The sequence below is a fragment of the Uloborus diversus genome, chromosome 3, assembly GCF_026930045.1.
Source record: "Uloborus diversus isolate 005 chromosome 3, Udiv.v.3.1, whole genome shotgun sequence".
In the NCBI taxonomy this organism is placed as follows: domain Eukaryota; kingdom Metazoa; phylum Arthropoda; class Arachnida; order Araneae; family Uloboridae; genus Uloborus; species Uloborus diversus.
The window spans coordinates 135,070,530-135,214,708 of record NC_072733.1 but is presented as its reverse complement, the minus strand read 5'-3'; the positions used below and the strand labels follow the sequence as shown (position 1 = coordinate 135,214,708).

General features: G+C 32.7%; 1 protein-coding gene across 1 annotated transcript; it reads left to right on the top strand.

Moving 5' to 3' along the window:
- Positions 1-59,810: 59,810 nt before the first annotated feature.
- Positions 59,811-114,705, top strand: LOC129218955 (CUE domain-containing protein 2-like). Its single transcript, XM_054853274.1, has 8 exons — positions 59,811-59,853; positions 79,039-79,140; positions 82,182-82,325; positions 84,432-84,496; positions 96,800-96,879; positions 100,461-100,717; positions 106,246-106,306; positions 114,565-114,705. The coding sequence occupies exons 2-8, from the start codon at positions 79,043-79,045 to the stop codon at positions 114,703-114,705; spliced, it is 846 nt and encodes a 281-aa protein (XP_054709249.1). The 5' UTR covers positions 59,811-59,853; positions 79,039-79,042.
- The last annotated feature ends 29,474 nt before the right edge of the window (positions 114,706-144,179 follow it).

Sequence of the window (144,179 nt, the reverse complement as noted above, 5' to 3'; positions counted from 1 at the left end):
ATCTTGGTAAACTAACATGGAGGAACCCTTCTGAAAAATAGATACAATAAGCAAAAAATGTATGCATAACTCACAATACAATTTGAACATTAAACTTTGGGGCCACATTGAAGTAATTATTTTTATACTTATATCCACAGGACGTTTGTGCATCAGACGAACTTAAAACTGATTTCTGACTGCAAAGCATAGACCCACCATTTCAAAGATTCTAATGGTTGTTCTTGCTCATTGAAAGGTCCAGTTAAAGCATTATTACCTGCAAAATTAGGACTTTGCAGCAGACTTTAATAAAGTAACTGTCATGCAAGGTCTAAATTCAACTAGTATTGTGCTTCAAGTTTCCATGAAATCATCCATCTTCTCGTTATTCATGATCAAACAATTGACATCTTGGTAAACTAACATGGAGGAACCCTTCTGAAAAATAGATACATTAATAAACGAGAAATGTATTCATAAATCACAATACAAATTGAACATTTAACTTTGTGCACACTGAAATAAACATTTTTATCCGCATGTCCACAGGAATTTTGTGCATCAGATGAACTTGAAACTGATGACAAACCGGTGAAAAACCCACAATCTCAAAGATTTCATTCATTGCTCCAACAATGATGCTCACTGAAAGGTGAACAGGTTTTATTGACAAATGTACCAGGTACCCTACTAATTTAATAGATTAGTGTTTCATACTTAAATAATTTAGCTCTTAGCTAACTACAAAAATCTTTTATTTGTTGCTGGACAAAGCTAAAATTAAAAATTTGGCATATAATTTTAAGTAATTAATTAAACAGCTAAATAGTTTCAATTATTTAAGAATTAGGAAATAAGTATTTTACTCATAATAAACATTTATTTGTTACGCCTCTATAATGCTGGATAAGAATAATAATAAATAAAATGCATGAATTTTAACAGTAAATTAAACAGCATACTGATTTCTGACACCAAGAATATGAAAATTATAAATATTCATTTTCAGCACATCCAGGAAGGCTAAAAGGGAGAATATTAAACAAGAAGAAAAGATATGATAGCTGAAGAAGTAATCTTAACAGGAAGAACCTTTCTAGTTAATTTTTGAAAGAAATATTTTGCCAGTAAATTGAACAGCTAAATAGTTTCAACTATGCAATAGGAAAAGAAAATAAATGTCAGAATGAAGTCATTTGATGCTCAACTACACAGGAGACAGAAATAATCCTTACTTAGGACTAGATATATCTGAAAGAAAGTTAATTTTGGCAGAAAATTAAATTTGCTGCTAAATATTCCTAATTGTTCAAGGAACAAAAATGCTTTACAGTACAATATACAATAGCGTTTATTAAGCACGTCTTTGCACGCTAACGGGAGGAATCTGTCCTTAAGAATAGATGACAGGAATAAATCGGTCAGTAATTAAATTAATTATACATCAAAATGGTTTTACTTAATCAAGGAAATTAAACAATTTACTCACGATAACAGATTTCTAGTTGACGCAGATCTATACACGGTAAAGGCTGACAGGAACAATTCTGACAGAAGTCAACACGTCTGAGAAAAATGAATGTTAATTTTGGATAATTAAGTAACTCAGTAGCTTCAATTATGCAAGGAAAAGGAAACAACTAAATGTTTCATAAAGGATAAACGTATGTTTCATAAAGGAGAGAAATCTCCTACGAATGGCAACACCTGAAAACGGCTCAAAAATTTCACTTTCTCACCATGAGCGCTGTCGTCGATTTATAAAGAGATCGGGTTTCCGGCTTTAATGGCAACATTTCCGGTTTCCATATTACAGTGTAAACAAATCTGATTTCAGACCTTTCTTCATGCAAAGATTAATGGTTCTTTTATCGATTGTATTCAGGACTTAGGAACATTTTTTTACCTTCGTGATGAAAAGAAATTTAGTTTTTTCACTGCATCTGTTTCTAGTTGCATTCCGATTGCATTTCATTTTATAATATGGTTCATGATTATTGCTTCGTGTCGGATTGCACTATGAGAAATTAAGCTGAAAGTAGCTCAAATTAAAAGGGAAAATTTACCCATATTTATTGAGACCCAGAGTGAGTAATTAAAGAAGCATATAAAACATCTGACCTAAATGCTACTATTTTCTTTTTTTTTAATTGTAAAATCAAAGAAAATAATTTAACTTACCCTGTTATAAAAATTCTGAAGCAATTTGTCCAACTCCTAAGTGAATCGCCACAAACTTTTGCTTAGGATTTTTTTAAATAAACTGAAATTTCATATGCAAACCTTTAATATGTTCTTTCTATATTTTCTTTTTATCTCAACGAAAGAAAAATCAGTTAACACGTAAATCTGGTACACTATGTATATGTTTATGTTCCATTTATTTATTAAAATATACATATAAAAATAGACACATGTATAATAAACCTGCTGTTTATACCGGTATCCATTGGTCCCTAATTTTATCAAATTCCTCTTTTAACCACACAAAGGGCCAAAATTAGGGCATCATATGGTTATATTCAATGTGAACTTACAGCACATTGTTCCTGTATTCAGCACTTCAATAGAAATCATTATATCTGGTGCTCTTCAAGTAAATTTGTTTTTCATAAAAATTCATTACGACAAGTTCTTATGAGGTGAAGCATGCAAGCAAATGACCAATTTACTGTAGGGGGGAAGGGGGAGAGACAATATGAAAAAATGGCAACTGAGACAGTGTTTTAATGTGTTGAAAAATATAATTACATTAACTATAAGAAACTAACAGCACTTTCAATTAATTAACGTTATTGGTCATAAGTTCCTGTCAAAGGCAGTGGCGCAGTCAAGGGAGGGGTTTTGGGGTTAAAACCCCTCCCAGAACACAAGCACATTCATTTCCTCCATTAAGATCAAGGGAAAAAGCAGAGTATTTGAGCTTTTCCAAGCGGAATAGGTTTCAACAAAATATTTTACTGTTTTTAATAATCAGGAAGCAGTCAGAAATTACTTTTAAATTCTTAAATATAAAAGATGTATTTCATGATAAGCACCCCACGCCCCCCTTGGTATAAGATAGCTAAAATGGTGTCAATAAAGCTCTACAGGGTATTATGGTCCCTCAGCACTTCCATCTCTGCACAACTCCTTTTTAGGGACATCTAGTGAGAGGAAGCCTACCGCAACCGATTTTCTGAGGCTCTTAACCAATTCTCATCGAAAGATCGAAACCGTTATTAGCTAGCATTTGACATTCAAAAAATACATGAATGTATTTTAGGAGGAGCTTTTAAGTGATCTCGCGAAAAACACGCAAAAAATGAATATAAGATTAAAGTAAAACTAATAATAAATATTCTGTGGTTTTCCCACTTTCTTCGTTTCATAGTGACATCAATACGAATTATTAATTGTTTTTAAGAAGTTACTTAGAATGAATAATTACTAATCTGTGGAAATTTTTTGATATTGAATAATTACGCACAAGGGCACCCATATGCAAAATTTTAAGGGGGGGCTCAAAAATTTTCCCCATGATTTAGCAGAATATTTTCCCCATGGAAACTGATTTTAGTACAGATTAAAGATGTTAAAATTTGACATTTTTTTATAACTTATTCATGATTGGCTCATATTAGTCATTAATGGCTGGAAAAGAAATTTTTATACATTTTTGCAAAGAAAAAAGCACTAAAAGCAAGGAAGTTCTCATTTCTAAGGGGGGGCTTGAGCCCCCCCTACCCCCCTATATGGGCGCCCTTGATTACGCATTGTAAATGAATGATAAAGAAAGCAACAATTTTTGATTTTAAAAACCCCTCCCAGAAAAATTTTCTGGCTGCGCCACTGGTCAAAGGTTGTATAATATTGCTCACTTAAAAGATCGCAAGTATTGTAAGACTCCACGGATTATCCGGCATGCAAGAAAATCTGAAATTCCTTGCATGTTTGACAACCACACTTTATTTTTCCAGCATGCCTGCTACTGTAATACGGTAATTTGAATTTTGACATTTTGAATTTAAATTATGTTTTACATTGACGAGCAGGGTTAATCCTAGCAGATGTGCAGCTCATGCACTGCACGCCAGTGTTGGGCATTAATCAACTAAATCCTCTATCGACTAAAGTAATCTGACTCCCATTTAGTTCAGACTAATATTTTAAAAATTTAATTCAATTGCAGACGAAGATTAACGTTAGTTTAAACTAACTCGTTAGTTGACTAAAAAAACTAATTTAGTTCAGATTGATTTAGTTCAGATTAAAGTAATCAGATTGAATTTAGTCAAACTAATTTAATCAGATTGATTTAGTCAACTAAAGTAATCAGATTAAATTTCGTCAGATTAAAATTTATACTGAATCTAATCAGATTGAAATAAATCTACACTGTTAAAACTACAGATTGCGTTTGGATTCTTTAAGGGGTTCCTTTCTCTTCTCCCCCCCCAATAAAATATTAAGAAGCTCCTTATGTGTTACGGGGGGGGGACATTGGGGTGTTTGGGGGGGCTGCCCCCCTTACCGATTTAAGACCTTAAAAAATCAATAATTTTTAAAAACACCCCCCTTTGGACTGACGCAGTTTGCGACATGACCCACACTTACCCCCCCCCCCCCATTTGGTACACAATACTGCTTTTGGTCTTCCTTATCTTTATCTTCTTTATCTTTACTAATAATAAAGCTGAAAGTCTCTCTGTCGGGAGGATGTCTGTAGGATGTCAGGATCTCTGTGACGCGCACAGCGCCTAGACCGTTCGGCCGATTTTCATGAAATTTGGCACAAAGTTAGTTTGTAGGCATGGTGGGGTGTGCACATCGAAGCGATTTTTCAAAAATTCGATTTTATGAATTTTCTATTAAAATTTTAAGCCCTTTACACATAATCTTTACTAATAATAAAGCTGAAATTCTCTCTGGTCCGGAGGATGTCTGTAGGATGTCTGGATGTCTGGATCTCTGTGACGCGCATAGCGGCCTAGACCGTTCGGCCGATTTTCATGAAATTTGGCGCAAAGTTAGTTTGTTGTCATAGGTGGTGTGCTCCTCGAAGCGATTTTTCGAAAATTCGATTTTGTTCTTTTTCTATTCCAATTTTAAGCCCATTTTTCACAGAAATTTAATGAAATGGGAAAGAATTTGTTCTGAAAATTATCTTTCTTTATCTTTCTTTTCTTTACTTCTTTATCTTTCTCCTTTTCCTTTCTTTTTAAACAACAAACCTGAAAGTCTCTCTGTATGGATGTTTGGATCTCTGTGACGCGCATAGCGCCTAGACCGTTCAGCCGATTTTCATGAAATTTGACACACAATTAGTTTGAAGCATGGGGGTGTGCACCTCGAAGCGATTTTTCAAAAATTCGATTTTATTAATTTTCTATTAAAATTTTAAGCCCTTTTTCACATAATCTTTACTAATAATAAAGCTGAAAGTCTATTTGTCTGGAGGATGTCTCGGATGTCTGAATCTCTGTGACGCGCATAGCGCTTAGACTGTTCGGCCGATTTTCCATGAAATTTGGCAAAGTTAGTTTGTATCATGGGGGTGTGCACCTCGAAGCGATTTTTCGAAAATTCGATGTGGTTCTTTTTCTATTCCGATTTTAGGAACAAAATTATCATAAGATGGACGAGATTACCATAACGTGGACCATAACTTGGGCATAAGCCAATTGGCGATAAAATTCACCATACATTATTTGTAAATATACAGGCGGACCAAAAGACCTTTTAATTTTCTATTACGGGCAAAGCCGTGCGGGTACCATTAGTACTGGAATAAAGGCTTGATTTTTTTCATATCCAGATAGCCGATGCCTATTCCCTATTGCAGTTACTTATATGAGGGGATGCCCCCCCTCTCAAAAAGAAATTCACTCCACTCAAATTATGGGGGGGTGGTTAAAAACGCGAAAATTTTCCAAAAACAAACCTTAAAATTTTGAAGTCTGCGCCACCCCGCCCCCACTAACCCCCCCCCCCCCCCCCCCCCCCGTAGGCCACACCGCTTCTGATCTTATTCGAATAAAATGCTTGAATTTTTTTATCCAGATGGCCGATGCTTGTTCTGTTTCAAAGTAACTTATTTAAGGGGATACCCCCCTTAGATTGAACCCCCCCTCAAATTACGGGGGAAGGGGGCTCTCCCAAAAAAACTTAAGTACATTTTTTTTTTCAAAAACAAGCGCTAAAAATTTTAAGTTTGAACCAACCTCTCCACTGACCACGCCCCCCCCCCCCCCCCATAGACCACACTGCTTCTGATCTTATTGGGAATAAATTGCTTGAATTTTTTTTATCCAGACGGCTTATGCATGTTCTCTTTCAGAGTAACTTGCGTAAGGGGATACACCCTTTTAAATAGAAACCCCCGCAAATTATGGGGGGTTCCCCCCACCCCCCAAAAAACTCATTAAAACACGAAAATTTTTAAAAAACAAACCTTAAAATTTCGAAGTTTGCGCACCCCGCCCCACTACCCCCCCCCCCCCCCGGAGGTCACACTGCTTCTGATCTTATTAGAATAAAATGCTTGAATTTTTTTTATCCAGGTGGCCAATGCCTGTTCTGTTTCAGAGAAACTTAAGTAAGGAGATACCTCCCTTAAATAGAAACTGCCCTCAAGTTATGGGGGGTGGGGGATTCTCCCCCCCCCCAAAAAACATTGTAAACGCTAAAATTTTTCAAAAACAAGCCCTAAAAATATTACGCCACCCGCTATACTGACCACGACCCCCCCCCCCCCCCCCCCCGTAGACCACACTGCTTCTGGTTTTATTGGAATAAAATGCTTGAATTTTTTTAATCCAGATGGCTGATGCATGGTCTGTTTCTGAGTAACTTACGTAAGGGGATACCCCTCCTTAAATAAGAAAGTCCCTTATATTCTGGGGGGCTCCCCCACCTTCAAAAACCTATTAAAAACACGAAAATTTTTCAAAAACAAACCTTTCAAATTTGAAGTCGGCGCCACGGACCCCATTAGTCCGGATCACCGGATAATCCGGCTCGATTGATTTGACCGATTTCCCTTTACATTTAAAGAGCGATCGTCAAAATTCCATAATAATTATTTATTTAACCCTCTCACGGGCAAGACCGTGTTACGTCGTTGATTGAGTTCCCTTTTCTTCGCAATGCAACTTTGAATCAATTTGTTTTACTCGATAGGGAAAAAATTGAACTGTCACAGGAGAAGATTACAGACTTTGTAGACATGTTTACTGTTTATTTGTAATTCTATGTGTTTCCTTTTAAGGTGATTTTCAGTGAGTATGTTTTATTTTGTTTTGTTTTTTTCATTCACCGGATTTTCGATGTTCCGGAATGCGTCGGATTCCAATTAATTCGAATTGTCGAGGTTCTACTGTAATGCCCCCCCCCCAAAAAAAAAAAATTTCAAAAAGATTATTACATTTTCTCGTGGTTTCGATACTTTTTTTGTATTTTTCAAGCAAACGTTCAAAATTTTCCCCGCGGTGTGGGGGGGGGGGGAGCGGGTCCTGACCTTCATGACCCCTCTTTGTATCTGCAATTGACATACACTTGGACATAAAAACATACATCTGTACACCAATATACTCGGGATAACAAGTTACACTTATATACTCGTATATAAACGTATTTACTTGTGTTTGCACGTACTTTGATGTACATACAAGTGGCAAATACAAAATTAGTGTGTAAACGTATATACTCCGATTAACACGTTTACGCACATACTCGTATATACACGTAATTACTCGTATATACACGCATTAACTCGTGTATGCATCATAAATATGTATTTTAACTTACAAATACAAATGTACGTCTGTACACGAGTATACTCGGGTTAAACATGTATCTACACGCGTATTCTCGTCTGTACACGTACATACTCGAAAATACAAGTATTTTTTCTTATATGCACGCATGAATATATATATACACATTTAAAAGTTAATTTACCTCTGTACACGAGTACACTTGGGGTAACACGTATCTATACGCATATTCTCGTGTGTACAAGTACACACTCGTATATACACGTATTTTCTCGTGCAAAAATGCATAAATATGCATATACGCGTAGAAATACAAATGTACCATTGTACACGAGTATAATCAGATTAAACACGTATCTATACGTCTTTTCTCGTGTGGAATCGCACTTACTCGTTTGTACACGTATTTTCTCGTATATGCATGCATAAATATGTATATAAACGTTTAAATACAAATTTACCTTTGTACGCGAGTTTAGTCGGGTTAACACGTATCCATACACAAATTCTAGTATGTACACGAACATACTCGTATATACAAGTATTTACTCGTGTTTGCACACATAAATAAGTATACAGGATGTATCAGTACAGCGTTTACATACTTTCAGGGCAGATACAGTGCACCTAGACGCGATAGTGACGACACAAAGCGTAAGACAGGGCACGATTAAGAGGAGAAAACATGTTTATTATTTTTAATACAGCAAAAATACTGGTAAGATTTATCTGGTGCATACAACAGATGTTGCTACGTAAACCGAAGCATCAGATGACGGTGCATGCGCACACGTGGTTTTTGTTCCACTAGGAAGTCCGGGACCCGCCCGGTAGTTTTGCTAAATTTCGATATTACAGGCGGGGTCGTAATTTCGAACACCTTCTTTGATGATGATCGTTGGCCCCTTAATTTTCTTTTTCCTTAGTTTTTTGCTGTACTAAAGATTCTGAACATGTTCTCTTCTCTTATTCGTGTTTTGTCTTTTTGGTGATTGGTGTTGTCACTACCGCGCCAGGAAAGTGTTTCCGACCATGCATTGCTATATGTTTCCTCTCGTCTAGGTGTACTCTATCTGCCCTGAAAGTCTGTAAGCGCTGTACTGATAAACATTGTGTACACTTAGAAGTTTGAATATAAATCCGTGCATTAATAGACTCGGGAAATACGTATTTATACGTAAAATTTCGTGTTTACACTTACGAACTCGTATATACACGTATTTATTTCTGTTTGCACGTAGAGATACAAAATTCCTGTAGACACGAATATACTCAGGTTAACACGTACAGCTCCGTATATACACGTACACACTCGTATATACACGTACTTACTCGTATATACACGTACTTACTCGTATATACATGTACTAACTCGTGTATGCACGCATAAATATGTATTTTAACCAAAAATACAAATGTACCTCTCTACTCGAGTATACTCGGGTTAAACACGTATCTATACGCATATTCTTGTGTGTGCACGTACATACTCGTATATACTTGTATTTTCTCATGTATGCACGCATAAAAATGTATATGCAATCTTAAATACAAATGTACCTCTACACACGAGTATACTCGGTGTAACATTTATCTATACGCATATTCTCGTGTAAATACAACGACCTCTACACACGAGCATACTCGGTGTAACATTTATCTATACGCATATACTCGTGTGAATACTTACATACTCGTATTCTCTTATATGCACGCATAAATATGTATATACAAAGCAAATTTCTCTGTACACGAGTATATTCGGGGTAACAAGTATCTATACACATATTCTCTCGTGTGTTCACGTACATACTCGTTTATACACGCATTTATTTATGTATAAACGCACAAATATGCATATACACATAGAAATACAAATGTACCATTGTACACGAGTATACTCGGGCTAAAAAAAAAACCTAGACATCTATTCTTGCTTGTACACGAACTTACTCGAATATACACGTATTTTCTTGTATTTGCATGCATAAATATGTATATATACGTTTAAATACAAATTTACCTCTGTTCACGAGTATACTCGGATTAACACGTATCCATACGTATATTCCTTTGTTTACACGTATATACTCGTGTATACATGTATTTACTCGTGTATGCACAAATAAATTTGTACATACACTTAGAAATTAAACATATCTCCGTGCACGAATATACTCGGGATAACACGTATTTATACGTATAAACTCGTGTTTACAAATATGTATCGTATATACACATATTTACTTGTGTTCACACGTACTTGTAGGTATATACACGTAGAAATACAAAATTCCTGTATACACGAATATCGTCGAGTCAACACGTATATACACGTATATGCACAAAAATACTCGTATATACACGTACTTACTCGTATATACACGTATAACTCGTGTATGCACGCATAAATATGTATTTTAACGTACAAGTACAAATTTACCTCTGTACACGAGTATACTCGGGTTAAACACGTATCTATACGCATATTCTCGTGCGTACATGAACTTACTCGTATATACTTGTCTTTTCTCGTATATGCACGCATAAAAGTGCATGTACTAGATTAAATACGAATTCACCTCTGTGCACGAGTATACTCGGGTTAACACGTATCTATATGCATATTATCGTGTGTACTCGAACATACTTGTATATACACGTACTTTCTCGTATATGCACGCTTAAATATGTATATAAACGTAGAAATACAAATGTACCTCTTTACACGAGTATACTCGGGGTAACACATATCTATACGCATATTCTCATGTGTACACGTATATACACGTATCTTCGCTGGTGTGCACGCATAAATATGTATATACACAATTAAAAGCAAATTTACCTCTGTACACGAGTATACTCGGGGTAACACGTATCTATACGCATAATCGTGTGTACACGTACATACTCGTATATACACGTATTTACTCGTTTTTAAACGCATAAATATGCACATACACGTAGAAATACAAATGTGCCATGTTACACGAGTATACTCGGGTTAAACACGTATCTATAAGCCTATTATCATGTGTGCACGTACTTACTCGTATATACACGTATTTTCTCGTATATGCCTGCATAAATATGTATATACACGTTTAAATAGAAATTTACCTCTGTACACGAGTATACTCGGGGTAACACGTATGTATAAGTATATTCTCGTGTGTACATGAACATACTTGTATATACACGTCAGTGGCGGATGGGGCCGGCGGGCAGCCGGGCAAATGCCCGGTGGGCCGCCTCGGTTTGGGCCGCATTAAATCTTTCAATTGAATAGTACAAAAAAAAAAAACTTTTTTTTTTTCATTTTGTTCTTCCTTAAAAAACTAGTGAAAAAAATCTGTCGCCTAGAAGATGCGAAAGCAAACCACTTTGCGACATTGGAAAATCTAAAATTGGTTCACTCATTTTTGTAAACGGATTTCAAATCTTTGTAAAACTTAGGAAGACCCTTGCCTTCTTTAAAAAAAAAAAAACTGTCGACTCGTACATGACGAAAGCCTTCTTTTTCTTCCCTTGTGGACCGGCCCACCACGCACTCGGCGCCAGACTAAGCAATCGATTAGCACCCCACCTCATTAGCCCTTTCATTGATGATAGCCGATAACCATTTCAGGGCCATCTGTGTACAGGGTACGGGTCAGGGACCAGTACAGGAACACTACTTGGAACGGGACGGCAAAAGGAGTTTTCCGAACGGAAACAGCTGTTTTTCATTCGAAGATGCAAAGAGAGAGAGGTATTTTTCCGAGAGTGAAGCCTAAGGCTGAAGGGTCAGGATTGTTTCCTGGAATTCTTTTTCGTAATTTTTGCTTTAGGGTAACTGAGGATTATACCACATCTACCACTTCCTTTTCTATGGCTTTGTGAATAAAAGGGATTCGCGCGTTGAAACTTGTAGGCACTGGCAATCTATTTATTTTTTCTCCAGTTTCGAGGCAACAGGACTGAAAAATGATGGAGTCATTTGTAACACGTTTTAGCTGTAATTAAAAATCCTTTTAAAGTTATAATGAAATTGAAATTTATTTTGATGATTCAAACAAAGGATTTTGAAGAGCAAGTTTGGTTCGTAAAAAAATTTACTTATTTCTAAAACGTTTACTTTAGTTATCCGTTACCGCTTTTAATTTGTAAAAATGTTTTGTAGACTGTTATTTATACTATCATTTCCAGGGCCGGATTTACATTTTAGTTGAAAGCTATTGCTTATAACGAAAAGTTGTGTATTATCGTTCCTAAAAAAATGGAAATACTTGAAAAAAATCAATTTCATTTTCAAATGCTTGAAATTTTGCAAAAATGTGGCTACAAAGCCTTGAATTTTAAAATTTCTAACAAATTGGAGTTGATAAGGGGGAGGAGTGCCAAAATATGTTAAATTCAGTGTGTGCTTCAATGTATGTTCGTCAAAGTATGCTTCAATTTTATTCCTTACTAAGAGTATAAATTATGAATTGTTCAAATGGGCAGTATGTTACTCTCTTGCTACCATTTTCTAATTGTGTACCCTATTTCTTTTAAAGAAATTTGTAGATGGGTTGCAGAGGTGATTAAAAACTAGCTGTATCGAAAGTCCATGAGCGCAAGTAACAATGCATTATCCTTTCTCCTCGCTCGCTCTATCTCTCTGTCGACTGCCTCATCGATGTGTCGATCCCTAAAAAAATTTTACTGTTTATTATCTCAACTTGCAAGAGTACATAATTTAAAAAAGTTTTGTTTGCCTACTTTTCCCCCGAATATTTTTGATTCCAATCTTCCTTTATATGGCTTACTGCAGAACTTTACTATATATTTATTTTTCCAAAATTCCCTCTAGGGGAACCACCGGAACCCCTAAATTGGGAGCCCTGCATCGTTCTCTTGATGCTATTCCCCTTCTTAAGGGAAATCCAAAAAGGCAGGCAAACACACATAAAAAAAAAACACACAAAAAAAGAAAGAAAGAAAGGAAGGAAGAAAGAAAATAATGCATAACTTTATGTGTCTCAGGGGAAAAGGCAAATATAGAGCAAAAAAAGTAATAATAGTCATTAAAAAAAAAAAAAAAAAAACTTTAGCATTTCCTCTTTCGCCACCGACAAAGTGGTCCGGATTACAAAAAGGGCCCCATACCTGAAATAATTTAAGGCCCCGTTAAGTCTAAATCCGGCCCTGATCATAAATGTTTTAGAAATAGTAACAAAACTGGCTTTATATGCTAGTCTATGTAATTATTCTTCATTCCCTTTTTAATATGGGATCTTCCAAACCACTCCTCTTGTTAATATTACCAAAGATCGTCTGAGTTTAAAAAAAAAACTTGTAAAAGTTTCCAGGGGAGGGTCCCCCACCTCTCCTTTTCGCCAGCATCGTTCAAAATTGGCCGATTTTGATAAATAAGGTGTCATTCGTTTCGTAATTGAGACCCGGGTATAGTGCCTAGAAAGAGTAGTGTGCCGATCGACGGGGAAAAAGTGAGGTCAGATCTGAGGAAAATCCAGGTGGCGCTGCACTCGAGGAGTACGTTATGCTTCTCAATCAGACTCGTTTTAAATCAGCGATTGCATGCTGATTTCGCAGTTTAAAAGCCCCGTTTTTCGGATTGAACTTATTTCTGCGCAAAATGGGTGTTCGTTTATTTTTTGAAGCATATAAAATTACCTTATGCTAATTTATTTATCTTCAATGAAAATAGTAGACTATAAGGGCCCATTCATTAAATACGTAAGGGTCCCGAGGGGGAGGGGGTTGGAAAAGCCTCTACGTACCCTTACTTGGGGGGAGGGTCAAACTCATTCTTACATAATATTTTCCAAGTCGGTATTTCACATTAGAAATTGCGCGGTCAAGTGATTTGGCAGAGATTATGTTCCATTTGCGTCTGGAAGGTAAGAAACGTGTTGGGATAAGATGTTTTTTTATTTGTTTTATAAAGAATTTATAGTGTAAAATATAATAAAGGAGTCGCATTGCGTACGGCATGTTTTATTTGTAATTAATATTACATCAAAAAAAAAAAAAAAAGTCGAAAAAACATTCAGTTTAGATTCTTTTCTGTAACTATTTCTTTACGCAAAATGTTTAATTTAATAATGTGAATTTCATAACGATTCCAGTGATGTAACGATTCCAAGATTTGTTATTTTATCATTTTGAAAAACGAAATGGAATCTTACATAAGAATGGGGGGGGGGGTGAAAAATCTTACGTACCCTTACATGGGGGGGGGGGGTCAAAAATTGCCAAAATCATCCTTACGTAATTAATGAATGGCCCCTAAGTATTCAATAACAGCGCATCTCTTATTTCTCTACTAATAATAAAGCTGAAAGTCTCATCTTTCAAAAAAGGTTTTCCTCGAGGTTTTCCTCACCATTTATAATATGCTTATAATACGTTTCAATAAAATGTTTTTCGAAATGCAGAGCACAAATTGAGCAATATTTATCAAAAACTTTATCTAACTTGGGAATTAACGAGTTTCACTTCTTTAGTTTTTCTTCATCTGCTGGAGCTTTAAAAAGCGAAACTTTTTCTTTGCATCTTTTGTACCCACTTTTGCACCCTGGCACGAAACAAGATGAAGCTTTATTTCTTCTAATGTTCAACTTTGATGCCTCCATTAAAAGCCTTAAACGCTGTTTCATGAAATATTCACGAAATAAAAGTAAAAAAGAGAAACGCGGAACTAAATTGTAACAAAATCCCGCGTCTACTAATGTAAACACCGCGAAATTGAACGTGCACCTCGACCGCACTGCCATCTAGCGGTTTTCATACATTTTGTCTTCAAGAATCGAAGGGGAAAAAGCGCCGATCGGCACACCGGGTAACATAGGCTATATTTTTGCCGACTTCAGTAATAGGAAAACTTGATTTAACCTTATACATCCTGATTTTAACCAATTTCATTCCTTTCTCTTTTTAGCACGGGTTTTAAATAAATATAACAAAATCTGTAACCATTCTACGGAAAAAACATCATTAGGTAAAGAACAATTTAGGTGTTGATTATTATTATATTCTTATTAAGTAAGAGCAATCTTTTATAATCTAAGTTGTCTACCAGTTTTATGTAGTAACACTGTAATTTAATTTATCTTTCATGTGTTTCAAACTAAGATGCTTGCTTGCAAGTATATAGTGCTCAAGCTATTGTATTATTCGTTTTTACCCGACTACGGCAAAGTCAAAAGAAAGGGTTATGATTTTAGCAGTCTATGTATGTTTGTATTTACGGTTGTTTCACCGCAGCGTCAAAACTATTCATCCTATTTTGTTTTTTAATTGTAACCCGGCTAACATAGGTTACATTTGACACTTACAGTCCTGAATCTTTTAAAAATATCTTCGAACGATACGAAAATCACCCACGAAACTTGGATGACTACACTGTAAAAAAAAGGTCGAAGTTACTGGCTATTTCAGTGGAACGTTTCGGGACTTCGTAGGTTTTCATCCACTTCCTGAGAAAATCGAGTATATTTGTCAAACAGTTTCCTGAATTGCCAAAACCTACACGAATGCAGACTTTTCACTGCTGTGAAAAATATTTTTTCGCTACCAGTTTAAAGACTGACTGAGCTTGTTTATTAAGTGTGTCGACTTGACCATGATTACTGTCTGTCCAGACTGACTAATGTATCGGTAAGAGCGAATTAGTCAAGGATCGCTTCAGCTTTGCCAGGAGTATGCTTAGTCCTTACTTGCAGTTCTGTCGTGTCTGCTTTAATGCTTCTGGAGCTCTGTTGGTGGAGCGACGAGGTTCTAATTAATTAATTAAAACCCACCTACCACATTCTTCTCGAAGGTTCCCGAGACATGGCTGACTTTAACAGAGATTTCCCAATTCTTTAAAAAGTTTCAAGAACCGTTTCAGAAACATTACTGGCTTTTGGCAGAACATTTTTCTGTTTTTCACCCGGCTACGGCGAAGCCAAAAGGAAGGGTTATAATTTTAGCAGTCTATGTATGTTTTTGTATTTACGTATTATCCACCGTAGTGCCTAAACTATTCATCCGATTTTGATAAATAAGATGTCAATCGATTCCCTATTATAGTCCGAGTAACATAGGCTATATTTTAACCGACTTCAAATGTAGCATGAGACGATTTATTTGCTTTTTAAAAAAATTAGCAGTCTTTGTATTTGTGTATGTTCCACTGTAGCACCTAAACTATTTATCCGACTTTCATGAATAAGGTGTCAATTGATTCGGTATTATGGCCCAAGTAACGTACGCAATCAATCGACTTCAACAATAGGAGGAGTTGATTTTACCTTGTAAAACTCGATTTTAAAGGATTTTTTTAGCGTGGGTTTTAAATAAATTTATTTATAACCCGACTAAGGGAACAAAGGGTAAGAAACAAGTTTGGTATTGATTACTATTATAGTCTTATTAAGTAAAATCAATCTTTTGTTGTTTAAATTTTCTATCAGCTTCATGTAAATAGCAATAAATTAAGTTTACCATTCTTGCATATCAAACTAAAATGCTTACCGTAAATTACTCACGCTATTATTTTTTTCCATCTTAGATTAAAACGGAAAATATTTAAATAAAATAAAAGATTAAAAAACTGAATCCCGATTACGGCAAAAAAAACCTAAAAGATAAGAAACAAGGTAGGTGCTGTTTAATATCATCGTCCTATTGAGTAAAACCAGTAATTTAATAGGTTAGATATTCCTATTTATTTAGTTCTATTGAAATCCTCTGTCACTTTCGCATTAATAACATTATAGTTCAATTCAAATATCGTAGTCGTGCGGTATAGTAGAACTGTATAGTTGAGAACGCACGACAACGGCATTTGAATTGAATTATAATGTTATTAATGTGAAAGTGACAGAGGATTTCAATAGAACTAAATAAATAGGAATATCTAACCTATCAAATTATTGGTTTTACTCAATAGGACGATGATATTAAACAGCACCTACCTTGTTTCTTATCTTTTTTAGTTTTTTTTTTTGCCGTAGTCGGGTTTCAGTTTTTTAATCTTTTATTTTTTAGAGCTACAATTTCCGAGGGAGTGCTCCAAACCTCTTCTCCCCTACCATTATCAAAGACAAGTAGAATGCATTTTTAAGACTGCAAATTAGAAAAATTTCTTGTTGCGGGCCCTAGAATCACTTCTCCACGTCACATCACAAAAAGAGCGCATTGAACTCCGTTTTTAGCACTACAATTGCAGAAAAAAATCCGCCGGACAACCCCCGAACCACCCTCCTCTGAACATTATTGGACATAATGTTTGTGTTTTGAACGTTTCAATTTCGAAAAACGGGCGTGGAGAGGGAGTCGCACCTGAGCGCATAATATTACGAAAGACAGTTAGAATGCATTTAAGATTACAAAAAAAGAAAAATTTCCTGGGATATGGACCCTCAAATCTCTCCTCACTCTAACATCATCAAAAAGATCGCCTAAATCTGCATTCTTAGAGCTACAAGTTCGAAAAATAGACAGGTGAGCGACACCGAACCTCTTCAATCCTAACATAACCAAAGATCGTCATTACTTACAGAAATACCACTTTGAGGCGACGATTATGCATACATTTGTTGAGAAAAAGGCTGTAACCTTCTCAATTATTTTTACTCTTATGATAAACTTGTGTCACCTAGTAAAAATTCCTTAAAAAATGCTCTGCTGTGAGCAATAAGATGCTTTACTGTGTGTCTGTAAATTCATCGGTCGGCCGATAAGATAACTTTGTTGCATAACTGTCCAGGACCTTCTAAGGCCCTAACAGCTGCCTGTAATAATAGTCTGTAGGGGACAATGAACACGTAAAGGCAGGGCCGCCTCCAGGGGTAGCGTAGAACCGTGGCTGCCAGTTTTAATTTAGGGATGAACAAAGTAAAAAAAAAAGAAAACCTTCTCAATATTTAAAAAAATTAAATAGAAGTAACAAAATACCAAGTGGAATTCCCGTGACAAAAAATATTTTCTCAACAAAATTTTGAAAGAAAATGCAACCCTTGAATATTAAACCTTTAAATATTATCTAGGAACATCCACGGTTCTTTATTATAATTTACCTAACTAAAGGCAGCTGAAATTTTTTGAGACATTCGGACAAATTAAAAAAAAAAACAAAAATCAACCAAAAAAGTATTCAGTACATAGTAAAAACCTATGACAAATTTTAATTTAATACAATGAATGAATAGCTGGATAATAATGGCGGTTTTATAGGGGCCGTCGCAGCATGTTTTAAATAGAAAAAAAGTTAAAATGCAATAAGGGAGATTTAAAACATTGCAACGTAATGAATACTAAGTGTTTGAATGTATAAAACGAAAGTAAAATAAAACTTTATTAAGATATTCTAGCTGGAGGATATTTAAAGTAAAATTAAGTTGGAAGAAGATCTGGTGTCCCTGAAAAGTACCACATCAGTCCAAAATGTTAAAAAATATTTTAATGAATCTCAAACTCTTTATTTTCAAACAACATCAAACATCAGGTTGGTAATTGAAAATTTCACTATGAAAAAAACCAAAGAACTAAAATGATCTCGGAAAAGATATACTGGGGGGAGGTTTTTCCATAACATTTGTATCAATAATTTAATAAAAAGATAGAGACTTAGCAAAGAATGCGGAAGGCAGAGACATCCTTTAGCCTTACCCTTCATTTTACACCTCCAAGGTAGATTAGAAACGTGTTTAAAACTTCTATTTTGAAAGAGTGCAGGGGAAGTTTCTAAATCGGAACCCAGTCCCATCTCATATCGCCTATCGTTATCAAAGATGGCTTACAATTCGTATTTAGGACTTCAAATTCGAAAAGCTTCCAGGAGAGTGATCACCCAAATCCTGCAGAAGTGCCTCCACCCCATCTTTAAGGATCATTTAAAATTTACTTTTTAGGACTACAATTAAGAAATTTTTCAGAGGTCATCGAATATCTCCTCCCTCTTGTATCACCAAAGGTGGTGTGAAATTTCTTTTTTAGGGCTTCAATCCCGGAAAGATTTCTGAGAAGAGCCCCTGAACCCTTGGTAACATCAGCGAATATCATCTACGACTGCGTTTTAGAATTCAACTTTCGAAAAATTACCGAATGAATGTCCCCGAACAGCTTCACCCACTAACATTACCGAAGATGGACAAAAACTGCGTTTTAAAAGCTAACTTAGAAAATATTTTGTTCCCTACACGCTCGCCAGCATCACTAAAGGTCCTCTCAAATTTCGTTTTATGGGATTCAATTCCAAAATATGTCCCGAAAATTCTTCGCCCTCACGTCATTGAAAGTCGATGAAAAAACGTTTTTTAAGCTTCGGTTTCTCAGAATTGTTGGTCCCCTTTACGTTATCAAAGAAGACCTACAATCCCTTTCTTTAGATTTCAATTACGAAAAAATTCCTGGAGAGCACCTTCGAGCCTCTTCTCTCCCAAACATTACCTAAGATCACCTAGAATGCATTTTTAAGACAACTAATTGAAAAAAATTCCATGAGGGGAGGGGAGGACACCGGATCTTTGCTCTCATTAACATTGTCAAAGATAGTTTAAAGACGTTCATCAAAATTATACGTTCTCTTTTCACGCGATATCGCGTGAGAAGTTCCTCATCAATCGTTATTGCACATAAGACCTTCAGATACTGACTTTAGGAGAGGGGGGGGGGGGAGCAATTGATAGGTAACAAACTTTTTGAAGAACTTCAATTTCAAAAAACATAGCCCTCCCCCCAAAGATCGTCAATTGTCACCTAAATTGGCGCTTTGGGAACTTCAATTGAGAAATTTTGCCCTGAAAGAATTCCTGAACGCCCTTCTCCCCCCTAGTGTTTCAAAACAATGCTTACGCATACGTTTTGGAGCTCTAATTTTGAAAAAGCTTTGGGGGAATTCTCCAAATACCCCCTCCCGCAAACATCGCCCAAGATCATTTAAAAAGTTTAACAATGCGTTTTTGAAGCTATAATTTTGAAAATTTTCCGGGGGAGTGCCCCCGAACCCCCCTCCCCCCATCATCAGCAAGAATATTAATTTTTACCATGCAGGTGTTCGTATTATTCATTCTTTTTCTCCACATTCGTAAACGCAGTTCTCCTAATTTGAATACTCAAATTCTAGAATTAACTCCCTACTAAAACTAGAAGATGTATCCGCTGTATCTTTTATATCTGAAAAAAAAAAAAAAAAACTTAAGGACGGTGGGAGCGTCTCCTCTTCAAGGAGCAAGTCTTAAGGGGGCCGGCTGACCTGTAAATGCCAGGGCCGGTTCATGTTGCCCCATCCGCCACTGATACACGTACCTTCTCGTATATGCACGCTTAAATATGTATATAAACGTAGAAATACAAATGTACCTCTTTACGCGAGTATACTCGGAGTAACACGTATCTATACGCATATTCTCATGTGTACACGTATATACACGTATCTTAGCTTGTGTGTACGCATAAATATGTATATACACAATTAAAAGCAAATTTACCTCTGTACACGAGTATACTCGGGGTAACACGTATCTATACGCATAATCGTGTGTACACGTACATACTCGTATATACACGTATTTACTCGCTTATAAACGCATAAATATGCACATACACGTAGAAATACAAATGTGCCATCTTACACGAGTATACTCGTGTTAAACACGTATCTATAAGCCTATTGTCGTGTGTGCACGTACTTACTCGTATATACACATATTTTCTCGTATATGCCTGCATAAATATGTATATACACGTTTAAATAGAAATGTACCTCTTTACACGAGTAAATTCGGGGTAACACATATCTATAAGCATATTCTCGTGTGTGCACGAACATACTTGTATATACACGTACTTTCTCGTATACGCACGCTGGAATATGACGTAGAAATACAAATGTACCATTTTACACGAGTATACTCGGGGTAACACGTATCTAAACGCATATTCTTATGTGTACACGTACATACTCTTATATACAGGTACATACTCGTATATACACGTATTTACTGGTGTATGCACACATAAATATGTATATTTACTTAAAATTTCAAATATACCTCCGTACACGAACATACGCGGGATAGCACGTTTATATACGTATATACCCGCACGTAGTCGTATGTACACGCATTAACTCGTGTATGCTTGCATAAATATATATATACACGTAGAAATACAAATGTGCCTATGTTCATGTGATATTTATATTTTACGAATTTAATCTGAATTAAAAAAGTAATCAAATCAATTTGATTACTTTTAATCTGATTACTTTTAGTCTGACTAAATTCAATCTGATTAATTTAATCTGAACTAAATCAATCTGAACTAAATTAGTTTTTTTAGTCAACTAACGAGTTAGTTTAAACTAACGTTAATCTTCGTCTGCAATTGAATTAAATTTTTAAAATATTAGTCTGAACTAAATGGGAGTCAGATTACTTTAGTCAACTAATCAATCAATTACAAATTTAGTTGATTTTTTTAGTTGATGCCCAACACTGCTGCACGCGGGCCGGCCGAGAGCAAGGGGCGGCCACACACAGACCACACATAGCTCTATGAGTTAAGCAAAATTCCTCAAGAATTCTTAACGATATAACTTTTTAGAAGTCGAATAAGTATGCTGATTTTTAAATGTTTTGTCCAAGCAAAGTAATTCCCGAATTTCCAATAGCATAGCATTGTTTGAGAAAAATAGAAAGTGAGTGCACAAGTTTGCTTGAATATTCCCCCACTCTTTTCTCCTTGCAACCTAGCACAACCGAAGATTAATTAAAATCCTTTATCATGCGTCAACTTACTTCTAAATTTTTTTGAGGAAAACAGCCTCCTCTCCTCTCCTCTTGTTCTTCCTCTCATGTCACCGAAGACAGATTAAAATGCCTTTTTACGGCTAGCAATAATTTTTGAATGTATCAAATGTAAAACCTCATTATCGCGACACCCGGATTTCACATCACTTTTTCAAAGTTTCAAACTTATGCCATATAATTTCAATGTTAAGTGACTCTAGATTTTACGACAGTTTTTTTGTGCAACTCTGATTATGACGACTCTTCGAGCTGCGCAGACTGGATCAAATATTTCTTTGCAATTGAAAAATGTTCAGTAAAATAATGAAGACATCTGGAAATGTTTGTCATAGGAACTTCGGACTCTGAGTAGAGATTTAACCAGGCATGACACCTGGAGAATGGAGGGGGCGAGTAGATAAGTTCTGAAAAGTACGCATTTCAGACTTTGACAAGAGAGACAGTAGAAAGGAATTCAAAGCAGGTGGATTGCAATACTGAATGAGGAAAACAGCACGAGAAGAGAAACACCATAGCTACATTTAGTTGTAGGTGGTCACAACAAGTTTCTCCCATGAGAGAATATTTCGTATATTTTTCATTCTAAATATGACGTTGATGAAATATAATTTCACATAAGTGGACTGTTTATCTAAAGTTTGAAAATGAAAGGAAAAATAGAATGTTTCTGACAACTATAGAAATTTAAAGATCTTTGAAATGCTTGAACAACTAAAAATGCATTGAATATAATTACTGCATTTTATCTAATTTCATCTAATAATTACTGCATCTATTGTACAGTACTATTGTAATGCTGCACTTAATTATTGCTACATACTATACGTACCGTATTATTTTATTTTATACCTTCGCATAAGTTGATATTCGACTGTATATGGGGATGACATTGATACCGAAAGCTTTTTGCTTGACTGGCAAAATATGCATGAAACGGGAAAAAATCCGTTATCATCCATTTCTATAAGACTGTAATATTTATTACTAACCGGTCAGGGCCTAAAACATTATAAAATGTTCATCCACGGGACATTTTCTGCTGCCAGAAAGCACAAACGCTGTACTAAATTGGCAATTATCGCTTATTCTTTTCTTTCTATGAATGCTCTATTCAAGGCGAATAGTGAGAAAATGGGAACATTTCAATGCCAAACAATCTAATGGCGTCAAACAGAAAAAACTTACAGCGTCAAAATAATATGTCTGAGGTCAGCTCGTATTTTTCAGAGTGTTACGAATCTGATTGGTGCAACTTTTACTCGCAAGACTTGCATCAGTCAGATTTGTTTGAAACCTCATTTTTTTTTCGAAACTTATTTAAAAGTAGTTTCTTGAAATCGCTACTAAGTCCTTTTTTTTTTGAACTACTCGCTACACTACTTTTTTTCAAAAGTAGTGCGCTACACTACAAACTACTAAAAAATGTAGCTACTACAGTAGCGTCGCTACTTGTAGCGCACTACTTCCAACCACTAGACTTGACTATACCAAAAGAGTACCTTGTTAGAATTAACTTTTCTTACTTCTCATAAATTCATCCTTTTTCTGGTATTTTCCTTTAAACTCGACACAAAAACTTGAAGGAAGATGGATAAGCATGTTAAAAACTAGTCAAAAATTGCAAGATGCTCTAGACGGGTGACACATTTGATCTTTGCACACGGGTGGCCGACACCCTAGGAGCGGCCCTGTTCACGAGTTAAGTGAATAACAATAAAATTATAATTTGCCTTCTGACATCTTGAATTCAAATCATGTTTTTTGCAATCATGAGTTGCAATAGTACCCTACTCGTAGGGTTTCTTGTTTCTACAGATAGCTCTTGTCCCTGCAGCGGGCCCCATAGCACTGAAGGGCCCGCGGCCCAATCCAGTGGGTGGTAAGAATCTTTGGTAATTTTTTGCAGGAGGTCCAAAATTTGAATATCCGGGTTCGCCCTGTGTGATTCGACTTTCTTCATAGCGGACATTCTCGCCTTTTCTCTACCTTTTTAAGACGCAAGTGGCATCCAGCACAGATCAAAACTCTGCCGTCCCTCTTTTTGAACGGCGGCATCAATATCCTATGGTTCAGGGGCCTCGAGCAGGTCCCTCCTCCTGGGCAGTGGTGTGTGTGTGTATTTTTAAGACGGGGATATGCTTGTAGTCACCAAGTCCTCCGAGCAAAATGATAGCTCTGGGGGGTCTGGATCTGAAAATCAAAGCCGTCTTCAGGGTCCCACCAAACTGGTTAAGCCACAAATAGTGTTCGGTATGGGGGACCCTGGAATGAAAATCAGAGCTCACAGAGACCGGGATCCACATTCCTCCTAATGGTGATGCTGCATCTCCCTCAAATGTTACCGAGCATCATCCCCCATCCCAAAACGAGAGCCCCCCCCCCAAAAAAAGAGATCAGAAACCCACTATAAATACTTCAATGGCAGCGCCCGCCCCTTGTGTCCACCTCTCCCTTTTTCACCGACTTCACACAAGAAAAATATTTCTTTCGCATAAGTTTGGTATTACACAGAACCCCGTCCACCAAACATAATTAGAAGATTGAAATTTAGAAAAATGCCTCCTTTAGGCCAGTCTTACAGAATACTTCAAGGGGGGGGGGGGAGACTATCATAGAGAATAACAGCAAAATTCATACACAAATGCATAATTAAATTGTTTCCAATTTCTGGGAAAGAGGGACAATCAAAATGCCCCCTGTTTGCGTAAATGAAAGACATGACCCCCTTCCATATGTTACCCTGGGATAGCCCTTGGTCAAAGGTGTCAATTTTGAGAACTAGGAGGTGTAGAAAAAATATTTCAAAACATAACTCCCTTTATTAGGTTAACCTTAGTCCCTTAAAGGAGAATACATCTCCCCCCCTCCCCCCGGATTCGCAACTGACGTGAAATGAAATTGAATCAAAACTAGAGGATTGGAAACTAGAAATATGAATTTTATTTTAGTAGCCAGATTATTATTTTTCAAACAATTTTAAAACTGCAGAAAGCTATACTTAAAAACAGGAGGAGGGGGGGGGGGGGAGCTCGATCCTTATTATTCAATAAGTATAAATTATGCATTTACTTTGTTAGATTTTATCATGGTTTTTATGTGTGATATTAATATCACAGCCTTTATTTCATTAAAATGAAACGAAAAAAAAAAAAATAAAAAGATTGAACGGAAAATAAATAGAGTCAAAATATAAATTAATAGATTAAAATCTCGGCGACGTCATTCATAAATGAAAGGGGGGGTAAAACATATCAGCGAGTTATGCTTAGTTTTGCGAGGAATCAACTGTCCACTTAATCGCTGCTCATTGCTTATTTTTCTCGGTTTTCCTCTTAAAATTCATAACAGCCCCAGAAGACGATTATGTTTTAATTCCTGCAAATAAATAAGCAGTAGTTTTTTTTTTCTAGTGTCTCAACAAAAAAAGAAATCACGCGAAAGGTTCTTTTAAAGGTGCTCTGACGAAGCCGTACGATATGCAAATGCGTAGCAGACGACACAGATCCGTTGATGCATTAAAGAAACATTTCTCTCTAAATATATAAGCTTTTAACGGCTTTCTCAGGCATGATATATTAATCTTCAGTATGCATAGTTATCATATGCCAAAGCTTAATTTTTATTTTCACCGTTTTCAATTTTTCCTGGCGGAAATTAAATTTTCAAATTTACACTAAAATCACCTACGTTCTCTTGGAAATAGTCTAAAATGTGGCAGCAGCGCCCTCTAGAAAAGTGAAATTTTGTTGCCACAATTCGGAAGCGGAGATTTATCTCCTTAGCATATAGTCTCCATGCATAAAGGATAAACGTTTAATGACGTGAATATATGCACGCTTACAGGAAGAATCCTTAAGGACGCCTGAAACAAATGAACGTTAATTTAGGCGGGAAATAAAAAGAAGCCTTATAGTTTCAATTATTCAAGGGGGGGGGAAGCAAAAATCTCAAGCACACGAGAAACGTTTATTTAATGCACACCTATGCAAGCTAACGTCTAACAACAATTTCCCAATATTAGATCAGATATCTGAAAAACGTCTAATTACGGCATAAATAAATATAAATTTTGCTCTGGGTATAAAGTACAGATGCACATCAGGATGGTAATCTAGAAAAAAAACCTAAGGCCTAGTCATAATAAATCTCAATACATGATTCTAATTTCATGTCCGTTGTAAGAATAAATAAAGGAACATGCTCTTTTTTAAAATAAAAAAAAAAACAAAAAGATACAACTTAATACACATTCACATCCAAGAAAATGTTTCACTTACTTTCATGCATATTTGATTGTAAAAATCTCATCATAATAAAAACAAATCACTCATTACTACATTCTTCGAGCCATTTTTTAAGGGAGAGTTTTCTAGTTTCATTTGCCAACTTTCAAATGTAGATGGCGCAGAATTTCACTCGGTTTTTAAGGGGGGGGGGGGGGAAATAAAGGTCCCTCTCTAAACAGCTTCACACAGAGGGAAGTAATTAGGCGTTAATAGCTGTCATGGGAACCGAACCCCTCTCCCTTCAGGCAAATGCAAAGACGAAGACCGGTTTGCTCTTTCAACATTTCTCTAGAGGAGCAAATGGTCAAATTTTAGCTTCGGAGCGATTTTTGTGATGCAGTTATAGGAATTAGTTTTTCTGAAAGGTATTGACACCAGGGCCCAATTTCCCAATAGGCGGAGTAGGCAGCTGCCTAGGGCGGCAAATTTTTCAGGGGCGGCAAATTTTGCTTTAATCACACATTTTTTTTTAATTCTTTTTTTGGTCTTAAAAGTAAAATATTAGTATTTTTTCATTTTTCGAAGATATTTTTTCTCATCATTTAATAATTATTACTTTCACACATCTTATGAAAATCAAATGTTTTTCAATCATGGTAATTAATCAGCGTAAAATAGTAAGTGAAGACGAAAAGCAGGTGTTAATTTCAGAAAGTGTCGTTGCGTTTATCCAGAAGTCGCAACAAGATTTGGAGTTTGACTATGATTTTAGTGCTATACTTAGGTTTATTCAGGGCTGGTTTCTTGAGTGACTGACGTTTATTTTCTTTTTTACATTTTTAATATTTAAAAATTGTTTTCTGTTAATATTAAGTCTCGGAGGTAAATAAAAATGAATGACGAGCGAAAAAGGCTGACTGCTTTTAAATAAAGGAAACATGCTAAATGGAAACATGTTAATAAACATTAAAAACCGAAAAACAAAAAAGAGTCATCAAAATTTTTTTAAACATGATATGTTTTTTTTTTTCAAATGGGCAGTTTTCAAAAGCGGAAACTTTTGCGAAGTAATCCAGCTACAATTTACTAATGAAATACCATTGAACAGTGAGGAGTGGTAAGAACACAAGAGAGTGAACGTAATAACAGAGTAAATTATTCAAATCGTTGATTCGTAGATTGAAAAAAAAAAAATAAAGATGCTGCTATAAATAAAGATGACAACTGATAAAATGGTTAACGCACAAGACATTAAAGTTCAGTGCTTATCAAAGATTCAACGATATAGATATTAAATAATTAAGCTAGGTTTGATTAAAACACAGTTTTAATCAAAAGAGCACGTAAAAGTAACTTTTTTTCAAAAAGTAACAGAATTCATTCGGAATGTAATCGTGTTCTTTTTTTTTTTAATTCTAAATTCAAAATGTCTTTTTGAGCAAACAATGAAACAACAAAAAAGTTTTTTTCTCTGAAAATAAAGATGCTGGCTCATGTGAAACATACTAACATTATAGTGCCTAGAAGGGGTAGTGTTGTGATCGAAGCGGAAACCGTAGCACCAAAACGGAGGAAACAACTAGGTGGCGCTGATGTCCCCGCCGGCGTCAGAACTACGCTATTCCTCGCATCGTAGCATCGTTATTTATTTTGTAGATTTACAACAAATCTTATCAATCAGGGAAAAAACAATACAAAATGTTTATTCGGAAAATATATTTCACCTAATATATTGATAAACTGAGATAAAATTTAAAAAAAATGCTGTTAATGAAAAACTTTTGATACATAATTTCTGTTTTCGTTGTGTGTGTCATTCATCATTTTCGGTGTATCAACGGAACAAAAATAGTTATGATATTTCCAATTTATTTTTGTTAAAATTTGGCAAAGATGTTTTCTCTTTTTTTTTTTTTTTTTTTTGCAATTTGTTTTTATGAAACTCACTCCAAAAAAAATAATAATAATAAATGCTAAAAATATAACTTCATAATTCGGAAAGCTCGAAAGTGTTCACAATTTTTTAAGCATGTGGTTCCTTTAATTCCATTAGTGAATTCAAGATGAAAAAACAGAACAATATTAATTATGTAGTTATAGTAATACATATCTATATCTACAAATTAGTTTTTTGAGAATTAATGCTTCAAAATGTTTTCAGGCAAAAAATTTAGAAAATTAATAATAAGGTACCTATATTTTGATTTATATAGCAGTTATTCAGTTTTGCTCCTTTTTTCTTTTAACATCAAGCATAAAGCATAAGTTAATTTTGGATAGCTTATTAAAGAACATAGTTACTTGGAAATTTAAAACAATATACACAGAAAATGAAACTACACTTTCTGCAGCAAATGCATTAATACACTAATTTGATGTAATGAAAATTAAGTAATTGATTTTCTTTTTGAAGTTCATTGTAGTCATAACATTTGATTTGAAATAAATGAAAGGATCATCTATAATTGAAACTGAAAATATTTTAACCACTGTGAAAAAAACAAAACAAATTTGATAAATGAAACAAATATTCTTATCTTAAATGCTTTATTAAGACAACATGAAACATTTTCAAAAGGAACAATAAAACAATTAAAAGGAAGGCATAAATTCACCCTGCTCAACCCAATGAAATATGCATAACAAAGCTTTAAAATGAAATGAACTACGACACTTGACATTAATATTACTTAGACTCAGGGGCGTGCTTAGAATTTTAGCAGCCCTGAGCAAAATTTGTTTCAATAGTCGATAAACAATCATTTCTGTTATCTATTTATTCTCTCATAAAACATAACATATTTCATTATCATACACTACAACCCACTGTAGTGTATCACCCAGCTGTATAAGTTAGTTCGAGATTTTAAAAAGTAATTACAAAGTTAATGTAAAAAAATATGACCAAAATATGGTTGCAAAGAAAATTTTTGGAATCCGAAAGAGGTTTAATTGATGAAATAAAGACTCATATTCAAATTGCGTTATTTCAGCCACGAGTGGTGGGGCATAGGTTAGATGCAAAGGCATCTCTACGCCTCGATAAAATTTCATCCAAATCGGGGATGGACGAGCGGAGACGATTGAAAAATTAGGTCAGTTGATGCGGAGACCATAAGCTAGAGTAAAAACAATGACACTGCGATGAAAATAATCAAAATGGTTAACAAAAATCCATAACACTAAAGGAATTTATTTGCATGATAATTTACAATTTTCTTACTAAAAATTAAAAGTTTGAAATCAATCTTGAAAGTAAAAATCTGAAAATAAATAAATAATTATAAAAAGACAAATTTTCTATTTCTTTTAGCTTTTCAGCGGCACTATTTCACACAGAAATATTTTATTGCTTTGTAATATTTTTGCGATTCCTCAACATTAAAATACTTTAGTGGCTCTTTGCGGCCGCACAGTTTGCCACCCCTTAAGCACGGTCCTGATTACACTAGCAAAACATTAATTATGTCAACTGAGTAAAGTAACTTTTTTTTTTTTTAAATAACGTTGAATTTACTCAACGAATGCTTAAGCATACATCTTGTACATCATAAACATATTTACAGGAATGCTAAATAACAAAGAAAAAAGAGAACACACAATTATATCAATAAATTTAAGAAGTACAATCAAGTTACTTAAATTAAGCATAATTAAACTGCTTAAAATAATAATTCAACCATGTCATACAAATACAATAACCCCAATTAGCAATTTTTAAGTAAGCCAATTTACTGCATTAAACCAAGTTGATTCAAAGAACTCATTAACACCCGTCTTTGCATTAATTACATTTGAAAATATAAAGGTGTTTACTTACATCGTCTCATTTTTAAGTGCATCACTTTATCTCGTTTAATATTTATCCGAGTATTATTGACAGATTTAATATAAAAATGCATCCTAGTCACAACGTAAAACCTGATAATATTTCTTGTGAGAAGCTTTTCATGCTGGTTGCAACCAACAAGTTTTAAATCATAATTGCTTAATTCATATATTACATCAAAAATGCTTTCTCTGCACAAATTACCTCTATTCAGGCAGTTAGTGAAGCAATTCTCAAGCTGCTTAACCAATTGAAACACAGGCTTTGTTGGATATGTTAAGCCACCTCTGTCAAAGGCTTTTGTCAATGCACTGAAGTCATCATCGTCATTTCCATCGGACTTAATTAATGAAATGCACTCTTCACAATGAACTCTTTTCAAAAATTTGCGCACAACATAACCTGCAATATAAAACACCAATTCTTTATCAGAAAGATCTCTGTTTTGTTCCGAGCAACTTCGTAACACATCACCAACATCTGATAATCTGCCTGCTTCAATTAAATGATCAATTGCTAGCTCAATAGAATTTTGCTTAACAGTTGAAGGACTTTGCGGGGATATCAAGGCATTAATTACTGAAGTTTCAACATTACTTCCCCTAACTGGTGATCTGGCAAGATTATAGAAACTAAGGCAATCAATAATTGTTAAAAATTCAGCAGATGTAGGATGATCATTGCATCCTTTTGAAGCTCGAACAATGCCGAATAGGTTCTCAATTTTATCCTGACTGAGTCTGGATGTCATTAAATATTTATACTGAACAACGTCAGTTAAATATTCCAATAAAGACAGAGTACTATGCAGAGTTACTTGAAAGCCAATAGCTGTGCTTTTACTCAGGAAACCTTTACCACTTTTGCCGCATTTATTCTTCCACAGCGACAAATATTCTAAAAAGTGCCTCATTTCTTTTTCCTGGCTACTATTTTTACGCAGTCCATCTTTCGGACTCCTTGAAGTCATTGCTACGATGAGCGCATGTATTTTTTTAACGAAATCAATTGTCGGATCAGGATTGCCATACTGGCTAACATCATTTTTATAGAAGTGTAACCCTTTAATCATATCTAAGCTGAACAGATGAAATGCATATCCGACTCTCATTTTTTCAAAACTGTTTGGATGGAAATGCACATTTGTAATTTTTGGCATAACTTTTAAAGTTACTAATGCTTGACAGTCTTTCTTCCAAGCAGCTTCCAAAAACTCTGGACGTATTTCCCCAACAGGGCCTAGGAAACCAGATTTTAATAGAGAATTGCGTAAGCATTTTATCAAATGCGGAAAGTCAGACAAAAAATGTAAGAACCGGTCACTGTCACAAGGGTGAGGAACTTTGTAATTAATTTCCCCAGAACTGGTTTCTCCAATTCCACAAGCTGTCCACATGGCACGATTCCATGGAGCACCATCTCCCGTGATACTATCTACAAAAAGTCCAGCATTTTCAATATGTATGACTGCTTCAATTAAAGTTTTTGTCAATATGTCGGCCTTCATATTTTTATGTGTGGCAAAGACGCCTACTATTTGTACCCAATCACCAGTGAAAGGTTGGAATATTAATAAGAGGCCATGGTCACAAATCTCATTTTTTAAGTATTCAGGAGTTTGCAAGCCATAGTCAACGTATCCTGTTATCGTTCCATCCGACTTTAGTTGAAGATTCTCCGACAGTTTCAACTCGTCAAATATTAATGTCCCATGTTTTTCAAAAGTGCTCATTGTCAACACCTTTTCTTTTAAAACAGATAGCACATTTGAGTTAAAACCATAACCCTGACTGAATTTTTTCAAATATGAATGCAAACAAGATTTACTTGGCAAGGTTAATATTTTGTTTACACGGAGATGTTCATACAGCCGAGGGCTTCTCATCCTCATCAAAATGCATTCCAAAAGCCATTCTTTTTCGAACTGCATGCCATTAGTACTGTTCCGAGCAGACGCTTTGAAACACTCAGTCAATGCTAACTGCTGCTTTTTTGGTAGCATTTTAATTTTCTTCTGAAACTCCATGTTAAAGTTCTCTTTTACAGTTTCATAACTGCGTTTTACTTCTTTTTTTAATATGTTGACTTTGTTAGTCAAATATTTCTTTCTTCTTCCTAAATATTTTGTTCTTTGCACTTTTTTGTTTCTTACTGTTCTTGATTTCATCTTAGATTTCAAACTCAACAACCTTTTCCGTGAAGTTTTGCAATGAATACATGCAATGTTTCTTGTTGATGGAGACAGAAACGCATGGCAACTTTTACTTCTAATGATTTTGTTGTTAACAATCAAATTATTAAACATTTTACCAGTTTCAAATTCTGAAACCAATCCAGCACCAGAACAAAGTTTTAAATTATCAGTTTCAACTAAAATGTTTTGAATTTCAGTTTCTATACATACGTTAAATGTTGCTTCCCATGTTTTAACTAACTTGTAGTATGCATAGACAGTGCAAAGTAATTTACCCTCTTCAAGATTCACAAGTACAATTTTTGTTGGGTCAGCGATTGAATGCATAAAAGACCTTATATCAGCAGTAAATTGTAAGTTTTCATAACAGGCAAATATAATTGCTCCTTCTCCAGACACAATTTTAGACCAGGACTTCGATGGAAGAGAGACACCCTCTATAGTCTTTAAAACGTTTTCATCATTGCTTGGGCTTTCGTCAATAAGTAAAGCTGATGAACAGTCATCAGATTGAGTTTTCCTTTTTTTGGTAGGAGGTGGTTCATCACTTCTCACCTTAGGAGTACGTTGATGTGGTAATTGCTTTGACAAATACTGAGGCAAATTCGGGAAAACAGTTGGGAAGGCATCCGCTGTCAGGCAAGGTCTTGTACGCGGTAAAGTTACTTCTTTACCATCAATGATATATTGATAATGTCGTTTTATAAAACGGTCATCAAAATGCAGTTCACATACCACAGAAAACTGATCCAGATCTTTGTCCGAGCGAGGAATATTCTTTTGCCACTTACGAAAAAAAGTATCATCCTTTGGAGTACAAAAAAGCGTAACTTTGTTTTTATTACTTTTGTATCCACTCGTACAACCAGGAACAAAGCATGTCCTATCGCTTTTCTTCTTTTTATTATTTGTAGCCATGAAGAAGCAAATATTAGTTCTGAAACAACAGTGCTTTCCGCAACAATAACGATTTTAAACACTTTGTTCAGGATCAACAATGGGAATTCAAGAAAAATAAACAACGCCGGCGAGAGCTCGCGCGCCCTCTCGCGGTTGCCTCTTTTTAAGTGCGATATATTTTCCCTTATAGGTCTAAGTAATTCATGTGCGTTGTCATTACAAGGAAATGTTTTAAAACTTCAAAGAATGATAGAAAACATGTTTTATGAAACTATAGGGCCCTGAAAAAAAAAAAAAAACTATGCACTATTAATTGATAATTATAAATAAATATACATATTGTAAATATTACTTAAATGGTTTTTATGTGAATCGCTTGATAACTTCCTAAGAGCAGTAGGGGAGACTAGAGTCCCTACGTTTTCATATAGGGACTCTAGGGGAGACCGGGGTAAGCTGTTACATTCGAATTTAAAACTAACCGCCTGTAGAAACTGACTTTCCTTGCACTACTAGGGCTGCGTTCGGAAACGATCCACCGGTTACACCGCGTGGTTAGTCCGGTGTGGTTATGACGTGTTTGGAATTTCTCTAGGAATTCCGGTAGAACAGCTGTGTTTCCGAACGCTCGTGGTTAAACCGCGGTAGTTCTAGTTCAGCAGCAAACGACACTCCAATCAACGCGTAACTTTCATAGTAGGCAAGTCACGTGCGTTACGATCAAAACATGAAACACGACCGGATTGGCCAACACAGACTTTGTGACGTTTGTGATCTCGCTAACCGCTTCCAGACAGCGGTGCCACAGGTTGCTACCAAGTCGACCGCCAGAAAACAACCGCAGTGTTTCCGAACGCGGTTAAGTGACGTCACCGGTTCCACCGCAAGCGTTTCCGAACGCTTGCGGTGGCACCGAGGCGACCGATCCGCGTTTCCGAATGCACCCTAGATGTCAGGTCTTCACCCAAATATCCTAAAAAAACAAACAAACCCTGACGTCAGAGGAAGGGACGTCACGGATACCCCTGAAACTTCCGGTTAAGCGCGAATCTATTGTAAGTAATGATTGTTTGCCACTGTTTAGGCGATTTTGTTTTCCTTTTGAAAAAAGAAGAATCATGTGTTCTGCTTATTTTAATGCATTAAATGAGAATGATAAGATTCGCTATTCTCAGAAATTGTCTGTCAACCCGCGATCTCAGCTTTATAAATACTTCGTAAACACAAATAAAGTTGACACAGCTGCTTTCAAGAATCACACATATCTGCTGTGTTACAGGTACGTTGTGGTTGATAAGACTAAAAATCTGGGAGTATATTATGTTGAACGATTGGCCATTTCAGTACTTGTTCAAGTTAGTCAATCCTGGAATATGAAAAACGATGGTGAAATCGTAATTCCTATTCTTAATTTGAAGCTATTTTGTCAAAGAAGATGGAAGATTTTCTGCTGTTTCTTCTGCACTGTGTTCATACAGAATGGCTATGGCATGGGGTTTTGGTGTGATATTCAATCAATTCTCCTGCTGTAGCTTTTCAGTTCACACACACTTATTGGTTTACGGTTGCTACCTAATTCTCAGGTTTGATATTTTATTAGTTTTGTTCATCACTTTTTTTTTGTTTCATCTACTTCCTTCTGTTGTAAGATTGATATGTCATAGACATAAAAAAAAAATTGAAAGATAACAAAATCTAAATTTAATTTCTGACTGCTTTCTCTTGCGTTAAAATCACTTTGAATGTGATACCAATAGCTGTACTATGATACTATACTATAACTTTTATTAATGTGTTTGTTTACCAGTTGTTGAATATCTAAATTTGTTTACCGTTACAGCGTCTTATATTAACCATCAACAACTCTTGATAACTTGGAAATCCAAGAGGCCTGCTAAAACGTTTGAGGTATTGGTAGTTTGAGCTATGGGAAGTTTCCAACTGCAGTCTCAATAGTTTGGGACCTAAGGAAAACTTCGAGATAAAGGAATATTTTGACTTATCGAGACCTCACTGTATTCGGCTTAACCGAACATTTCTTTTGTCTGCCAAATAGGCAGTGTATTGATTTGAACTGAATATTTGGTGCATCTATAAACTACTAAACATTTTCAAAACATATTTTGTAAGCTTGGAGAAACTTGTACTCATGTTTCAGCCATTCTGTTTCTAACTGAAGATCTGGTAAAGAACCAAGTTGCACATCACTCGAAATCACGGATAAAACAAACATTTTGCTCGTTAAGTTTGGTTTGTTATCTACTTACATAAAAATTTTATGTATAAAATGTACATTAAATTAAAAGTCTTGGCTAAGATGGTAAAAAAATCTGACCTCTTTACTTGTTGAATATTGTAATTTTCTATTTTAGAAATTATTCATAATTTTTTTAGGTAGAAGAGACCCGGTGCTTATTGAAAAGAAAATACAGTGAAATCCCGTTACAACAAACAAAATGTTTGGTACCATTTTAAAATGCATTAAGATAATTAATAAATCTCATTTTAACAAAGAGATTTTTTTCAAAAATTTGTTACAACGAAACATTATTCTCAACATCAGTTGGAATATTTTCTACTTAATGCTGTTTCAGAAACTAAAAAAAACGATTTTCACAAGTCGTTACGTCAAAACTCGGTTTGTACTTTCAAAACAGAAGCATTCAAGGTGGAAATGCACTCGTACTAAAACGTGGGTTGATGTGTGACAACAAAAGCTAGTGTCTATCCAAGTGCAGTCAATTTTTGAATACCAAACGCAAAGCGCACTGAGAAGTCGGAAAGGGTTCTTGTGGTCAGAATAATAACGTTTATGAATTAGAATCTTTTATAATGTCTACTGCGACCAAATCTCTCGCAAAAGAAAATACACTTTTTATGATGACAACCAATGAATAAAAGTTCAGTGTTCAATATTTTAATTTTGTTTTTTTCAGAATAATCAATGTGTTAATTGTATTTTAGATCTTTTGTAACTGTAACAGTTGCAGATTTACTTATATTAGGGTGTAGGTTTGTAAAATTAACACTTTTATAAAAAATTAAGTTTTTAGAAGATTCTGTTATAAACGAAATATTTTATAGGTCCCTTGGAGTTCGTTGTAACGGGATTTCACTGTATCAAACATTTTCACAGAAAATAAAGCCCGTACATTTGTTTACCTGTGGATATTTCAATTTAATCTGAGATAAAACTTCATTTTCAATTGTGGATTACAACCTATTTTGCGATTGTCGATTATCAGCTTCTGTTTTCAATATTTTCCAAAAACATTCTATAATAACTAATATACAACGTGTATATTAGTAGTGATATTTTAAAAATATAGGTAAGTATTTCTTCATTTTTTCACTGCATCACGCATTTACTGTTACTATGAATAATGGCTAATATGAACAAATTTGTTTATTTTTGACATTTCATACTAACAGAGATCATATATATATCTTGTTGTTGTTACTTATGCCACTCAGGGATCCAAGCCCGAGTAGAATGCTACTTGATTGTAAGGTAAAGGGGAACGGCTTCCGTTTAATTCAGTGCCTATTTCCAGGTGGAAGTACGCAATCCTGAAGTATTTCCGATTGTGACAAGAAAAAGAGGGGGGGGGGGGGAGAGGGAATTGAAATTTTTAAAAATTTTAATTCAAAAACAGTTTTAAACTATCTATAGTGACGTTAAGAGAAAAAGAGATTTAGGGGCTATCCCTACAATTTTTTCTGAAATTGAAGCCTAAAAAACGCGAAAGTAGACTTTCTTCGTTAAAAGTTAGTGCTCCGAAAGCGTAATTTAATCGAACCTTCTATAACAGGGGGAGGAAACTTTCAAGGGCCTTGCATGCATTATTTTTCGTAATTGAAGCACTAAAGACGAGATTAAAGGGGGGGGGGGGGTAAGCAGTCGCAAAAAATTTTCGATGTTGTATGAAACAGTTTTAGAAGATTTTTGGCAATGTTAATGAGAGGAGAGTTTGGAGTTTTCTCCTGGAAAGGGAATTGAAATTCCATTAATATAAGTGATCTTCAAATGTTATAGGGGGAGGGGGTGCGAGGAATCTCCCTGGTAAGGTTTTTGGGATTGAAGCCTTAACAATGCAGTTTTAGAGGATCTTCGGTGATATTAAGAGAACAGGTTCGGGGGACCTCTGGAAGTTTTGTAAAAACCAAAAAATGGTTTTTACAAAACTTCCGATCGAAAAAATGAAATTTATTCGATCTTTTGAATGATGGGGATGGGAAAGCATTTCTCAGGGTTTTGGATGAAGTTTATTGAAATTGCAGTTCTAGGCTCTCCCTCCTTTTTGCGCCCATGACGTTGAGCAATATGTTGCTCATGCTGAAATTGTAAATACTTCCAGCAACATTTACAGGCTCAGCCACCCCTCCCCCCCTTATTTCTAAGCAAAGAGAATAATGAAAATGATTTTATTTTTAAGATGAACATTGGGCTTAATTTCTAAACCAAAATACTTAAATGGTAATTATATCTGTTTGAGAGTTATTGCATTCATTTTACCTTTTTTCCTTAAAAAAAAAAAAAAACTGAATTAGTGTCTTAGTTTTAGTATGGTTTCTTTGGGAATACACTGAATGCCCTAAATTGAAAAATATGGGAAAAGGAATAAGATACCATATAAGTTGTCAGAAATGTTGCATCTATTACTTTTAAACTATTAAAATGTTCATTGTTTCTAGCTATAATTGGGCCAAAGCTAACCTATTAGCATTGTGAAGGCTTTGCAGAAATACCTACAGATCCTAATTTCAGTGTTACAACGTTGCCCAATTAGGTTTGCTTCATCTGTTGACAGTTGCCTCTTCCAGGTGCAAAAATTTTTGGTATACTGATAAAATGTGTCCAATTGTACTGCTGTTTAAAAAGCAATTGTATATGCTCTCTGACTGTATTCTTTTTCCCCCACTGTCTCTTAGATTTATGATCAGTCAGAATTGCTATCCTTGATTTGAAGCTAATTCATCCAGGGGTGATTGTGTTCCCGTATTTTACCGGATTTCCATCTTGAATTCCGGTATCTTCATCTTCGAAAATACCGGAACTTCTATATTTTCAGAAAAACCTACTTTAGTAAAATTTAGGGCGATGTTTAATGAAATGAAAAAATCCAAATTGAAGACATTTGGTATAAATATAAAGCGTAAGCTTCGGTCATGTTTTGTAAACTGGGGGAAGGTAGGAAGAGAAAAGTGATAAGAGCTTCAACTCCTGTTCTTTATGGCAGTTGGAGGAATTGATCGTACGCAAATATTTTCTTTATTTTATATTCTGGTTTATGATCTTTATCTGCGTGCGTTCTGTTGTTATTGAACTAATTCTAATTATACTTTATCGTTATTAATATGCTCCTCGTAAATATAAATTAGTTTGTTATATTAAATTTTACTAGTTAACTCTTACTTTTCATTTCGCTACTTTTTTGTTTGATAAATTTATTCATTTGAACTTTGCATGTTCTCATTTAAAAAATGAGGTATCGGGATAAATCTGAAGATATTGGCTCCATTGATGCAGGAAAGAAGAACAAGTTTAATTGGGAATGGTTAAACAGAGTGGATTCCTACAATAAAAAGATGAAAATATAGTGTAAAAAAATTGATAGAGCTTGGATTTTGGTTTTGTGTTTCTTGTAACAAGCCCTTTACATATGCTAATGATGGTGTGAAGGCATTATTGCAATGCAACATTCTTCTGCAAATACTCATAAAAGAAACCGGGAATCATTAAAAAATGCTGGTGTATTAGGCTTTAGTGTATTAGTAAATGAATGTAATTAATGGTTAAGGATTCAGATACAAAAGAGAAAAATAAACATTCTTTGAAAAATTTTAAGAAATGAGAAAAATTAAAAGAATTTAATTCCCACCATGCACATGGATGTATGAAGTATAATTAAAACTTCCGAGTTTTAGCCCCAACAAATAACTATGTATCTAAATTATTTATATACACAATATGATGTGTACATACACCTAATGTGTATATATATGCCCATCAAAACACTATTTTTTCTTGGGAAAAAAGTTCAGGTATTTTTTCATGGAGTTACAATCACCCCTGTTCATCAAAGAATAAATGAAGATGGATGGCTGTTTCTTTTGCATTGTGCTCTTATCGAATGGATATGACAAGGAGATTTGATGTGATGTCATATTCAATCAATTCCCCTGTTGTAGCTTTTCAGTTCAGACACACTTAGTGGTTTACAGATGCTAATTTTCAAGTTTGATGTTTTATGGCATTTTTCTGTAACTATATTAGTTTGATCAATTTCCTTGTATATGTATTCACATATTACAGAGTAATAAAAAACATATTTAAATTAGAGTGGAGCAGAGAGCGCTGCATTAGCACGTAAAGAGGAAGAACTTTTAAGCAACTGTTACAGATAGTGTGAGGAAGAGTGGTGATGGCATCACATTCTTTTGTGCTGTAAACATTTTTTATAAATAAATGAATGAAAAAATAAATAAAGAAACAAAGTTTTTCAAAAAAAAGAAGTTTATTTATTGCATATTTTATTATTACATAATTTGAAATTCTGAGCATAAAATTAAGTCAAAATTATTCTGTAGCAATATCACTTCTTTAAAACTGAAAAGTCTGCCATAACGTAATGTTAATGTAATACAAAACAAAACAGAACAGCAGACCATTCGGTATTGTTTAAAGAAGTAATTGTTCCTTTGAAGTCTTCCATGACCTGACATCCCACATCAGATTTCAAATCTTGAGAGACTGCTGAAAAAGTAGTTTTCTAGTGAGAATTTGCCAATCATACATAACAAAGAAATAATGAAGCTTACTCAAATGAAATTGGGACTCAGAGAGCTGAACTAGTTCTCAAAAAAAAACTTTCCAACAACTGCAACAGATAGTACGGTGGAAGAGAGGTGATGCCCACCACTCTTCTACGCTGAAATCATTTGTTAAAAATAAATGAATGAAAAGAAAAAAAAAACATGAAACTTTTTCAAACAAGTATTTACTAAATGTTTCATTATTACATAAATTGAAATTCTGAGCATAAAAAGAAATCAAAATTATTTTGTATCACTATCACTTCTTTGAAACCAAAAAGAGAACCATAATGTAAGATTAATATAAGACATAACAAAATGGAACAGCAAACACTATTCAGTATAGCTTAAAGAAGTAGTTATTCCTTTGGAGTCTTCTATAACCTATCACCTCACAGTAGTTTTGAAATCTAGGGAGGCTGCTGTAAAAGTAGTTTTCTAGCAAAGATGACCATTGTTTAGTTAAAAAGAACTAAAACCTAAAATTTAACTTTTCAACCAAGAGGGGAAAAACTCAAAATCCCTTCTTTAAAACTCAGGAACCTATATAAGATAAAAGCATGATTAACCTAGAAACAAAATTAAATGAAAAATTTTAATTAGGAAGTAAAATATCACTCTGTTAATATCTGCAACTTACTAGTAGATACCTGAAAATAAAAATAAATGAATACAGATAGTTCCCACTATCCCTTTTTCAAAGATCAGCTACCTAAAAAAATAGAAACTGGAATATTTAGCATAAAATTAGTGTTAATAATAAAATTTTCCAGGACAATTGTCCAGACAAACATGTATACATCTGAAAGTGATTTTAAATATGATGATCCATAAATGCGACGATGTTCTTTTTTTCTAAAAGCTTAGTGTAAGAATGGTACCAATATGCAGTTATTGTGCATAACAGAATAACAGGTATACATTTAATGTAAAACGTTGTTTAGAAACTGAATCTCTCAGTTAATATTAAAAAAATGCATCATCATCATAGCATCTATATGTGAGTATTTCAAACACTATATTAAAAAATCTTAAACAAGAGAACACATTTTATGATCTTTAATAAACCTCCTTCTAATTAATTTATTGTTATCAAGTTTTGAAATATGACTAAGGAGTAGAAGATGATTAAATGACCATATCTAGCATTCATATTTAAAACACTTCACTTTTGCTTAATGGATTCACTTTTGCTAGTCCTTCCTTTGCATTTAAGGTTTAAATGCATTCCAATAATGTTGAGAAAAGTAAGTAGTCAATGATAATTATTAAAATGGAAAGTTCCCCTACAAAAAACACTTTAATGTGATAAAAGTTGTTTTGCATGCAACCTGCCAGATGGCCTAGTTTTCACATCCAGAGACTGCAGTTTTGTTCTAATTAAAACTCTTTAGTTTGGAATGGTGAATAACCAAGGTGGAGCAGATGTCATCTCATTGAAGCTGGGAGCGTCAACCAGCTGGTACATAAAGTGAATTTTTTTCTCCAGTGAGTGTCCGCAGCATGGTGCGGCTTGATTCGCGAATTGAAGACGAAGCCTGGGTACTTAGCAGTAAGTTACTGCCTTTAAGCTAGGGATAAGGCAGAACTACATGCAACATACCAGAAACCCCGGTTTTCACATCCAGAGACTGCAGTTTTGTTCTTACTACAACTCTCCAGCCTGGAATAGTGAAAAACCGAGCTGGAGGCAGATGTCATCTCATTGAAGCTGAGAATGCCAACAAACTGGTAAATAAAGTACATTTATCTGGTGAGATAAATTTCCTTTATCTACTAGTTTGTGGGCACACTCAGCTTCAATGAGATGACAACTGCCTCCAGCTCGGTTATTCTCTATTCCAGACTGAAGAGTTCCAATAAGAATAATACTGCAGTCTCTGGATGTGAAAACCGGGCTGTCTGGTATGTTGCATGTAGTTCTGCCTTATCCCTAGCTTAAAGGCAGTAACTTACTGCTAAGTACCCAGGCTTCACCTTCAATTCACAAATCGAGCCGTACCATGCAGTGGACACTCACTGGTGAAATAAATTCACTTTATCTACCAGCTGGTTGACGCTCCCAGCTTCAATGACATCTGCTCCACCTTGGTTATTCACCATTCCAGACTGAAGAGTTTCAATAAAAACGACACTGCAGTCTCTAGATTTGAAAACTGGACTGTCTGATATGTTGCACAGTTCTGCTTTAGCCTTGGATTAGGGACGGTAACTTACTACGAAATATCCAAGCTTCGCCTTCTATTCATTAATCACACTGCACAGTGCTGCGGACACTCACTGGTGAGATAAATTCACTTTATCTACCAGTTTGCTGGCGCTCTCAGCTTCATTAAAATGACATCTGCCTCCAGCATGGTTATTTACTATTTCAGGCCAAAGAGTTTTAACAAGAAGATAACTTCAGTATAAGGATATGAAAACCGGGCTGTCTTGTATGTTGCATGTAGTTCTGCCTTAGCCCTGGCTTAGGGGCAGTAACTTACTGCTAAAAGGCGTTTTGTTTGATTCTTAAAATGTAAATTTTTCATTATGTCACATTTATGTACCATTCTTGCAATAAGTCTTTAAAAGAACATTGTCACACTTATAAAACATTGGTTATGCATATTGATGATGAAATGCAACATAATGAAATATTCACACTTCAGGAATAAAAGTGCAACCAGCCTTTGGGTGCATTAAAGTTTCTTTTGTAGTGGAGCTTACCATTGCAATAAATATTATTTATCTATCTTGCCCCAACATACCCAAAATGCATAGAAACCTTAAATGCATTAGCAGGAAAAAAAAAAACCCCAATTAAGTCAAAGTATTTGAAATAGAGATGCTAGGGAAAAAAAACTTACTATAGCGTTCTAATTGATTGGGACAAGTGGAGATTTTTTTTTTTTTTTCTAAAACCATAGGTAGCAACTTCTTGAAGTTGTTAACAGTCCATGATTGGTACTTTTTGACCCAAGCTAGACTTTTTTTCATCATTTGCAGTAAGAAATTGTTCTTTCCTCAGTCTTGCTGCCTTACAACCAACTTCCAGAAACCTTTTCCGTCCACACCAACAGCTGCAGCTATATTTCTCACAGTCATAGCAGTGTGTTATTTTAGAACTCTTCCTCGCAGTAATATCTACCCTTGAATAAGCAAAAGTAGCATGTGATACTTGGAATGCAAAATTATAACCACCAGCGACTACACTGAAAGTCTCCACTACTAAGCTATTCATATGCTAAAGCCAGTCAAAGAAGTATAAATAAAAATCAAGGTCCATCCAGCACACTGCCTTAAAGCAGATAGAACTGATTTGAGGTGGTTTGGGACATTACTGGTAATCCCACGTCAACTGAGACAAAAAAAAAAAAAACCTGTTTGTCTCAATTAATTCGAACACTATAGTAGGGACATCGTATTTCTTATTCATACTTTGAAACATGATAACAATTGGAATTAATAAAAATTAGATTAACCAACAGGCATTAAATGTGTACTCACATTTAAGTATTTCTTTCATATTTAAACTGCTCAAATTGAGAAAAATGGACTAAGATGTGATGACAACCAATGATGCATTTTTTAATAGATTCCACCTCTTGAAAATAGATCAGTTTAAAAAACAAGCATTACAGAAAATCATATTATACAAGAAATAATACATGTAAATGAATATTAAATCAGAATACCTATTCAAACATTATTTTTTAATTAAAGGATTACCAACATTAATTAAAGCTGAAACAACACACAAAACTTTGTCTATAGTTGAGTATTCAAAATCATTATTCCTTTTAACCATTGATATTGGTAAATTGCCATCTAATATTTTAAAAGTTTTTATCTTACGTATTGCACGCTCTATATGTACTCTAACTTTTGACATTCTTCTCGATTCTACAATCTCTTGGTAAGAGAGTTGTGGTTTACCTTTGGTATATGCTGGTACACCAAGATACGCTCCTCTAGCTTCAACCATATTTTTGATGTTAAAACCTCTATCTGCAAGGACCATGTCATTTGGTCTCAACATGTCAAGAAAACCACTGTGTAAGGTTATATGTTTGTCAGAAACTCTTCCACCCCATGCTTGTGAAATGAAACAAATGTTTCCAGCAGGCAAAATTCCCACAAGAAATTTCATCGTGTTATGACTTTTGTAATTAGAATAGGTTTGAGCTCTGGCAGTTAAATATTTCGGCTTCTCAATGAAAATTTCTGAACAATCAATTATACAGGTCACATCACCTAAAGACATATTTTCAAAACAAGCAGGCATGCTTCTTTTTATATTTTTTTTGGAGGGATAAATTATAAATCTTTTAAAATTTACCAGCATAACATCTAACCAAGAATGAAAAATTTTACTTACTGATGATGGAGAAATATTAAATCGGATGGCTAAATCTTGATTCAACAATCCCACTCTCAACTTCATAAGGACCAATAAAAACTGTTCACTTGAGTTTAGGCTAACTTTTTCTTTTGGCTTCCATGCACTTAGCAAAAACTGTAATAAACATTGAAAGACAACAAAATTCTCCAACCCAGTAAAAAATTTAAAAATTTTGTTTGATTTTCCAGTAATAACATTGTATATTGGAACGTATGCTAAACTTTCCCTGAGGCATTTATTTTCTTCTTCAACAAGTTGCACTCGATGTTTCAAGTTCACATTTTCTTTGTGCAGTGCATCTAAAATATCTGCACTAATGTCAGTTTGTGTGCCAGCATCAGTGCACTAAGATATGGAAATAAGATTTATTCCATCTGGATCATCTCTGCTGTCGATGATAACTGATGCATGACCTAAAAAAGCCCAAAAAAATTAGGCTAACATGCTATATAAAGATATGTAAGTCATTAATCGCATTAAAGAAAAATACATCCTACAGCTTTAGCCTCTCACTCATCTTAAAAATTGAAAATGTACTCGAGTATAACTATTTTACCTTTGTTTTAATTTAAACCACGTACAGAACAAAATATTTTCAAAAAGAGAAGCAAACATTACGTATATTTTAGATTTATGGTTATAGTTAAAACTCGATCTATCAGCTTTAATATTTTACCATTTACCAATACAGAAGTGTGATCAGATGTTGGATCTGCACAGATATAATAACAGAGGTAAGTCATTTATTGGCTTCCCAGAAGCCGAACTCTTTTAGAATTGAAAACTCATTTCAGAGTTCTGTAGGTAAAAATCATTACACCATAAAGCCGAATGTTATAATTGCAATAAATATAATCAAAATACCTAAAGCATTGTCTTGTACAGCATTATTATCAAACTTGATTCGCTTTGCATTCCTTTCATATCGTTCAACTTGCTTTTTCCCATTGAGCAGTGATGACTCACTAAAATCGAAAATGGAAGGAACATAGTCAGGATGATCTCTTTCACTTGATGGTTTTCCTGAAAATAAGTCAAACTTCATTCAAATGCAAATAAAAATTTTGTTTCAACTACTGTAAAAGACTGAACAACACAAAAATCTAACAAAACTTATCATTACAATCACCCAATTTTGTAAATATTTAAAATTTCACTTTTTTTTTCTTATAACTGCCGTATTACAACTACAAGTGTACAATATGATCAAATCCTATAACAAAAATGTAATGACAATTCAATATGGACTGAAAATTTATTAGGCTGAAACTGATATTTTTCTGTATTGGTACAAGCTGTAATAGGATTTCACTGTATTATATATTTGTCGCCTAAGAACAACCGTAAGACATCTAATCCCAGGAATAACTTAATGTTGGGATCTTAATGTTGGAATTAGAGACGTACCGAGTACTCGGTAACTACTCGGTACTCGGCCAAATTTTGATCAGATACTCGTCCAATACCGAGTAGTTGCAAAAAATTGAATATTGTCCAAGACAGATATTAAAATTTATAAAAAAAAAGCAATCACATATAATATTCTGCAATCATTTACAATTTAAATTTAAATTTAGAGAATAATGAAGTTCGTAATGCTTCAAGGGAATAAATCTTTATTTTAATGTCCCCAAAGTTAATAAAACTGATTTATTAAAAATTGTGCAAAAAAGTAAGTATAGAAAATATGGAATTTTTATATTAAAAATGTATTTTTGCTACAAACAAAAATTAGTTATAAGAAATATGAAAATACCTTTGCTGAAAAAATAAAAGGAAATAAAACAACGTTAAAAGCACAGTGCAGACACGTGTTTTGGCATTACAAGTAATTCCTTTTTCAATGCACAAAATGTGAGCTCGTTTAAAGGCATCCGACAAAAATCGGATTCTTTTGTCGAATGTCTTTACAGTCTTTAGCTAACATTTTATGCACTGAAAAAGACGTTCCTTGTAACGCAGAAACAAGTGTCTGAGAGCGTTCCTGAACATTTGTTTTATTTGCTTTTAAAAATAATTTATTTTTGGCGGACAAGAACTATAATAGATTGGTACAATTTGTTTTAATTCCAACTTGATTAATCATACCTTTTATATTTATTTTTAATTTTTAATTTAAAAAATATTTTTTTTGTCAAATATATATATATATATATATATATAGAATATATATATATATATATATATATATAGAATATATATATATATATATATATATATATATATATATATATAATTTTTTTAAAATAATGCATAATTAAATTTCAGCAGGAATTTAGTTTTAAAAACTATTATATGGACATGGAGGTCTATACAACTATTCCAATAAGTTCAAAATTCATCACATGTGTATCGGTGGTTCTTCTTAAAACATAATTGGTACTTGGTAACTCGGCCGAGTAGTGAAAGGCCAAGTACTCGGTAACTCGGTACTCGGCCAAAGTGCTACTCGGTACCAGGGCCGATCCTAGCAGGTGTGCAGAGTGTGCACCGCACAAGGGCGGCCGAAGCAAGGGGCGGCAGCAGGCTGCATCATGTAGTTCTTATAATAAAGAAAAATTCCTCAAGAATTTCTCACAAAATCACTTATAATAAGTCGAATAAATCTGCTAAATTTTAAATGTTCAATTATCAAATTAAGTGTCGATTTCCCGACAGCATATAGCATAGTTTAAGAAGAATAGAATGTTTGGGACCAATGTGTTAGTTCATTGTCCATTAATATTTACTCTTTGCACACATGCTACATTTGGTTGCAAAATTTGTGTCACAACCGGTAATCAGGCATGGATACAGGGGAGGGAAAATGAGGAAAATGGCCCCCTCCTGAAGCATGAAAGGATGCCTTCTAAAGGGAGCACCGAGGGCGGCCACTAATGTTTACCTCCCAAGCGTTTATAGACCTAAACAATGAAGACATTTTTTTATTTATATAAAAAAAAGCTATACTGATTAGATACTCTCATCATAAGTATTTCAAACAACAAAATCTGTAAAATACACCGCCAGCTCAGTTATTCCACCCGAGGACTGCAGTTTCGTGCTTTTTAGCACTCATCAGCCCGGAATAGGAATCACATGAGCTGGAGGCGAAAAATCTCTTAAGGGAGCCAAGGGAGCCAAACAAACTGTTAGCTAATGCAGAATTAGCAAACCAGATGAGCGACCGCAGCAATGGTGCGGTTCAACTCAAAGAGTGATGACAAAGCTAAGGTATTTTGTAGTAAGTTACCGCCCTAAAGCCAGGGCGGTTCGGAATATTTTCACGTTTCCCCTATCGTTTTCAAACATAGCCAAAAATGGGTTTTTGAAACAATAGTGCCGAGAAATTACTGGAAGAAAGCCGCCAGATCCCCTACCATCACCAAAACAGCATAAATTTGCGTTTTGAACTTCAACTTCGAAAACCTTCAATGAAAGACGATTGAATCTCCCTCCCTCTAGCAACGTCAACAAAGGTAACCCAAAATTGCGTGCTTAAAGCTTCAGTTTTGGAAAATTTTCGGAAAGAACGTCGATCCTTCCTACGCTACGGTCACAAAAAAAGGCTTCAAACTGATTTCAATTTGGAAAGAATTTTAGGAAAGAACATCAACATTACTATCTCCTGAAGTCTCGAAAAAGTTCCTAAAATTGCGATATTTGACGTCAATTTCGAAAATTTCTCCATGCACCTTGAGTATACCGGACTCTCTTGTCCTTGAACACAACCAAAGATTAACTAAAACTATTTTTCATACGCCAATTTCGATAATTTTCTCGGAGTAATCCCCCCTTCCCTGATCCCCCCCCCCCGTCCTTCCTTTGATGTCACCGAACACAGACTATAAAATGCGTTTTTAAGATTAGTAAATTTTGGTATCTATTACTTTCTTCAAAGATATAAATTGACCTAAGGAGTTTCTTATTATAAAACTTTTCTTCCTTTTTATAAGTTCATCATTCTTCCGTTCTTTTTTTTTTTTAAATTAGAACTTGGTATAGAAATTTGAAGAAAGATTTATATGGACGTTAAAGATGAGTCAAAATATGCAAATTACTCTTGAGGGGCGGCACATTAGGTCTTTGCACAAGGGCGGCCGACACCCTAGGATCGGCCCTGCTCGGTACGTCTCTAGTTGGAATAATAATGGATACCTTAATGTTGCTTTGAGGCGACAATATAATTTCATCAAAGATATCGCCATATAATTTATAAATGACATTTTAAGAATTGGAACAGGGGTGACAGTGAACTCAGGAAGCTTGACCCTCCCTTTACCCCATAAAAACAATTCAAACACCTATGCATGCTAAAATCATCAAAATCACAATAGCATACTACTTTGAACGCTTTTTATAAAAATAATATTTTAGTTCTAGAAAGTGATGTTGGCCCAAAATTGTCAGAAACGGCAACCCAAAAAATTTCGGATAAAAACACCCCTGTATCAGAGACACATCTATATCTATACAGGGAAGCAGAGGTGAAACTTCCAAGAACTCCCAAGAAGGAAATTTTCAAACTAAAGGGAGTGAGGGGCGTGTCCCAAATTCAATTTTCAAAAGAGCTATACATTCAATAATTAAACACTAATCTTTAAACTGATAGTATAACTGAACACACTGAAGAACTTTGATGCTTGCTTAGGCAATAAAAATATTATGACTCATTGTCTCAATTTAATCAAGAATAATTTAATTTTTCATTAGGTAATGAATAGTGATGGTTCTTACAATCACACAAATCAAATAAAAAATTCATGCGTCTGAATTTTCACCAAATTTAACTCATTCAGATCCATCTCAAACTTTTTCATTTCTGAAATCTAGTCAAAACACTTAAAACTTTCAGACCCACAGAACGCCAATATGAAACTGTTAAGTTACGAGTTTTTCTAATCCATTTATTATAGATCAATAGATCTTCACATATCTCAGTAAAAATACAAAGCCGATTATTTTTAGGTGAATGTTTCCAGTTCATAAATACCTGCTACAAAGTGTTTGCTGCATAATACACTGCTATTAGAAGGAATCCAATCTTTTCGCTTTAAAGCATTCATCCATTGTGTTCGACGAACAGGATCCCTTGGAAATTTGAACATCTTTATTTACTGACATCGCATTTGTTCCTGCCCTCATACTACACCCGAAAGCAGAACAGCATGCGCTCTTTTTCCGAAAATTTTGCGCCATTAAAATTCTTGATTAATTTTAAAAAATCAATCTAAAAACAGGTCAAACTGAGCAATTCACCGTAAGATGCAATGGAAATGAAACTTCCGCCGGAAGTAAGGTGGGTACTCGTGCAGCCCTGCCACCTAGTGTTCAAAAGAGTAAGCATGGCTTGGAATTTGGGGTCTACTCACTGGGTCTACTCTGTCAGGATCGCTCTTCCTGCATTGACCGATTTCCCTCCATTGCCACTTTAAAATAATAAATATTTTGCTCCATGGAGCTAATATCGAGGGGAGATGGCGCGGCGGCGAAGATCAAATGAATCCGGGTTGCCTTTTCCTGCCATGTCTCGCTCTTTCTCATCGGCACAGGCAAATCGGGTGCTCAATGCTTTTCTACGAGAATTTGTCAAACTTTCCTAGCTTGTATCTTTTCTAAATTTATTTTAATTTTCCAACTGATGGGAAAAATCATTTTACCATAATATCCAAATGGCCGCATTTAAAAACGGCCAACATTGGAGGCTATTTAATTATTAAAATTGAGTATTTTCACAGAGCATACTTATTTGATCTGAGAGCTCCCGATCAATGATTTTCTGACTTTTTACAAGTTTTTTTTTACTTTTTAAATCTTTCAACAACAATTCATATAGTGCTATGTATATAGCTTACTTTATAGCTAAAATAAAAAATGTGTCAGCATCAAAATTATTATTTTACTAAATTTCATTGAAATTTTTATGTGTGGGGGTGTATGAAAATTATGATCAGTATAACATTGTTCCTTTTAAATAAAAGAATCTTGTGAATATAGGCCCGTCAATTAGGGGGGGGGGCAACTTTTCGAATATTACAGAATTCAATGTAAGAGGGGGGTTTGCTGTTTTTTGGCAAAATTTGCATTTTGCAAAATTTGCCCAAGCGCCAGAAAACTTTGAAATGACCGGCCTGCGTGGATATAAAATTTTAAAAAATGTTTCAATACATACATTTTTTTTTTCTGTTTTGCAATAAAAAAAAACGCACTAAAAATTTTTTTTATTCATAAATAAATACATTTCAAGAAATAATTACCAATCAAATATATTTATACATTTGGACAATGGACTATAATATGTACATACATCAATAGTGAATGATAAAAACTATACTGGTCAAAAGCATAACAAAAATTTAAAGATTAAATTAGGTTTGTTAAGCTAATTTTTCAGCAATTATCACCTGCAGAGAGCCTTTAATCTTTTAAGTCTATTATTCAAAATTACATTCATGATTTGATGGCAAAAACATTCAGAATGTAGATTTCTGCATTAATAATGCATGAAAACTACTTGATACAAAGAAATTTTTTTGGGTACTTTTCAAGAATTAACTCCACATTGTTGCTAAAGTGCATTTAGGACAAAATTTTCAATAGAATTTGCTATTAAAGGTTCAAAAAACGTAATAGCTATGATCTGACTTTAACACCGGAAAGCTTCAGATAATGCTAATTGCTGTAAAATATTTCAATTTAATGATCACACATAAAATTGTCTGATATCAAATTTTCAGTTGAATTAATCAGTACTAGAAGTCAGAATTGTTCAGATAAATAATAACTTATCTGCAGATAAGCTCCTAAAAATATGACACTTAAATTAAAAAAAAATATATCAAAGTTATTAATTGATGCAGAAAAAACCCATCATATTAAATAAAATAACAGTTTATCTTGAATTCCGCACTTGCATCAAACAATATAAACAACCAGCCAGCAAAATATGAACAAAATATCAAATATGACATCATGCACAAAGGTATATTAAACAAAGGCACACATGCACATCAATAATCACACTTAAAATTTTACAATAAAAAACTTCTAATAGCACAATCTTCTTATAAAAAGTCTACAATATTTCCAAGTTAAGGTCAACTGACATAGAACTCCAAGGTTTTGATATTATTATATGTAGTTAACACAGTGTTCATCATGAAACAAAAAGTCACCTAATATGGTACTTCTGCAAACAATATAAAATTCAAGATAGTTCTACATGCTTGGGGGAAAATTTCCACTAGAACAAATGAGTTGTCACTTTAGATTTCTGATAGCACTATATGAATAAATATGAAATAAGAAGACTACACAGAGCCAGAATAGTTCATTCAAAGTTGAGCTATTGTATGCAGTAAAAAACAATGCTCTTCATAAAATTAGAATACATCTAGCACAGCACTTGGAGATAACACTAATTTCTCCAAAATGTCCTTTAAACAGGAAATGAGATGTAATTTTGGGTTACCGAGAAGCCCCAGAAGAAAATCACACTTGAATGAGTCAATATTAGACTTCTGATAGCACTACTTGATGCAAAAAGTCCACTGAATTTCATATGAGAAGACAACTGAGTCAGAATAGTTCTCTCCATAGTAGAGGTATCATAAAACGCAGTAAAAAACATGGTTCATAAAATGGAAAGTCATCCAGCATGGCACTTGAATAACTAACCTGTGAAACGAAGGTTTATCCTTTGATCCAGCAACATCCGATCTTTTGTGACAACCTACAACGCAGCAAATTGCCATATTGAATGATGAATTAATTTAATTTTCCAGAAGATATGCGAAAGAGTTCGTATCAAACAGTCAGCAGAAGCGCTTGTCAGCTTGTCACATCGGCCTCATAAGCACAAACAAGCCTCTGTAGGGTTGCCGGTTGGCAGGTCTAGAGTCCCTATATGAAAACGTAGTTTTCAGAGTTGCGACAACAGCTACGCTCGGAAAGCGCAACCGGTTACAGGGGACGATAGGGTTGCCGCCGAGCTGCAAGATTGGCTCCTTGTTCGCTTTCGAGTTTCTTTTAAAAAAATAGTCACAAGCGGGAGCGGAAAGAGAGGCTGAAACGGGTTCTGAAGGATGTAAGCACGCGCCCCGCGGATTCGAAAATGCATGCTGTCAATAAATGAAACGCTCGATTTTGATTTAAACATTAAAAAAAGATAAAATGGGCCTGTGTCAGCAGAATTAAAAGCAGATTTTTTTCTTAAACCTTATTCTCTTTAATACGATGAATTTTAAACTAATCAAAAGATTCCGAGACAACGAAAATTATATTATAGTTTTAATTGATTCAAAATGAATAAAGAAATAAAAACTGATTAAGAATATGAAAAAAAATTAAATAAACAACAAAAAACGAACATAAAAAATTGCTTGTTTTTGCTACATTGAAATAAGCTGTATAAAGATTTTTGAACATAGAAATATTTCTTGTATTAATATCAAAAGCATTACGTCTTTATTTTTATTTTTTATAAAAGGAAAAAAATACAATTTTCTGATTTAAATGGAACAAAGTCTAGCAGTAGTTTAAAAATTCCGAAAGGAAATATATGCCTGGGATTCCCACCTACGGGGGGGGGGGGGAGCTGTTAAGAGTGTGGCACATATGTATATGTAAAGGAAAGTTTGAAAGAGTAATACTAGAAATATGTAGAAGCTTAAAACAAGGTATCCTATCCAGGCCCAGATCTATTGGGCCTCCCTGCAACAAAATCTGTATAGCCCCTCCCCAGAGACCATCAGTGTATATTTGTAACGTTAAATAAGTCTTAGTGCTAGTTTTTTTTTTCAATTTTTTTTTCTTCAATTTCATAGGCCGTTGGACCCCTTAAGACGTGGGGCACCCCCACACTGCGGGGATCCTATCTCGCTCCCCCCTTCCAAAAAAAGAGATTAAGAGCCTCTGAATATTTCAATGGTTTAGTGGGTACACCTAGTTAATAGATTAATTTGTATAAAGTTGAAAACTGAAATGATATTAATCAGAGGTCATTTTTATTTGAAACTAGATGCAGATAGAAATATCCAGAAATAAATTGGGAAGTTAAGGGGGGGGGGGGGCGTGTATTTTGACACATTATATTTTTTCAACATTCGTATATGCATAAGAAACAGATGTCTCCATTGTTTGACATTTATTTCTTGAAAGTACACTATCTATTATTTAAAATTTTCAACATTTTTATACCAAAACAATACTAGAATGAAAGGAGTTAGGTAGTAGACATTTTTTTTAATGAAACAAAATTAAAACATTTCAGAGCACCAAAAAAGGACTTGTACGTACTTTGAATTTTTATGAGAAAGCAAAAACTAAAAATTAAAAACTATTTAGCATGAGGAAAACTCATTTATTTCGTGCTAAGTTTTCAGGTCAATAGCATGATATTATTGTTGTAATCTTGTTGCTGTTGTAAACAGCATAGATCTCTGTTGTTCAATTTATTTTTTGGTGTTATTGTATCTATAAACTTTATTTAAAACACAAAATTTCCAGCATTTTCATCCGAAAAAGAAAACATTAGTTTAATTAAAAACTTCAGTCACTAATATGCTAATTTTCAAAAAGTGCAACTTTGCTGTCACATGCCTTTTGCAGTTAAATCTAAGGAATAATTTATTTTTTAATTTCAGCAAAAATATATCCATTTAAATCTGCCAACAGTTTTTTTTTTTTTTTTTTTTTGTAACAATTTTTATTTTTTTTTTACTTTTTTGGTTCGCAGTATGTGAATTCTCACCTCCATGTATTAGAATTTAATTAATTCAAAATAAATGAAGTGATAAAAAAAGGGTAAGAAAATGAAAATAAATAAATGAACGACAGATAATGCACATTAGAAATTGCTTGTTTTTGTTTCGGAAAGGCAAGCGTTATAAAGAGTTTTAAATCTAAAAATATTTCCTGTAACCATCTAAAATGCAATATTCATAATAAAAATGGTTTTCTATTTAAAAAATTGCATGTTTAAGTTTACCCTGTACAATTTTCTGATTTAATTGTGATTAAGTTAAACATTAAATTAAAAATTTGAAAGGTAAATATGCAAAGGAAAATTTGAAAGCATAATACTAGAAATAGGTAGATGGTTAAAACGTGGTAACCCCCCCCCCCCAAAAAAAAAAAGAAAGAAAAAATACCAAGAACCTCTAAATATTTTAGTTGTTCAGTAGGTAATCATGGTTAAAATATTAATTTGAATAAAATTTAAAATTATTACTTTAATTTGATGTAGATAGAAATATTCAGAAATAAATTGAGGTGTTGAGGGGGTGTAATTTTAAACATTACTTATTTTCAACTCATATGAATAAGAAACAAATGTATCTATTGTTATTTATTTATTTCTCTGCATCATACATCTATTACTTAAATTTTGAACAATATTTTCACATCAAAACAATATTACAAAGAAAAAATCATTCACAGCAACAGTAGAGGACTTGTACTTATTTTCAATTTTTTGTGGAAAAGCAATGTTTACATTTAATTTTGACAGATATTTTAAATACAACTTAGCATGAAGAAAACTCATTAATTCCATACTAAGTCTTCAGGTCATTACCACATAAAAATTACAACCAAAGTCTCTAATGTTCAATTTATTTTTTGGTGTTGTTACATCTGTAAACTTTATTTCAAACACAGAATTTCCAACATTTTTACAAGAGGAAAAAAAAAAAGGAAACAAAGACATTTTTCTCAACTAGGCAATCAAACTCAAATTCAGGGTACCGAAACAGGATTTGTAGTTTTTATAGATTTTGGGACAAACGATTATTATCAATAACTGCTTAAGTAACAAAATAGGCAAAGATTAATCTTTCTGTTTTCTGAAATGCAACGTAACGTCACAATATTTAGATGTTCAAAATGTAGTTATTATTACCAAATTTTAAAAAATTCCTTACTCCAAAGTATCATTTTCTAAAATTAATAATTATGGACAAAACATTAGTTTAATAAAAATTTTCAGTCACTTATAAACATAAAGAAAATAAATTTTGTTATAGGCTTTATTCCCATGTACTCAATCAGGGAGTTTCGATTAGACAGGGCAAAATATACTGATGCTTGTAATTTATTTTCTCTTATAGGTACTATTCGTGAAGTGAATTTTTATGAAAAAAAAACTCCCTTGATTGAAATAAATTGAATTTTTTGTTCAGATTTTTTCATATAGATTGTTATTCCATTCATCACCCCATATCATGGATGGATGAACACGACGTATGTTCTAATATCCTGAAAAATGCTTCCAGAACTCAGTCAGAAACAGAACAGGTACACTGACAGTCAGAAGTGGACTAAGATAACAGTTGCTACCAATCCCATCCAAAATTGGAGCTATTTGCAGTTATTCAAAATCTGTCCTGTAGTTTAAGTGGGGAGAAAAATCTCTTTTTGAGAGGGGGGGGGGGGTTCTGGATAATTACAGGAACAGAATAAGCAGAAATGAACTGTTCATTTAATGCTGAAATAAGGTATAACAATAAACAAACCTAAATACATTTTTCATGATTTTATGTATACCTAAATTTTTTAGCCTTGCCTTAAATACCAAAAAATTTATTATAAATCTGAATTGAAAACAATATTTTTACATGACAAACAAGCATAAACCTAAAGAAAGCACTTGATTTACAAAACAAATTCAAAACTCTAAATTTAGAGAATCAAAACAGAATTCCAGCTACTATTTCAAAATTTCTGTTGCAAAAGTATTGTTTGTTTAACCTCTTTACATTTCAATATTATTATACAAATGAATGATAATAAATTTGATAATAAGTGTAACAAATCAGAAATACAGCATTGTCTGTATGAAAAAGATCAAAATTTCATTTAATTACACTATTTAGCATTTAAGCACAAAATTTTCGTTGGTTTGTATGTCGTAGTTGAAAGTGATTTCTGGACATCCTTGTAAACTTAATACTGGAGATCATTCTATTATACAATTTTTAAGCAAACAGTACAATATTATCATGAGTTTTCTAGAACATCTGCATCAGGACTACAATTCAATTAGTAGTTCAGCTTTCTTTAAGTGTTGCAGAATATCTGGAAGAAACTTAAAAAACATTAAGGGCAAATAAATTTAAAAACTGAAGTAAAACTCTTCAAATGTGCTAAATCATCAATACGGCTGATGTTTTGAATTGGCAGGAATGTTTTTGAAAGTAGTTCATAAAATTATAAATGGAAAATAAATAAAGACACTTTAATTGAAATAGAGCTGTATTTCAACTACTTTGCATTAAGTGTGTTGTAAAGTTTAATTTCAAATAACAGGGTGTTTTAAAAACACATGAAAAAGTAAAACACATATTACAGGGAATATTTTAATTCATCCATCTCTTTTGACTAGCATAGATTGTGTTTTTCATTCATTTATGTACATAATATTATGTACATATTTTTTAGTGTGCATCATCTTTGCTCTTAAGAAGACAAATCATCAGTTTATGATGACTAAAATAAGTAATGATTGTTCGTGATTCCAAATTTTATAGGAACCGTGAGAAAACTTGCTTGTTTTTCCTGCATTTCGCTTAGGAATATCCACAGCGAAATTGTAGGGGTAGGTGGGGTATGTTGGACAGTGGGGCACATTGTTCAAGTCCCAATTATTTTAATAATATTAATATTTTTTATTTTATTTTCTGACCAACAAATAGCTCCTATGGTCCTACAAATCCTATCACGAAATCACATGGTACAGTTATATTGAACAAATGTTTTTCCAGAAAGTGTTATTTCAGCAGTCCTGAGTAATTTTCAGAAAACTATAAATTAATTTTTTTAATGGTTTTAGTCAAGATTGAGGAGAAAAAAAATTAAACTCCTGTCTTAAACTTTTACGTGAATGCCACTACCTCATCAAAGAGCTCACTCGTGCTTGTGATTGAAAAAATGTAAGTGCATACTGTAGAAACTATTTATAAACTGTTCTTGTTTGGCTTTAACATATAAATTTAAGTGAAGTAAAAATATAGAGAATGCAATATAACTGATGCTTAAATTTAGATTCTTTAAAATAAAGCCACATTTTTCAGTAAATTCATTCATCTATACCAGATATTTCAGCTGGCCACATGAATCAGTTTTGAAAGCCGTATGTTGGGCACCATTGTCTTAGAGCATTTGAATTCCCCTTTATTTCAATGTTCTATTTCCTGACAAAAGTATTGATTTTCTAAAGCCTTTAACAAATTAAGATAATCTCTGATAAATTGAATATTTGTTTATTTATACATTTATTTTTATGAGTGGTTGAAATGAACTCAGATGCAATTGAATTACCTTTTGAGTGGGTGAGGCAAAATCACGAACATGTAATAAATGAATATAAATAATGAAAGAAACATTACTTTTAAAGTGGATGCATTATAATAATAATAATATAAGAGAAATAAACAACTCTGATTTAAAGAAGCAGTTACTAAAGACTTTATTTTGCATTGATTGAAAACATCGGATAAATATCAAAATATCCAATATATATCAAAATATCGGATATTTTCGAACCCAGATCTTTACGGATAATCTCAAAAACCCATTATGAGCCTTTATTTTAAAATGCCACACTAGTTAAAATTTTAACTCCACATTAATCGAGATAGGATTATTTAAAAATCATTTTTCCACCAAATATCGAAATTGTTACGAAATTGATGTGGGGTGAGAGCTTCATGTACTTTATTTTTCTGCTGATCTAAAAGAGTAGAATTCTTCTAAAGTTTGAGTTCAAGAAACGGGTTGTGTCATAATGACACACAATAGACGCAAAACATGTTAATTGTTCATCAAACACTTTTGAATAGATTGTATTTCTTATTCATTTTCTTACATAAAATTATATACATGTGTCCACTTATAATGATCATCTTCTTCCTTCTTAAGAAGAGAAATGATCTGTTTACAATAACTAAAGTAAGTAATTACAAATGTACATATTGATCTCTGCGCTGCCTAAACGTAGTACATGCAACCATACAAAATGAGAAAGAAAGCAAGAAGAGCGCAAGGTCTCACTTTCCTCCAATATCTGAAGGCAAGCAAGCCACTATTTTCCTTCTAACCGACATTGCTTATCCCCACCACTTTTCATCACACAAAAAGGTTGGATATAACTTCAAAGCCCTTGCATAAAAAGTTTCACTTAAAAAATCCTTGATTCAGCATTTTATTATAAAGTATTGATATTTCAACCCGCAAAACTTTAAATGTACCTAATTTCTGACAAACAAGAGCTTTGTGGCTGGGAGGACTTTTACAATCTCAAAAACCCATGATAACAGTCCTTACCTCAAAGGTAATTCAAAACTTGTTAAAACTTAACTATGTATCAATCATGGCAAAATTATTTAAAAATCATTTTCTCAATAAAAACAGAAATTTTTACGAACCTGAAGTGGGGTGATAGCATGCACTTGATTCTTCAGGTGATAAAGAAATAGCAGGTAAAGGAAATAACAAGGCAACCTAAAAATTAGTAAACCCTAATTAGAGCATAATAAAATGTACCAACACACTACTTGAATCGAACTTGGAACACCTCAGTTTTCTGTTTATGAGGGAACACACAGCGACTGGCATGCTTGTTGAATAAAAAGGAGTAAATTACCAAAATAACCAAAACTACCTACATTAAAATTTTCATAAATTAATACATTTTAAATTGGCTCGCTCAACCTAAAAAAATCGATAAAAACTGTACTGTGTGTCAAGCAAGTGTTGTACTTCATATCCACCTCAAACGCTTTGGCAAATTCATGAGGTCACATTAATTTCATAATCGAACTGACATTTTTTTAAACAAATTTTAACTAATAAACATTTAGCAGAATATCCTAACAAAACGTTTCCATAAATCAAAATGTTATTAAAAGATACTGCCAGCAAGCACTGAAAGTCCTATAATTTATAAGCATTTTATTTCCTCTGCATCTCCTTTCAAAAAACAAAAATTTGACACTGTAAATACTTACGTTGCATAAAGTGAAGATTGCTTGAAGGAACATGAAAAACGATACATTAGTCAATTTTTTGTCTAAGAAATGATCAGGAAAAATAAAAACCTTAACATTAAAACATAAGTTAAAATGGGTTTTAATATCAAGTCACATTCATTTAAAATAAAAATTTCCGCAGCATAAAGCATTTATAATACAAATCACAAGTTACGATCTCTTCACATCACAAGTGTATGTTTTGTTTACTTCCACTCGTCGCCAAGCACGAAATTGATCGCGCCAAACCGAACACAGAGATCTATCGTTAAAAAAATTTAATTTACACAATTTAAACATTTGCCTTGTCTTAAAGTGTTGTTTTTCAATAACGTTGTGATTGGAATCATCGATTTAACAGAAAAAATAACTGTAAAAGACCCAAATACAGTGTTAGGATGGAATTTTAGCACACAGGAACACATGTTCTTGATATAATTACGCGATAGTTAAAGAAATAGGAATGGACTCACTCAAGTAAAGCTACACACGTATAATTTGAACATTGTAGAACAGTAATATGAGCATTAAAATCCTGGACTCACCTTTAATTTTTCAGATTCTGGGTTTTTCCACAGCACTGTCATGCGCTCCATGTTAATCCTACGGGAGAAGAAGAAACCTTGCCTCAGGCGGTCTTCGACCAATAGGAAAATGATACCGCGTTGTCGCAACTCTGAAAACTACGTTTTCATATAGGGACTCTAGGCAGGTCCTCCCGCCGTACGATGCCATCTCCCCTCGATACTAGCTCCATGATTTTGCTCCTCTCTTTCCCTTTCCTGTTCCATGAGTGTTTATTTCATGTGCTGAATTGGTGACTACAATTGGTCAAAGAAGAAGAATGTCGCTCTGCTTAACCACCTTGCATTATGCCGCTTTTCTTGGCTTCGGCTGATTTGTAAACAATCGAAGCAAAATACACTTCGTCGATGCGGTTGTGTTTCAGGATACAAACGAGTGCATTTCTTTGGTAAGGTTACTACTTCTTTCGTTTCTTCAAAAGCATTTATATATTTTAATTTCTTTTTATCAAGTAATACTGCTCTAGCTATTTCGTTTCAGTGATTATAATTATTCGCAGTGTTTTATTGTTGCAAAATATTTTAGCTTTTACTACGCATTCATGTAAATTATTTTTTAAAAATTCGATCACTGACTTATTTCTTCAACCTAAACTCGGGTTCCAGCTCCCCAATATTTGTTTTACTTTGCATCGGAGACGTAGATGCATTAATTTTGTGCTTAATTTTCTTAAAAATAAAATACTTGATTCCTATGCTATTTTTATGAAACCATTCACCAACTAATACTAGTGCTGGAAGCTCTTGAGAGTATGAAAGAGCTTTCTGCATGAATTAATTAAATTTAGCACCCCTGTATTACATAATTTCAAATAATTTCTCATTCTTCAGGATTTTACTTTTTTTATTGCATAATAGTGAAAAATTGTATATTTGGTTAAAGTATATTGCAGTAAAATGTGTTTTTTCCCCCTTATTGCATGAACTAAAAATGTGAATGGATAGTGTAAAGCAGGGTTCCCAAATTTAAAAACTAAATACAGGACTAGCTTTAAAAGAATTCAATAAAAGAGGGATGGACTCTAAAAGTCAGATTTTCACCACCTTGAGTTCAAAGTTAAGTTTTCTCACTAATGTTCATGAAGAAAAAATAATATTCAATTAGCTATTTTTAATTTTTTACCATTCTTCTTCCTCACTGGTACTACAGATTGTTGCTGGCCAAGACCGTCTCTGTAATTCTTTCCCACCTAACCCTATCCTGTGCAATGACCCTCCATTGGTTCACTCCTATTGCTTTTCAGACCTTTTCTACCCCATGCAGCCATCTGACTGGGGGTCTCCCTCTTCCGCGTTTTCCTTCAGTGTTGGAGAAAGTGACCTTTGTGGGGAAGACATCAGCATATTGAAATATGTGGCCCGGCCACCTAATGCGAGATGCCTTTATAGACTTAAGATGCTAGGTTCACCATATTTTTCGTAAATATTATGGTTATAAGCTATTCTCCAACCAGGGTTGGCTTTCTGCCGGCAGAAACTAGTTTTTGCCCTGCCAGTGGCAGAAACTGGTTATAACCAGTTAAAACTGGCAGAAACTGGCAAAAACTTAAAATCGTCTTAAAAAACTAAAGTAAGTACTAAATGATATTTGTTTAAACTAAACAATTAAACTTCATTTCATCATTGTAAAAAAATAAAATGTTATGCTAGTGCCCTTGATTTAGTTCAGAAAGGGAACTTTTCAATTGCTGATACTCGTAATATGTGGATTAATCTAACAAAGGACGAAAGTCATATGTGTTCTATGGATAGAGGAGAGACATACAGAATTAAATTGGCATTACTGTTTATAATATGCTCGCAAATAAGCCTCGTCTAAGTTGCTTGTGATTGAAATTATCATGTGCTTCAAGAAGAAAGTGTCAAATTTTACTTCCAAATATTAATCTAAATATTAATCTTAATATCACAGCTTTGCAAAACATATTGGCCCCACTTCTTGAAACTCATTTTTCCAGTCGAATTTTTACCACTACCTTAGTTACTACATGATGGACCAGTTTAAAAAAATATACAATTTGAGAGTTTTATGAATATTGCTTGTTCCTTGATGTATTGCCTGCCAGCTCTTCTGTTGCAAGAATATTCTAAAGTTTCTCATTCATGCATATTAAATTGAGAAACTATTTAGTTTTTTGGAACCACCTTTTCTAAGAAGCAACTGCAGGGTCCAAACAATGTAGCATTTGATTCTGAATTGTGATAATATTGTAAATTAAACTGTGCTTTGGTTAATAATTAATTATTTTTTCCATGCATTTTCTACTGTCTGTCAATAGTTTTTTTTTTTTTTGTCATTGAGAGTTTTTGCCAGTTTCTGCCGAAAATGTGGCAGAAAGTGGTTTCTGCCATGCTGGTTTTAACCGGTTTCCACCAGTGGTTTTAATCGCCCCGGCAAAAACTTGCCAGCCCTGTCTCCAACAGTTATCTTGTTTTATCGGTCCAAAAATTTTTCTTAGAAATTTTCTCTCAAAAATCAATAAAAGGTCTTCTGCCCTGTTGACCCAACATTAACTCCCATACTGGGCAACTGGTCTTATCCATGTTTTATATAAAACTTACCAAACATACCCAGCATTGCCTATGGATCAGTAGTAATATTGAAAAACAATTTACACTTTCCCACATTAATAAGACAACATTGTATAATTAAAACACTATTTTAAATACATCACACTATGATATATGGGCAGTTCTCAAAAGGTGGGAGCAAACACAGACTTCAACTTTGAAGCTTCAACACCAAATAACTTTCATTTTAATTAACTCAAAAATTTTTGAGTTAAATTATAATACTGTATAGAGATAAGAATTGACATAATTGGAAAAAATGCTCTTTAAATGCCCTTAAAAAAATATTTTCTTTGCTAAAAGGCGCAATTTTGGACATACCAAAACGTTAACTGAGCAAATGTACCATTAAAGACAATTTTTTTAAAATTATTTCCATACGTTTCAAAAAAATTTAAAGGTATGAATCTTACACTGAATAATTTTTTGTTAATATTTTACACAAATAACAAAAGTAAAGGCAGATTATTCACTTTGTAAACGATTTTAGAAAATAGTAAGTTTGAAATTTGATGCATGTCCAAAATTTACGATCTTTACAGTGCTATTTTTTGAGAACTAAGTATATGATGTTTTCATTTTAAAGGTGTTTATCGAGCCTCGGAATAAATTTTTAATTGTTTAAAAGTGTTTTCATAAGCTTTTATGCAGTATCTTAGAAGAAAAATAATTTTTTTTAAACGTACATGTGAGATGTCCAAATGGCATTACGATCTTGACGCCGATAATTCTGTCCATTTATTCATATTTTTTGATGATCTACTGTCTTCTAACCTCAATAAAAAACGTTATTATAATGTTATCTTCTTTAATCCATTGGTATTCTGCATAATTAATATGTTACACATTGAACAATACATAAATTACAGTAGAAACATGGCTGCTTATGATCGAACCGAAAGCCATTTTGCGCTAAAATCGCCAAGCAAACCTCCGTTGGCGACAGCACAGTATACGATAAGCTAAAGGTTACCAGAGGGGGATTCCAATTTGACAAATGTAGTTTATCGTCAGCTGTACCAGTTTTGGCGACTTTATCACCTGCGCTAGCAATTTTTTTTTTTTTTCCGCTTTTATTATTTTAGAATTCTTTTTCTCTTCTTTCTTTTGGAAACATAATTTAACAATCTCCAAATAGAAATACGAATTTCTTTCTTCAATAATTTTTTTAGACATCATTTTAATTCTTATGACATTAGAAAAAATATTCATTATTAAAACTGATGTCACTTTTTACAATTGTATTATTTTTAATTTGAAGCTTTTTTTTAACTTTGCATCAATTTCTTCAAAATCATTCCAAAACTTTATTAAATGTAAGGAGCAGCATGTATAGTCATTCAAGTATTTCATTAATATCCTCTTTATTATTAAATTGCAAAATTTAAAAAGTAGTAAATAAAATTTTCATTGGAAAAGTTAAAAATCAGATTAACAATTGTCAAAAATGGTGAAACTTACGTTATGATGATGTCCAAAATCCGTTACCTACAGGAAAACAATGTCCAAAATCTGTTACCTACAGATTGCTGATTTAATTTGCTAATTAACAATTTTTACAAATACCTGCTGTCTTTTCATGTTCATATATTGTGTTCTAGGTATGCATACTATAGAATAAAATCAAAATTGATGTCAAATTCGAAAATTTTTGAAATTGCTCAAAGTTAACTTTTTTGTTCCCACCTTTTGAGAACTGCCCATATATATTTGGGTAGTTCTTATATGTGGTTAAAAAATAAAATTGCGAATTTTCAACGGGCCACCCCTAGTTTTGATCTAGTATATATAAAAAAAATTACTATAATTTTTTGAGATTTTTAAGGAAAATTTTAATGGTTGCTACCGCAGCTAAAACTTTTGAATTTTCAGAAAAATTTTGAAATTTTGCATTTTTAGTAATAACAACAGTATTTATTAAACATTTCTTACAAATTATAATTAAACACATCTATTCAGATTTCAAAAAACTCTTTCAATTAACATAAATAAAAAAACAATTCACAGTCGCCTTTTAAGACAATAAGGTGTTATTTTTAGAGTCTGGATATTTTTGCTTTTTAACTGTTTCACTAACAGCAACAAGTATTGTTTTTGTTCTTCTTCTTTTGTAAGAAGTTTATTCTATTCTTCCATTAGTGTAACTTCACGTTCCGATGCATTATTTACAACTTTTAATGAACTAACAATTGCTTTACATTACTTGTAGGATTCATTTTTCCATTCTGTCACATCTTTTTGTAGAAATTCTGAAGATACACTCAAGGTTTTAAAAAAACGGATTGTGTTGCTTGATGCAAAATCGTTCAAACCCTTTTTAAGGACTGCATCTGGATCTATTCGGGCTTTCTTTAAGAGTTTGTCATCTCCTTTTCTTTTAAAGCACAGGTTTCAGTCAAGTTTGTAATCATAAGACTTTCTTTTTAGAGCGTCCACCATCTTCCCTTTCATTTCTTGAAGAACACAACTGTCAGAAAACACAACAGCGACGAGCTCCTCTGATAGATACCATATATGGCAAACAAACTTGTTTCATTGCACACTTTGAAACCTCATAATTGATTCTTTCATACCTGTTTAGGCTTTTTAAGAGTTGCAAATAATTTTTTGGGGCTAAATAAGCAGTTGCTGCTTGAAACCAACTCTTTACATAGCATTTTACTACAAACGAGCATGCATCCCGAATGCCAACTTTTTTTTGTTTGGAAAGTTCAAATTGATCTCTAAATAAATAAATTTTAAGAGCTTAAATTGTCTTTGCCATCCATGTAGCACAATGTAACCCCTCCGCAGCTTTGAAGCGTGTTCCCCTTCTGGGAGTTTCTCCAAGAAATATGATGGTCAAATCTAAAAGTTCTTTGTAGTCCTCTCGAGGTTGGAACTGGTCAAGTTGATTCTTGGCAAACTCGACGATATCTGATGCCTTTTGGATTACTTTCTCGTGGATAAAATCATCAGATATGGTAGTTTGAAAATTACTGTCACTGATGGAGCTCAAAAAATGTTTAAATTGTTTGAATATCAGTATTTCAGGCCATGTTGATGATCCAATATTTTTAACCACAACAGTCTCAAAACATTATTTCAAGAACATGATAGCGACAAGCCATTCAGAGTAGTTCTCTGTTCACTTTTTTTTTTTAATGAGGACACATGCTCTTTTCATTGTTTAGTGTTTGTCGAACTTGTATCAGAACTCAGACATTTGACTTAGTCACTGATTTTCCAGGATTCTAGGGTTTTGCAAACAACCGAAGCTGTTTCTTCTCCTGTTTCAAATTACAGTTTCGGTACCAAAAATAAATGCTCAATAGCTTTTCCTAAATCAATCATTGATATTCGATCAACAGTTTCACTGCCTACAATGTCTTCTAAAAGTTTTCCATCAAAGTGAACAGTTAAAGAGACATCAACTGAGAATTTACTTTTCAAATATTATGCAGTGTTTCATTCTGAAACGCCAAAATAGAGGGTTTAAGTTGTATCCCGATGGATCACAACCTAAGATTTTAAGCGTTGTTGTCAAGACAACAGCTGCTTTTCTATCACTCAACTTTGCTGCATCAAGGCTCACAGCAACATCATTATTTAGAACGTAACTTCCACGGGTGCAGAATATGTCCGATCCGGCGATCTAGGATCGGGGGAAATTTGAACCATCTGGGGAAAATTTTGCAGATTCGATTTAAAAAAAAAAGAAAAATCCAATTTTTTTTTTCTGCAAGTGTCTTTTGAATGCATTTTTTTCGCATCACCACTCTTCATATTTTCATCAAGTAATTGTTGGATAATAATTTACATTTAAAGTAAATGTAGATATGATATTTTAATTAAAACTTACATGCATTTACTTAATTTGCTTTTTAGATACCGAGTTCTAAGGCTACTAGTTCATTTTATTAGTTTTAAAGATGCAATTGCTTCCCCCCCCCCAAAAAACTATCTCTACCTATAGTAATAGGAATGAATTTTTATCTGATACATGTAGCATATTGTAAAATTTTGGGGAAATTTTCATACAGATTGGGGGAATTGTTGGTGTTAAAAACATTTTCTGCACCCCTGGTAACTTCGACCTATTTTTCTTTTGCAAGGGGGTAAGTTGCACGATAAACTTTGATCTGCATTTAAAAAACAGCTTTAACTTTCAAACAAGTCACATTTACCTTCATTTTCCTCTTAAAGGAGTTGGTACTCGTTCAAACAGCAGCCTTGTATTTTCTTCCTTACATTGCTTAATTTTTTTGAAACTAATCCTTTTTTAATGAGCATTGCTTCTTTCTTCAACAATTTTGTTTACTTTACCCATTTTACCAAAACAGTTGTGCCATTATTAGTATTATTCCCCAATGAAAGAAAAAGTTCAATTGAATTTTGGAAAAAAATACTGAATTTTCACTACTAATTTTTTTTTTGTCTGAAATTTTTGTGGAAGTCTTATTTTAGGACGTAAACAAAAATGGCAGGGTGGCCTGTTAAAATTTCAGAAGTTCATTTTTAATTACCACCCTAATCTGTACTAATATTATAAAGAGAGAGAGCAGATTTTTGTGTGTTTATGTTCGAGGTAATTTCCGGAACCAATGAACCTATTTGAAAAATTCTTTCACCATACAAAAGATACATTCTTATTGAATGTCATAGGCTATAATTTATGCATATATGTATTTATACTATTTTTTTAAACCAATAGTTTGTTTTCGCTACCAGTTTTTTGTTCTTATGTACGCAAAAACAATCCCCGATTGCCCTGGATCCTAAACAGTTCTTCAAACGGAAAATATCACGATGCCAGCATGAGATTCCATTAATACCTTAACGTGTATTTGAGGCTGCAGGGGATAAGGTATGTGGCATACTCTATGCATTGAACATTGGAAACCAATTAGAGTCACAGGATGCTAATGCCTCAAAATTTATCCAAACGAATTATAACAGAGATTCGTTTCGAGCGATGTTTTCGAATTCAAGTAGTGCAGATAGACGATATTAATCCATGCTTCCAAAGGTTGTAATTTTGCATGCATTTTGAGCTTTATTTTAAGGTTTTTATTCATACTAAAAACAAAATTAAAAACATTCGCTAACTTGCACATAATTACCCTACATTCAAAGTCAAGAGTTAAAACAATGACGAACAAAGAATATTTAATAGGAAAGAAATTGACAACTAGGAAAGATAGTTATTTGGAGAAATATTCTTCATTATCGTATTTAGGCATTTAAAACGATATAATCAAAGAATAAAGCTCACAAATAAAATATCAGGAAGAAAATGCCAACACACACAAAAAAAAAAAAAGAGGCATGTGAAAAAAGCAAGTTCTCGAAGAAAACGAGTACAAGAGGTTGAAAAGCATCCCGGGATTGACAAAGACTCGACTCTTAGTCGAATTACAATATTTATCCTCTCAGCCAATTGGAATAATGTCACGTAAGAATTCATTTAAAATATTTTCTTGGAACAACATATTTCCAAAATTTTTTGACAGTTAAAGAATGTGCCAACCTATTAAGCAGCAAGTATAGAACTCGGTCTTATAGAGGAGGACAAAACTCGGAAACTAACCTTAGTTGATACATGTAACTTTCTTATTTCGCTCCTAAACTTAAAGATTTGTTTATAACTATGCTGACTTTTAGATCGTCTTGCTATATGGCAAACATTTCAAAAAGATCTCTGTGAGGACATATTGCACCAAGAAAGTCAGCAGAAATACTATGATTGTCATTAAATGTTAAATGACACCCTGTAAAAAAAATATCCGAAGCGTTACTAATTATTTCCGTGGAACGTTTCGGGATTTCACAGGATTTTATTCTCTTCCTGAGAAAAATCAAGTATCTTTGTCAAAAAGCTTCCTGAATTTCTACATGTTATACAAATGCATACTTCTCACTGTTGTGAAAAATATTTTTAGCTTCCAGTACAAAGGTTGACTGAACATATTTAAGAAGTGTATTGGCATCAGACAGATTATGGCCAGTCCAGAATGGCAAAGCTCCTAATAAGAAAAAAAAACAAAAAATAAAGACTCTACATTCCTACGTAGCTCCATATGCAAGCTAGATTCATGGTACTGGTTTGCAATATTGTCTTTGCTGCGGCCGTGATTGTAAAAAACCTTTTGCACCTGTTCTGGCGAAGCAGGAAGATGCAAAGCTGTTATATTACATCTACTTAGATTCCAAGTAACACGACTGGCTTAACCGGGAAGGTTATGGAATTCTTCAGATATAATACAGGATAATTTCAGGAAGGTTACTGAATTTTAGCAGAAAAATTTTTGTATTTTGCAAGACACGCTCTTTGCAGAAGTTGGGCATATCAGCTGAAAATTATTTTAAAGGAACGTTTCTGAATTGTTTTTATAGTGTATAAGCGGAAGTTTAATTTAAATATAAGGCAAAATTTGTCAGTGAAGCGGAAACTCAATAGGGGACTTTTGTTTGCCATTTTCGCAGGGAATCGGTGAAAACAATTTTATAAACATAAGATTGGTACATGAAAGCCAGGAAAGCTAATTACTTTTTCTCGGCATACCCGGTGGAACTGGTAAACCCAATAAATGCAACGGTAGTCAAAAATCGTTCGGCAGACTTTTGCGATGTTTTTTTTTTTACGGAATTGCCGGAACATTACTTAGTGGTGGACTTTTCCACATTTAAACTACTTTGAATATTTCCTCCAGAAAATTTCCGCATGTTTCACTAGAAAAAATGGGCTATTAGGAGAACTTCTTCAAGAAGATGTCTCATAATGTAGGACAAATGTTCAGTGAGTCACTGTTTGGCTATAGAAGGCATAGATAGAACATTAAAAGGCCAAAAAGGTTCAGAAAAAATTATAAGAGGCATCACCTTTGTCTTTGGCGGTTTCTTTCATCAAATTCTTCATGTGGTGCCCTAAAGAGACCCGTGCAGATACACTTCAAGCGTAATTAAAGTCAACTCCTCTTAGGATCCCTTTATGATCTCTGTATCTTAAGAAAAACTACAAGAGCCCGTTTAGGAGATGATGATAAGTCTTTTACCGCCAGAAAGTAACCGGAAAATACATGGTACAGGATATCTTATTAAAATAGATGAGTTGGAAAATTCTCTCTAAATGATTTGATTCTAAATGTTTATCCTGACACCCAGACTCTTTGTCAAAAAAATTGCACGTGGATGTGCGAGAGGACAATAGTTTTAATGCCAAGAACGCTGTGCATCGTGCACATGATTAGCTTAGCTCCTCTGGAGTTCTCTTCATGCTAATAAAATTAAAGGCAATAACCAAATAAATTCTATTGCGCAAGTTTAATTTGCGTAATCTATACAATCAATGGTTTTGGACCCCAATAAAATTACCAAGGAATAATATGATTGAGATTATCGTTCTTACAGCACCAGCAGCATATTACTTGACTCATTTTCCTTGCATCCCCATGGACCCTGCATAATTAATTTTCTAATTTAAGTGATCACAATTTCTGATGAAAATTCATTATGACATTATCATCACCAAGTCTGAAGTTCAAACGTACAACTATACGATATGTAGTACAACATTACATACAGGAGGATTGTATTGTTTACTGGGGATTATATATTGGTCTCTCTTGATCAGGAAATGAGGTAAATAAATTTGTTTCAAATCTAATGAAAATGAAATACAAAATATAGCTTATTATATATATATATATATATATATATATATATATATATATATATATATATATAATAATAATAAAAGTGAAAAATATTGAAAAGACCACACCAAGAGCCCATAGATGCGCAATGCAGCAAAACTAAAAAGCCAAGTAAATATAAAATTAAGCAAACAGAATTTCAAATATTAAACAAATTATAAATAATAAATGATGATAAAAAGGAAAAAGGTTTGAGCTCTAGTTTATTGTTTTTAGTTTAGCAAGTTGTGTTTTTGTCCATTGTTACTCTATATTGCATGTACTGGAGCTTAAACATTCTCTTTTAGTTCATAGTTAAAATTTTGGTCTTTTGACCATAATTAATGAATCCTCCACTGCTGATGAGCTCTGGATTCATACTTTATCTTTTCCTACTTAATAGCTGTTTGCATTTTTCCTTTTTATCATCATTTATTATTTATAATTTGTTTAATATTTGAAATTCTGTTTGCTTAATTTTTATATATATATATATATATATATATATATATATATATATATATATATATATATATATATATATATATATATATATATATATATATATATATATATTAAATTTTAAACTCAAAAGTACCTCCATGATATTTTTTGAAGATAGATAGTTTTTTTTTAACCCGAACAAGGTCGGTACAGGCCGCTAGTACACATATATATGTGATATTCAGTTGTTTCTCAATTCCTCGAAGTTCCAAGGGAACAGCTAAAACGTTTAAGTTATTATTATTTCTAGTTATGAGAAGTTTCGAAAACACTCTCAAGAGTTTGGGACCCAATGAAAACTTCGAGATAATGGAATATGATGCCAGTTACAAACTTCTAGTTACCGAGATCCGGCTGTACCTATTTCTAGTAAAAAATAACGCACCCATATCCACATCGATGTTTTGCGTAAAATAACAAAATCGAAATCTTCAGCTTTATGCTATTAGTATAGATTATTTTAGTTTTAATGCTGATATAACTTGATTTTAATTAGTTTTTTAAGGCCATTAAAGCACCTATTAGCTATGGATATAGCCTGTTTTTAATTTCAATATTTAGGTCATTGCAGCTTGAGATCATTGTGCTCAGGTATTTAAACTGCTTGACATTCTCAAATGTGTAGTTATTTACCTTCAGAGAGGCTGTATCTACATTTCTGTTTGGTCAATCATAAATTTAGTTTTATTTTCATTGATTGGTTTAGATCTATCTTACCTGATGCATTCTCAAGTCAGTTAAAAGCGTCAACAACAGCTTGTTTGGTTGACCCAATAATATCAATGTCAATGCTTTGCAGGTTTTTTATCATTGCACAGTAGTTTTTCTTCTTTGAATATTAGTGAAAAAAGCTTTTGCACTGTAGACTCAATATTGTGAACGTCTCCCATTATTTACCCTTTTTTCCAGACTTAAAAGATAGGGGAGACCAGGGCAGGTTTTCCCACATTTTTGTTTTATTTTGTTTTAATTTTTTATTTAAACATTTTGTTAAGTTTTGATTACGCCTTGAATTCTTGTACTTTGGACTAAGTATTAACATTACTAAAACATAAAAAATTGAGAAAACTTTAAAGAAATAAATATATATTTGTTACCAAGTCACGCTGGAAAACCAACCCCGTAGCCGGGGAACGTTTTCTAACATATAAAATTAGGTCGGAGCAAGTTTTCTAATTAGTTTAAATGGTCTATAATAAAGGTAAAATAAACATGGAGTGTAATGTAAAATTTATTTTCTAATTCATTGGTAAGTACAATGGGTACATTCTTAATAATTTATTACATTAAAATGTATTATAACAATAATCAAAGTTAGTCAGAGTCATCTTCCATATCACTGTGACAGTTAGTACAAACAAAAAACAAAGAGTCTTCTTCTTTGACGCACGCTACGTGAGCCCACTTCTTGCAACGAATACACTGAATCCACTTTCTTTTGGCTTTGAGTTAGAAAAGGTGTCAAAGCAATATAGGCAAACACAGTCTTCATCTTCTTCCTCACTTGATACATTGGCATATTTAGTTTTATTTTTCTTAACATGGCGAAATGTCTTCTTCTCCCTTTTTTTGTCAACAAATAGCTAAGGCTTCACAGTTTGCTTTCCTTTTTCATTTTTCAAAATGATCGTGTTGGACTTTTTCTCTTTTTTTGCTTCTTACCCTGTTAGGAGTATCCCTTAGAATGGCGGATTTTCATGTTTTCCTCCCTTGCCTGTGCATTTCCTCGGGGCAGCCTTTTCAAATGGTCTGATTTCTTCGGGGGATGGCAAATACTGTTGAGGCAAAGAACCAGCTACCAGCGAGCAAGATGGTTGTGGGTTAGACTCACCTTGGATGTCCTTAGATGTAGAAGGAAAACCTTCTGGTAGCCCTAATTGTGGTTGACATGGTTCATTGAGAGTAATTGAAAAGGAAGTGGCTTGACGATTGTCAGAAGTGTTAGTTGTTGGGCATACATTGTTTACTTCGTCTGGAGGCGATGTGTCTTTGAACAGATGGGGACAAGACTTCAGTTGAGACCATTTCAACTGCAGGAACTCGTGCTGAAGGTACATCCACTTGTGGCATTTGGATTGTAGGAACTTCGACTTGAGGTACTTCGGCCTGTAGCATTCCGACTTGAGGGCCATCAACTTGAGGCACTTCGGCTTGAGGCATTTCGGTTTGTGGAAGTTCGGCTTGAAGCACTTCGACTTGAGGTACTTCAGTTGGAGCCAACTGGACATTAATGAACTTGTGGCTGTAGTTATTTAATGTTCTCGTATTTATATTAAAGTCTATAGAAGCGTTCCTAACACAACATCCATTTCTTTTTGCTGCAAGCGCTGCATTTATTTGCGCTTGTGTGTAGTTAGTTCCCTCGGTTTGACTTGTTACGGTAATTGAGCAACATTTTCAGTCCATCTGATATATCACATTGGAGAATGAAATTCAGTTTCAGATATGACTTGATACTATTTAAAAAAAATCAGATCATTTAAGTAGTTATCCAAAATTTAATTTTAAATATTTAAAATTGTGGTTTTATGTAGTAATTATAAAGTGTACTGGCTAAAAATACGAAGTTAAACGGTAAAAAAAAGAAAAAAAAACCATAAGAAACATTCATGGAGAGCCTGGGGTACATTTTCCAATTAGAAAATGTGCCCCGTATTGAATTGGAATAGGTGCCCCAATGCCATATTTGATTTTTTTGTAATATTTAACTATGAAAATGAAAACTTTGCCAAAGCAATCACCAGGACCGTCGCCATGGGGGGGGTGAGGGGGGTGTCTCACCCTCCCAGTGATTTCATCCAGTCGGCAAAATCAGTTCATAAGTCGGCATTTTCAATGTTTCGGAATTTCAAAGCTTAAATTGACAGAAATTTAAAAAAAAAAAGTTATCATATTCATACAAAGTTATACATCTAAACTTTTCATACTTTGCGCAAGAGAAAATAATGAATGGTGTCTCCGTTTACATTCAGTTTTACATTGCTCACACTATGCCGATTGCTTAGTTTGCGAATGCTCATTTTGCCGAGACAGTAAGCGTCCACTCAGAAAATTCAGCTAGAGTCGGCATTTTTTCTTTTTCAGTTGATTCTGTATTCTAAATCTTTGAGCAAAGTAGTATGTAGCTTGACCATGTGCACGTTTTCACCTTTTATTGAAAAAGGAAAAACCAAAACACATGTATATTTTGCGTACTGACGACTATTCATCTGAAAGCCCACTTGAAAGACATAATCAATTCGCCGACTGCTAATTGCACAGTATTCTCAATTTACCGACATTTACTTGAACAAAGTATTATTTTGCTGACACTATATATCCAGGGACGCCCCAGACTTAAATTCTTGGGGAAAATCCTCAATTTTCCGAATAATAAAATACGGATATGCAATGCACACATGAGAAGGGACATTCAGGAATTTTTAAAAATGCAATAATGTCTTAAAATTTGGCCGAATAAGGACTTTTATGGAGGCCACTGGGACCTCCCAATGGGCGCCGCCTTCCTGTACTCAGTCGGCAATTTCAGCTACAATCAGCAATTTTTACTTTTAGAGAGAATTCAAAGTTCACTATATCTTTGATAAAAGTTAAATGGAAGTGCATTTTTAAATTTTCTCATTTTAACAAACTTACAATGCAAATCATGAGTTCTAATGAGTGTTTATGGTGTAAATTTAAAAAAGATTATTCAATCTTAAAATATTATTTAGAAATACCTGGGAAGCTGTATCACACATTAACATTACCTGTGAGCAGCCGAGATGTAAGATTCAAATATTTTTTTTTCAAAATAGAAACTATAGAAACCCATGGAAAGTCTCAGTTTAAAAACACAACTACATTAATAAACATGATAGCATTGGACAGTGCACAGTGGACACATTTATAAAATTGAATCATCAATAAAAAATTCACAGCAAAGTGGAAAAATACAAAGGGTGCCGAAATGATTAAAAAAAAAATTTAAATAGAGAGAAAGGTTTTATTACAACATAAAGTCCCATTGGTATGTATTTTAAGTGTTTGATTTTGAAACAAACTTCTGAATACACATTTAGCACCATTTCCCCTTTTTCTAGGCTAACGGATAAAAACTAAAATAGTATTCTACTCGCAGGGGTTATGCCGATTTGTCGACCACACAAGTTTATTGTGTAACTAAAACAAGACATTTGTCCGCCAATTGTAACACTTAAATGCCGTCGTGGAGACGGCGTGGCGTAATCGCGTGTAGGGGTGACATTAGAAACGTCAGACCTTCAGGGGTCTTTTCTGTTAAAAACCTTTCTCTGGAATCTGGAACTAGGAGCTCGAGGGAAAATTAGAGAAGAGTGCGATCAACTGTTGTTGTGTGCTCAGGGGCTTAGGACGGTCTGTCCGGCCCCTGCTGTGTGAACTTTCTGCTTGAAGAAGGAAAAAGAAGGTTACTGGCGTTGGAGCCTTGAAGAGATACAAGTGCATTGAGTTTGTCCGGCTCCCGAGTTTGGCAGAAGACTTGAGTGACTATCCTGCATAGTTATTTTATTCATTATGAATTCCAAAAAAAAAAAGACTAGTTAAAGTTTTGAACTTCATTCGCATTTGGATGAACAATAATTGTCATTGTGGCAAGTAAGGAAAAATCTGAAAAAGCATTTTACTTGAATTTGAGGAAAAAAAAAAAAAACGCTTATTGAAATGCAGCAGAAAAGGTATGATTATTTTAACTAATATTTTCAAAGCATTATTTTAACCTTTCCCCATTTATATAAGTATATATATATATCTTCCGTTAAATATTGAAACCTAAGAGTTCTAAGTAAGTTGCTGGGATGAAAAATTTGGTGTGAAAAGTTTCAAAAAAGAAAAGAAGGAGGGGGGGGGGGACAAATGAATGTTTTTTTTTTTTTTTTTTTTTTGCTGTAAAATTTCAGCAGAAAATGCAATCTTAAAATATTATTTAGGAACATTCGAACATGTACATCATTAAAATTACCATTTACCAAACCAAAGACAGCTGAAATACGTTTCAAATATTTTTTTAACCAATAGAGAAAATGAATAGCCAAAGCGTTATAGAATTACATAACAAGTTTCAATTAAAAAATAAACATGATAGCTCCCTAGGACACACCTGTACAAAAATAAAGAAAATATGTTTCAAATAGAGGAAAAGATTCAAACTCTTGTATAGAAAAGTCACACCAGTAACTCTAATGAGTGTTTAAAAAATGAGTTATAAAAAATTTACGTACAATGAAAGTTATCAAGAGATTCAGGATTCCTGATATTTAAATAAAGTAAAAAAAAGTTAGCTTATTAGGTATCACTAAAAAATACCACCTGTATTCAAAACGTTAAACGTTTAACCCTACCTCAATTTAAAATATAAAAGCTTTAAATTATCTTAGTCTGTAAGTTCAAAATGTTAACAGATTGTTTTAAGATTGCATAATTTTGTACTTTAAACAATTAAAAACATTAGAGTGAAAATTGAAAATTTCGTCGTGAAAAACTAAAACAGCTAAAATGTTTTTTAAAAAGAAAATCTGGAGGAGGATCTCCTACCTTTTTTTCTTTTAATAAATAAAATGATTTAGAGAAGTAGCTTAGGAGAGAGGGACGGAGGAATGGCAGAACCTAACCATTTTCTTTTATCTTATGGTAATGAAATGTAATCTAAGTTGCGTTTTTAAAAACTTACTGCAGGAGGGCCCTATGACATCAGCGATGATCGTATGAAACGTCTTTTTTTTAATTCAATTTCAGAAAGTTGTCGAGAGAGAGAGCTTCTGAACCTCGTTTACAACAAATGGCCTACAATGGCACTTTTAAGACCTCAATTTTCAAAAAAATTTCGAGCGAAATCACTTCGCATCACCTTCTCCTAACATCACCAATAGTCGTTTAACGTTTAAAACTATATGTTTAGAACTACAATTCAAAAAACGCTTGGGGAAACACTCCCATCCTCCTTTCTTAAATCCTGTGGTGTAGCAAAGATTCTGTTTCGGAAGAGGCAAAGGTTCTTAGGTTCTTACCTCAAGGAGATTATCACATTAATTATTTTTCATTGAATTGCTAAATTGGTTTCATTATAGATTATGCTAATTATTTATATCTGCTTATTATTAATTAATAGTTGTTTAAAACTCCAATACACTCCTATTTGTTAAGTCTGGGTATTTTAAAAAAGTGATAAATAACCTCAAAATTTATGCATGAGTCATATGCTTAACTAGAGGACAGAAATGCTGACATGTTTTCTCCTTCAGTATTTCTGAATGTGGTGTTTGGGAACTGACTCTGCAAAGGCTATGTTTTGCTAAGTTGGATGAGGGGGAGGAGTGGAAGGTCTTACGTAAAATTGTTTAAAACTTAAAACCAGAAAACCGCATTTTTGAAAACATTACGGAAGTGCTTGGTAATCGGGGGGCTCGCCCCCGAAAATCTTCCGAAATTAAAAGCCGAAAAACAAGCTTTTAGGCTCTCTTTGATGTCCAAGAAGGGTTATGCCCTCGGCTCCTCTCCCTGGGCGCTAGGCCGCTACTCAAATCTATCAAAGTCGTCTAGAGAATTTTTTTTTTTCAAGACTTGCGTTCTTAAAATTTTTCCGTGGGGCAGCCCCCAAACATCATCGCAGAGATCGCGTAAAAATATATTTTTCGAACATCATTTGCAGAAAATTTACGGGGAGAGTCTATGAAACCCACTCTTTTCCCCACAACACTAGAAATATGTCATTCCCCTCTCCTTTCCTTAATATCACCAATGGTGGTCTATGATTGCTTTTCTGGAACTTTAATTTCACAAAATCGCCTAGGGAATGCCCCTGAGCCCCAGCGGAACGAAACATGACTTACTATCACCTGTTTAAGTCTTCAGTTTCGAAAAATTTCCTGAGCCTGCTCTCCCCCTAACATCGTCAAAGACTGTCTAAAGTTTCATTTTTATAATCTTCAGGGGCAGAAACCTCCGAACACCACTTTTTCTAGCCTAACATTACTAGGATGATATAACTTATTTTGCAAACTATTTCTCTCATACAAAGCAATTCTTCTGATTTGTATACTTAAAATCCTTATTTGTGCGAATTGGAAATGTTCAATCAGAATCAAAGTACTCAAAGATACCAAAACGAATGATTACCATGAGGGTGCCCCCTCCCACTCAAAAAAATATATACAACATAATTAATTCACCATTATATTATAAAACTTTTTGAGTAGAAAATGTTCTTATGTGTTAAATTTTATATGGATAAAATACGTTTTCTTTTTCTTTTTTTCGAATTTCCTCAAAACGTCTCCTCCAAAATTCCTTGTAATTCCTCATTGCCGTTTTCTCTAGCTAATCTGCCACTGTTCACTGGACATCTGTAAATGCCTACCCTTAGTGCTGGATTTAAAGGGAGGAGGAGACGGGGGTTGCCAAGGGCGGCGACTTCTAGGAGGCGGCAAATTCACACTATTTTTGTTTTTTTCATTGAAACTCAATTTTAAAACTTGAAAGATGGATAGGGGCGGCAGTTTTGATATTTGCCCTGCCTCGGGAAAAAAATGTAGATCCGTCACTGCCTACCCTCTCCCCTAAAGTATCCTTAAATAGCCTAAAACTGTGTTTTCAAAACTTTAATTTCGAAAAACCTTCGGGGAAGGGAACCCGAGCCCCCTATCCCTTTCCTTCGCATCATAAAATCTTTGTTTTTAGAAATTTCTATGAAAAAACTCCCGAAAACCACCTTTTCTAGGAAAAAAAAAAGCCCCATATTGACTCCAGCGAAAAAGATGAGAATGAATCTACGATCCTCTTGCTCCTTATATAAACCAAGCCTAAAATCATGATTTTAGTATGCCAATTTCGGAAATTTTCCGGAGGACAGCAGTCTATCTTGACTTGAATCGAAATTAATGCACCCCTTAGTATCACTGAAGCAGTATCACTGAAGCACCGAAGCTTGTCGTCAACAATTGCATATTTCAGACTGCAATATGAAACCAATTCTGATCAGAGGCCCTGAATTATTATATATATATATATATATATATATATATATATATATATATATATATATATATATATATATATATATATATATATATATATATAATGTGTGTACGTATGTATCTATCGGGTCAGCAAAATGTTAGGAGTCAGTCGGCAAAATCTGTTTCAACCCCCCCCCCCCCAAATGAATGTACCTAGCGACGGCCCTGGCAATCACGCCATCAGAACCGTAATGAAATATAGTTTAAAGTTAGGTCCTGACGATGAAACAAAAACAGTATCATACATGTTTTTTTTAATGAAAAATAAATGCTTGTAAAGTTACTCACCAGAAGAGAAACCGCAGAAGTTGACGTCTCATCAAGACAAAGCCAGCTGATGAATTGAGGATCACGTGGAAGGCGTGGGCTTTGCTGCAGTTTCACACTGTCCGGTAAGCGTCACTACCTAGCAAGAAACGCTTAAACTATGGCGCATTGGAATACGTGCCCCTATAGAATATCTGCCCCGGTCTCCCCTACAGTAGTAGTTTCGAGGGATTACAAATATTAAAAAAAATATATAGGTACTATTTCACTGGCCAATATGGAAATCTGAATCACTAAAATAATTTTAATGCCCCGTAAGCATTTTGAAACTAAAAACAGCAACAGAAACGGAAAGTAGTTCTCAAAAGCAAGCTGAAATTCAAAATCTTGATGAATAAAAATTGACCTGTTTTTATTGCAATAACTATTGTGTTATGCTTCAGTATAAGGAGCTTCAGTGAACTTTACATCATTTTATTTATAGATTTATATTATTTATTTATACTACTTTCAATCTTTTTATTTATAGAACTATGTCTAGTTCAGAAACAAGCAACTTTGACCAAGATACATTTGTGAAAGCTGAGCTTAATAGATTCATATTAGATCATACTGGCATTGACTCATACAAGTAAGTATAATTGCTTTTTTTTTAAGGAATATATGTTGCATAAACTAGTTAGAGGAGAGGGAGGCATATTTGGACTGGGGCCCATATGGATAACTCAATTTTTCAAACTTAAAAAACTGAAAATTATGATAAAAAATATGTTTCAATGACAGCACAATGATCCACTTCACAAGGAATTAGCAGTAAAATTTTGCAAGTTATGTCAATCATGCTGTTTTGAGATAAAAAAATAATTTATGCTGAATATGTTTGAATGCTTTTTTTTCAGTTTTATAATGAATTATGAAAATTAATTACATTAAAAATAAAGTCTTTTTATTGAATATATAATAATTACACAAGGGAACAAAAAAAAAAAAAAAAAAATGTTTTTTCTTTGGTGCATAGAATTTGATAACTGATTTTAAATATTTTTGGGGCTCTGAATCGAAATATGAAATTAGTTTTTCTCTAGCAGCTCTACTTTTTTAGATAAGTGCTGCTGTTTTACCCAAAATGTGCATTTTGAACTCCAATTTGCGCACTTCTAAAGCAAGTATAGGCTTCTGAAACAAGGATTACTTCTGGCATATTCACCCTATTGTTAGCCTGCAGTCTAGTAACTGAAAGGAAAATTTACCAGATGTAGTAAACAATTGAAAAGTTTAGTAATGTTGCTTCCACAAGTTGAGGTCAATTTGTAAGTACATGCTATGCATATATATTGCGTGATGTGTGATGAATTACATCTTTGTTAAGGGCATGATTAATATAGTGGGTGACCCTGAAATAACTTTTTTTAGGGGTCCATTGAAGCCAAACCTTCTAAGCATAAAAACATTAATCGTGAACCAGGAGTGGCGATTTCAGGGGTGTTGAGGTATTCAACCATTCGTTCAAAATATTTGTTGGGAAGCAGAGCATCTCACAGTCCCACACCTAAGTACACTAAAAAAAGGTAAATAAATAAAGGATAATATCGTAATTGTCTTTCATTTTCTTAAGTTATCTTAAGTAAGACTGCTACAATTGTAGTCATTTTGAGGCTCTTAAAAATTAGGGATCCATGGCCAACAGCCTAATTGGCCTGTTTATTAATCAGGCTCTGATTAGAAGAAAAAATCCATGTTTTGCATTTTTTTTATCTATAGATGTAACTTAAACCTGTTTTATGTATATCTGAATAATATAGACATTTGAGCTTCTGGGCAAAAACTGATGTCAGATTTGAACTCAGGGTACCATATTCATACGAAATCACTTCCAAAAACCCCAGCACCAAAATAACTTGCCATTGATATTTTGTTGATCAAATTTATCAAAAAAAAAAAAAAACTTTTACTACTATAGTTTTAACAAAATTATAAACATCTAGCTATAAGGCACATATGGGTAGGCTTAATATCTCTTTAATGTCATATATCAATAAGTTATTACAAAAAATTGAAAAAATAGGATGCTTAAAATAATTTTAAAATAAGCAACAAAAACTCGTTTTTATTCTTTGCATGTAAGCCGTGTAGTAAGGATGTACGTTTTGATCAAAGTATGGCAATCAACATGTCTTTACAAGGGAAGAAGAAAAATATGTTGTCTTCATACCTTATAAAATCATTTCAAGTAGGTGCTGCATGACTTGTCTTACATTTAGGCTTCAATGCCTTGTATTTAGGTATGTGGAAGCTTTAAATAATGGGATGTCCATAAATGATATCACACTTTTCATCAACATTTTTGACTCCACTTTCCTTTTGTCACTTCACCTGACCCCCCTCCCCCCTGTCATGCAATTTTCATTCATACATCCTTATAAAAAGGCCTGACATCACACTTCTTGTTACCTCCTCCCTCTCCGTTGTGACAAATTCATGACCCCTCCCCCACCCCTCACGCCTGAGGCGAGACATCATTTATACAAATACAAATGTGATGACCAGCAACAGGCTTGTCAATTAATTAGTCCCCAATGAAGATCAATGGCCCTCTATCCACCCCCTTGCTCATTACCACCTCTTTTGGTAAGCTGTTCCAAGTGCCCACAACCCTACTAAAGTAGTAGTTTTTCCTTATTTCCAGGTTAGCCTGAAACATCCCCTAAAAAGTTTCCTAATGCTTAGAAAAATAATAGAATTGCTGGTATCAACTGGTGGAAGACAAATAACTTTTTAAGGCAATATAAAAACCTTTCTCTTTCTAAACCAAAGAATAAAAGTTTAGTCAGTCATTAATTCATAAAATGTTGATGAATTATAGAAAAAAAGTTTAGATATTATGACAGGATACAGGTTCATTCCAAGAAGACTTCTAAATTTTTGTATGTCCATAATCTCAAAATTCCTACCCTGTCTGCAAAAAAAACCCGCAAAAGCAATTTCTGAAAGCGCCGCCCCCCCCCCCAAAAACAGTTTAATTAAGCAGTTTTGGGACTATGATTTGTCATAGCCATTTTAAATTATTAATATTGTTTTATTTATGATGTCCAAATGTGCCCCAAGCATTTCCATAAACAGTGGCACAGCCATGGAGAGATTTTAGGGTCAAAACCCCTTGATTACCCATGTAACCAATCCTAGTAAGGTAGTTTATATACATAGGAGCGCAGATTTGACTAAAAACTGCACCCAGAATGCAATTTCTGGCTACGCTACTGTCCATATAGACCCCAAATAGGAACATATATGTGAATGGTTTTTGCTTAATTTTCTTTCCTTTCTAATGGGGCTGTATTAGACAACTTAGCTTAGCAAACCATGGTCTGCTTATTCACATTTGAATGGATAAACTGTAAGATTATAGAAAATAAAATGAAAAAAAATTTTTTTTTTTTGTATTAACTGTAAAAACATCCTCATATGTGCCCCCTCTACCCTATTAGACTCTTGTTCTGACTTAGACAGTAATAATACTAAGTGTTATTTTTGTAGTTGACAATTATTTACTACAAAAATTTAGTTTGAATATCTGTACTGTCAAAACTAAAAAGCAGTCTTTTTTACTGAGATTCTGCTTTTATGAATAAAATCAACAATTCTTTATGAATTTTGTTTTATTGTACTCTTTAGCTCTATCGATGAAATAGTTCTGAGTTACATAGTTGGAGTTTTAGAGAATGTAGGCAGTGCATATTCACCTGAAGATGCTTTTGATGTCATTGAGTTTTCAGAAGTTATGAGTGCATATATTCCACCATTTTCAAATATAAATAGGTTGGTATGCATTGATTAAAATCCTATTAAATCCTTAAGAATTATTATTTTTAAAAATTTACTTTTTTGCTATTTGTCATGTCATTTTCATTATGCAGTGTTTTATTTCTATGAATAGTTATTACATTGCAGCTGTATTATTTTTACCGTATGATTGCACTAGCTTGTGAAAGAAAAGATGTATTAATTAAGGAATGTCTTTTTTTTTGTATTTTTCTTTATTTTTCAAAGGATCCCCAAAGCCTTGCCAGTAAGTGCTCAGTAGAGGTTATTTTTCCTATGTTCATGTTTGCATATACCCTGTACACAGATTCAAATTTGCAGTTCAGCAGGCAATTGCTTACTTATGAACAGGTTTACCATGCAAAAAAGGTCTTTATGTGAAACACATTCTTTACCCAACTTTCTTTTAAATGAAAGTTTTCTACTCAATTAGAGGTCAATCAGTCAATATTAATATATGAATAAAAATACATTCAAGTAACATGAGAGCTATCTTTATAGAGAAAATTTGCTCTAGTCAAAAAAAGTAGAACCAAATGAAACAGGTTTGACTCTGATGTAAAAATAGACAAACAAGACTTACATTTTTTCTGAAAATAATGATTTAGTATTGAGTGCATTTTAAAGTCATAAAAAGGAACTTTTTACAATACAATTTGCTCAAGTCAGAAAATTAGAAACAAATGAACCTTGTGCAGTTGTTGATACAGACTGCCATTTTAGGGGGAGGGGGGTCAGGCTGAAGTTTATAGGGTTTTTTGGAAAGGAAAAAATTTCTGAGTCTGCATGAATGTCAATAACGAATACTGAAGTACAAAATATGGCGCCTAATAGGACAAATGTTACTAATTAACTTCATAAGCAATGAAAAGAAGTAGTATACCAAATATTTATTTTGAAAATAAATTAATGAATTAAAAGGATTACTTTAAATTTGTACATTTTATTTGTCCGCTATTTGAACACACTGTGGGTGTATAAAATTGTCAACGGTTTAGGTGGGGCATGACCTTCTCCTTGTGCCTGTCGCCATGTATGACATTGATCGGAGAACTAACTAGTGAGCCCTTAGTTTTTCCTGAAAATAATGATATTGTTAAGCACTAGTCCAAACAGATATGATAATCGAACTAACAACACTAACAACCATCTAGATAGAATTGAATGAAACATATAACATTTAGGCAAAAATGAACAAATACTGACCTTTCATTTTTTTCTAAACTTAAAAAAGAGATAACTGTCATTCAAGCTATTTCAACTGATCCAAGCGCTACACAGGCTACTCGGTTGTAAAGTTTCATGTTACATTGTTAACTCTCGATGTAGCTCCTCATGAAATAGACTAATTTTAAACTTTGTTCACAGAAAAAACTAGATGTAATTGAAGAAATTGCATATTTAAGAACATCAATCATGTGTTTGGCTTGGTGGGGACAAATGGGTGCCAAGGAAACAAACAGCAAATGCGAATTCTATTGGTTTTTTCATTCCAGAAATATTTCCAAAAAAAAGGGACCATAGTCACAAACCTCCTGGCAATCTGGTTATTTACTTTCAGGTTCTTTTTTTGCGGTAAACAAAGATTTCAGTGTTCATGCTTTTTGTGCTGATAAATATTCTCTGGTTTTTGTTCTTATAAGTTGAGTTTTTGGGCACACTACCTGCTTTCTTTGGAGCTAAGTTCAGCCTGTGGGAAGGAACAATAAGTATAAATAAAAAAGAGGTATTTCAGTTTCCTACTCCAAAATATAACAAAATTCTGGTATCAGAACATCACTTAAACAATAACACTGCAAAAAAGATTGACTCAACTCCAACAACCTGGTAGAGATTTCATATTAAAGTATGTGATTTAGTCCCTGCAAAAATATGACAGGGGGAAAGGCAAGTATCCCTGCACCTCCTTCACTGTGAATAGAGACAGAAACTTTGGACACTTTCAAAGTAATAATGTACACTTCGTAAAAACACTCTCGTTCTTCTTTTTGTCTGTTTTTAACACTTCTTAATGTATGATACTAGATAACTGTTAGAAGCAATTCACTACTTATTTAGTATGTGTTCTTTCTGTTTCATATGTTAAAAATAATTCTTTTTCAGCTGTCATATATCAGAATGGATGCTTCAGTTTGCTGCATGGTTAAAAAAGATGCACAATGACAATGGTAATTCATAAAAATAATTAAGCAGATTTGCTTTGTTATCTTTTATGCATAAGATTTTCTTATGTTATATCTAGCGTTTTCATTTTCTGAAACCAGCATTTTCATTTTTGTTTCTGTCCTAAAATAACTGTTTTTTGAAAAAAAAAAAAAAAACTATATTTACTGATAGGCATTTTTTTATTTAATACAAGATATTACAGTGTTCAAAGATTGGTCTATGGTCACGAATATTGCCTGTTTAATATTTAATGAATACAATCATATTTAACTGAAATAAAAGTGCATTTAATATTTCTATAGTGTTGTGCTATTTTGTTATGTATTCTAAAGGTATCACTCCCCCCCCCCCCCACAAAGAATATTGTATAAAAATTTAAATTTTGATCTGGGATCACTGAATGACATTATCATCAAAAAATACACCAACAGCTATCCTTATTCATTTTTCAGCGTAACAATCAGGTTTCTGCTTCTTCAATAAAGTGAAATATGCTAAAAGAGTGTTTTGCCATTACTGATGAGAGGAGTTTAAGCTGAGTTTATTGTAAATAAGTTAAAATTGAAAACAAGGGTTGGCGAAGGTTTAGCAACATTCCAAACTGGCAGAGGTTAAGGAATATTTTCACATATCTTTCTAAATGCCTCAATGTTGTTCCTCTCCTATTGAAAACTGAAAATTCAGATATGACATTTTAAGATATAAATATGGTTAGCTTTTTTTACTATTTGAAATAAAAAATTATAATTATACTTACCTACAGACTCTTAACTACTGCATTTTTTCTGAAGTTTCTACTCAATTTTGTCCTGAACTATGAAACTTCCAGATTTGATCATTTACCCATTTTCACTGACGTAAATTAGTAAATGAAGCTTCAAATGAAATTGCTTCATTAATTATAATCAATATAATGAAAGTGGCAGAAAAATGGCTAAAAATTATGCCAGTATAGCTTGTGATTCTTTAAGATGCCTCTTCGATGTTGACACATAATATGGATGAAGTAATAGTTGTTAAGAAGTTAAACAACTTTTTTCTACGAATATATTTGGATTCCTGACTTAATAGAAATAGTTTTTCTTTCAGATGGGGGTTGAAACATAGAGGGGAATGGCCTTTAGCATTTATAATTTATTTAAATGGATGATAATCATAGAGAGTTTGCTTTTGCCTACTATGAAACATTAAAACATGTGATTTAAGCATTCTAGCATCAGTTTCCTTTGTATACAATTTACTTCTAAATTTTTAGAACACTGATAAAAAATTCTCTTTAGAGAAAATGACCCAAATACATATCTAAAATCTAACAAATATAGTTTGAAAGTTAGTAATTTAATTAAAAGAACATTTATTTTTTATAAATAATTGCAGGGAAGATTCAGCAATTCATGGGGAAATTTTTAATACAGAAAGCAGTCTTATATTTAACCCTATAATCAATCCGAGCTTTACATAAAATTCCTACCTCAAAAAGCCATATTTGGTTTCAAAATATTTAAAACTACTTTTTTTTTTTTTTCATTCAATGTCACCATTCATTTATGGAAAAAACATATGAGGCCTTAAAATGACTACAAAAATCAGTCTTAAATAAATGTTAGAAATAAGTGAAATTGATAGACATGCTTAAAACTCCTTTGAACTGTAATTTAATTTTGATGAAGATTCTCTCAACTTATAGTATTAAATGGTATCAAATATCTTTTCTGAAATCTTTCCTGGTTCAATCTTTGTTGCTGAAATGGGAACTTAATTTCTTTGTCCTTCACGTAGACATTTATGAAAATGATTTGTAGGTTCTTTTTCAGATGACATTCTATTTTGATTAATATTTGTATGTTTTCACACCATGTTTTCATAAACTTCTCTCTCTTTTTTTTTTCAATTTTTTATTTTTAACGATTTTGGCCGCTTGTGTTTTTCTGATTCTTTTGTGTTCAGCAAACATTCTTATGCTGCATGTTTCATTTTTGTGAGATTCCAATACCTGAATGTTTTTTTTTCTAAGTCGACTCTTTGAATGTCATATTAAAATTCATATTTAACACTGACTGTTTTGTTTGATAATGTTTTCTAAGTTGTTGTGACTACAGGATACAGATCTCAAACAGAGGCATATCTGCCTATCATGTAAGCTAAGAATGTTGCCTGATATCATTTTCTATGTTCTTCTAATAAAATTTTCTTAAAATCCTTTCAATCAAATAGGTTTACTTTCTCCTAATTACGACTGTCCCCAGTTCCTTCTTTTCGTACAAATATATGTTAGCATTCTTTTTTCCTTGGAAAAGGTGGCAATCAGTTGGTGGGAGTAAGTAAACTTCACTTCTCTACCAAAACCTTCTATTATGCCTCTGCCGCACTTGATAACCTGCTGCAAGTGCCAACAGCTCCGTCATTGGGAATGGATGATATGGGTCATTCTTCAAAAAGTAACTTTTCTGTCACATGCCTTTTACAGTAAAAACTGTAAGGAACAATTCATTTGACAATGTTTTTTGAATACTTGACAATGTCGTCAAAAATATATCTACAGTCTGAATAAAAATTTTAAGGCCAGTAAATTTTTTTGAGAAATTGGACTTATCTTAACCCTTAAAGTGGAACGCCCCTCTCCCACTAAACTAGTCAAAAATGTCTGACCCACTGTAAAGAATTTGCTCTATTTGGACACATCGCATCCACACGCACGTGCTCCGAAAATGCCAGCTACTTTGTTGTCAACCCCCCCTTCTTTCTCATCAAGGTGGAACCCAAATTGACAGTTCAATGCACTGGTCTTGCCCTGTTCCTTGGAGATTTGAATCCTTTTAGCTATTCAAGTACACGTTATCTGGATTTTTCCGTTTCGTTGTGGTTTGCTGAAAAGGAATGTTCTCAATTTCGAGCTGCCTGCTTCATTTTGTTGCAGTAGGAACTAAATTTTTCTTCGCACTTCAGGAATATTATTTCGCAATACGGTCTTCAACTTTTGCTGCAGAAATTACATATTAAAATTCCTTTTCAAAAAGTCATAGTTTAAGTTTGGGCACATGCAAAATTTAAATTTGTTCAGTACCTACTACGCTACAAATGTTTATTCCTATTCAATTGTTTGCTTAGCAATTGTTTAGTTCAGTCTTACTAAAAATCAATATCATATGAGTATAGGTGAAAGAGGTACCTATGGGGAATTTTTTCCCCGTTTCTTTTTTTTTTTTTTCAAAGAACGTTATGAATTTCTCAGGGCAAAAGTGTTCTAATGATAGAAGTATTTTCTTTGAGTCATGATCTTTATGAGATTTTGAAAGAAAATCTATTCACTTTATGGTGTTTGGAAAAAAAAAAAAGAAAAGGCTTCAATTGTTCAAATGTGCTCCGATTGTGGCCGAATATCGTCAAGCCTGGGGCACATACGAACAAGATTTAAAAAAAAAAGAGAGGACAATCATCATATTTCAAAGAATTACATTGAAGAGTTTGTGACCTATACCAGGACTGTGGAGTCGGAGTCGGGCTTATTTTGGGGTAAAGGATTCGGAGTCGGAGTCATTCGAAACAGGCCTACTCTGACTCCGGGCTTCTTTTTTTCAATAATATTTACCGACTTTCCTTGCATTTTTTAAATAATTTACCACAAATTAGTTCGATTACAAGTATATAGGCCTACTAATAACAAAATAACTGTCTTTGGCAACCAGCAGACTTGATTGTTTATCATACTTTCTGTAATAGCTATTTACGCCGTCCCCTAGTTTGCTTGTTTTTGTACTCTCTTTAACTAATAGCAACTGTCATCAAACGGATTTGTTGCCTAAAGTAATCCCTTTCAAATAAAAATAATAACTAGTAAAAGGAATGTATTCCTTGAACAAGCCGGCGCCCGTAGCTTGAGAGCAAACTTGAGGGTGTTCGGTAAATTCAAATAAGTGTTGGCGCGGTGAATCCGAAAAAGATCCGATAAAATATATAATCCTTTCCCTTGAGGGAAGGGAGGGAATTGAAAATAAATAAATAAAAAAAAAGCCCGCGTCGAAGTTGGACGATTCAAAATCCAGGAGTCGGAGTCGAACATTTTCCTTCCGACTCCACTCCTCCGACTAGTACTTTGTTAGTTTAAATTGTACTGTAATGTGTCAAATACAAAAAAAAATAAAAATATGAATTACATAACAATGCTCACTGTTAAATTTGAAAGTTTCGTAGTTTGTTCCAATCGCTGTAGACAAAAGAAAAAGAACCTATAAGACTGCACAGCCCAAGAAATATTTTATTGTGTTAAGATTATTTTTATTATACATTGCTATTAGGTTTCACACAGGTTATTAATGTTTTTAAATGATTTTAAACTGGATTTTTTGTTAATGTTTCGTGTTTAGCTAAAATGTTTCGTGCCTTTTTATTTCCTGTAGTAAGGACTAGATTAGCCTTTAAAATTAGGGAAAACTCGGTCTCATTTCAAGGCCCTCACTTTTAGCTTTTGGTAATTCCATTAAGTGTTCGTTAAAAATCCCAAAGAAACGATGAAATTTTGCATATTTTTCAAATTTTCAGGAACGTTACCTTCTTTGATATCAGATTTCAATTTTCTTTTCCGCTTCAATTCTTCATCAATAACTGGAACTCTCTGGTCTTATAGTATTTTAAAAATAAAAATGAAGGTTTTTTTTTTTTAATTATGAAGAAATGGTGGAATTCTTCATTTTGGAATTTTCTGTTTAGTTGTGGATTGGATTATAATATTCAATTTCATTATCTTTTTACAAAAATTAAGTGTTCACCAATTGCAACGTTTCAGGGTTTATAGCACTTAAGGGGGTCCGGGACACAAAAATCGTCAAATTTTGCAATTTTTTTTTATCATGTAAAAAATTACTCTGTGTTTTTCTGCTTAAGAGGAGGTTTGAATCTTGTTTCTATCTTAAATAGAACGAAAGATATAATCATTTTTGTTTCATGCACCTAACTAATGTGTACTTAACTTTAAAATTTTAAACGCGTTTTTCTCCATGATGCAATTTTTCCCGATTTCTTGCATTCAAACTCTTATAAGTCAGGAACCGATAAAGATAAAGTAATGAAACTTGGAGCATATCTTTTTCAAACAGTTTACTTTAAATTTTATTCGTCGAATTTGAAAAAAACGTTTACTGCAAAAATTACGATTTTTTTTTTTAAAAAAGTATCTTCGAATTTTTCGAAATTTTTCTTCAAATATTTTTTATTGAATCAATATTTTTAAAATCGCCGAATAAAAATTAAAGCTTAGATATTTGTGCGTAATTCATTGAAAAAAAAATGAAAATTGTTTAAGAATATTTTGAGTTATAGCAATTTAAAGCAACCCCATTTTTTATAAAAAAAAACTAATTAAATTTAAATAAAAATTTTTCTTTTTTTCATATTTATGTTATGATTTTGCTTATTAAATAAATGGTGAATCAGTGCAAAAAATTTCAAAACTCTGAAGTATATAATAAAAAAAATTTCAAAATATGTCCCGGACCCCCTTAAAGAAAAAAAAAGATGCAAAATTTTGAAAAAAATTCCAAAAAACCGGCAAAACTCTCCGCGTTTTTGAATTTTTAAGGCTCGTTCAGCTGTCAAAAGCATGCAATTTCAAAATAACTTATTTTTTAAGCCGTTGCGTTCACCAATCGCAACTTCTCCGTGCTACATTCACTCGAAAATAATTGTTTTGATTTTTTCGCACCACTCTTCGCTTTTTCTGTTTCACTGAAGAATATCATTTAAAATTAATACACTCCAATAACATTAATTATATTCTACCAAGTCATTAGCTTAACTTTATTCCGTTCTGTTTTTCAATTGTTACACCTATTTGTTCAGCATCGCAATTCCTATAGTAACATAAGGTTGAAAAATATATGTCTAAGAATGTGATGTTTCAGTACTTATTTAAAAATTGGTTTTCAAGTGAAAACAATGACTCTTTCTTTATGAAAAACAAAGTTCTACAAATATTATAATTCCAGTAATGTAAGGATGAGTTTTGCTAACTCTCCAAAGCATATCTTAGTTTGTTGTTTGACTTTATTGAATGCACATGTTCTTATCAGTCAGCTGAATCACTGTTCTTTATGAAAAGAACTTGAAAATAAGATTTCCCCCTTCTGATGCTCAAGGGATCTGCATTCATGTGGAAGGACAATACCGAGGACTTCCCTTTTCTCGATCGTTTCGTCTTGCAAACGAAACAATGGAGTACTCTAGCTCGTTTGCTATGGCGTTATGGGATGCAAGTGTCAGGGTCAGGTATACCCCGCAAGGTGTCCTTGGGGTAGGAAATGGCGCAAAGCTGAGACTGGACTATCAACCAAGCTTTTAACATTTCAATATCAAGCCACCATTTTGATACCACCATTTTCACACCACTAAAACCTCTCGCTGCGGCACCATAGGGTACCACAGCAACCCACTTTCAGAATCCTATCTCTATTTTTTTTTAATTGTTAAATGTTGAATATGAAAAACAATTAAGATCGTGCAATTAAAGGTATCCATACTAGTAAAGCAAAAATTTCCAATGAAAGGTTCACATATTTTGGAGCAGGGCCGACTCAAGAGGTTTTGTCCCCCAGAACAAAAATGAAAAATGACTCCCCTCCTCACGATAAAAATATTGAAATTTATATATTGTTAATAAATACATGCCAATGAATCTTGAATAAATCTTGCACATAGATGACCTGCATCGCAAAATAATTCATATATAATAAATAAGCATTTACCTTTGATAAATAATCATTCATTGAAGCTCCTTTTTCGATTATATAGGAAAAGAGAAGAAGACAAAAATTGAAAGCGAATACTAGAAAAAGCATATCTGGGTCCCTGTGTAACATTTACATGAATTGAAACATTTACATGAGAACTCGAACCTCCTAATTTTTTATAAATGTAATTTTTAATAAAAAATAGTAACAAGTGGCAACCATTTCTGTGGGCACTCATTAAGTCATATCTTCATTCTAAGACAGCATTGCTTGATTTTTTTTTTTTTTTTGATGAGTAGAGATGGAACCCCTATTAATGTTTACTTTTTTCATGGAGCCCTGGATTTTTCTTTACACAATGTAATCTACTATCAGTAATATTAAATGTTAGAATATTTTAATGCATTTTTCATGCAAAAAAAATTATAATAGTTCACATGGATATTAAAAATTTTTTTACAGCTTTCTATCTTATTTAATGAAGTTCTGACTTTAATAATTCATGTTTTAGATATTTCGAGGTAGACCCAGTCCCATTCATCTTGAACTATGGAGATTCAACTATATTTCTGTTCTTGGATTTAGTCACATATATATCCATATTTTTGTAATGAGACAAGGTTAAATTTAACATAATATTTGACTTTAATATTTAACTGAAAGTCTGGGAAAAGTTTGGATATATACAAACTAAATAATAATCCGTGATCGGTAATATGAGTAAAAATAACTTTGTGAACCAAAGTTACCGTTATGTACGCCTTGATATAGCAATTTTTTTATGCGGCCAGTTTTTACTAGCCGTTGCCCCAACTGTCGCTTTTATTCATAGATAACACCCATGCGGTCTGACGATGATGAAAATTAGAACTGGGCCTGAACATCAGTCCCCCCCCCCCCCCCCCCAACTAAACTGAAAACTCGGCAAAATTGTTTCAGAAAATGTAGTGGCTGACCAAGGTTTTAGCCTCGAAGGCCAGCGGTCCAGAACACAAATCAAATTTCAAAGTATTTTATTCTTTTCTAAATGACATGGGAAATTAATCCGTTGTATTAAAAGAACTGTAACATGATAAAAACATCGGCAACAAATCTGCAGCAGGAATATTTTACAAAAAATATTTTTACTATTTTAAATTCTAAAATATTTTTAAATACGTTTCTGTTTATTTACCAGAATCGTTAAATAAAAGATTAAGCCCATTTGGAAATTTCAACAGTAACGATCGTCATTGTACATGCGAAACGGTTTACTTATTTCGACAGCTATCAGTTTTCTTTCAGTTTGAATGAAACGAAATGTAACGAAGAAATTCGATGCTTAAAGATGGTGTACTTTTTGTATAAAAATTCCAGTGAAAAAAAAAAACATTTTTTAGTTCATTAATTAACTTACATAGTTTTTCGAGAAATATATTCATAGTTCGCCGTAATCTGGTGCATAAGCTAAACTAAGAAGGGGGAAATGAAGATCAGCTCCTCCCCCTCCCGAACCACATCAGCCCCCTTTTGATCCAGATATGTTCGACGATGGTACATTAAACAACTGAAACAAAAATTTAATAAAATAATAGCAAACTTCGAAACTATGTATAAAGTAACAACAAATAGAAAATAATTGTGGTAATAAAAACAGTTAAATCGAACATTTGTGAACACAAAACTATTGTCCGTCGATTTCAAATATCACTGACTGAAAAAGAGAGTCAGCACCCCGCAGTGTCAGCTCTCAACACCCCTTCAGTGAATAGAAAGAGAAACACCCCCTAGGTCAGCTGATGTCCCTCACGAAATTTGGAACAGGGGAAAGCACAGTCAGAATTTTACGTCGCTGCCGTTTTTAGAGTAGCTTTCAGGTGGCAGAATTTTACGCCGCAGCCGTTTTCGAAGCAGAATTTTCATGGCGAAATTTTCCGACACGGCCGCTCTTCGATACATCGCTGGGTGAAGGAATTTTACGTCACGGCCGCTTTAAGGGTTAAACTGAGGAGCAAAACATAATTTGAGTGATAATTATTAACCTTAAATACATGTAAAAAAAGACAAAACAATCGTTTGTAACTATTTCATTATAAAAAAAATATTACATATCAATGTTTGAACCTGAGTAAAATCTTTAAGGCCAACATAGAAAAAAGCATAGAAAGAAAAAAATAAAAACATTTAGAAGCTTGTGGGAGAGTCATTTCTTCTAATGACTTCAAATATTCTTGTATAGATAAAACTAATTTTTAACTAACTTCGGGATCTGTTTTATGCAACTCATCTTTGATAGTAGATTTCAGTTCTATTGATGAAGTAAAATGTCTCCTATTTGCATAAACTCTTCTTGCTAAGTTGTCCCATAAGATCTCGATTGAGTTGAGATCTGGAGACATAGCTGGCCATTTCAAAGTTTCAACATTGTTGACTAGGAACCAATTTTTTGTGCTGTTACTCAAATGGATAAGTGCATTGTCTTGCTGATATTTCCTATTTTCTCCAGCAGTAAGTTCAGCAGTTGGTAAAAGATGACTTGTGAGGACATCTTGATATGTTGTGAATTCATTTTACCCAAAACAAACACAATTGAGCCTATACCATTGTAAGCAAAGCATCCCCAAGTCACGACAGAGCCTCCACCTAATTGGTGCTTGGAGAATTTCTTTTTCTCTTTGTAAACCATGCCAATAGTACTTCCATCAGTCTGGTCCATCCAAATTCCACTTCTTTTCATCAGAAAAAATTATTTGTATACATTGTTTATCCCAGGTCATGACTTTCTGGCTAAAGTTCAAACACTCTATTTTCTACCTATTCAGTAACTGAGCCTTAGCCAATTTTGCTGCATGAATAAAACTTTCAGACCTTCTTATCCTGTTACATATCATTGTTTGATAAACATCTAAGCCTGTCGCCTGAATAAGTTTCCTGGTTAAGTTTTTTCCAGTTGATGTAAGTTAGCAAACTATTCTTTCATCATGCGATGACAAAGCTCTAGGTCTTGCCCCGGTGTTTTTTTTACCATAATTGTCTTTCAATCTTAATAAATTATTGACCTCAGTCCTCGATCTTCCTTTTTTTTTTTGCAGTAGTACGGCTACTCATCCCCATTGAAGGAAAAGCTTCAATCTGCCCTCTTTCACAATCAGTTAACTTCTCACCTTTCGACATCTTCACAAAGAGCTGCAAAACTTCAAAGAAATGAATGAAAAAACTACAAGTTGAAGGGTTTTTACAATCTTATTAACTGCTGTGATATTTATTCCAATATATCTACATTTATTATTTAAGAAATACTGATGGCCTTAAAGTTGTTTCTCAGGCTGAAATAGTAACATTGAATGTACTACTGTTTTTCTGGTAATTCCATGCTTCAAAAAACTTGTCTGCTGCATTATTTCTTACAAGTAAACATTAATAATTAATAATTCAATAGTATTAATATTCCTTTAGTTTTTTTTCACAAAAACACTTACTGGCCTTAAAGTTCTTACTCAGGCTGTATTTAAACCTTCCACAATTTTTTAATAATAATTTTTACTTCAATATATTTTTGGTTCATGGATGGAGGGAAAATACATCAGTTTTAGACAGTCCACCAAAATTATAAATCACCAGTATATTCTCAATTTTACTAATTTGGAAATATATTAATACTATGTTATTTTTTACATAAATTTGAACCAAAAGCATACCTAAAATTTAAGCCGTACTTTAGTTAAGGCAGATTAATATTAGATTCACACTAATCATTAAAATAGCTCATTGTTTGTATAATTAACAAAATTACTTCTTTGATATTAATTGGCTTTGATTTTCAAATACTGAAGGTTTTTTTCTTTTTTTAAATTTCTGTGAACATGGTATTTATTTATTTTTTTTTAATGAGTAAAATAATTGGAATCTAGCTTAGCCATAATTTATGGTGACTTGTAGTAGGTAATACTTTCATGTAAAAATGAAAAAAAAAAAAGAGAAAACAAATGGTTTTGAAATTGAAAAATATTTTTGTTTGGTAGAGGCCTTAATAAGACCTAAAGAAATGGACAGAATGGCCTATTCAGTTGTTATTGTAAACTTTGAAAACAACATAGCAGACCTGTGGTATTATTCTTTTTTGGATCTCCCCCCTACTTACCATGTGACTTGTTCAACTAGCCCCACTCAATGACCAACAGCTGTATTTCTTCGAATCCAAGCTGTACCCAAGAGCCGATTGCATTGCTTACCCCAAACAATAAGCTCTACATTTGCTTTCCACCTAAAGACCTTGCTCTTTTGACACTCCATAAATTTTTCTTGACAGATTCTAAAACGCTAGTGTATTTTTACAATGGGATTGAGAAAATTTTATGTTATGTTGTGGAAGAAGAGTGATATAATTGCCTCCTTTAGTTTCATTCCTTGAAGCCCAGTGGCTCTATGGTAGCGCTTCCAAGCCACAGGTTCGAGTTTGATCAGTGTGTTGGGCATAGTCGAGTCAGCCATTCATCCCTTCAGTGGGTCGATAAAACGAGTCCCAAGCATGCTTAGGAACTAAACCCTGGGGGTTTTGCATTAGGCTGATCACCTAACCGGAAGATCTGCCTAGCACCCCAGAGCCCTAGGTCGGGAGGACTGAAATGGACACAGTAGGCCTTGACCCCTGTTGGATGTCATGACACTAGGTTTGGTTTGTTTTCATTCCTTTGTGTTAAACATCCCTCAGTTTAATGTGTTAGAAATCATATGAAAGCAAGGTTTTACACTGGTTCCTTCACCTTTTCCAAAGAGAAACGGAAAAGAATTTGCTAAAATTGTCCATGATTGTCTTTTAATGAGGGGGATAAGGATTTCTTTTTTTTTTTATTTACAGGAGCAACTGTGTCTCTGTCCTGATCAGTTAATGTGAATTTTAATAAGGGTGTATGTAATGATTTTTTGATAGGGCAGGGATTACAGTAAAGTCTGTAACAAAGTGTCTCCTCTTAGAAGGGTACCCTTTAAGCAAGGTTTCACTTTACAACTTTAAAAGTTTTCTGAAATGGAGCTACACCATCTTTGCAGTGAAATGTTTATTGCAATTTGGGTTTGAAATTTTTAGTAATTTAATTGTTTGCAAAGTTTATAACATATCATGTCATTTATTATTTTACTTCATTAAATGTTCACTACAGCAAGTAATCTTTCGTCAATTTTCGTCATCTGTTTATGGATGCATTTTCAAAGAATTTTATTTAGATTTACCTGCATAGAGGTATTTTAGGCATTCATTTTTATGATAATTTTGTTGCATATCATATTCATATCTAAATTTATACTTTAATGAATAATTTGTATTGAATGAAATTGATTCAAATGATAAATTTTAGTTGCTTAAAAATTTATAAGTATGGCAAATGTCTTCTAATCTGGGTTTTGAAGCAAAATAAATGATGAAATTGTTTTATTTCAGCTACAGATGTTATTGATTTGTGAATCCTTCATTTCAAATTTTCTTTATGACGATTTTTGTTTTAGGTAAACAAAATAATGATGAAAACATTGCACTCAAGTCACGAAAGAGTGAAATGTGCATCTCGGAAAATGAAACTAATTGTGATACTTCAAAAAATTATTCAGCCTCTCATTCTCGTAGGAAATCTTACAGTTCACGTAGTTGCAGTTCCAGCCAGTCAGATGATGATGAAAGGTGTATAAATGTGAGTATTTATAGATCTTTTAAATTATATTGCCTTCATACAGATGTATTACTTGAAACAGTTTGATTTCAAGAATTTTATCAAGTCTGAACAGTTTTTTTTTTTTGATCAAAAGTCTCAGTTATTTTCAAAGCTTTTTTAGCTGCAAAAATCTTATCAAAATTATTGCAAATAATATGGGAATAAATGGGATTTTGCGGGATCTAGCAAATATGAATTGCTTTTTATTTATTTTACTAAAATTTCTTGGTTTTGCAGCAATTACAACATAAGCTTATAGATACAGACTGGATAGGACTTTGAATTATCCAGAATAGAGGTTTTCCGGATCTTGAAGGCACTATGAAAAATATTTCTTTAACAGAATCACTTCAAAAAGTTTTCAATGGTATTAGTCAGAAATAGCTTTTTTTTTCTTTAAAAATATTAGTTTGCAAATTAAATATGCACACAAACTACAAAAATTGATACGAAAAAATATTACCGTATTACCCTGCATGATCCGGCATGCTGGAAAAAAGTGAGGTTGACCAGCATACCAGGAAATTTGAGTTTTCTGACATCCTGAATAATTCGAGGTTTATTTTTCAACAAAACAAAAGTAAATTTCTCCATACAGTTCCAATCAAAAAGCAAACCACTGTAAAGGAAAACATTAATAAATCCCAAAAGTAACCTTCTTTCAAAAAAAAAAAAAATGTATTGCAATAGTAATATGTGCTTGTCATTTATGGTAGATTATTATTAATGGATTTAATTATATGCCAATAAAGTAATAAATTAAGAAGCAATCATCCTTCGTGCGATTTGTTCATAATTTTTGTAAATAAATTATTTTAGGTTCCTTTTAGAGAGGTAAGTTTAATTTTTATTTATTGAATAGCTATGGTAAATTCTTTAGCACTCGTTTAGGGGCAGTAACTTACTGCTTAAATGTTTACTTAGTTTTAATTTAATTTTTATAAAATTATTCGTTATTAAACAATATTTTTCTTGTTAAAATAACAAATGACATTGTTAGTAAATATCTTTACAAAGTTAAACTTTTTATTAATGCTAATAATATATGTATAGAACTTATATTCATTTTTAAGCTGAACATATGTTTTTTATAGTATTAATTTTTTTTCCAAACCTTGATTTTTCTGGCATGCCGGAAAGAACCAGGCTACTGTTATTGAAAATCTGGTGACCCCTGAATTTTGCGGCATGCCGTATAATGCAGGGTAATATGGTACAATACTTTAGTGTTTCATTTTACATTTCTCACTATTCCAATACACTATAGAGTTGGTTGGGGTAAGTGGGACCCCTTTTGGGACAAGTTCATTTTCAAAACCTTACAGAAAAGTTTTGAAACACAAAAAATTCAAATTGTTGTCTTGTTTTATCTTGGATACTATTAATGAAAAAAAGTTCATCATTATTTTCTTTAAAAAATTTTTTCTCTTCTTTTGCTTTAAATATTCTTAACAATTATATTTTGAAAAAAATCAGATGGGTGTCCCACTTTCCCCATAATTAGGGGTAAGTGGGCCATCCCTCTCCATTTATTTAAATTTAAATCAAGCATATCTAAAAAAGGAGTAAGGAGATTTCACTTGATAAGGTGTGTTCATTTTTAGTATGAATTATTTTTTTGTAAATGCATCTATTTACAAGATATGTACTGTCTTTTAAATCTGTATGACAGAAATTTTTTAAACAAAAAACAAAACAATTACATCTGTCAAATGTATTACAAGACTATGGGTACATATTTAACTTTTAACATATAAAAGTGTGTTGAATAAACGTAATACAGTTGTTTAAGGTCAATTTCAGTAAAGTAGCCAAAACTATAAGCTGAAAAAAAATGGAAACACTAAATGGCTGCGTCTGTTTAAAGTGTGCTAAGGAAGAAGAACACATACTGGACTTATCATACTGGACTTAATCCTCAATAAAAATTCCAACATCCTCTGCACCATGTCAACAAAACTCACCATTTCTATTTGTTCTTGCAAATTCAGCAGTATTTTTTTTTTTTTTTTTGAATTTGTATTATCAACTTCCAACATTAGATCTACATAACACTTTAAGGTTTGCTTTGAGGTAAGTTTCATGAATACATAATCACCAGCTTTAGCGATTTTCATAGCTGAACTATCAATTCCTACTAGGTCATCATAGTTGTCTTGTATTTCACTAATACAAATATTTAATCAGAATTGCTTTTGATTTTGAAATTCTCACTATTGTAGAGAGATCCACTTACCCCTTATAGCAATAATTTATGGGTTAAGTGGGACTGCTCCTCTTAAACCATTTGTAATAATATTTTACACAAAAATTCTTGTTGCAGTATGAACTTTAAGTTAAACTATCCATGAAAAAATTATGGTCTTAAAAAAATAGTAAAAACTAACCTTCTTTTGAAAATGTTGCTTGAACTCACAAAAAAATATTTTTTAGAGTTTTTTTTTTGACTAAGTGCTGTGACCTAGAAAAAAACTCCATGAAATCCAAATGTATGCAAAACCTATCAGTGTGATGAAATTTAACATGATCAGTGTGAAAAAGTTTGAAAACTTGTATCCGTCCTACATTAAAATGTAGAGGTTTAAAAAATTGTTTTGAAAGGTATTTAATATGATTTTAATTAAATGATTGATGAAGCTAGTTTGATTCATTACAGTAGAACCCCTCCTAACAGACACCCCTCAAATGCGAACACTCCTCTTATGCAGACAATTTTTAATTGCCCGATTCCAAGGCAAATAACATTATTAAACCCTTGTCTGCGGACACCCTTCTATTGAGCACAAAAAAAATTTCTCCCGTTAATGTCCGCAATAGAAGGATTTTACTGTATTTTGAAACAACCTTACATAAAAATTAGTGAACATGCAATGGATCTAAAAGCAACTGTAAAGCTGGATATCCGGCAGACGAAGAAGTGCAGGATATCTGGAATCCTGTATCTGGCAAAATCAGTATCTGGTGCAACCCTAGTAAATATTTTAAGTACTACTTCCTTTCATTGCTTATGAAATTAATTTGTAGCGTGCTGTATTAGGTGCATTATAGCTGGTAGATTTGGTGCTTTTTATTGACATCTAAGCAGTTTTAGAATTTTTTCAATCCCAAAACTGTAAGATCATTTGTAGCAGAGAGTTAAGGGGGGAGTTATTTTGCAGCATGCCCCCCAACCCCCTTTTAAAATTTTGTCTGTATCCGCCCCTTCAGAGGATTTGCATCTTGGAAGCTGACAATTCGCCAATGTTAGTTTCAAAGACATGCATACAGCTTTGTAAAATTTCATCAAAATTGAACATCGTAGAATGAGGACGACTTGCAAATTGAAGTCAGTTAAATGGAATGACTCTTTATGTTTTATTGTGTATATATTCATGCCATAACATTGTTTTTTTCCTTTTTGTAATTGGTTTTCTATTCTCCATTACATGAAATAAATGTGTATTGTCAAATATTTGCTCTGTATGTAAATTGGTACAAAAGCCTATTAAACAAGACTGAAATTCTTATATCAGGCCTCACAGACTTTAAGTGTTGAATCAGAGTTCCTGAAACTTTTTCAGGTCTCTGAGTGTGAAATGAGCTCTGAGGTAGAAATTCTCCTTGAAATGTTTCCTAATCTTCATGTATTGGAGGCGAAACAATTTTTTTGCACGGCAAATGGAAATTATGAAAAAGCAGTTCAATTAATCTTGCAAAAGCAGGAGAGTGAAGAAGAACATGAATGTTTAGTGACAAAAAGTATAGTTAAACAAAATGTTGGTCATCCTAAAGAAGCATTTACTACAGATAAAAAACTTAGAGATCAAATTTTACAAAGGTAAGTGTTATGAATGAGTCTTGTCTTGTAAATTTAATGATGCTCTATTGGTGTTTTTTTTTTTTTTTCTTTTTTTTCCCCTAACTTTTTCTTAAATTTGTGAGAAAAAATGCAGTGAAAATAAAGCAACAGATTTTGCACATAGATTTAATCATAATAAAAACATCAACTATTGTTTGTGCAGTCGTTAAATACCTTCAATTGTATATAGTTTCATTGTATCTATCTCAATTGTATATCTTTCAAATTTCCTAAATTTGTGCGGTTTATATTTTCTAGAACAACTAACATTTAATTGCGAAGAATATATATATATATATTAAGATTTAAATAAAAGGCCATTTTGCTTATCAACAACTGCACTGTTCAACATCTGAACATTTTCAGTTATGTCCTTCTGAATATAATCTTACATCATAATGTAACTCACACTTTGACTGAATAAACAAGGACTGCAATGAAATATTTCATTCATAATTTATGAAGTTAATTTTATGTTTTTTACTGCTTTATTTGAGAGAATGGGTGCTCAATATATTGCTACCTGGTGAAATTAGGAAAGAGTTTGTAATGTGTAGAGAAAAAAAAAAGAGAGAAATAATCAAGTTTTTATTTCTCAAACTAATTTTACTTAGTTGTTTATTTTTTTGCTCTGAAAACTTGCAAAGAGGACAAGAGATATTTATTAGTCAATGTTTTTGTAGAAACAATGTCATAATAATTTATCCCCTTCCCATTCTTGTATCGCATATGTTCTATGCAGAAAAAGTAACAACCTTTATATATTATTTCTTAATTCATTCAAAATTTTGATTTCTTGACTGGTAATTTTTTTCTATTTCAATTCTTAAAAGTTCCTAATTTCATTTCAAAGAAGGAATTTTTGAGACAGTTCAAAATTTCATCATTTACCTCTAAATCAGTTCATTATTTTCCCAACTCCATGAAGAACAAAATTTTTATATACAGTGGAGCCCGCTTAATGGAATAGGCAATAGGGAAGTATTCGATTTTCTAATTTTATTTTTATATGATAGAGTAACATACATGAACATCATCTGCGAAAAAATTTTTACGATACGACTAATACTTTTTTTAAAAATAATTTTTTAAAGTTCACGCGCGAGTGACGTCATTTGCTTGTTAACGAAATCAGTCCTTTGACTGACGTCACTGCCGCGCTGCGAGGCGGCGGGGTTGGCTAGGACAAAGAAGTGCTTGGCGATCTTTGGGGGAAGGCGCGGGAAAACAAGAGCCTTCTAACAGCAGCGCGAATAAAAGGCTAGTGAAAATCCTTTGCTGTGAGGGTTTAATGCATTCTGCGATTGTTTTTAATTTGATTTTCTTTGTCATGGCTAGTAGAATCAATTACAAGTATTGCTTCGTTCCTGGATGCGTACCTACATCTAAAAAAACTCCTCACAAGCGATTTGTTATTGTTCCGTCCCAGCAGGATCTTCGAAAGAAGTGTTTCCAAGTGCGTTTATTAATTAAAATTTGAAAATGAAAATTTGCACTGCATTTTAATTAAAAACTGTGTCAAGTGAGAAATACAGTTTGAAATATATGTTCACAACTGTTCATAAATAAATGTTTAATGAGCATATGAGATATTTTTTAAAAAATGCAAGTAAACAAAGGAATTTAAACCCTGCACAATAAACTTAAATAGAAAGTAATAGATGCATTACTATTACCATTTTAATAACAATGCAAAAACTATTAATACTTTCTTTTTAACATTCAAACTATCTTCAAATTTTAACTATTACAAATTGATAATTTAAAAATACATTTTCAGTTTATCACCAGAAGCGTTTCTATATATACAAGACCTTTCTCACATGCAAAAAGGTACTCATTTTATGAAATGAACACCATTTTCAAATTTATTATTTTTATCAAAAGAGCAAAAAAATATATTTTTCCTTTTTTTGCTAAGTTGCACAAAAACTGAAGGATAATTAACATGTATTAATGGATTTAAAATAATTTTCCACAAAAAAAAAGTAGATCAACCTTTATCGCCAACAAAGCGAAAAATTTTCATGCAAAAACTGCTCTAAAACTTAGTACTGGAATCACTTGCAGTAGGGTTGTTACAAAATGCGCGCCTCATTAAAAGCCGCCAAGTAAGAACTGGAATAGCGCTCTTACATTGTAATTTATATATTCAGATAAAAAAACCCATCGACACACAAATGGAAATGATCAATCTTGATAAGGGAAACTAATGCGAATAATATGAACTGCAAACATAGACGGATATGTATGTACAATTTTAAAGAATAACAATGGTGAAACTTTGTTGTTTCACTCCCCGTACTTCTAGGACATTAAATCTCTCGTCCTTTCGAAAAAAGTCAAACACCATGAATGATTTTACTCGAGGAAGGTTATTGGATTGACCTTTCGTGAATCCTAGCTCCATGATGGAAAAAATGCTGGTTAAAGGCTTTAAAAAGGCTGAAAAAGACAGTGCTGTTCATCTCCTGGTAGGCGCAACACGGCATGGAAATGGAGCTCTGATCGGAACAGGGAAATGACGTCAGCTGCTGACGTTTTAGGCCACACCTCTTTTTTGCGCATCGCTCTTTAAAAAATTCATAAAAAATCAATCGTTGGTTTTAAAAATCCGGGCATGGTGAATTTTTGTGTTTTGTAAGCCTGTCAACAATGTGCAATAGTTAAAATTGGAATATTTGATAGGTTGATACTTCCCTATTTGTTAGAAAAAATTATTCTAATGAGTGGGATATTCCATTATCTGGGATAAAAATTACACATGTCACTGGTATGGTACACTGAAATTATATTATATTATATATTATATTCTTTTATCAGATATTCCAATAAGTGGGCTTGACTGTATATTATAAATCATTTATTTAACCTACAGTAAATTATTATAAAAAAATTGGCAGAAATCTGAGTTATCATTCAAAAGTTAAGTTGTTGTTCCTTACAAGTGTTTTATACCAGGTGGTTATAATATAAGTATATCTATTTAGAGCTGTCTGTAGCTTGAAGGAGTCATCCGATTGCAACCAAAATTGGAACACTTACTAATCTTGAAGGGGGAGGAAGGATGGTACTATAAAAAATTTTAGTTGCAAAATTGCCATCAGGTGGCGCTGCAACCTTTAAAAAATGGCGCTGACAATGCAAACAGAGTAGTAATCATGAGTAAATTAAAGAACAATTATTTCTGCCAGTAACGTGGTACGAGGTGCCTTTCAGTTAGCCTGATCGCGCTTTAATTTTAAAGCTATTCTACATTAACAGCTCAATCGCTGTGTCTGCTTTATATGAATTTAGGAATGTGAAAGGAATACCTAAAGGGCAAAGCAAGATGGAGCCCCACCTCATATTTAACGAGCAGTGCAAAATTTGTTACAGTAACATTTTACAGATGATTGATAGGGTATTAAGCAGGTATTTTCAATTGGCGTGGCCTGCTCGATTCCCTGATTTAGCACCATGTGCTTTTTGGCTTTGAGGGATTTTAAAGTCTAATGTGTACCATGGAGGTGTCAAAAACCTCAGTCTACTAAAAGATAACATAGCTCAATATGTGGGGAACATCACTCCAGATGCCTTGCATTCCGCAGTTCAATAAGTCATGCACCACCTGGTTTGTGTTCTCTAGCTCAATGGTCAAGTCATAGAACCTGAACTTGCACCATCATGCGCAAGCATAATATACCTGTAACACTTTTAAATAAACCACCCAGCTTTACATGCTAATTATTTCTTCTTGTATTGAACATTACAAATCCAAAAATGCCACCTGGAGGCAATTTTTGCAACAAAAATTTTTTATTGCACCATTCTTCTTCCCCTTTCAAGATTAGTAAGTTTTCCAATTTTGTTGCAATCGGACGATTCCTTCAAGCTACAGACTGATCCAAATAGAGACACTTATTTTATAACCACTTGATATTTTAAAATTTGAAAGATTTTCTAATAGTTATAATGTTATATTTTTGTTTGCTTAGTGTAGAAGAGAAGAAAACTTTGAATTTTTGCAAATAATGTTTACAATATGAACAAATTCAGCCTTGCATGCAGTGAATTCTCAATGTTCATTTTTTTTCTTCAATAATAGACATTATTCTTCAGTGTGAGAAATTCTTCATAAAAGCTTAAAAAGTATTGGAGCTGAAGTATTTTATTTAGCGTGGGATATATGGTTTGTTTACATTTCTTATATTTTATCTTCGTTAGAAAGAATTATGTATCAGAAGTTACATAATAGCTACATATTATTTAATTTTCTACTCACCTTTTTCTAATTCATCTGCGACCTAAGCATTTCCATATGTATTGTAAAAAATTAAAATAATATAAGAGATCTTATATCATAAATAATCTCTTAACTAACATTTTCAGTTCAGTTCTGAATTAAATCAAGTTAGAAGTTTCATATTAATGTTTACTTCTATAGTTCAAGCATTTCTTGAATAGATTTTAGCTATTGTTTTCATTGATAATTAATGAGGTTGGTTCATCAAAAAATGCGTATAAGTAAACTCAATGTGCTGCGAATCTTATTATTGTTATTGATTGTTTTGAAAATGTTTTTAAACTTTAAACAAGTAAATGAACTAGTGATCAAAAATTTAAATAAAAATAGTTACATGAGAAACATGAGGTATTAACAAAGTTTTCCTCATTATATATATATATATATATATATATATATATATATATATGTATATATATATATATATATGTAATTATGTATGGTTTTTATATATACGTAAAGTCTATACATAAGTATATATACTGTTTGCCTTCTGTTTTTATGACTTATGTTTTTTACATCATATTTATTAGGATCTCTTTGGGAAAATATAGGGAAGTAATAACTATTTCAATTTTGTGTTGTGCTAATGGAATACCTCTCACATGTTGAACACATGAAATGATCTCCAAGACCAGATCTAACTTTCAGTAAAGAAAATAAGTCTGATGAGTTTCAGACATATCTTCAGCAGTCTTGCTTCCTCCGGACCATCAGCTTTTAGTTTCTTTAAAAATTATCAACATCACCAAAGCTGGTTTTATTACTCTTAGTCATGTTTGATTCCCCTGAACTTTTCATGGACGTGACAACATTAACAACTTTTTTTATATTTCATTCCTCCAAAATTAATTTTACTTTCACTCTTGCATTTGTCTTATCACAGTTATATGTAGCATAAGTTAGCTATTATTAAGTTTATATTTAGTAGCTTTTTGCTAGCATTCAGGATTGTAAACATTTGTCTTAAACTTGAATTTGCCAAAACTGACCTGTATGGAACATATATTAAGCACATTCAGTTCATCTCTAAAATAAGGATTTTGTAAAAACTTCATTTTTGCATTTTTTTTCTCAAAAATGCTTTTTTACAGTTTGAGGAAACTATTGAAGATGGTTGAAAATACTTTTGAAAAATAATAAGCAAATAACACCCCTTTAATTTATGTCCTTTTCAAAATACCGTATCATTTTATCATGCCATGATTCTCTTTTTTTCCAGGTATGCATACATTGATCAAGTTGATGATGTTAGAGAACACAAACCTGTTGCTCCAAAAATGGTAATCTTTATTATATGATCAATTTAAATACAATGTCTTTTATGTTTTCATAAAGATAAATGTTTTGTTTTTGACAACAACTTTTGCTTTGGTAGGTTTCTTTATTACTTTCTAATTACTTTGTATTTTCTGATGTATATTCAGGGTTCGTACGACCTTGAAAAACCTTGAAAAGTGCTTGAAAAAAAAAAGTTCATTTTCAAGTGCTTGAAAGCCTTGAAAAAGTTTTAAAACCTTGAAAAAGTTTCTTAGTGCTTATATTCTCTCAAAAATCAACGAATTGTGCTTAGAAGTTTTAAAAAAGTATTTCACCACTGCAATTTTCTGAACATGTGCTCAGTATGCAACATCGCGAAAAATTGCTTCCGTGTTTGGGATTTCGATCCTTTTGCATCTTGTAAATATTTTGATGTTTTTTACAACCGAAAGATATTTTGGCATATGGTACCTTAGATTAGTTTATTTTTTGTTTAATTTCATTAATTAACAAAGAAATTAATTTGGAAACCATGACAACATTGAACTTACTCGGGTTTCGCGGAAAATTGCTCTTGTGTTTGAAATTTCAATCTTTTTGCATCCTGCAAATATTTAAATATTTTGGCTAATCAAATGTTAGTTTCGCATATGCTACCTTAGATTAGTATATTTTTTGTTTAATTTTAATAAAAAACAAATAAATTTATTTCATGGGAAACATGCCACGTCGAACAAACTCAGACTTTGCGAAAAATTGCTTCTCGTGTTTGAAATTTCAATCTTTTTGAATCTTGCAAATATTTAAATATATTCACTAATCGGATGTTATTTTCATATTTGCTACCGTAGATTAGCATATTTTATGTTTAATTTCAGTAAAATATAAGTTTATTTTATGGGAAACATGACAACATTAAACTTAATTCGCGAAAATTTGCTTCCCTTGTTTGAGATTTCAATCCTTTTGCATTTTGTAAATATTTTATATTTTTGGCAATTAGTAGTTATTTTGACACTGCTACATCAGATTAGCTTATTTTATTTTAATAACTAAAGAGTTAAAGAATTTATTACCTTGGTCTTGTTTAATTATTTGCTTATTTATTTTTGCAATTTTGAATGATTATCTTTACCTAATTTTTGGTCATAACAGATTTTTTAAAAAAAATTTTAATTTCAGCAGTTGAGCACCTAACAAATTAACTTAAAGTTTGTATTTTAAATATAAAGTTGATTTATACAATTTTATTTATAAGTACATCATTTTTTATGTCTGCTAAAATAAATAAGGTGTATAACAGGGGTGGTTGTGTAATGATTATTCACTTGAAATCCAGTAGTGTTCGTTTTTATGCTTTTACCTCCCTATATCTAGAATTTTCCCCTTTTCCTCAAATGTTCAAAATTACTACTTTATTAAGGTTGTGGGTACTTGGAGCTTACTGAAAGAGGCTTTAATCAGCAAAGGGGTAGATAGCTTAAGGAGGGTCATTCATCTTCATTTGGATCTAATAAATTGACCAGTACCAGCCTAGCTAGGCCCAGTACCTGTTGCTGGTTATCAACAGGCACTGGGCATTGTATTTCTATGCAGAATATTTTGACTTAATAAACTATTTTATGAATTGTATGCATAGCAAAAGTTATTGTTGTACATATGTATATTCAAGTAATAGGGGTCTTAGTTTTAAAAATTATTCCCCCCCCCTCGCCCCATTTTGCTCTTTGAAACTTTCAGGTAATTTTTTTATGAACTCACAAATCACAATTACACCTGAACATTATTGCCTTTCTAAATTTAAATTCTAATTTCAACAATAACCCATTTTTTCCCAAAATAAAACTACTTTTGTCATAATATATGTCAACTTATTGTGAACCTTTTCAATTTCGAAATATGGCTCTATAAATCTGAACTTGCACATTTATTGTCTATTGCAAGTTAATCAATGAAAGCGGAATAGGCTCAAGTTTGCATTCAGAGTATTTATCACTGCTTAAGCTGCTTTTGTATATTTTGAGGTGTAGAGACTGGACTGTGGACTTTCATAAACTTTTCTTACTTCCTAATTTTTAAATTTACTCGAGGACAGTTGAAATGCCTTATTGGCTGAACAGCTAATAAATACATACGAATAATTGATTTGCATACTTATAAATGATTTGCAAACCTAATATTTTTAGAACTTAATAGTACAAACTGAAATAACTTTCTGGGTAGTGTTTTTGTCCTAACCGCCCTTATATTGTAATAAACCACTGTATAGATATTGGAAATAAATGTTGAAACCAGGGGGGGGGGAGGAGTGACTTCAAAAACTCCTCTCTGGCAATGCCATTGAACATGGGTATTTTAGTTTCTTCCCATAAAAGTTAAAAGCACTTATGAAAGGTTTTTTTTTAAAGTATTAATTTGCTGATTCTAGAAAATATACAAACCGCTGACTGCTGCAGCCTTTGAAAAACCTCAAAATCAAGCCTCTTGGTATCTGCTTCTCTTTATGACCAAACTTTTCAAACATTTTCAGAAAAACTTTCAACGCAGTAGATCTTTCATCAAAGCGTCTCTCGTTGTAGAAAAAGCAATTTTGTTTTCCTATACTTTTTTGTATTATTGCCTTATTTCTATGCGTTTGTAGTAAATGAAATCTGCATACAATATTTTTAGTACAAATTTATGATATTGCCTTGAAAACAAAATTTTTTACCTTGAAAAGTACTTGAAAAGTGCTTGAATTTTTTTCTGCCTAAAGGGTATGAACCCTGATATTCCTCAATCTGGATTTAGAACCTCAGAATAATAGTTATTCAAAATTATTAACAATTATTTTTAGAATACAGAACAAGTCTTTTCTAAATGGCACTCTTAGGATGTTTTTTACTTCTTAGATCACACTTTAACATCTGTGGCAAAATAAGGGAACTTAGATCAGATTAACTTTGCTGAAGACCAAGTATATCCATTTATAAAATAGTTCAAAAAGAATTGTGCAGAAAAATTATTATGTTGTATTATGTCCAATGAGGTGCAGACCGCCCAAGCAAAACTTAGATGCTCCAAAAATAATTCTCATTTGCACATTCAACATTGACATGAAATATAATTATAAGTTTTTTCTTATCTTGACTTTCACTGACACACAGTTAAAAACACATTTATTAATGGCTCAACAGTGATTTTCCTGGAAAACGCATCCCAAAGGATACAGAAAATCACACTGCAGCCCATGCACTAGGAGAAATGAAGGGGTGTTGCCATGACTTCTATCCAATGATAAGAGACCGCTGCTGGCGCTTCTTCGGATTCAAAACCAAGCATGGGGCTTCAGGCATGGGGAGATTGGATTGCACGAAGTATGAAGAGTTGCCAGATTGGCTTCTTTGAAGCCAAATTTTAAAAATTTGGCTTTTTTTGAAATCGGTCTGGCTTTTTGGTATTTTTGGATCTCTAATAATTTTTGGCAATCTTTTGATGCAAGATGAAGTTTTGATGCAATCTTTTGATGCAACTAGGATTTTTTAAGTTCTTCATATCAATTTAAAAATTTTATTTAGTTTTTTTTAACCAGTCTTCAGCTTCTTGATGACATTTTTTTGTCTTCATTATGGTGATAGGCAATGGGTTTCAGTCGCTGGAGTATTTACTTTTCTAGGTGGCCAATAGCTGATCTCTATCACTGAATGCTGATCTTTTATCTTAATATGCAGATACTTTAGACCAGGTTTGTTTTGTTTAAACCATGGTTTAAACCAAGTGGTTAAAAAAAAATTTATGTGGGTTTTTTTTAATGATTTTTTTTTTTAACTGCATCATTTTCGCCCAAATGTTTCCATGACTTTTGCATAAGATTGGAACATGTAAAATCCAGTTAATGCAAAGTAACCAGCAAAGCCTTAGAGATAAATTACATATTATTAAATTTGAAAACTTTACTTTTTAATGTAATGCAAATTTGCTAAATAGTTTTTGTTTAGGCTGTTGTGCTGTGGTCTGAGTGTTGTTACCCCATATACCATTGTTACCACGGCACAACAGCCCAGAATCTTACAGCATTATTGACACCAGCCGTGAAAGCCTTCATTCTTAGTTTTTCTTTATTTTCTTAAATCAATGCAACTTTTCTTATAAGGTACATAAATATAAAGCAGACCAACTATGTTTTTCTAAAATTAGATAGGGAAAAAATCCTAGTAGTTTGTTTCCTTGATCCATGCTTGCCATTTATTTTTCTTTCATTTCTCTTTTACATTTCAAAATAGCCCAAAAAGCAAATCTCAGCCAAAATTTCATATTATTACCTTTGAGGAAAAAACTTCAGAACTTGTCTTTTTATTTGGAGATTTTAGTTGAAAAGATTTTTTCAAAAAAGAAATTATTCCTAAATGCACTAAACCAGGAGAAATAATGTCTACAATGGAAAACATAATGATATTCTTAAAGCCTAAGTGTCCTATTTTTATAAGTCTTTTCTATCATACATTTACGTAAATTATTACATGACCTGTATTTTTTTTTTTTTTTAATCTTTAAACAAAATATGTGTTAATCTTTTGATTTTTAAAGTTGTGTAATGCACATCACACTTGTGATTCATTTGTAGGTACTGCAAAATACTTTCTATGCTTAGAATACTTAATTTTTATTTCAATTTTACTTATATATTTATCATGGAAAGCTATAATTATGAGAAAACTGATTTGCAAGATTTTATTCTTCTTATTTATAATTAGGTCTTAACTCTCACATTAAATTATTTATTCCATTATTCATTTGTGCCAAGGTCTATTTACTAAATTTATGGTACTTTTTTTTTAGACGTTAAAGATTTTCAAACAATATTTTGTTTGTAGAAAGCTCCTTATGAGGAAATGGAAATCACAAGATTTTGCTTTTACCTATTTAATTAATCGTCAAGTAATTAAGTACAAATGTGAATACTAAACATTCATTAGCAATTAAATCATTAAATAATTATGAACTTCCAAAAATAAAATTGTTCTTTTTACAAATAGCGATTAAAACCAAATAAGTCCGGTTTAAACAAAAAAACCTGGTTTAACCAGAAAAAAAAGAAGTTTTTTTTTTTCTTTGATTTTTGCAAGAAAAAAATTTTTTTCAGCCGTGCTTTGGACAGGGTTGCATACCCCTCAAAAGCAGTGGTGCACCTTCCAAATGAGAATAGAGGCCTATAAAGCACCACACTGCTAAAAATGTTAGTATAAAAGTCACGCCACATAGGCTCTCCCCCTCCTGTTGTCACTCATACTAAAGCTATTATTTTTAAAAACTAACGTGATACATTAGTATTTTATAACACTGCATATTTTGGACTTCAGTTTCAAGCATTATTTGTTTTCTTGACGTGTTGCTAATATGCTTATTATATTTTTGTTATTTATCACTATGATTGGTTTTTGCTGCATAAAAAATGTTTTATTAAACATAACAGTTACTATAATGAACATGATTTTCTCATAAAACACAGATATACTACAAAGAAATATTACAAAGTATAAGAAATAACATGAAGACAATTGGACATGTTTAACAGCTGCTTTGGCACTCATTTGGGGCACTGCATGTGCTTGATAGTGTCATTATATACAAAGTATCATAGTAAGGGGCTATTGTATTCATTTAACATGTTGAAATTTACTTTGCATTCTATTTGCTTTAAAGGTTGTTTAAGTTTTTTTTTTTTTTTTTTCTTTTTGAAAAGTTAACCAGTGGCTTTAAAGTAATCACTGTTTGTTTGTTAAACCCTGTTTATCATTGTGGTTAAAATAAAAAAATTAATAAATAAAGCATATAATTACCATTTATTATATAAAAAATACTGCAAATAGTCATTTTAAGGCTACAATGAAGCCCCTTCTTCTGTGCAAAAAAGTGCTGTTCACACAAAAATAAATATATTATCAACAGTATTATTGACATCAGCCAGAAAGAAACCAGTATTTATAGGTTGTAAGATTTGTAATTAAAAACTGCAAAATATATGACAATGGGCAAAAAGCACTAATCAAAGATCCAAGGAACAGAAACACATGGATTACAATTCAGCAAAAGAAAACAAAGAACGAGGAATGAAGACAATCAATCCATAGCCAAGAAAGAGAAAAAGAAACATTGGGAAAAAAATTTGTAACATAAAAATGTTCTGATGAACAGAGAATGTTTTAGTTTTTTGAGTGTGCGCCATTTACACATGCTGTGTATGAAAAGTAAATGAGTAGCTAAAGAGTAAAAACTATAGGTTAGTTCACTAGTAGTGCATATAGTTAGGTGCCTGAATTTGAAGTTAGTAATGGGTTTTCCATTTAAGAATTAATGTTTTTGACGTATGAAGAGTTCTATATAAAAGAGTTCCATACAATTGAGGTTTCATTGAATGTTTTATTAGTTATCATATTTTTTTGTATGTGAATGTACCTTTTGTATGAGATCTTCTAATGTCACTTTTCCTGCTGAGGACCTGATTCCATCTTTGGAAAAGTCGGCAGAAGTATTTCCATTCTTTAATTATAAGGGGGTTCTTCTTTTATTTAAAGCCCAAAATTTTAATCTAGCAATATCCATTAGTAAAACTATTCTCTTTTTCTGACACATTTCCATTTAATTTGATTTCAATTGTTATTATTTTAGTATATGATGCAATTGTTATTATTATTTTAGTATATGATCCTTATGCAAATTTATCGAGAAATTTAAGAGAAAAAGTTGGGTTCAAAATTGAAGACTTGACCTTTTTCATGTGCACAAAATTTGCAAAATATTTCCCCTAAAATCAAAAATTGTAACATTTTCCTGATTTTAATTAAATCCTTTGATATCAAACACTAAAGAAATAAATCCTGTCTCTCTCTCCAATATAGTTTTATTTTTAACTTGTTTAAAAACGTTTATCCTGACCATATGAGAAATGTGAAAACTCCTCGCTCTGGTTTTATGAACCTTCTATGGAGTTAGTTGCTTAGAAATGAAAGCTCATTTTTTAAAAATACATATAATAGGGCTACAAGAAATTTAAAGCAATGCTTTTATGGTATCAAATCAGTATAATACACGGGTAATCCCAAATGTAAGGTCTCCAATTTTTTAGAAATGCAAAAAAAAAAACATTTATTTTCTGTAATATATACATCATTTTAAAGATTGATTAATTATCTATTTTTCTGCAAAATTCCCATTTCAGTCGATGCATTTTTGTAAAAACTGATAGTTTTTGTATGCCCATGTTGTAACAGTTTGCTGCCATGACATTGAGGAAACGTTGAACTTCATTCTATCACCTCTTTGTTGAAGCTGAATCGCCTTCTTGCAAAATGTTCTTTCAACTTGGGAACAGGTGATAGTCCCTAGGGGCCAAGTCCAGACTATAGGATGGGTGTCTGGCACTGTCCCAACAATTCTCCTGCTCCTTTTTTTGTAGTGAATTTTAAGTATGGCCAGATGTAAACTCCCTACATCACTTGCGAACATTTTTGACATCCATGCGAGACTGTCCATACTCTTCCATAATTAGCAATGAATTTCAAGCCGTTTAACCCCTTTTGCATTCAAAAATGGAATAACTGCTGAAGCTTCACACTGGTAGAAACATGCAATGGGAGCTGCATGGGAGTGGTGGAAGTACCAATCACAACCAAGCAGCCAACAGCTGCATGAGTAGTTTCTGTCCCCAACACTTTGGAGACCTTACTTTTGGGATTACCCTTGTAGCAGCAATTTACAAAAATCGTAATCATAGTAAGGAACTTGTTTTGAAAATTGTGATAGCAAAGGACAACCTCATTTTTCACATAAGTATGAAAGTTATTCATTTTTTTATCATTTTTTAAATATGTCCATTACATTCCCTTTGCTTTCTTTAATAGATCATTTGTTTCCCCCAGAAGTGCAGTAAAACCTTTCTAATGTAGTTTCTTCTTTTATTACATTTAAGAACAACTGTATATTTTTAAGTTACTTGAGTGCTAAAAATATTTTATGTATTTGGGTATTATTTATTTATTTTTTCTGATGAACGTAAACAATTTTGTAGACGGTGTTAATAGTATTAAAAAAAATTCTGTCTTAGAATTGAGTGGCACCCTTGTGCTTTGCACAAGTTTTATTAAATATTAAACTTTTTTAACTGCATTGACATTTCAGTAAAAAAAAAATTTCAGCTTGCTTGAACAGATTTCTAAGTTTTCTCAATGTCTTAGTAAGAATAGTCTTTGCTCACTCACAGAATGAAATGTCAATTTTATTAATAGTGATTTCAACATTTTAGGAACCGAAAAAGCTTATTCGTTATCGAGACAATAAAATTGTTAGTATTAAAGGAGAAAAATTCTCAGAAGTGAAACGAGAAGTTACTGATGAAACTAAAGACAAGATACTTTTAAAACCAGCTAAGAAACATCGATTGTAACAGGTATTTTGCTCTTTTTTCTTCATTATTTTGTTTAAAGCAAATATATTTATAAAAGTTGCAGTAAATTGCTGCTGATTTTCTATTACTTCAAAAATGTATTTTAGGTAATATTCAGTCAAATCTTGTTAAACTGCCCCCTGACAAACTCCCACCCTGTTAGTTTGCCAAAAAAAAACGGTGAAAAAAACTTTCTGTATAAGAATCCAATACAAATTCTCTCCTTAAATAGCCACCCTGCTGTCTGCCAACCGCCACTGATTTTCAAAAGAAACAGCATATTTGGTATGATGATATTACTGTTTAAACAACCATTTTGAAAGACCATGCCAAACAATTCAAACTTGGAGATAACCCATGAATGAGTTTATGTACATGACAAAACACAGAATTAAACCATAAAATGTAACCAAGCACCTGCAACTGAGCCCCATTCAAATACACCTAAATTAGCCACTCCACTAGCTACACCAGGTAAAAATGTCCAGCTTTCCTATGTATTATTCTGTTTAATCCAACCCCTGTAGTACTCGGTCCCCAAGGAGAATTGTTTCCAACATCTCCACGAATTTTTCACTTGATGTTAGCAACCCTCCCACCCCTTTTAACACTTTCCTTTTGACATTTCACTACTCGGCTATGAAAATGTTCATTCTTTGCCCTTTTTCTGTTACGGTCAGGGAGGGGGGGGGGGGAATGCGGCTTAGTCTGTAATTATAGCGTCGTAGGCAGACTTAAGCAAACAACAGTTTCTAGCACAATTCTGTACCATTATCTTCTTTTGCTTCGTTCTGTAAAAATGTCGAAAACAACCTCATAAACCTGCACGAAAAAAATTCTATTTCTTATATTTCGGAATAAATTACATCCGCAGTAGGGTGGGCCGAAAAAAACAAATTTCTGCAGAACACTTAGCCTTACCGCTGTATTCACCATTAACTGAACTATGCGGTTAAGCGCTTAACCTGGGGTTATCCCCTTCTTCTGTATTCACCGTTAACTTCAACTATGCGCTGACAGGTTTTCGAAACCAGGCGTGGTTGGAAAACCTAACCAAGCTCCGGAAGTAAGGTTAAGGGGCTTGGTTTGGCTTCTGAGCATACGCATTTTACAAGTAAACATTTGAAACAATGGCGGAACGAGTGCAACTTCGCATACAGCAACTGCAATACATTGAGTTTTTAGAACTCAGAGACGCGTATATAGAGATGACGCGTTCTTTTTTGTTACCTATTTCCATTTTCTTTACCAACAAGCTACTTTATATAAAAAGATAAAAAAGTTATCAGGCTTATGACAACAACACAACGAGCAAAGATTGGCTTTACCTCTACCACAAACTCTACACAAGCGCAGAGCTGAAATAACAGTAACGAAGAAGAAAATGTGTGAAAATCATATGATCTTTATTAGCCAATAGGGTGTCTGCGCTTATAACCGCATGAAGTTTGGTTGAGTAACTTCTTGTTGAGAAGCTCCGAGGTGTTTTTCGCCGGTGAATACGGAAATTTTAACCTTGCGGTAACAATCCCAACTACGAGTTAATGAACCTCGCGGTTTAAGGCGTGTGATTAGGTTAACGAGGAATAAGGCGGTTAGTGTGGGAAATTTGTGACTCTGTAACACTAATTACTGTGAAAATTTTCCTGATTCTGAGTTAATGTCTTCTGCTCTGGCAAGAGATTTGAATTTTTGAGATTTTTAGAAAAACATCAAATAAAGAGAAAATTTACAAAATATTTTAAATTCCGCTGAATTTTAAGCCTTAGTGCCGTATTTTTTTCTGCTCTGGCAATAGGGCTGAATTTTGAGAATTTTACATAGAATTCCTTAAATACAAGTGAGACATTACAAAGTAGCTACAACGCTGCAATACTTCGAATTTTTAATCTCATCAACGACATCAATCCACCCCTGGAACCAGGTCTGTTATTTAATATTTTATGGGTAAGGGAGTCTTCCTCCTCCAACTTAAAAAAAATAACGCTTTTACATATAAGTAAGCATGATTTTTTGGTTTTCCGATAAAATATCATTGAGTTCATGTCCTCCCCCCCCCCCCCTTCTGGAAAAATTTAAAATAACAGACTTGTCTTTCATTTTGTAAACTCTTAACACTTATTATTATTTAAAATTTCCTATCTCTGAGTTAATTTCCTCTGCTCTGTCAAGAGGTCTAAATTTTAATGTTTTTTTTTTTTAATCATGTGGCTGTTGAAGTGAGTAGAGATTCAAAATTTACAGTGTCTTTAATTAATATAATGTAATTGCATGATAGAGCAAGTTGGATTAAAAACCAATGTTTTTATATGGTTTCAGAAACTGGAAATATGCAAAAAATTAGAACTGCATTAGGATATAGATTTCTATTCATTGAGGAAATAATATAAAATTACTTACAAAGCTTGTAAACTATGCAAAAATGCTATTAAACGAAACGTACCTTTTTGGCAAGTATCTTGATGCAAAAAAAAAAAACTAAAAACACACACACACATGCTTAGCTTTGTCTCTCAAAGAATGGTTGGTTTTTGTTCTAAACCAGAATGGAGTATGTAAATCAATAAACTTGATCGAGATTTGAAACTCAGTTGGTGGTTTTATAGTTGGAATGTACAATCTCAATATTTTCTCTGCTGTTTTCGGACATTGAGACATATTTAGTGCACCCACATCGCGGTTAGTAAGATAAGGAGAGCATACGCCTTATTTTGCGGATGTGATACTAGTAATAAATATTGTTGAGTCTTTACTCAATATTGTCAGGTCAACTTGCAATCTAATGGCTTAAAATCAACTATGCTTTTCAGAGTCGCACAGCATTTTTCTAATTTTACTGGAGTAAGATTTGAAGCCTGACTGTTGAACCATCAGCAAACTGGAAGAGATGCCATAATGAGAGTTTGTTAAGATGGAAAAGGAGAACTGCTCACTGTAGGGGTCTGCGAAGCTTTTACTCCAATTGACGAATGATTCCAGCTTTTAATCTAGTAAATTGAAAATATTTTGAAATATGCGTCAGATACAACAGACAACTTCTAACATGCGACAACTTTTATTTAAACCATGTGACTTTCTTATCATTTTCTCTGTATAAACAGCAAAATAAAGCCTATTTCAGTTCAAGACAAGCCCGTTATTTCGATTTTCCGTTGGGGTGCGTGGAATAAAGGGGGTGAACTCAACAACGTTTTATCAAAAACTACAAAACAGTGCCCCTTTATCTGTAAAAACATTAGTTTTTTAAATTAAGGGGGGCTATTGACCCCCTTCACCGTAACCCCTGAAAGGAAGGAACTGGTTCAAGGGGTGGTCTTATGCTATTGATGGTATTAAAAATTTGAAGTAATGCAGGGTATTACATATGTAGCTACTTTGTAACATGTCACTCGTACTTAAGGAATATTAATTAACTCAAAATTCTCTCTCTCTCTCTGTCAGGCCTATTGCCAGAGCAGAAAAAAAAACCTCACAGGCTTGAAATTTTGTGCAGAAGTTTGTGCTAGGAAGTTAAAAAATTACTGCACTAAGGCTTAAAGTTCAGTGGAATTTAAAATATCTTGTAAATTTTCTCATTATTTAATGTTTTTTTTTTAATCTCAAAAATTCAAGTCTCTTGCCAGAGCAGAAGACATTAACTCAGAGTCACAAAATTTCGCACAGTAATTAGTGTTAGGGAGTCAAAATTTTCTGCACTAAGGCTAAGTGCTCAGCAGAAATTTGATATTTTCGCTCTACCCCAATCTACAGGCCATCAATTTATAGCTAATAATTTTTCAAATTCTAGGAGAAAAAAAATAACCAAAGAACCAACGGTGACACACTGCAGGTAAACCAATTGATGTTTTTTTTTTTTAAATAAATGTAAATGATGTAATTTGGAACAGAAAATACATGCTTTCATACACATTTTCTTGAAAACATGCATTTGTACAGGATTGGGAGAAATTCGTTAAACTGTCACCCTCAACTTCCACCAACACTCAGTCCATCACTTTGGTTGGCAGTTTAACGCAGTTTGACTATATATATTGACAGTATAGGGCAAATAGTATGCAGAAGCATTGAGAAATAATCTACTTCTTCAGACTGCGTAAAATGTACTTTTAAAACTTAACTTTAGGAGTGTGCATGAAAACTTTCTTTGTCTAAATTTTCATTTATGTGTTTTGAATAAATGTCTGAAAATGTTGTTTCATATTCAACATTGGCAAATTCTTTTAGTTGTAATTCATTTTCTGATGCATTAGTGATAAACTGGGGAAAAAAAACATCAATCCTAAAATTTTTAATATTATGTATGATCTGTTTTTGCTGCCTGACTTTTATTGAATGTAAGTTCTTTTTGTTGACAGAGTTATAGTGGTTTACTTAACCATCTTATTGTAATTTAATACATATTAGTACAAAACCTGGTAACAGAAATGACACAATTCATAAATTTGAATAAGAAAAAACTTACTAATTAATGACTTAAAAACTGAATTTAATGTTCTTTGTTTCTGCAAAACTCACAAAGTTAATTTGCGCAAGAGTGCATGGTAGTGTATAAATAATGCAATCTAGTGGTAGTTCCAATAAAATTTCATAATTCATCTGAAATGCTTTCATGCTTTTAGGTGTACATTGTTATTTTGGAATACAAACACTAACCAGTGAGCATGACATCATAAATGTTTTGCACATATTGTAACATATGAAAATTAATTAGTTTAAAATTGTGTTGCCTAAAATATTGATTTTCTCCAATGCTGTTGTTTTGATTTCTGTCACATCTGTTTACCGGGGTGCAAAATGTTTATTTATAAAACTTTTTAGTTGAATATTTTTAAAAAATAAAGTTTTACTTTTTCATAAAATTCTAGCATATACATGTACAAAATTTTTTGAACTATAAACTCTAAATTGTTTGTCCTTTTAGGAAAAAAAAAATCTGAATTTACATTTCTTGAATCAAACCCGAAGGAAAAAATTATACCATAAAATTACATTGTAATTTGCATAGATTTGAGTAGTTTTGGGATGTGAAAATATTGGCATTAAATTTTCTTTTTTTTCTTTGAAAACACAACACTGTGCTATTGTATTTTTGACATAAAAGAAAGTGATTTCATGATTTATTATTCTAAGTCAAATGTGTTGATTTTAAACCTGTTTATAGTTTGAAACATATAAAAAAATCAAATGTTTTTTATTTTCACACAAAAAAGTTATCTAACCTGCTTTATACCAAAGAAAATTATGTCTCAAAAGGAATCCCAGATTGTGCATCAGTTTAAAATTTTATTTATTGGCATTGTAATGCATTTTTTGCATTTAGTGAAGCAGCATACTTAGTTCATATGCTTCTTGTTTGTCGTGCATTTAATATGACTTGATTTTTTTTTTTTTTCAGGAACCTGATATTCCAGTATAGAATTCTAAACTGAGATTATAATGCTTTTTGTCCACATATTTTCATGAGTATTACCTCTGCCATTTAGAGACAAATCATTAAGAATCCTTGATTTTTTTTAATTAAATGACAAGAGATGACATTTTCTTCTCTTAGTATGACTGCTTGACAGAATGATTTTTATAAAACTATTTATGTATTAAAACAGCAGCTCAAAGTTATACCTTAAAACATTCTTCCTTTACTATTTCCTCAGTCTCTAAAGTTTTTTTGTTTCATACTCGATAGCAATAATTGATTTTTATGTTAGTTATGTCTCAATATGATATTGCTAATCATCTTAACTCCAGATTATGTTAAACACATAATATTGTTGGGATAGCATATGCTTATTAGTGAAAATGAAGCATTTGTGTTTTGTATTATCATATCAGGAGTTTTTTGGTTTTGTATAATTGTTTAAAAAAAGTTCTTCTTTTGCTTTTTAGAGAAAAAAAATATTTATTTTTGTTTCAATTTTTCAGAATGTGAAAATTTAAATTAGACTCTAAAGGAAACTTCTATCAATTTTGTATTCCATGTAAAACAATTTATTCCTTTTGCAGCTACTTATAAATAATATATTACTTAAGGTAGCTGACTGTTTTGAGACTTTTTTTTTTTTTTTTTTTTTTGCAAAATAACTGTGATATTATGCTATTTTCTATCTGTATCAGTTTGAAAATTCAAGTGATGTAAAACCAAGCTTTCAAAACATTATTTTCTAAATATACATAAATCCTTGCAGGAATATGTTTTTATAACTCTTATGTGTGCTGTGTTCTAAAATAGTTCTTGTATTTTAAAGAAGTTTTGAACATAACTGAGCAGAGTTGCTATATTCTTATTTTTTATAAAGAATTAATTTTTGTTTTATCTTGAACGCTTGAAAATATTATTTAATTTCAATTTTGACCTTTGTTTTTAAAACAAAAACATCAGGAACATTACAGAAAACAATCTGAGAAAATTTCATATTGATTTTAGCATCGGAGAATTCATTGTTTCCTTCAAGTTTGATCAAAAATATAATTTCTTAGAAAACTCATTTTATATTATCAGGCAACTCAGTTCAAAAATGTTTTTGTTTCCACATAAGCACTTTTAAAGGTTATTTAATTTTCATAATAGCTTCGGTTCTTGAGGGGAAATACCAAACACTGAAGATGAAACAAATTCAAATACAGTAAACTCCCGAACATCCGCGCAATAGGGTGGCCTGTAAATGCATGTAAAAACTAAAAGAGGATCACTCATTATTACAAACGGGTTAAACAAATATGTGAGTAAATCATGCGTCCAGATTACCTGCAACAGATGAAATTAGGTCACATCAAGAATGCAGAGGAGAGGGGTGGGAATTTTTTCAAGACTGTTGAGTCACTGGTTTACAAGTGTAAAAACTAAATCTGAAATTCATTAAGTAGGTAGATCTAAAGATCAGGTTCAGGCTTCAACTAGTCATATTACAGTGAATTTGAAATGTTTGATGTCATTGGAAGGGAGGGGGAATTAAGAAAGAAATAGGAACCTCTAAAAATAGACTTTGGCACTTGTTAAGTTAAAATATGAGCATTTATCTATATTCAGTTAATCATGACCAAATTTTTTTTTTCTTTTTGAAAGTGGCAAAGGCCGCAGATAATCAAGAGTTTACTGTATTTTAAATTAGTATTTAACTATTAATTGGAGAAATCATTGTTACATCTAATATCTTCAAAAATATCATTTGTTGTAAACGCATCTGTAATTTTTATGCAATGTATAAGTTTGAACTGAGGTTAAAATGTGCAATCTAAAAAAATTGCAAAAATTATTAGATGGATTTCAAAATGTGCTTTTACGAAATGAAGTTGTGGAAACCAAATTCTGGTCTCAATTTTTGCTTGTTCTTGCAGCTGTTACTCCATTTGTTATTCTCTTAGAGTATGTGGAAAACAGTTTTAGAAAGCTTATTAAACAGGTTATTACATTAAATTGTGCAAAAACGTTTGATAATTCTATTGAAAATGGTGATCTTAACCCAGTCTGACACCTTAAGTTTATGTTTTTATTATAACTTTCGTGTGATATATTTCCACTATGTCTGAAAATCTCTTTTTCTTTTTTTTCATTTCTCATTTTTCTCCCCCTAATTTTTATAACATCTATAATTTCTTGTGCATAATATAAGTACAAATATTGATTTTTACAAGCAGTACATTCTAACTGAACTTTATTGAGTAAATTTGAATATGTATTAATTTTATTTTCTCTATCTGATGTTGCATTATTTTGTCATCTTTTTTACACATTAGTCATCTTTTCGTGTGCAAGTGATGGGTAATACCTGTGCAATCATACTTTTAGAATGTGTTCATCATACTCAGTCAAACAAAGCTTTGTTTAAATCTTTACTTCAGTAAAGTTTTAAAACTACAAAGGTACTGCTACCTCATTCATATGAAGTATACTTTTCTTTAGGGATAATTTTCAAAGTGATCTCTGCAGTAATTATTAAGAGAATGTTGCTGTTAATTCTGGTATCCTCTTTATTACTATTTATTTATCATTTTAATCAACTTATAATGATACGGATAGGAGTTTTATCACTGAAATGTAAAAAAAGAACTCTTGGAATAATACCTATTTTGCAACAAGTTGGACTAAATCATTAAGTATCTAATTTATTCTTACTGATTTATAACTGCTGCTAATTAACAAATACCCTTGTTGTATTATTTGACTTGCAATTATCATTGATTGATTCATTTGCTATTATGAGCATTTAAAAATGTCAACAGTTTTGAATTATGCAGAGTTTAGGACAAGGAATCATTCGAGATTTCACTCATCTCCTATTCCTCAATCTGATATGATATGTTTCTTTGGGAAATTGAGTTTTTATTTCAAAAATTTCTATTATTCAAAAAATAACAATGTGCAAACAATTGGATATGTATTTAAGGAAATCATAATTTTGTGCTTTGGTTTAGTATTTTTCATTTTTAAAGTTTAGTTTTTTCATGGGTATTCCACAGTATCAGTAATAATATTATACTGTACCTCAATAATTATTAGTTAGTTCATTGGCTTAATTGAGTTTATTGGTGTAAAATCCTAGGCTATACAGATCTACTTCAAAACAAGTGATCTATATAAATTGCAGTAGCCCCTCGTTACATTGCACCTCATTTAATCACTCTTTCAGATATATTGTGCTTTTCCGTTGCCATAAGATTAAAAGCAGTAACTAAAACCTTGCTTTAAATTTGAGACTGCTGAAGTAAAAACATCGTATCTACCAGGTTAACTTGCTTCTTTTCTAATTAAATGAATGAAACTGGTACTTTTTAGTCATCTGAATTTGCTGCAGTTCAAACAGTGACTTTATATTCTTATTTTTTCAAAGAGAAAGTAGAAGAATTTAAATTCACTGACCTATTCCTTAAATGAGCAATTCTAATCTAATGTTCTTTTGTACTTTAAACTAATAAGCCTTCGTAATATGTTAATAAACTTATTTTTGTGTAGGTATATACTAGGGTGTCTCAGAAGTTCCCAACTTTCAAAAATTGAAAGTCTTACCCTCTAAAAAGTTTCCTATGGTGGACATTAAACCATTGGTAAAATTTTATAACTCTACGAAAATATTTAGAGGCCCCCCAAAAGCATTGAATTTTGCCAAAATGTCCCTAATTTAGCAAAATGTCACTAAAACAAGGGTTTACGTCCAGTAGTGCCTCCTACATAATTTTAAAATGTAACCATTTATACATATACCAATACCTTAGTTGCTATCAATTTATTTAAGAAAAGGCACCAACTATTTTAACTGTAAACCATATCACTGTAAACTAGTAGAGTCGTTTTTTTCCTCTTTGGAGTCTGCTGGTGACATCAAAAAAGGTTACATAGCTCTGATTGAAATTCCTGAATAATAGCTATCAGTTCTAGGAAAAATGATTATGTGTGGCTCATTTATATAATCTGGAAATTTGGAAAAATGTTCCCTTTAATAGGGTTGTGGACATTAGGAACAATTTAGTGAGAGAGGCTGTTATGAGTAAGGGGGTAGATGCTTTAAGAGGGCCTTTGATCTTCATTGGGGACTAATAAACTGACTAGGACCTGTGAAGCTGGACCCAGAGCATGTTGCTTGTCATCACATTTGTATTTGCATTTGAATATCCAATTAAAAATGTTCTATTTTTAAGGAATAAGTTACCCTACCCATTCAACATGCCATATGATGAGCCCCTGGTTTTTGAATGGAAATTTTAACATTTATTCCAACCATCATGCCAAAGATTCAGAAGTTATCTGTAATCATTTCAAAAGGATGTTTTTGATGTAGGAGCTGGCAAATGAACTGATGTTGATAAGACTCAATGGCTTAGCAAATTTTTCTGTTGTTCTTTTTTCACTGATAGTTAATCATTTATCTAAAGCACCAATACATCCTTCCCTTGAATTTAGTTGCAATTTGTGGAACTGCCTATCCTCATAATTTTTTATGAGTTGTTTTGAGTTGGCATGCTTTATATCAAGCAATTGATCCAGGTTTTTGATTCACCTGATCTCTTGGATTGTTTCTGTTTCAATGCTTTATTAAGTTTGCTTGTTTTTTGTATAAATCCTTGACCTTCCTTGATAAATGTTGTATTTGCCATCTTGGTAGTGTGGATTTTTCCCAAAATTTGATCATTGACTAGAACAGTGCTGCCTTTGATTGTGCATTTCTTGGTAAGATGAAAATTAATGAAGTTTTGCATTACATCTCTTCCTGATGGTAGAGGTGCACCTGTATTTTTCTTATTTGGATATTCAAATACTAATGTGATGACCAGCAATGGATTCTGGGCCCCGCTAGGCTGGTCCTAGTCAGCTAATTAGTCCCATATGAAGATCAATGGTCCTCATAAATCTATCTACCTCCTTACTCATTACAGCGCTTTCGGCTAAACTGTTCCATGTGTCCACAACCCTACTAAAATGAAATTTTTCCCTAATTTCGAGACTAAATGAGCCATACATAATCATTTTTCCTAGTACTGATAGATGTTATTCTGAAATTTGTATCAGAGAGAGGAAAAAAATGACTATTAGTTTACAGTGATATGATTAGTTAAAATTGAAGGTGCCTTTTCTTAAATAAATTGATAGCAACTAAGGTATTAGTATATGTATAAATGGTTACATTTAAAAATTATGTAGGGGTCGCTAATGGATGTAAACCCTTGTTTTAGTGAAATTTTGCTAAATTTGGGACATTTTGGGAAAATTCAGCGCTTTTGGGGGACCTTTTAAATATTTTTGTAGAGTTATAAAATTTTACCAGTTGTTTAATGTCCACCATAGGAAACTTTTTAGAGGGTGAGACTTTCAACTTTTGAAAGTTTTTTTTTCAGGGAGGGGGGACACCCTAGTATATACATTATTTAATTTTACATGAAATGAATGGGCACTTTTAGTTATATTGCAATTCCAGGGATCTGCCAGCTGCGTCAATCGCCGATCTTACGCCAAACTGCTCCAAAAGACCGCCGAATGGACTTTTCTGTGCCAAAAGTGCAATTTTGCATTTAATGTTGCAGTTCCTTCGGTATATTTGGCAGTTTTTGAAAAATATCATCAAGTTTATGCATTTAGAGCTTGTTTTTATGCTTTTTTGACTTGGTCCCGATTTTTTGCGCATTTCGAAATCCGATTGCATCCGCCTTTGAAAAACTCGATCGTTTTAATTTTTTATGTGGTTATGCTCCTTTGACTTGAAAAATTTTGTGTTGATCATTACTTTCAACCTTTCCTATCTTTTGTTTTCAGAATATGAGGAGTTGTAAGTTTGTCTTCTTGTCACGCCTACTCGAAAATATTGATCCAGTTGCATCCAAATTGATTTAAGCAAAAGCCATCGGCAAAATTAATATTGTTCACCCGTTTTTAATCTTGGGTTTCTTTCTGTTTTTAGACAGAAAATTGATCTTTAATTTTGGTTGGCGACACTTAAGATAGCAAAAATTGGGAATTCTTATGCTCTGGTAATGAAAGTGCAAACATTTCAAGCTTCTCAGATTCAGGCACTTTCTCCATATGCTAAATCTGTCTTAAAATTTTTATTTATTTATTTACTTTTTTCTCAAGATTTTCATAATTTTTTTAATGTGTATTTTAAAATTCCTTTTCTTATGTCATCATTTCTCAAAATCAATTTTTTAATCATAATTTCATTATTAGTTTTGTGATTAAATATCAAACAGTTAAAAATAAAAAGTATTAATGTTGCTTTGCTTGATCTTCAGATTTGTTAATCAAGTAGTTCAGTACATAAACGTATATGCCAAAATAATAATAATAATAACAATAATAAGGTCAAATGTAAGTAAACAACTTACACATACCAAAAAAAAAACAAAGAAAAAGATTAACTAATTGCTCTTTAAACTCACTTGTTACTTGCTGAAGTAAAGTTTTTAAAATTAACCATTCTTTTTTGCTTTTTTTAAAAACCTTTTTGAACATGTTTTTGAGTTACATGTTGTATATACATATATCTTATATTGTTTACATGTATATATGAACATAAAAGCAAACAAATTTCAAAAATAAGTATTAAGCCACTGTAACTTAAATGTGCAGTGAAGCAGTGATGTATAAGTCACAGATGTTTCTGCGAGTAAAATATATCAGGGCTCGAAAATTATATTTTCTGACTTGCCCGAGACATGTAAAAATTCCGATCAGTAATGAATCTTTTACCCTTATATGCCCGGCTGGGCATGCAATTATTATAATTTTTTAATTAAGTATTGGTAGTTTTAATGACAACTTATGTACTATTTATTTAAACGTTTTTTATGTATTATATTGAAATAATTCTTGAATCAGATATAAAATTTTTATATTAGTTTTATGTCTGATTAGTGCTACATGACAAATTCAAATTTTTTTGTTATAATACAAGAAAAAAACTGAGCATGTAAAAATTTTATTTGGGTACATATTTTTTAGACAAACATGCTCGGCGGGGCATATCAAACTTTAAAGATTTTTCTCACTTTGAAATATACATAGTTGCGCCAAATTATGCAAAATTTAAATTTTTACTGCTGCGAACTACTCCAAATTTGCAATTTTACTGCTCCAGGCTGCTCCAAATTTGCAATTTTACTGCTCCAGGCTGCTCCAAACTCACCATTTTCCTACTCCTAAGATTGCTCCAAAAACGAGTTTTAGTCGGCACATCCCTGCAATTCCAAATATCACACCGTTTTGTTTTCTCCCAACAAGTGTTATTTAATGAGGGATTACTGTATTACATTCTACCAATATTGAAAATGTTGAACATTTGACACTTTGTGAAATAGATTTGCTCTGTGATGCTGAGCTGTTGTTGTACATCGAAAAAGAAAACAAATGAATCATTCTTAATATGTCTTTTTCAGTTATTATGAACTCAGAATGGGAAATGTCCACTTGGGAAAAATTTGTGATAGATATAATATGGTCAGAAACCCTTGCGAAATGAATTGCTATGGTTTAAAAATTTATTTATAAAAACATTTTGAAACTTTCTATTTATTCTATCTTTCTATAATATTAACAAATTGTTTGTGATATTTTGAAAATCTAAGTACCTTTATGGAATCTTTCTCTTAAAGATATTTTTTTCATGTGTGAATTTAAGTTGATTATATGCAAAAGGTGGATCTGACTGCATTAATAAAAAACAGTTAGATCTCTGGAAAATTGTGTACTGCATTATATGTAATATACATAATAAAAGCAGTGTATGTTAAATGGAATATTTTGTTGTATAGTGTACTGCTAAACATTTAGTGTTTTGAAAGGAAAATGTATCAAGTGATGTGATTGTTATGGTTTAATGAAATATTCAACATAAAAGTGATCTTTTATAAGCAATAAAACTGGTTTTAAACACATGTGTATCGTATAAATTAATATGTTTACTGATATACATTAAAATGATGAAAACTAAGTGTTCATTTATGCATTATGTTTGCTAAATTCTTCATATGTAAATATGGATAATTTGTTTCTTTTTGGCTTTTACCCGTAGTTTCTTTAAAGAGAAAAGAGATTAAGTGGTTAGAAATTATCTTCTAATCACTGTAATTATAATCCAAAGTAATGGGACGAATTTTATTTTGTATTTATTATTAATACTAAATTTTTTTTGCACAAATACACTTGTGTAGATAATTTACTTTGTTCATCATGTTATCTATACACATGGCTTGTTGTATGTTTTTAAACTTGTCACATTTGTAAATAATATGTATGTATGACCATGTGTATTCATATCATGTTATACAAATAAATTTCATCCATAGACACCTGCTTGATATTTTATAGAGATGATCAAGAGACTTAAAAACAATTTTGTCTACACAAATCCTTCTTTTTAAAATTCTTTGAGAGTTATCAAATTCTAATTAATGATATTCATATCATTTTCCATGTTTACTTAACCCTTTTTTAACCATTAGAATTTTACTTCTCGCATTACCACAATCTACTTGTTCGAGTAAATATAACTTTAAAATGGAAAGGAGAGTAACTTTTTTTTTTTTGCTCCCCACCCCATGCAGGTGCCTAGGATCATGCCTGTGATAATGGTTTTTCTTTTATGTGGCACAATTTTAGAAAAAAATCTTTACATAATCATTAAATCATTATTTTCAGTTAACTGAGGTTGCATGAAATTTGAATTATTAACTGCTTGATGACCGTCATTACATATATATATATATATATATATATATATATATATATATATATATATATATATATATATATATATATATATATATATATATATGTCAAATGTGAACTTGTTAATTTTTCAATAATGGAGTGGCATTGAGAAATAATTGAATCCTGGATCATGACCAATTTTATTGAAATGGGAATTTATTTTTCCAGAAAACCAGTAATGCAATGGAGTTCTGACACTAGTTCACCCCTGAAATAATATATTTATGTATAGCACCTTAGGAATCAAAGCAGATCAACTCAAATGTCATTGATACCTACAAAAAGGACTTATAAAATATCATTAATTTTATTACATATTGTAAGCATTTATTATCCCCAATATTTAGCTCTGTTTCATCTGTAAGTGTTTTCAGAACAATGTTAAATATTTTGTAAATTCAAAATTATTACAATGAATCGAACTAAAATTGTTGAATTGTGTCACTTCTGTTGCTAGGGTTAATACATAGTAAAATCATACACTCTGGCTGAGAAAATCCTAGCACTAAGGGAAGTAAATTATATTTTGTCAGCATATCATATAAATTTAAATCAACTTTGAAGGTTAAAAAAAGAAAATTGTAATTGCTACGATTTTGAATTCAAGCACGCAAACTTGCAATTTACATTGATTATGGTGTGCAGGATGATTGGGTGATGCTGAACTGGAAATCAAAAAGTTTCCCATACAAGCTTGATGGGATAAAGATCTAGAAGTATTATGGAGCACTTCATGATACTGACACTCCTTAGAATCTGTTGGACTGCAGCATTATGGGGGATAAGTATTTTTTTCCAATTAGAAGCTACCCCTTTAATATTAGTATAACTAGCTCAGTTGCCTGTCTCAAACACAACTTGCTGTCAAGGTACATCAGCGAGTGATAAGAAGTGCTCTGCTGTTATAGAAAGTTGATCCCTGAACCAAAATGCATAATTAAGGCAAATGCAATTTACATGTTCATTGTGGTGCTACAGTATTGCTGTGCTACAAGAAGGCACTTGACTCTGCCTTCATCTCATGGTATCCGATGATTCTATATCGCTGTTTTTGGCAGAAGACATATTCAGATCACAGCATTTTCTCGTAAAAGCAACAGTTTTTAAAACGTAAGAATAATGAAAGTAACAACATACAAGTGAAGCAAGTGATGTAAAGGACACTGACTTTTTTTGCACATTGAAATGTATGTCAAAGTTAAGTTTGGTTAGCTCATTTACTAGTAACCCCTGAGTAAATGAGTAAAATTGAACTCTGCATTTGAGAAGGTAGGGCAAAGTGCCTTCTTGTGGAAAACAGGCAATACCAGTTATTCCAGTAGCAAAAACTCCTGTTTTGATCTGCAAGATCCATGGAAAAAATCTAAAAATTGTTTGCAGGTCATAAAAAAACATTTAACATATTAAATATTTCAGTATAATCTTAAAATATTAGAGAATCTTTAGTAGACTGAAGCTATGCAAAAATCCCCCCCCCCCCACTTTTATTTTTCTATATGTGCTTTAGCATATTGTTTGAAAGTTTTTTGGAGGTTTCATTTTAATATTTTGTTGTGCAATATTAATGTCATTTTCTGCTTAAGAACATTTTTTGTTTCATATCTTTCACAGGTTGTTAAGTACTTCTAGTAAATTTTTTTGCAAAATTTTTACTGCATTGTTTAAGTAGAACAATAAATTAAAACAAAAATTTGGAAATGAAAGTAGCAAATATATTTCAGGTTCGCAAGGAACACTTTCTTCTGTGCATAGAAATAAATTTGAAGGTTTTAATTTGGAAATTTTCTTTGCCAGACTTTTAATTTGTTGTTGTGCTTCCACTAACTTATAACCAGAACAAAAGAAATCATTTACAATCAACTGCAGTCAGTATCTCCATTTGTACTAAAAGCCCTTTCTTTTTTGGAATTGGCTGCAATTTGACACATAACTTCAAGAGCATTAAATATCCAACATTCATATAAAATTTAACGTTTTTATATATTAAACTTTTATTTAAATACATTGGTATTATTGTATTATTGATCATTTTTAAAGTATGTCCTTTTAAGTACACTGTACATTAATAGAGTTAAATATTTTAAAAAGTTTATCTTTTCTCAAATATTCATAATCCAGAGAGAATATATATTCAACTCAGTAAATATTTTATTTCTAAATTTCTTCTGAAAGATAAAATTAATTTTAATTGCTTTTGAAAACTTGTACACTTCGTTTGTTGTGTATAACATTTTTCGTTTGTGCTGAAAAGGGGACAAAAAAAAAAGCAATGTGTTGAAGCTGTATATTTAAATCTATATTTAAATATATTATAAATATTAAATGTTACTGCTTCATACATTACTGAATATTTAATATTTCCTTTTTACTGCACAATTTTAAGTATTCTGCTTAAGTAATATATTTAACTTAATTTCTGTGACTATATTTATCTCATAACTTATTTCCTTTATTCCATTTTCTTGTTTTACTATTTACCTTTTGTATTATTTTTTGAAATCACTCTATGGATAACACACATATACTTATTTGAGAAAATATGCTTGAAGACAAGCATACCTTTTGTCTATTGAGTTGTATTTACTGTTTTTTAATGTAAATATATGTTACTTCTTGTTTCGATTTTGTTCTGCTCCTCTACAGCAATTCTTTTATTTTTTCATAATTAAATGTATTAATAAAAAAAATTGTTTCATAATTTTTGTTGTGACTGACTATTCAAATTGGCATTTTATATGCAATATAAAACTGTATTATATTCTGAAATTTTGTAAAGTTTCAGCACTATATGAAAACACATAATCCAATAAAGATCATTACAGTTTAAATTTTAGGAAATCAATGAAACATGCTGCAAAAAAATCCCCGGTTTTCAACGCTATTAATGTGTAAAAAACTTCAAACATCGAGTTTTATGTATACAAGTGATTTGAAAGTCCCATGCTATGCAGACCGATGTTTTGAAGCTACAAAAGTAGTTGAATCCTGAATGTAAGCTTCTTTTGTCAAAATTTAGACTTCTTTATCGTTTTGGCTAAGAATTCAGTTTTCTTGTGAATTTCAAGATACCATCAGTAGGACTAAAGAAATAATGTTCTTTTCAAGTGCAGATACAACTTCTGGATTTGGAGGGGGTCATTATTAAAACACCGTAAGGGAAGATAGATATAATATTGGGAAGCAAAAAAGAGGTCTTTGACTCTTCCTCAGTAATTCCTTGAAACTGGTGTCCACAAAATGCAGTTCTTGACTTTTTAGGTTTAGTCACTTTAAGAGGAATTATGACTCCCCACTTGCTAGATCCATGCTAGGTTCTCTTCAAATTTGTATTCAATAGGTTTTTTTTTTCTTTTTACGTTACAAAACAATCATTTTCTCCTTTGAAACTTATGCAAATTATTTATTTGCAATTCTTGTTTTTGCCTTTCTCCAAAACGATCATTGTCATATGTCGCCTGTTCAAGTGTTAGGGATTTCATAGTTTTCATGATCCTTATTTTGTTACTTTAGAAATCTCCATTTTATCTATTGGTTGGAAAACTATGGTGTTTCCAGAAGTACCTGATTTTAAACAGAAATGCACAGTGTACAGTCAAGTTTCGACTTAAGAAAACTGCAAAGAAAGGAAAAGAAATTTCCCATAATTTTTATAATGTTTTTATAGTGGGATGAGTTTTATCATAGGTTGAATGAAAATTCTTTTCTTGAAGATTGTACTCGACTGCAAGCGTACTTGGCAATGGAGAAATAAGCTAAGGCAAAGTGAAGGAAATAGTTCCTAGAACCATGTCCGATATTCGGGTGAAATTATACTCTTCACTTTAGAAATCATTTTAGTTAAACATACTCATACATAATGTTTTTTTTTTTTGTCTTAATTTCTATCAATCCTTAAATATTTTCAATTTTAAAAGCGAAGCATTTCATCCATTTGAATTAAATGGATAATCCAATAGCAGCTGTCTCTTATAGACAGGTGGCGATGTCCTCTTGTTCACCATTTAGGTAGGGTTAAGTGCAGGGCCGTTGCAAAGGCGGGGGGTGCTACCCCCCCCCCCGTTTTTCAGAAACGGCGTTGCCAGTTTCATTTTAGCAATGCAACACACGAAGAAAATTTGAAAATCTTCGTTGTTTTGAAAAATTCAAATAGTAACTATAAATGAACAATTGAAGAGTAATATTGACAAAAAGTATTTTTTTCATAAAATTCGAATAGAAAATGTAATCTTAAAATACTCTATTTAGGAGTATCCACGATTATCTTTTATTAAGATTATCTAAGTTAGGGCCGTAGAAATGCACGCTTCGAACATTTTTTAACCAAAAAAGAGTATTCAGTTGACTGTTCACTGGGCGGCTGAGTGGGTATGTCTGCATAGTCGGAAACTATGGACTCGACTCAAATTAAAGTATGCATATAGTAAAATTGGAATGATTGGAGGGGGAGCGGCAACAAAACTAAAATGGTGCACGCCTTGCATCTCGGCGACCCTGATTATACAAAACCATGCTTTATGGTGCCTCAGTGAAAAAAAAAAAGGGTAAATAAGTAGGATAGCTTCATGGGGCAGTCGAAACATTCCCATATGTAACTTTTTTGATGAATTGTCCTGAAAATCATTGCTGCATGCGTCGGCCCAATATGTTTGAAATAAGAAAAAAACAGTTGAATACAAAGAGAGATTCAAAATAGTGAATTGAATACTCACACCAGAAGTTCTAAGTGTTTAAATGTAAAAATCTTAAAGAAATCCAAACTTGATCAAGAGATGTACGAGAAGTATTTAAAATAAATTGAAGTAGAATAAAGCCAAATTATATACCACATACTTTCAAAATGTTAAAAATTCTTTTCCTTGGCCCGCAGACAATTGTATTTCAAGAAAACAAATATATTAGGCTGGAAATTTAAAGTTTCACTGTGGAAGGACCTAACAAATAATTGGTTTTGGCAAAGAAAAATTGGGATAAAGTTTTACCGCAATATGTTTATCAATATTTAAAATTCAAAATGAAGATAGGGACGTAGCCAAAATGAGGGAAGAGTGTGGAACTCCAAACCCTTCTTTTTTTCCTCCCCAAAGATGGCCTGGAAGTGAATTTTTGAAAACGTTCTGAAACCCCATCCCTTTTCCTTTAGTCATTAAAGATGGCCTACACATGAGTATTTAGGTCTGCAATTTCGAAAAACTTCCATGAGAGTGCTCCCAACGTAATCCCCGATAAACGCTCTCGCAATCAATCATTCAAGGTCGAATAAATTTCTTCTTTTGGACTTAAATTTAAAAAAAAAAACTTCCGGAGGTCAATCGAACCTGTCCTCCTCCTAATGTCACCGAAGATCTTCAAAATTGTCATTGTTAAGTGTTTCAATTCAGAAATTTTCCCGGGGGAGATCTCCCAAACTCCCTCTTCCTGTAACAGTATTGAAGATCACCTACGATTGCGTTAATGGAATTTCAATTTTGAAGATTTGCCAGAGGAGGACTTTAAATTTTGACACAATTAATATTACCAAAAATCTTCTAAAACTACGTTTACTACAGATCGAAAATTTTTCGGGAAAATGCCCCTCTCTCGCCAACATCATCGAAAAGCATCTTAAATCTCGCTTTTAGCGCTTCAATTATGAAAAATTTCTGTGCGTTTGCCCCTATCCCCAGTGGCGGATTGGTTCAAGAACTCGGCCCTGGCATAAAGGAATGTTTCGGCCCCATAGCTTCTATAGATACTAATGTTTACAAAAATGATTGGGAAACGATATCACTTAAATATGAGAAAATTATTCAAAAAAAAAAAAAATAAATAAATATTTTCTTTTAAACAAAATTTAACAGATGTGATTCTTTTCTGTGTTTTAATGGTGAACAATTGATACAAGATAAGCTAAAGCTTTGTTTGTAAAAAAAAAAAAAGGTGATTGTAATAACCTATTTAAGTATTTTTAAGTTGCCTGGTGTTGTATTGATTATTTCCGTAATGATATCTTCTAGCATTACTTCAGTTAGAATGGGGAGGCGAGGGGTGTGTGCGACCCCTTAATTTTTTCAAACACATTATCAATATAGAGAGAGATAGGGTGTAGATTGATTTCCTTCCATATGGGAGTTATTAAATATTAGCATTAGAAACCTAATTCTAAGTTTAACATTGAGTCAGATATATGGGGTCCTGGGGTCTCTCCCCCGGAAATTTTTTCAAATTGTAGTCTTAAAAACGCAACTTTAGGTGATCTCTGGTGATATTAGGTAGAGCGAAGATTCGTGGGTCCTCTTCCGGCAATTTTTTGGAAGTGAAACTCCGAACTTGCATTTATATATTACCTTCAATTATGTTAGGAAGATTACTTCCAGGAAAATTTCAAAATATTAGCTTTGAAAACGCAGTTTTAAAAGATTTTGGGTGATGATAGGGAAAACAGAGATTCGAGCAACATACACCAAAACTTTTTTGAAATTGAAACCTTAAATAGGTAATTGTAAGCTTTTTTTTTTAAATAAAAATTAGGACATCGACAGTTATTCAGAAGTTAAGTTCTAAAAACGAAACTTTTACCAACCTTCCATGATTTTGGGAGAAGGAGTTATGGCGAGGCTCTCCTTGGAAGTTTTTCGAAATTCACGCATTCAAAACAAGATTTCTGACGTGCTTTACTGATGACGAAGGGGAAGGGAGGAGGGCGACTTTGTTTGAAATTTTCGATACTGTAGATTCGAAAACGGAGTTATGAACGATCTTTTATAGTGTTACTAAGATGAGAGAATCGATAGCTTTCACCCGGTAAACAATCGAAACTTCGGAAAGAGAAATTAGAGGGGTAATATTTAATACGGAAAGATGAGGTTAGTGGACAATGGAAGATATAAAGGTTTGGTATACCTGTGAGCAGTGGCGTAGCTACAGTGTTTGCCGCCCGGGGCGGTTCCTCAATTTGCCGCCCTTTGGTTGTGAAATAGCTAATACATAAAACTGTCCAAGGTATTTAAATTAAAACTAGAAATTTAATTGAAGAAAAATAAGACTTAATTAATCTCTATATTTTTCAAAAGAAAAAGAAAGTGAAGGGGTATAAGGGAGAGGGCAAGGCACTTGGAGAAAATTGCTAAATTTAAGTCAAAAACTACAATTTTAGTAAAGTTATTAGAAAGAGCGCTTTGGATTTGCTTCCGATTTTTTTCAAAATTAGTCTTTTCAGTGTTTCTTTGTTGACGTTACAAACACTAACGTCAACAACTGACGTTAGGGGATCAGTAGGCAACGAAAGGAAATTTTACGAAATTTTAAAATGCAGATTAGGCTACTTAGGAGAAGTCAAGGAAATCGGGAATGGTCGGTACTCAATGCGGCATGCGTTGTAGGCATTAGGGGAGAGAGGGGTGCTGAGGTTTCTTACTGAAATGTTTTTAAAATTGAAATCAATATTTAGGTATCTTTGGTGGTTTGGTTGAAAGGGAAGGTTCGGGTTCCTTCTTTGGAAATTTTTCGGCACCGAAGTCTCGAAAACGCAATTCTAGGCTGTCTCTGGTGACGTCCTTGAGGGGTTCCCCAATGGCATAAAAATGTTGTGAAGCCAATCGGTTCTCTCCTGAAAAATTTCCGTTATTGACGTCCGACTTCGGGCTTTGTTTTAAAATGTTAGGAGGAAGAGAGGACAGAGGGAGGTTTCCCTCTCAAAATCATTTTTAAAGCTGAAGTTCATTTTAGATTTTCTGTCAGAAGGAAGGGTTAGCGAGCTCTCCTACTCACGCAAATTTCTAAGAAAGAAAATTTTGGGCTACCTTTGGGGAAGTTAGGAAAAGGGATGAAGAGTTCTTCCCTAGGAAGTTTTTCAAAATTCGCAGCCAGAGTGAAAAAAAGGAACCTTCGGAGAGAGAAATGGCACCCTTACTACAGATCCTCCCCCCCCCCCCTTCCCCGTATTGTGTGCGTTTTTGAATACAGTTGTGTATTTTTTTTTTTTTTTTTTCCAGTTTTGTTTTGATTTATGATATTCTACATCTTGAACATTTTTCACATTGAATTCGGTACTGGAAATGATTAAAACATGTAGTTACAGCATTTGATCATATTTCAGAGTTTTCAACATAGTTAAGAAGTGCTAATTGCATTAATTCATGTGAACGTGCTCTAACTCAGTGTTTCTCAACCTCTTTAAAAGCAAATGAAAAACTTTGCGGACCGGTGAAATCTTTATAGTTTTCTTAAAAATTCATAAAATAAATAATATTAATAATAATAACTCTGAGGCTGTTAAAAACATGTAATGTTAAAAATTAATAAAACAATAAATATGTACCCCTTTACTTGATTGGATCAAAGATCTGTCAGAAATACGTTATAATGTAAAGACGAGTACGATTTAAATAATGTGAGAAATTATACATTTACTAAAACATGACGCATTCCGAAAATGAAGCATAGCTGTACTTACGAATTCTTTACATGAAGAGCCAAAAATATTCAGGGATCTTACAGTTACGGAAAAACAAAATCGTTTCATAAACGTTAATCAAGATTAACAAAATAAAATGCACAAGAAGTTTTTCGACACTTAAAAAACCAAAAGAAATTTCTAACGCTATCGAGACATTAACCGCTAACAGGAAATGATTCTAACACTTGAATGAAAAAGCAAAAAAAAAAAAGAGCTAAACTGAGAGAGATTTTTTTTTTCACTAGCTTTCTGTTATAATCTGCGAAGCACAAGAATAATTTTTATTAAGGTTCTCACTTGTTGATTATTGCTAACCATATTGCCGGTGGGGTTTTTCTTTTTTGGTGAATAATAAAAGCTGCTTATCGAGTACTCAAGAAAATAATGAGAGATATTTTTAGTAGCGTTTTGAATGATGGAAATTTCACGATAATAACGGTAAACTGAAACTAAGACAGTAACGGTAACTGAAAAGCAATAAATGCACTTTTACAAACTTTTAACTATGTTTGAAAGCCCTAAAAGCTACAAAGTGATCAAAAGCTGTACTTACTTGTAATTTCGGATAATTAATCCTAGAAAAGTTGTGTTTTAATCCAATAGTGTACTTCATTCAATGTGAAAGACACATAAACGCAATCATCATTTGTCCGCCATATTGAAGTGGTTGAATGTATGTCTAAGACAAAAGTGCATGCGCAGCTAGTCTTTTTGCGATTGCATGTTGTTTTGACTCCTCTGCTCTATTTCCTGGCTTGCGTTGCACCTTCGGGCACTATGTTTTCACCTTAGAGGGAATATATTCACTCGTCTGGAACCCCTGGTTATAACAGTGTATTTCTAAACTATTTTTGGAGATATAAGGAAAAGGGATGAGATATTAAAGCGCTCTACCGCCTAAAAACATTTTTGTACTATTAGACTTCAGAGTGGGGGTGGGACAGGTTTCCAACCAGAATCATTTGAAACTGAATTCTTTAAAACGCATTTTGGACTATGTTTGTATAAGTCGAGGATCCAAACCAACCGTTAAAAAATGAAATCCGCTTACCTTCCATATCCAAAATTGTCGGATAGATTATCTACTCTCAAAAGCGAGAAAACGGAAATCCCTTATACCTCGTTTGAAGAAGAGATTTTTTGTAAAGAGTGGGGAATTAAATCAAACTCTAAAACATAGCAGGTTCATTGAAAATTTTCTTAATTGCATCAAATTCTGAAAATTTTCTGCAAACTAATAGAAAAGTTTGTTGTACCAAATTTTCCACAAATTAATGAATAAGTATAGCCATTTTTAACAAAAAGTATTGTGAACCCACTGCAAACTAGAACATACTTTTATTGTATTCATTGCAGAAATATTTGTAATCAAACAAACTTTATTGTATTAAAAATTTGAATTTATAATACTACACTCCTTTGAAAAAAATCAGGTCTCAAAATTAGTAGTATTTCTAGCAAACAATTATTTTAGTTTTAGCAATAACTGTAGAAAAATATTTTACACTATAAAAATATAATTAAATTAAACAATGAATATTTATGTTATGCATCCTAGAGAAGTTTATAATAGTTTGCAATAAGTTATCAGTACCTTTGATCTCATTCACGAAAATTTGATACAACAAAATTTTTTCAGAAAATTTGCAAAAATTATAACGCTGCTAATTTTATAAAAGTTTTTCCCTAAACAAATTCTCACTTGTTTTTTAATAAAGGATTAAAACCTTTTCAAAATTTATATCCCAATTTACAACAAGTTATTGCTAAAAGCTAAACTAAGTTACAGTTAAGCTATATATTCAATTTAATTTGAATTCCGAAATATAGCGATATAAAACATATGAAATCATCTGGCAATCCACAGGCAAAAAAGAAATTATTCGAGCAAACTTTGTTTCGATAAAGGTAAAAAATCCTACAATAATTATCAGAATAATCATTCTGCACAGGTATATTTCAAGCCTTGTGTTAAACACAAAAGTTATGTTTTTCCTTTTTTTTTTTGGTATAGAAATCTCAAAGAAATGTTTTTAAATTTTAAACCATTTCTTTAAAACAGCTTCTCAAAATAGTTAACAATAATCAGTGCAAATGTAAATCATGCTGTGCAACAAGCATGTCTAGAAAAATGGCATGAAATTTACAGAGCTCATAGAACATTTTCAGTGTCAAAAAGTAGAATATTTTCGAAAAAAGGAGGAAAAAGTAGAATTAATACTTGATTTCAAAAGCAAGAACAAAAGCAAAACAATTAAAAAGTGAACACATAAGTATGTCATTATCTGTTTACTGCATCTTACTAGAAGTTTTGCCACGAGAAAACTACATACATTTATAAAAATCAGAATGCCCCGAAAGGAGGTATTAGTCAAAATCCCATATTCAGCAAATTTTAGCTGATGATTTGGCAAATCTGGAGATTAAATTGCAAGTTTTTAAATATCCAAATATTCCTTTTCATTGGTTGTAGGGGGGAAAGAGACACATAGGAACAATTTTTTACATTTCTTTATTTTTCAAAAAGAAATATCAATTTCGCAACACCAAAATATCTCCAAAATTAAATAGGTAGCCTTTTCTTTGTGTCATGAACTTTTAAAAAAATGTGTTTAATTGCTTACATGTGCCCTTTTTGGGGAGAACATATAAACAGGCCTGGGACACATATGAACATGATTAAAAAATGCAGGACATGCATCATATTTTAAAGAACAATATAACGATTTGCAATAATGAAGTTTGACTAAGCAATTTAAAATATGTTTTCACAAGTAAAAGAAAACGGTGAAATTACGTAAAACAGCTGCTCAAAGGAAGAAGTTTCGACCCGAGAAACATAAATCTCATTGTTGCAAATATTTGTAAAAGAGAATGAGTACTGGGACTGCTATTATTTGAGATTTTTTTCAAGATAAACATGCCATGTTCACAAGTCTCTCTCTCTCTCCCCCCCCCCCCCCAAGTGTGAATAACCATATTTCACCAGTCGATAAAATTTGAAGTCCCTATCAGAAAACTGAGAGGGTCCCTGATAACAATAATGGCAGTAGTATTTTACTTCGTGCAAAATTTATACTGAATGAAATATACACCAATATTTTGAAAATTGGGATTGAAGGCTGGTAAAGAAAACACATTCATTTGAAATGCTTATAATCAATATTTCACAAAAGATCATACATTTAATTTACTGCATTTTAATTTGATGTAAAATATTCCTTCAATGAGAAGAACAAATAGTATATTCGTAGTTATTCTGTCTAGAAGTTTTTACAAAATAAAGGTACGATTGATTCAGGGTGCAAGGCAGCCGTGAGCTAAGGCAAGCCACTTGTCGGTTTTATCGCCGGGCCCCGTGCCCCCATTTAGCTTGTTAAATTTGTCTACTGCGATTCCAAGCCGGGCCCCTTCAAAGGACGGGTCGCTAGTTTCCGACTAAGCTGACATGGCCTCTCGTCGGCACTGCCAGGGTGGTAAAATGGATAATTTTACCAGGTATTCAAGAAAAGACCAAAGAGGAATACAATTCGCAACAAATTAACAAAATTATGAATTTTATTTAATATATAGATTGAAGCAAACCTAACGCTTTAGTGATACACTGAATATTCAGTTGGTATTCAGTACACTGCCTATTCCGCAGACAAACCGAATATTCAAAATACAAAAGAGTCTTAAAAGTTCTGGGTTCTGCTCTACTTGAGGTGCTTAATGTTTCTAGTTACATTTTTTGTTAGAATGAAATGATTTTCATTAACATCTGAAAAATGAAATATTTTGCTACGTTGTAATCCCAACTACATCTGATTTTCGAGACTCTACGGCACTTAAAATATGTTTAACAAGAGTAAAAGTTAAAGTAGCGTTTTAACAAATTTAAATATACAATAATAGGTCAGGGCTACAAAATTCTTTAAAATTTTAACATGCCCTGCTGGGCACGTATGTAAAAAAAAAAAAAAAAACATGTCAGAATAAAAAATTTTAAATGCCCAGTTTTTTTAAATTTTATAATAATAAAAATATTTGAATTTGTCGTATAGCATTAATCAGACAAAAATTACACCTGATTCAAGAACTGTTTCAATATAAAACATATAAAATAAAAGTTATAATAAATAGTAGGGGACTGTGGGGGCAAAGCGAAATGGTTAAGATGACTGAGCTTTTTCAAAATGAACAAATAGGAAGTTTGTTTTGAATATTACAATATATAGAGAAATAACATTACACATAAAATAAAACTTGCGTGAAAACATTATTTTTTATTATTGGCAGTAAAATTTAGCCTTCGAGAAAAAGTAGAAGTTTTTTTCACGTTTTTTTTTTTTTTTTTTTTCATGGGACAAAGTGAAAAATGAAATATTTTCCATTTGATTGTGAAATTTTTTCGAACAAAATAATGATCAAATAAATAATAATTCACTAAATGAAAAGATAATGAAACAATAAACTAATAAATAAATTTATTAATTGATACAAAGAAAATAAATGAGTGAATAAAATAGAAAGTGAATGCATTAGAAAATAAGTGAAAGAGTGAATTAATAAGTGAATGATTAAATTAAGGAAAAATTAGTTAATTAATGAATGCGTAAGTGATTTGGTAAATGATTGAATAAGCAAACAAAATGAATTATTTCACTTTGCCCCGCATTCACTTGACTAATTGAGAAAAATATTAAAAATACAAATGAGTGAATATCAATTAAATAAATACTGCACAGAATATTAGGAGTTCCCAATTAATATTTCAAATGTTAATTACAAGAACTTTATGATTTAATAACACCAAAAATAATTTTCGACTAACAACAAAACATTACAATTTGAGTATCAATTTTGGAAAATAGCTTGTATTATCATATGCTGATTTTCAGAGGTATTTTTTTCTTGACTGGAATCGACTATGTAGTAAATCACTATAGTACGAAAAAATTCAAACTGTTACTTTGAAATATTATCATTCCACTCAATTTTAATGTAAGAGAACATTCTCAGATGGTCAGATGTTAAGTTATCAGTTATGCAAAATTGCAGATAAACAAAGTTTCCCATTAACTATACTTATTGATTAGCTTTTGTTTTAGGAATGATTTGCATTTTATTTGCATGAAGTATTTGCATGAACTATTAAATTAAAGAAAGGATTCAATGCCAACACAACGTAAAAAAAAAACCGACTACAGTATATTTGGGATCGAGTTTAAACTTTATTTTAAGACATCGACAGTCGATCGAATTAAAACATACGGTTTGATAAAATCTTTCAAATAAAAATTGTTACCAACTGTATTTAATCCATCCTGTATGCATATATTCAAAATTATTCATAAACCTCAAGTTTAAAAAGCTTAACATTGAGTTTGAAACATGTGCTACGCTACAAAGAAATGCTTTGACGCGAATCGTGATAGTGAAAAAATATAAACACCAGTGCATTCTTCTGAATTACAATTTAAAGAAAATTGCATTTGAATAAATATTAAACTGATAAATACCTTTTCTCTGCTGTTCCAACGTGCAGCTTACTTCGTCAATCCATCATGGCTCCCTGCTTCGTTTGCTTCTCCGTGTTTGGCGCCGAACCGTAGACTATGTACTACCGCGCATGCGCTGGGTGTCGTGATTGAAACAAGTGTTCATCAAACAAGCGTTTGCAAGAGTAGTTTACGGTGGTGGCGCCCAACTTGCTGAAAGTCTGCCGCTAACGAGTCACGTCAAGTTTGACACAACAAGATAATATCAAGAAAAAATCAAACTTGCCGCAAGTGAGCATGCTATCTGGGTATAAAGTGAGATGAGCAATAAATTGTTTAGTGTAACATTTTACACCTCCCCCACTTTTTCTTACTATTGTCATCATTTTTCTGAAGTAAATATAAAAAAAAGTTTTCGTTTTACGAGTAGGCTTTCAAGAAACTCTCTTAAAATCCTGTTTTAGCTTTTTCTTATAGCAAAAAGTGGAAAAGTTCATTGTTTTCATCTTCCTAAAGTTAACCTCTACAACAGTCTAAGTAACAGTTTTTTTGAAAAATACCATGCACTTTTCATAATACACTCAAAGAAACCAAACAACTTTTCTGGGTTAGAATGGAATATTTAAGTATTCCTTTAGTTCTCAATTCTTCCAATAAAATGACACCACAAACGAAGAAAAATGTGGCTCAAGTCAGGTAGAGAATTTTTTATTATTATCATGCTTTCATTCATAAATTTGAATGTTTAAACACGCATATTTTTCTGGGAAAGTTTGGTTTGAAATGACTTGAGCCGCACTTTTCTTCGTTTGTGGTGTCACTTTCTTGAAATTATTGAAAACTACAGAAACACTTATGCCCCAGAAAAGTTATTTTGTCCTTTCGAGTGCTTTAAGATTCTTTTTGCCTGCAGTAACAGATTAAAGCCATAATTTTCTTATCTGGAAAATACATTTATTTTTTTCCATATCAAAAGGGTCAATTTGCCGCCCCTAGAAAAATGCCTAGAAAAGTGCCGCTCGGGGCGCACCGCCCCCTCCGCCCCCCCTTAGCTACGCCACTGCCTGTGAGTCCATGACACCATGACATGGACTTTTATATGATACAGAATGTGAAAGTGAGAAGCGAAGATCGATACGGAAAGGACTATGGCCCATTACAAAAATTGCTTGGTATGTAATGTTTAGATTTAAATTTGAGGTTTTAATTAAATTTTTGGGAATAGATCAAAGAAATCTTCTGTCATGATGTTATGGGAAAAGTGAGGATCTGGGGATTTTCCTCCTTTTTTTTTTTGAGATTGAATCCAAAAAAAGGTAATTTTAGACGATCTTCGATGGTATTATGGGAAGGAGATGCTTAAGAG

Coding starts and splice junctions, on each gene's coding strand:
- LOC129218955 (XM_054853274.1), top strand. CDS start 79,043: ATGTCTAGTTCAGAAACAAGCAACTTTGACCAAGATACATTTGTGAAA. Junction 82,326..84,431: donor CCATTTTCAAATATAAATAG/GTTGGTATGCAT, acceptor ATTCTTTTTCAG/CTGTCATATATCAGAATGGA. Junction 96,880..100,460: donor ATGATGAAAGGTGTATAAAT/GTGAGTATTTAT, acceptor AAACTTTTTCAG/GTCTCTGAGTGTGAAATGAG.